Source organism: Dipteris shenzhenensis, chromosome 33, assembly GCF_047967505.1.
Source record: "Dipteris shenzhenensis isolate YYH24624 ecotype China chromosome 33, Dip_SZ_1.0, whole genome shotgun sequence".
NCBI classification, from domain to species: domain Eukaryota; kingdom Viridiplantae; phylum Streptophyta; class Polypodiopsida; order Gleicheniales; family Dipteridaceae; genus Dipteris; species Dipteris shenzhenensis.
This window is the reverse complement of record NC_141628.1, coordinates 5,640,219-5,742,015: the sequence shown is the minus strand read 5'-3', so window position 1 is coordinate 5,742,015 and position 101,797 is coordinate 5,640,219. Positions and strand designations below refer to the sequence as shown.

The following is a 101,797-nucleotide window of genomic DNA, read 5'->3' as shown; positions in this document are numbered from 1 at the left end:
CCACCTCTTTGGATTGATTTTCTTACTAGACTTCGTAGGATTAGTTCTCTGCAGGTCACAAGAAAGTAAGTAATTGCCCATTGTGGACACCTATTGTTGTGATTTAGTTCTAATACTTAAGTATTATGAAAATATATTCTTTAAGTTCTAGTATTTTACCCATAATGAATTGTTTCAAGGTTGATTACTTTGAAAATGGGTAAGGTTTTGAAAATACTTTAGTTGAATAAGATATTTTGCATGTTAATTATTACCCCGCACTTACAAATGATATACTCATTGAAGATTAATATTTTATGCAAAGCCTGGAGGTCATTATTGTTGTTCGTCTTGTAGCACACTTAGCAGATATCACAATGGGGTAGCGGGTAGCAAGTGCATGGAGTATTTAATATTTTGAATTTTTAAGAGTATGTAGATTTGAAGGATGATTGGTAGATTGCTATTTATAATATGTGATCATAGTAAATAAAGCCATTTTTTAGTGCACCATGAGAGTTAGACACTGTCATTGACATATAATGCGAAGGGTTGTATGTAATAATGTCATGACCACATAAGCATTCAACCACATCCCCCCTCAATGGATCAAATCATTGGATCCCTTAGGGAGGATGAAACTGTGCCACTATGGTCACCTCGCCAATTGTGTGGAAAGTAATACTAGAATTTCATGGTGGCTAGTCACTTGAACCATCTCGAGAAGGAGATGATATCAAACCAATTGAGTTAGAGCTTCATATTCTCTAGCTGATATAACTAGCTATATATTAGTCTTCATTGTGTCGTCTCCCTTTTGTGGAAACCATTCAGTTGCCATCCACACATGGCGAGCCTATAGGTTATCCCTTTCACTATTCTCATACTTCACCAATGTTAACTTTATGTCACATCTTGGTTGACCTTCTCTTACTCATAGAGCATTATTGTATCCAGTCCTTCATGGATCTTGAGAGTAATGATGCTTTCTCACTAGATCAATGATAAACATGATCTTATGCCTTTTTACAAAGATCTATATGAGTATAGAAGCCGAGAGATTCATTTGACTATACAAAGAGATAGAGCTTCTTTTAACATCGAATACCTTGATCTCACAACTTTAATCACTTGTCGATTCATGACTGACAACCATTGTTGGTTTTCATCAGTTGGAGTGTATCATTATTATTTTTACATTAGAAACTATACTAGCATTTACATTGTTACACCCTCAATGAAGGAGAGGGCTTTTTGGGCCTACTAAGGATCTATTGGAAAGTGGGCAACTTTTTGGCTATTCTTGGCGAATGCCCTCTTTTCCTTTGCTTTTGGTCAATCTCACCCACTCAAAATAGTGTTTATTGAATAATGATATGTTACATGTCTATAATTCTTAAGCATTCAAGTAGTAGCTCAACTACTGTTACTCTCACTTAAAAGCACGACGATGGTGTGTTGCCACCTTGTGATATTGGCCACCTTAGTCTTACTGTTGTAAGTACTTTAATGATACTCCAACAATTCATATTTTACAACCATTATTACTTTGTTGCCATTCGATGCTTATCAATGTGTCTTCTACATTATAAATAATGCTAATGTCCACAATGTTGCATACTCAATGAAAAGATGGGTTTTCATTTGAACACAGGCCATTATGTATAATCTCACACATTATGGCTCTTATGATGCTCTAACAATTCATGGCTTGTAACTCTTAGCTATACATCCTCATGGGTGATTAAGGTTAGAGAGGGATGCTCTTCATGCAGTGTCATTGGTCTTGGTTAGTCCATGTGAGTTTGTGCATGGAGGGGTACGCGGACTTCTTTGCATGAGTTTGGCTACGTAATAGGAGGTCATGGTGTTTTCATCTTCATTCCTGCTATCTCTAGAAGGCGGTTTTGAGAGTTGACTCTCGTGACCTCAAGGAGGCGTGACCCTTGGTTTCTCTATAGAGTTAAGAGCTAGATAGCTTGTTAGAGGTCACCACTATGTGAGGCAGCAAAATCTTTGGCTGTATTGGTAGTCAAAACTGCCCCTATAGCAGATTGATTAGTGTGTGAGTTGTATGTGTGTGTTGTGCCTTTGTGGCTTACTTAGATATGTTGTAATGAGCAACAAGCCCCATAGGGATGAGCTCAGAGTTTGATAGTAATTTGAAGCGTTCTCTATGAGAGTTATTGAGTCATTTGATATCACGACTATTCTCTAGTTCATAAATAAGCAATTTCAGTTCGCAGTGAAATTGTCTAATTCAAATTCATCGCATGCATCAAATTGTTTGAGGCAATAAGTCATCAATGGTATCAAAGCTAGGTTCATCAACACCTAGCCTTCGTGATAATTTTTTGTTGTGCTGCATGCATGTCTCCGACTTCTGCACACCTCTAGTTGGGCATCAAAATCATGAAGAGACATAGGAGCAAATGTAGTGATAGAAGAAATTCCAAGAAGGATAAGCAGTCCTAATCACCTTCAATGGCAATAATTTTGCATCTTGGTAGTTGGCCACTGGAGTGTTAGTTATGCATACAGGATTATGGAGCATAGTCTCGGATGCAGAGAAGAAGTCGAAAGAAAGATCTCATGATGCAAATAAAATATCGGTTTGGGAGCAAAAGGACGAGAAGTCGCTAGGCTATTTAGGTAGAGCTCTAGGGCGAGATTATTTTCATCACCTGGATATCAAAGCGACTGCCACAACAAAGAATTGGCAGACATTGGAGACACGGACAGAGTTCAGTGAATGATCCAGAACAACATATAAGGGATGCCAAGAGAAATTTCTTAGCTCATTGTACATTTGAGGCAATAGATGGTCAGCACTATGCCTATGCTTGTAACGAGCGCTCTAGAGATGCATACAAGAAAGGAGAAATTACTTATCAAACCTTCGCGAGTGTGCCTCAATTTCACTACTATTCTGCATGCATTTGTATCTTCAAGAACGAGAAAAAATATTTGATTGAGTCGGAAAGACTTAATCATGACATTTATGCACTATGAAAAATCACCTCCACTTCAGAGATGTTGATCAAAGCTAGGACCATATCGAAAACTTTTCATTCTCCTTTGACCACTCTCAAAAGAACTGCAACTAAAGTGGAAGCAGATAATCTTGTTGACTTCTACACATGCTTGAGTGCCATTATACCAAGGGGAAAGCAGGAAAGAGCAGAGGTGATGACAAGCTTTAAGACAGTAAGGGATAGGTATCAAGACTACACAAGCATACTTTTCTGTAGTGATGAAGTTTTTCATCAAATCAAAGACATGTGTCTTGCATGTGAGAAAGGAGATGTCACATATGAGGCTCCATTATTGATTAAAGAGAAGGCAAAGAAGATTGAGAAAAAAGAGATGACAGCTCGGATGTGGAGGCCTTTAAGAAACTTACCAGACAAATACGCAAGTCTTGCTGCAGAGAAATTAATGTCCAAAGAATGTTTTTTTGGCAAAAAGGATAAAGATCATTACATGGAAGATTGCATCATCCAACAGGTCAAGCGTGATGCAGTAAAGAGTGCAATTGAATATTTATTGGCAGAAAAAAATATTCCAATTAGCCAATGTAAAATTGATCATAGCATTGTGAGGCAGATGCCATCAGCTTTACCGTCAGCTAAACAGAAGGCTTGGGCGCATAAATGGGTGAAGGTAGAAGATGATGGATCTGAAATGACTCCTAGTATGACAAGTGACATTCTAAAAAATGTGTATGCATATGCACAAAAAGTCATCTATAAGCACACTCTCAAAAAAGAAAAAACTTTGAACAAGGGGTTTTTTTTCATACATGAAATCATTTCAGAGTCTGGAAAGAGTGTTGAGTGCAAGGGAGTTTCATTGAATGATTTTTTGTCCGACGACACTGCTTGGGAGAGACCTCAGCTTTTCTTTGTCTATGAAATATCACCGGATGACATTCGTCAACCCCTTGACAGAATATTACATACCACCATTGGTAGAGTGGGACAATGTAACATAGTCATATTTGCTAATAAAGATGACAAGGAACAAATGTCTGCTACCCTAGAAAAACAATATGGCAATGAGCTTAAGATTTACAATGGTATATACTCAAGAAAAAGGGACAAGAGATAATGCGGTCTCAAGATACAGAGTCTTGAAACATTTTTCTTGTGCATGAAGAGCCCTTACAATGATGACTCCTTACAAAACAATATAAGAGGGAATGCAAAGAGATTGCAACTACTGCTAGAAGAGCATGAAGCTCCAAGTCCCCTCCATCGCAATGCAAATCACTATGAAAGGCCAGCAAAAAGTGCTGATCTTTTAATTAGTATGATGGAATTTTTGCTACCGTTCGGATGGGAAGTCACATTGTGTCGAATGGGACATTTGTTTAAAGCTCTTATCAGAAAAGGACACTCTGTAAATATTATTGAGAGCCCTGCTTTCTTAGAATACCTTGATATTGTGGCTTCTCTCACAATAAAGTATGATAAGAAAGGTCCGATCTCACATGAAGAGGATGCTGACATAGAGATGGTCATGTATGATGAGAGCAAGAAAGATTATGAAAATGATGAAAATGATGAAAGCTCTGGATATGATAGTGAGGACACCAGCGATAGTAAGGAAGCAGAAGAATATGGATATGACACTGACCTTGCCTCTGAAGGTTACATAAAAAGACCACGAAGATATGTAGAGGTATGAAAACTTATGTTTAATTCTTTATTTATTTAAAGGTCTTTTTAAATTTATAATTAATTTAAAATTTTGAATCTCATAATTATTTTATCCTTTTATAGAAGAAGGGAAAGGAGAAAGATGAGGAGGACATAGCTAGAGTAGAGAATATAGAAAGCTCATCTCAAGAAAGCAAAGCTGCTTTGGCTATCCATCGGATGACTCTAGAAAATAATCATACCTTGCAGCAAATGGAGAAGTCATTTCAAGTTAGGTTTCAAGTTCGAGAACAACCTCTTACTTTTCTATTCGATGAAGAGGACATTTCAATCCTTATAAACTTCAAGAAAGAGGTTAATGACAAGGTCATAATAGCCATCCTCAGGTTTGACACAAACTTTTTATTGACTTTATGCTTTTGTATTTCCATTGGATCAAATGAACTAATATTCTTTTCTTTTTATTGCAGTATGGTTTTAGAACAGCTTCCCCTATATATACAGAGATGTGCATATATGGTCGATCCTCTTGTTTCTAGTGTACTTAGCAATAAGCAGAAGACCATAGATGATGTTTTTAAGTGGTTGCAACCTATTGATTTGACTGCGGCGCGAGTTATCTTTACTGCATATCATGAGGAGTGAGTATCAATCCCTACCTAGCTTATCTCTTACATTGTGGAGGATTATATCAAATAATAATTATTCTTAATTGATAATGCAGCTTGCATTGGAGCTTGGTAATTGTGGAAATCTTAGCCAAGCAATGTTTCTTTGTCAATTCAATAGCATCTATCCATGGCAGTGTTTGAGATACATTTACTAATAAAATTTATTTTGTGTATGTGTGTGTGTGTGGCCCATCCCCAACCCAGAGGGTAAGACCAGCACATGGTGGGGAGTAATCCCACCATGTGGAACTTACTTCCCGCCTACATACAATAAGTGAATAAAAGTGGATCTGTATGATAAGTGTCAAAATGAAAAAATAATGCCAATAGTAAATGCGTAAACCACTTTTGCAAAATAGATATAAAAGCTAGTAAAAAATAAAGTGGATCACAACATGACTAGTGATTATCCATGCTAAAGAATTATCCAATGGATGTGAATTAATTGTATGGCACTAGCCGGACCAAAGGCTAGTTGGGAAATCAAAGTGTGTGTTTAGATTCAAAAGTCCCATCAATAATTAAGCCATACAATTGATTCCATCAATTGGATAAAAAGTTTAAAAAGAGAAACATATAAGGAAAAAATGTTTGAGACATCTAAGTTGAAAAATGCAACTAGAGTTTGTAAAAATTTCGATCAAAATTAAGAATTTTTAATAACATTGAGTTTGGCAAACATAATATTGAAAAAAGATGTCGAACCCACAGGCAGTCTAGGTTCCGAGGTCAAGGTCCACTTACTTGCCACCATCTAAATAAACTAGGTGTTATAACATCATAGTTACGTTTGGGTAGATAGGTAATGCCTATTTTCCCCAGCTTGTTATCGCTTTACTTAGGAATATGGACAACCATATGGATTCATAGATAATTAAAAAAACAATTTAGCCACAAGTGAAGTTTAAGTCACAAGTGGAGTAAGGAGCGAATGAGTGCATGGGTTAAGAAGGGATTAGAGGAGGTATGGGACAATTAGTGGGCTTTGTATGTGGGGTGGTTAAAAAGAAAATGTAAAGGAAAGATTTCGCGAAGGTAGTATTATGGATAAATTTGTCTAAGGGAAAAAGGCATAAATAAGCATTTGTCAATGGTATGACACTGAAATACAATGGAAGAATTTATGCCCCAAAGGACTTCACAAACTGGACCATTGTTGACACAACAAAGAAAGCATGGTTCTTGGTCTTAAGTAAAGGAAATCTCATTCTAGTGATGACAAAGAGAGAGTTGGAGAAAGATGAGTGGGCATCAAATGTATCTTTCTCAAAGAGCAATTTGATTCAAGGGGGCACCTTACTAGGAATAAAAATTGAAAAAGATAGCAGTACAATGATGATTTACACAAAGTCAAGAATGAGCAACAGATCGTTTCTTCTTTCTAAGAAAGATGCAATGCACTTTGTGATGCTGCCGCCAAAAGCACCTAGATTTCCTGAATTGGTTCCTGCATTGGAGATCCTCCAACATGTGTGGGAGGAATTTCCCATTGAGGAAGCAAGAAAAATGTAGTCAAAGATTATCCTTGAATACTTTCACGGTGTCATTGAACAAGGTTCAACTTCATTGGAGGGACCTAAAGTGCAAGAATCCACACATGAGAAAGGAAGTGATGAGACACGCCATGTAGACCTACTTCAAGGTAATACAAATGAGATAGGAGCTAGAGTTAATGAGACAGAACACATTGTAGCAATGGATGAGGGTCTTGTACACGTGGATGCTTACAAGGGATCTACATCTGAGACAGGAATTGAATTGGTGGAGACAGGACATGCACATGCATCTCAGACAGAAATTGAATTGAGTGAGACACGACATGCATCAGATAAGACAGGACATGCACACACATCTCTTGTTCATGGTATTACTCACTTAGATGGTGTAACTCATGAAGTTGATGGAATAACAGAATAAGTGAAGCCCTTAAGTATACCTGAAGTTGAGGCAATAGAAGAAGAAGTAGGGCGATCTAAAGCGGTTCACATAGAGCCCCTAAAAAATAAACCTCGACGTCAAATGCAAAAGGCAAGTACTTCATGAGCTATGTAGTTCCAAGTCCTATAACTCGAAAAAGAGGTCATTCATATACAAAGAAAGGGCAAAGAAGAGAAGAGGAAGAACACGAAGAGGATGCAGAAGGTCTTGAAATGGAGTCAGATCTAGAAGCAAAAATGTTATCAATGAAGAACCTAAATCTTTGCTTGAATGAGGCTGTGATAGATGAGGATCCAAGATATATATGGGGCCATAAGACTCAAGTTATACATGCTTCAACGGTAGTCAAAGCAAGTGTCTTCACCAATAGCAGGACCTTAGATACAATCTATGCTGAAAAGATTTTTCAGGCTGCTTTGATTGATGGAAAAAAACCAATTGTTTCTAATTTGGTACTCTGTCCAAGAACATTTTGGCCAGTCATGGGAGATTATAGTCAATCCATCAATTTCTCTCAGCCTATAGATTTTGAGATGCAATTCACTAAGTTCCTCAGAAAACAAATTTGAAGAAAGATCTCTTTGACCTATAGATGAATAAATCAGAGACTTTGGGCATCTTGCTCAATCGCATGTAGGCACTTCTCAGACAATTGAATGATCTAGGTGCACGGGTAGAAGATGAGGACAACAAAGTGACCTTGCTCAAGAGTTTACCAGCAGAACAGCATGGAGAGACTGTGGGAATCCTCAAGCTTGATGATGATATGGATTTTTTGGATTGTGTAGGTATGCTTCTAAGTGAAGAAAAGCGTAGCAACTTCACGTGGCTCGATAGCAAGGCATATGCTATTAGTGACCAGAAGAAGAAACCAGGTCGGGATACGTGTAAATGAAATTACTATGGTAAAGGACACATTGAGAGGTATTTCTAAACTAAGCAACTCAACGAGATCCTAAAACAAGATAAAGGCAAGCAGAAAGCACTTGTAGCAGATAACAAAGAGGAGACAACTATGATGGTTGAGGTTGATCACCTCAGTGATCAAGACTGGATGTTCTAGTATTTTTTTGTGATCATGGGAGGGCAGTACTGATTGCTGAAATTTGACCTCTTTGTGAGCAAGTGTTGATGAGTCCTTTGTGGACGTAGATAGTTGTGTGCTCTTTGTGAGTATAGCTTTACTGTTCTTTGTGAGCTTGAAGTGTTCATCTGATCTCCCATTTCAGCTGAGGGAGGGTTTGTTAGCTATTCATCCTCATGGGTGATTAAGGTTAGAGGGATGCTCTTAGTGCAGTGTGATTGGTCTATTGGTTATTCCATGCAAGTTTGTGCATGGAGGGCTACGTGGACTTCTTTGCATGAGTTTGATTACGTAAGAGGAGTCGTGGTGTTTTCATCTTCATTCCCGCTATCTCCAAAAGATGCTTCTGAGAGTCGACTCCCGTGTACTCAGGGAGGAGGCACGACCCTTGGTTTCTATGCAGAGTCAAGAGCTAGATAGCTTGCTGGAGGTCACGACTACATGAGGCGGCAAAATCTATGGCGGTGTTAATAATCAAAACTACCTATAGCAAGTTGATTGGTGTGTGAGTTGTATGTGCGTGTTGTGCCTTTGTGGCTTACTTAGATACGTTGTAATGAGCAACAAGCCTTGTAGGGATGAGCTTGGAGTTTGACATTAATTTGAAACGTTCTCTATGAGAGTTATTTAGTCATTTGATATCACGACTATTCTCTAGTTCATAACCAAGTAATTTCAGTTTGGAGTTAAAATGTCTAATTCAAATTCATTGCATGCATCAAATTGGTTGAGGCAATCGGCAATCAATAACCATTGTTAGATTTTTGTCATTTGATGCCTATCCCTGCGTTTTCTACCTTCAAAACTATACTAATGTCTATAATGTTGCATTCTTAATGAAAGGATAGGGCTTTTCATTGGGCCTAAGCATATATGTTATTTCTTTAATCCCCTAGAAAAAAGAACTTCTATTAATGCTTGAAAAAATCAACCATACAACTCAACAATTTGAAAGGCATTGATCCTTGGGAAAAACAAAAACAATTGGTTGTTTAAAAAAATAGCCTCTTTTTAGAGAACCCAGCTCATTGCTTGGGGGATGTTGGGAATAGAGGCTAACAATAAGGGTGGAGGCTAACAACAAGGGTGGAGATCTATTCCAAACATTCCCAGCTCACTGCCTAGGGAATTTTTGGAATAGAGGCTAACAACAAGGATGGAGATCGATACATCCAGTGAATACCTCATGAAATAATGACATAAAAGAAACCTATAGGCCAAGCCTTGAAAAAATGCTAATGCCTTTTTTCGATCACTGAAGGACCTAAAGTCCAGTGTTCCCAAATGGCATGCAAGCTATAAACAATATCTTGTGAGATGGCAACAAGGATGGTTGCTAGAAGAATTTAATGGTATCCCATCATTAAAATATAGCGGGCAGCCTAGATGTTCAAGGCCATGATGCCAGACCCCCCAACCTCCCAAACACTATCATCTGGCAAAGGCAAAGATTGCAGATGGGCAGGAGGTATCGCATCTTATGCCTCTATACTAGCCTTAGATCCTATAAGCTGGTGGACATGCTGGATCAATGGAGAAGGCATGACCTCCCTCCATCTGTCACACAGCCATCCCTAAAGTGAAGTCTCATTACCTCCTCTGCGTGTTGGCCATAATCCAAAGGACACCCCTCTTAAGTGTTGGATAGCTACATAGACAATTTGAAACCTTGTCTATGCAATAGTGGGAACTATAATCTTTCCACATCTGCTCGAACCAGGGGTTGATGGGGATAAACCTCCATGTGCTACCATCCAAAAGAAAGAGCATATCTTATGTGGCTTGTGGTAGCTCGTCCAAATATGTGAACAAAAGCGAGTGATAACCTATAGGGGCTTGTTGCTCCACTTAATGATCCTCTCTCTGAGGGGGTCTAGGATGTTGTCTCTGTCTAAAGATGTCAACCTATGCAAGGCATGTACAAGGAAAAGGGCACCACCTTTGCCTTGTCTAAGTGTCCTACTCGTATCGTATGTGCCAAAAAAACTTACCCGGATCCCATCTTCCAAAAAGGCTAGCCCTTCCATAACTAAAGGTTCTATTGTGCCCCTCTTATCCTATCGAGATTGCGATTGGTCAATGGTCTTGCCCAAGCGGGCCACTACATCAACCTTTTGCCACTCAAATAAGTCCAAAACAACATCATCCTCAAGGTATCCCATTATCTTAGGCACAACAGGCCTCTAGATATTACTCTATAAAGTTGGCATAGGCAAAGTCCAAGGGACTGACACCGAAAATGGAACTTTGAGAGACACCCCAATCCTAAAAACTTCTATGTACCATTGATGGGGGGCCAAGGCACATCATGCCTCAGGGATTTCCAAATTGATCTCCGCCATCTGAGTGCCTGCCCTCCTTAGAGGAGAATAAATGTCTACCCTCATACTCTGCCTCCATGAGAAGGTGTTTCTGTTGCCCAAATAAGAGTCCTCCTAGTACCGAATTTTTGCATGCCATATGAGTGGGTTGCCTCTCACACTCCTCTAGGCACATGGAGCTAGCCCCAATGAATCCTCCAAAAAATCATGGCCAAATCTTGCGGAGGATCCTCATTAGGGGGAAGCCCCTCCCATAAGGGGAGCCTATGGAACTTGTCAGGCTATTGCCATTGACATCTTATATAAGGGTTGAGAAGCCCTCATTAAAGCAAGAGCTTCTAGGTTTTGGATCCTGGGGTGAGATCACGTACCACCAGCTTTCCCAGGTGGGCTCTACTCTATATCTTAGGATCAATAATGCCAAGTCTTGCTTATGCCTAGAGTAGGATAACGGTCTGCCAAGCGACCTTGGCTCTAGTGTTTCTTGTACCATAGAGACCTGGCCATAAGAAATTGCACACAAATCACTTGAGTTGACCTATGCCACCTCTATGGAAACACTAGCAAGAGGCAAGATACCAAGTCCTAGCTAAGAGGACTTGATTGGACATTGGATACCTTCCTACTAGAGAGATTTTGGTTGAGCTCTAGTGCCAAAGCTTGTGTCTCACACTCTCCATCACCTGGGCAATCTAATGCTCTATTGAAATATTAATGCCCACATGATAGCCTAAGTATCTTGTTGTGTGCCCTTGTGGAATCCATCAAAAACCATGTACAACCCCCCAATCTTGGATCTCTTGAACCTTCTCAATCATTGTTTGGAAGCCAATTGATTTGGTTAGGTTGATCTTGGCCCCCGAGGTCAAACAATAAGTCTCTAGGGCTTCTTGGACCCCCTTTAGGCTCTCTGTTGTGACCTCCATAAAGAGTGTCATGTCATCTACAAAATTTGACTCCTCATGGATCAGAAGCTACATCCTAGTGAGGCCTACTACATGAGAGTGTAGAAAGTAACCTGGAGTCTTTGCCATAAATAAGAAGAGGAAGGAAGTGAGGGGTAAGGATTGCTGAACAAAGTAAGAAAGACCAAAGGCCTCACTGTGAGGCCATCAATGAGCATTTGATTGGCACTCCCTACATACATAGTCAAAACCCCTTTAATCCAATTGTCTAAAAAGTGTAACCTTTGCATGATGCCCTTCAAAAAAGAACACTACACATTGTCATATGCCTTCTTAAAATCCAAAAAAAGGATCGTGATAGGTTGAGACTCATCTCAGGCCTAATCGACTGCCTCCTAAAAGGTGACAATAAACAAAACCTGTTAGAGTGTCATGGACGATACTCATGAGGTGAGGTCGCAACCATATAAACTCAAGACCTTGGCTAAGATCTTGTAATTGGTGTCCAATACAGTAATTGGTATCCACTAGAAAATGTATGAACTATCCCCTCTCTTTGGTATTGAATAGATCCAACCACAACTCAAAGATTAGTGGAGAGAACCCAAGTAAAAAATCTATTGGAAAGCCAATCAAAAGGGGGCATGAATGTGCTCCTAGTAGCATGTAAGAAAGGATGGTGTCAAACCATCCTTTCCAAGCTTTTTTTAAGGAGACAGGGCCTTGAGAGAGCTAAAATCTTCTCATTTGTGAATGGTGCCTCCACTTGCCTAGTCATACTTGGAGAGACCACTGTCAGAAATCAGCCCAGATTGCCTCTCGGGCTACAAGGACCTCTGGGGACTCCTCATTGGACTATAATAACTAGAGATAGAAGTATATGGTCACCTCTAAGATCTCTTGTGGGTCTAAATGCATCTGTCTACCCTCATCATATAGTAATCAAAGTTGTGTCCCTACTAAATGAGGGCAAGTGGTTTGTTGCTTGTTATACACACCGTGCCTAGGAAGAGTGATAAGAGAACTTAGCTCAAAGGATCTCTAATGCTCGGAGGTCAAGCCACATGCTCTAGTATTAGTTTATGAGCCACTCTAAGATTTGATCTTGCTCTTTGAGTCACTCTATGGAGGCCAAATCACGTCTCAGTGATCTCACTCGCTCCTGAAGAAAGTGCTATTCTAAAGAGCTAAGAGTTGGAGCTCCTTACTGCTCCTCTAAATCACGTCTACCACCACCCATGTAGCCCAATCGCCCCTAAGAGGGCTCTCTGACTCTGCTAGACCTGTATCATGGCGGCGGCTGCACCTCCTAGAGTAAAGCATTGGTGATGTGAACCCCCTTCAATAGTCCACAACACGGCCACTCTAGGTGAAGCACACTCGAGAGTGATTTGACATCATCATACCTACCAAAATACCCATGGCTCCCCCCTCTATACATCACCCAACCCTCTACCTACCATTGATCACAAAGATGAGCTACTCCCACATGCTCCTCTTAACCACAACCATCCTTGAAAAGGAGGATCTGCTTATCCGCCTCAAACTCTAGGTTGTCAAAGTCACCTCCAATAGCCAAGATTCAACATATGGGAAGTCTCAATAAGCCACCTCCCAAAAGTAGGGTGCAACTATTTGCAAGCTAAGGCATACATGTTCAGTATCTCAACCCTAGAGCACCCATCTGTAAACCCATCCACACCACTCACCCTATGATATTGCTCACCCTAATCGAACACATCTAGAACCAATGCCTGGGAAAAGGAAATGCAAACCCTTCTAATCCTACCTACTACTATTGTTTTAGGGGACTAAACCTTGGTCTCCTCCTCATTGGAGAAGGTAGCATCGACATTTGATATTTGCTACTGAGAACAAGTGTTCTTAAAGCAAGGAAAAATTAGTTGTTTATCCTACCATGAGCCTTTGCAACCCTTGACAAAGTATCATCACTGCCACTCATGATTGAGAAGCTTATGCACATTCCACCTCGCAATGGTTCAACTCATGGGGAAGAGGGGGGGTGCAGGATAATGACCACCTATGAATGGGAGTTTGAATAACAACCACGGATTTCTCCGGCTTTGACAAGGGTTTGGAAGGGAAATAGTATGTGGCTGCATGACATTCTGATAGGCTCAATACCTACCTTCAAGGCCCATGCATCATGAAGGAGACCTCTACACCAAGTCAAATAGCACACTGCTATAACTTCTAGTGTGAAACTTGCTTGAGCTAAACCTTTGACCCCGAATGGAGCACAACTACCATGAGGCCCGGCCCTTGTCTCCCTTAAACCCAATGAAAGATAGCCATGTCACCATGGAAAATCCACAACTCACTCCCCTCGAGTCCCATGCACCTTCTCCAACATGTGAAACATCTAATCTCATGGATGCAAAGTTGAAATCCCAAAAATAACAAGAGGGGGAACCAACCGCTCCAATGGAACGCCCTTTTGGTGCTGTAGGATGAAAACTGTCACCTCCAAGGTGGGGATAATCATATGGTATGTCAAGGTAGGTTCATAATCCAAGACTAGAACTCACATGATAGGGGCTATCTTGCACAAGGCCTCAAGCTTAAAAGCCAAGAGAAAAGGCCATTTGCATCAAGCTCCATTGTAGGAGTTGCATTTTATGTTGAGAGAGGGTTGAGGTGGAAGTAAGAGGAAGAAGCTCAAGACCAAGAGAAAGAAGTTGTAGCCTTTCACTTGTCCCAAGGCCTAAGACCAAGAGGCTAGGACTCTGTGGGGGGAGAGGAGTGAGGGGGGGGAATCACTACACTATAGTGGTAGGGACAAGTGGAGGCAAGAATTCAACAGAAGGGAGAGGGGGAGGGAGGGTGGAGGGAGATCTAGGAGGAGCAAGGGGGGAGGTGGTGGAACAAAACGGGTGGGAAGGGTAGAAATGATGGTCTCTTTTGGTGCCTATCATTGTGCAAAAGCTTGTGAACTTTGAGACAATAGCTCCAATGGCTCTCTACTAGGGGATACAACAAGATATTTTCCTCAAATGTTTGAGGCCATCCTAAGGGAAATCCATATGTCTAATCCCCTTGAGGCAAGGGAGCTGCTACCTCATCTTCCATTGACCACTATCTTAGGTTGGCTTACTCCTATGGTTCTTTGCAGCCCTTTTACACGATTCTTTCTCTCCACTCTAGTCCAAGCCCCCTCCAAAGGCTCCATCTACGGGGTTTGGGAATCATGTCATTACTTGGATGGATACTATGCTATGTCTACATGAATCTCCCTTTGCTGCCCTTATCAAGCTTGGGAAGGAGAGGATGCAAACCAACCCCCTGAGATAGAGGCTCATGCCAAATGGCACATCTTCTTCAAACAAAGACACTGACTTGGTAGCCTAGAAATCTCAACCCTCGATTAGATCTCAACTCTCTATTGGATCTCTCCTCCATCAAAAGTCTCAAGTTATCTCCTTTTAAAGAGTCTCAAGGTCGTCCACAATCACCCAGAGATGAGGGACCCCATCATCTTCCATAGCTAAGGCTGTTAAAGTCGGTAGAGACTAACAATGTGCCAAAACAATCCCCCGTGGAGGGAAGGATAAGCCGGTAGAACTTCAGAAGCCTCAGTCTATAAAGCATCATTGATAAATGTGGCACATTATGCATTGAGTCCATGTTGCCAACTTTGAACCCTTGGTATGAGGGGATGAAGGAAACCAGGAGTGGGCCAAGGAAAATGGGGCTTTGCTCCACCAATGCTATGGTGATGTGACATGAAGTTGGAGGTAATGAAACTTTATGCATTTGTTAGCTTTTTGGTTCCTCAATGATATAGGTCCATATCATTCGGAACGAGAGATAAAATATATGCTTTATGCAAAGGAAACAATTGCATATCTTCTCTCCTTGCTTCTCTTAAATAAGGATGAAGATGCTAACATTCCAAGATGCATTATAGTCCAGCATAGGGAGAATAAAGGGATGAAGGGAGGCCATGACCTCACCAAGTCGATCTGCACCAAAGACAAGAGTGATGCCAAATAGACAGTCACACATAGAGATTCATATCTTTTTTCTTTGAACGTTTGATTAGAACAATTAATACATAGAAATATGCTCTTAAAGAGAGCTTCATGTTGATATAACTTTCATTAAAATCGAACAATTGAGCACAAAGTTATGAGCATTTTACCACCATGGGGTCAAGCCATCATATAACTTCCCTCAACATGCTAATTTTTCCTGAGCAGAATGCACCCTCAAGGCTCCACCTTCATCAACGATCCAAGGTCCATGGATTTTTTTAGAAGTAAAGGATACATACATCTCTAGAAAAGATTGACCCATGTGGTTGCATTGAGTGCCCAGGAAAAGATGGCTTTTAGTTAAGAAATCAAGCATGGAGAGAAGGGAGGAAGACTCAAGAGAGATGTCATGGATTGATCTCAAATGTCATGGGAAAATGAAAATATAATTCATGGAGTGCATATCATGAGAAAAGTAGAGGTTTCATAAAGAACAAGTAAAGAGAAAGAAAAAGCTTTGCGACTACTCATGGAACAAAGTTTAATTGGAGAGGAAATTAGACTCCAAGCTCTATACAAGGGAACATATGCATAAGAGAGAAGACTCATGGAAGAGGCTTGAGGAGATAAGAGCTAGAGTAGCATGTGGCCTAATGGTAGAAGAGTTGTTGAACAAGGGAGAGGAGGGCTCCTTTTATAGATACTTTGTCACACTTTTTCACCCAGTTACAATTGCTGCCTGTAGGTTCCTTTCTGCATCAATTACATAAGCTCATATGTCACCATCCATATTCTTCTTGGCAACTCTTAACATGTATCCCATCACAAGATTCTCATGACTCTTTTTCAATAAGAAAAGTCAAGGGTCTTCTCACATGGAGCCCATATGGATCCTCCCTTTTCTATATCTCCAGATCCTCCATATCCTGTATAGAGATTCTAGAAGGGTTCCTCTTGATTCCACATGCTTCCACACTCCTCCACATGCCTTCTAGATGCTTGGCATGTGATACATTATTACAATGATACATTCCACTCATCCTCTCAATCCTTTACAATATCTTCAAAAATGAAAATAAATTGATAGCCACTAAGCTATCGTTTGATCCTCGCACTCTTATCACATACATAAAAGCAATACTAGTACCAAATAAAATATATCAAAATTTTGTGTCACAGTGGTCTTGGCGTAGCTCAAATAAAGAAAAAAAACGTGTCTCCTTTAGATGGTAACATTATGAATGTGGCATCATCTAGTTCCAAACTCACTTGGATCTAATCCTGCACCTACCTCCTTATGGAATTGAGTCTAACAATCTTGCCCACCAAAGCTCTATCCTAAATGACTATATTGCATCCTTCACTTTTTGCTTCTCCTCTAGAGAAAGTAGAATCTTAATGGCTAGGGGAGTCAAGGGAGTTGCTAAGTGAGCCCTCTTGCTAGATCAAGGGTCACCACCAATATTATTTTTTCAAAGATTACAAACTTAATGCCTTGCATTGCCAAAAAGGAAGGGGGGGTGCAAAAAGGAGAAATGTATAAGGAGGACCAAGAACCTCACAAAGGGCTCTCTAAAGGACTTGGGTAGAAGAGAATTGCTCAAGGCTCCAACAAAGGCTGACTAGCTCATCGAAAAAGGGGCCAATAGAGCCAAAAAGAGTTGCATCAATCAATTGAAGGTGTGGGCCTTCAACCACTTGTAGCAAAGTATTGAAGCCATAGGTGTTCAATGTCTTACCAAAACAAGCCTAGAAAAGCCTCACCAATAAGGCTCAGTGAAGTTATAAATAGCTAGGCCTGCTCACAAACCAAAAGAGTAGCACAAAGCCACACCTAAAACACCCAAATTTAAGCTTGGACTAGTAGAGAGTCCATAGAACCAAACACAAAGGTGTAGGGAACAAGGAGGGGAGCAAGGATAAGGTAGGGAGAGGGAGAAATAAGAGGCAAGGGGAGTGGGGTTGGAAATGGGGGGTCAGAAGTGGTTATGCTACAGAGAGGAGCAGTGCTGCACACGTAGGCAAGAAGAGCAATTTGTTGTACCCTTGGCTATGCATGAGTTGCACATGCTCCTTTGTACCTATTGTGACTTTGTTAAAGGTTTGCTTTAGTTACCTTTGCATTTGTTCAATTTGAGTTTTGAGCACTACCTTGAGCCTTGCACATGGATAGTAGCTATAGATATGAAAACACTATCAGTAGTAGTTCAAGCACAAGAGGGAATCCTTGTTTGTATGCTTATTTCCAAAGCTACCTTTATTATGGACTAGCTATATGTAGCAATAATGTGCTAAACTAGATACTACTACTGCACATGGGAGTTGAATATGTATTTTGCACTATTTCTGAGTCCAAACTAAGAGTGTATTATTACACTATACTTGATGGAAGTATGACAGTTGATGTAACCATGACATTGAATCCATTTGCCTTTAGGATTTACTTTCGGTTGCTTTTTCTCTATGAAAGTATCTACTTACCCCATGGGTAATTGCTCTTTCTTATTGGAAGAGTTTTTTGAAATTTGTAAACTGGATTCCTCGAGGCATTTATGCAAGTGATGCAACAAGGTTCCTCTTACTCTTAAAGTATTGAGGGAGGACAAGCCATGCAAATAAGGCATGGTCTTCATGCATTATATATATTTATGTTTTATTACTCGGTACAAAATGGAGGTGGGGACATTTTGAACTATCAGTGTTTGGATCTCTAATTCTACTTCTCCTAGTTTTCATCAAAACTTGTGCCTTTGAATCCTTTGGATACATACTTTTTTGGATGATGTTAGTGACCGTAAACTAAAGGCATATCCACAAGGCTCTTTTGCTCCCCTCTTTGGTGTCATCTCTATTTAACTACTTTGGAATTTAAATTCATCAAGAATCTTGTGCGACTTGGCATAATCTATCTTCTTCCACTGTTCCTCCATACCATTTGCTATGGATGACATCCTTTTCATAATTAGTCTCTCATTAGTGAAAGTTTTGACCCCTCGTGATCCCTCAAAGATAATGATCCCTTAATAATCTATCCACTACAGATCATTCCTCTCAAATGTAGTCTCACCTCTTCTTTTATCGATTCTAAGAAAAACCTCATAGGTCTTTCCACCACCATCTTCCGCAATCCTAAATTTTCTCTTTCTCCTCCTTAGTATGGTCAAGCAAGAATAGGACATGGTATCATCTAAGAAGCATGATATAGTTACCTCATATATTGCTTTATGCAATTGTACTTGTGATGCAATATGGCTACAAAGACTTTTATGTATATAGTTTGCCTACAAATGTCCATAAAATGAAATTTCAGAGAGGTACATATACAACCATGCATCCATATTCAAAAAAAATCTATAAAACATGCACCAAACATTACTGGCATACATCAAGATTTCTAATTCATGAGCATGGGAGGTGTGCATAAAGATGTCCAAAGAAAACTACTTCCCAAAAAAACTAAAGAGGTAAGCAATAACCATACCTTGCTTATCTTATTCTCCTTGGTCCTATCTTCCATTTTTTAGTTGAAAAGCTAATGGGTGTTGTGGAGGAGGTATGGTAAAGTTTAAGGGTCCTAAAGGAGGATTTAGAATGTTTAGAGAAGAGGAAGTGTTACAAATGGGTGGTGAGGATGGGCCCTTTAGTTTTGCAGTGCTGATATAGATGCTATTATAAAGGGACAAGCCATAGAAGGGGCTCGATTCAACCATGTGGCACCAAGCCTAGTGGAACTCTAGGACATGATATAATATCCCATCAAGTTTGGTTTTATTTATAACTATACACAATGAATTTTTTATTAATGTCAACATTTCTTCATCTTAATCCCGCTTAGGCACCATATATAAGTATTTCATCAGCATATTGCAATAGACTAATTTAGGGAGAACCACTCATTTTTTCATCAATGTTGTAGTTTTTAAATCATAACCCCACCTAAGAGCTAAACACAAGCATTTCATTGGCATGTTGGCTAGCGTGACCCCACCTTGATGGGACTCTTGGAATGGCATCCTACCAATTTGTTCAAATTTGAAGCCTATGGATTACTATCCCAATCTATTTAATAACATAATTGTAGTTGATAGGTAACATCTAGAGGGGGTATTCATCTACATGTTTGGCCTATGTATATATATGGTGAATCAATTGACAAAAAAGTTGGGAAGGCTCTTGTACACAAAGGGAAACTAGCACCTAGCAAAGTGTGGACCCATTTCTAACTCCATTAGACCTCATCCTAGGTCCACCCTATCCCATGCTTTAGTCCTATAATGGATTTGGTAGAATGAGGGGTGATAGTGCTCCAAATTGGATTAAAAATAGATAGACTCTACAACAAAGTGTAATCTATCCTCTACAGATTTTAGGCATCAATACACACAAAGAATGTTCATCTACGTGCACCTTTTAAAGACTTCTTTTCCAAAATGGATTATTAGTGCCAATATCTTCATTCTATAATGCTTGTATTGAAATTTATGTCAGTATGTATTTCATGCTAGAGAAACTCCCAAAGAGTTATTTGGTGCTTTTCTCAATGTCAAGCTTCATTTTGGCCCTTTATTAACGCTTAGGGTGTTTTTTAACTTGCATAATTAAGACTTTTTGGTTGCATAACAATATATGGAGCTGATAGCTAGAGTGAGTAGGTAGTGTTGAGATTCATTTTTTGTAGATGTCTTTAAGTTTGTCAAACTTCAAAAGGCAACAACCAATAGGAGTCAAGTATCTTCATGAATGTTTAACGTCTCGCTGTGCATAATAAAAACATGTGACAAATAGAACAACACACTAAACAATGTCACATAATGAAGATGGTCATTTTAAAACTTGCCCTCGTCTTGCTTTAGATGAAGTATCAAGGAATTCTTGTATTCTTTGTTAGCACTGCCCCTGAAACGGGTAGGCTATAGCATCGATTTGGATGAGCCTTCAAATTCGGCAGGCCAAGTGGCAGCCATGGCATTGGTTGCAACTACAGTCATCTAAAAGCTGCATGGCAACCATGCATTTTTTGTGTATTATTCTTTTCATTGCTCTGTTTCTATTCTTGCTCTTGCCAATCGATCTGCCCAAGCTTTCGGCCCCTTGTTTTTCTCCCTCCATGCCTCACCACCCTCCTCCCTCTCTTGCTCCCCTTGTAGTTGCATGACACGGCTTATCATTTGGTGTCGCTTTTAACTCAAACTCTACTAGCAGCCCAAACTCCGCATCCTATCCGACCCTCCTCCCCCTCCATCTCTTTCCAAATGGTCTCTCTGTAAAAATTCACCAACTCTAAGATTTGCCTTTTGCTATCCTAGTTGGTCAGTCTCGCACCCACAAAAATGTATGTCACTGATTAAAGCTAGGAAGTGTCCTTCGGGCTAACGGTTGGATACAAAGTCAGACCCCAGGGGAACCATCGTGGTGCCAACGGGTCTAATTACATGATACACACCCAACAGGACACCGTCATTTGAGCCTTATCTACTCTTTCTCTATACATGTAGTCGCAAATAAACTGTTGAGAAAGAGTAGACACAAGACAACTCTGTTTCAAGGGGAGGCTGCTTGAGATGCACATAGGCAACAAGAATTTTGAAGTTACCAGATTGAACTCTGCGCCAACAATATAAGTGAGATCAACAAGGCAATTGGTATCACCCCGCTGAGTGGAGGATATACCAATGTCTATTTTGAAGAGGATAGAAAGAACGCTTTGCAAGCTATTGAAAATTTCTTTGCTTTTGCATTGTAGAAACGAAGAGTTATCAAATTTTAAGAACGACGCCTATGACGGAATGTTGGGTTTGGAGGGACAATAGACCCAAGGTTCTAAGGTCAACATCTTAATGAATGTCGCTAATGTGAGAAAGAGCAAAAGGTTTTACACGTGCTATCAGAAGAAGCCAGCAATGAATCGTAGCTAATGCCAAATGCATGATCGATGGAGAAGCCATGGTGAGCCATGCCACACTTTTGTTCTTTTCACATGATAGTAAAGCTTGTTGCCAGCAAAATCTGAATGAATGGTTTTCGAAAGCATAGTTTAGATAGCATCAACACTTGGGTTTCGTTTTCGTTTGCCTTGGCATTTTTAGGTTCCATAGGTCAAGGAGTCTTTAGAATCAAAATCGGTTAAGAGCCCTTCCGTTTGATACAAAATGGCAGATCTGGCAAATAATTCAAATTGATAATGGTGCAGTGTTTTCAAGCACAATAACTGTGCCCTCTTGTTATAAGTACTTTTTTCATCACAAACAAATATCTACTTATTCACTCATGAGGAAATGGTTTTGAAAAGTATTCACGATAAATGATTTTCCTTGTGAATCCTAAATGATAATAAATCATTAGCACTTGCATACTAAGGGAGGAATGTGCTGTGAGAAGGCATGTGCATGTAAGTAAGAAATAGGAGGATGCAATGAACGAAGGACCATCAATGATGTACTCATGTAGGACTTGATACATGCCTGCTTTGATGCTCCTTCTCCTAACCCACCCGAGGATGAGCTACATGAGGTCGATCTATAGAGAATTAGACTCATCATGCCATGATCTTGATGAGGATAGATAACAATGTAAGGCAAACACCATGCCATACAATAGGACAATCATATCTCATCTTGCGAGACTATTCATAATATTCTAAATTTGAAAAATAATGGTTAGTTGGACACAAGTGTAACTACCCTCCTTTGACAAGAATTTGAACTAAAATTACAACTTGCATATTGCATGTGTGTGTTTGTGTCTTTGAACTTACATTCTTGCATTAATAAATTTATTTCATTGCCTACATGTAGTTGCTTTAGACATTTTTCCCAAAAGGCAATACAATCCCATGACCAAAAAGGAGGTGGAAAAAATTTTGAGCTCATTGGCAATGGAGTAGAACTCTATTCTTTCATGTCCTAATGATTCCATCCTGTATAAGGGTGTGTATGAGCATGCTCTACTTTGTCCAAAGTGTGCTCATTCATGATATATGCAAAATACACGAAGTACAACTCTATTCATTCATGTCCTAATGATTCCATATTCTATTAGGGTATGTACAAGCACGCTACAATTCATCCAAAGTGTGGTACTTCATGATATAGGTAACATACGCAAGGCAAGGAGCTATCAAAGAGGTATCGCAACATATGTCCCTCCTTGCATGCATAAAACATATGTTTTGATATGCATCATTGGCTCAACTTATGGTTTGGCATGTTCACAACCATAAACTCATGTTTTGATATGCATCATTGGCTCCACTTATTGATTTGCATGCTCATAGCCATTTTGTGGATGAACATTATAGACACCCACAGACAAAAAGGACATGGATGTGGAGGATAAATGGTCAATTTAAGGCTGCCATCTATGGCTTGGATAGGCAATGGAACATGTGAATGATGTTGATCCACATCATGGTCTACTTGGATAAGGGTAGTGGTGAACTATAATATACCTTTATGGCTCGTTATAAAGGAGGGACATTGATGCTAGTATACATCATACCACGCAAGAGTAAGGTGGAGAACATGGATGTGTATCTTGCCGCCTTGGTGGTGGAATTGTAGGTTTTGTAGAGTAGCTTTTAGATCAATGACATGTGTTAAGCAACATTTGGGAGAATGGAATCTTATACCCACCCACCCTAGCTTGAATCATTGTTTTTTCCTACAATAGGATAGAATTATCAAACATAAGTAATGTGTGTAGCTACACAAACTTATGATTGATCGTGCAAAATAGTCTACAAAAACAACACCTACATCATACAACCTAGCACAAATGAAGAGGGCATAATTAAAATTTTTAAACATGTTATATACTTCATACTTGCACTTGATAGACATTTAAATGAAAATGATATCATGGAATAATAAATGACGTTCAATCTAATCTTCCGATTGTTCCAATGGATGATGTGAAGAGGTTCAAGCCCCTTATATATCACCTTGAAGTGATGACGTTTCCTTCTTAAGAAAGGGAGGGTGGAAAAGTAGAGGGACATTGATTGGCACATGACAATAGGCCATACAACAAGAAGGTAGACCTATAATGAAAACATTATATATGTGTGGTTCAAAGTTGAGTTCCTTAGAACATAGCTATTTTGTTACTAGGCTACCAGAGACTATATTAAAAAAGATATGTCTTGTGAACCTCCCATGGCTCAGTGCCGTCGTTTAGTTGAACAACACACATGAAATGGGCATAAAAGTTAGAAATCCAAGTTATGTTCATGAATTAGAGACCAAAGTGCATTAATGCCTCGCGTATGAAGGAAACCCCATGGATCTGCCATTGTTGCGTCAGAGCCATCCATGCACTATTTTTGAACTTGGCCTCTCGGGTTGGATCCTACTCACCATCACCAAACCATAAAGGAGGCGCAGCTTGGAATGTGACACCTTCACATAACTTCATGTGTCTTCATCGTGTCCATTGTCTCAACTCACTAGTCGCATTGGCTGCCATTTGGTCCATGTTTGGAACCTGATTGCTAGGGTCACTATTTCACCTTGGCACCTTGGGAACCTATTCATCTGAGGACATCTAGCCTCATGGCTCCATGTCTTCCCTCGGAACAAAACTTTTTGTTGTTATTCTCCCATTGGGTGCTCACACTAGAACCATTTTCCAAGCTAAACATTGGATCATGCAAGCTAGTGTGTTCATTAGAGCAACCTATCTACCAGTTTCCTTAAAGCCCTTTCAGATGGAAATCAAAATGCATAGACTAAAGTTAACCTATGTGCAACCCATTGCACAAGGTTACATTGTCAATCAGGGTCCTTAGGTGTTGACTTTTTTGAAAAGGAAAGGACATCGCCGGTTCGAGTATCAAACTCTTTCAAAGAAAAACGTGCTATGTGAATGCATCACACATCGCACCATCCACTTGAGTGCATCACATGTTGTCCCTACCTTAGACCCATGGCTTGGAGTCCTAGCTTCATGCGCCCTTGAATGGGTGCATGCTTTGGGATGAAAACTTGCTGGGTTGAGCCTTGGCCTTGCACTTATGACCCTACCTCAAACTTTGACTCATGTGAATCTAAGGTTGCACAATGGCTCCTAGATGAGTTCGTCAAGTCCAAAAATCCAACTGTTCCATGTCCCATCCATGCACCATGCATAGTGCAAATAGCCCTAACTCAATCCCTCATTTGGGAGTGTGTAAAATGGCCCCTCTATGTGAAGTGCCTTTGCAAAGGAGCTTCAACTTACCCCAGCCTTAGCCAACAAGACACATCACTTTGTGGTTTATGAAGCCCTACTTGTGACACTAAATGTCACATGGCCAATGAAGTAGAATTCCATTGGGGTTTTCCATGAGCTAAGGGTAGTTGTTGGCCATTGTGCCTCACTTTGGTCACTTGAAATTTTGAAGTTGGAGTTGAGTTGAAAAATTACATTTTTTATTTTAAATAAGAGCGTGCTTGCTAGACAACCCCCTTTCTAATTCCTAGCTACTCGCATCACTTATAGGTCTATTCATGCATCCTGCACATTCTTTCACCAACTTGCAAATTTCTTCGCAAGTCCAACACATCACTAGCAAAATCCTCATCAGTTAGCTTGTTGTGCTAATGAGGTTCATGGTCCATAATCATTGCTAGACCATGTGGCCCACCCCGCCATGTCCATCGAGGATGCAAGTCATTCCCATTTGTTGTGGATATCCGCTGCTTAATGTCAAGCATGAGTGCTTAAGGGGCCTTGATGTACTCACAAATAGTGCTCATGTGCCTCAAACTATCCAACTTCTGATGGGCCTTCCATGCAATGTTCAAAGAAAAGAACTATCGCTGCTGCAATGCTATCCGCAAATCATACCAAGAAGCCATCATGTAGGTGTTGTTGTGGTTTGCAATGTCCTTTAAATAGTTCATCTGCAAAGCTTTGCATCTTTGATGAGGAACGTTGATGTGTTGTGGAAAATCTTCTCAATCTATGGTAAGCTTAGCAAAAACAAAAAAAATGCTCCATGTCATAAAGGAAATTTTCAAGTATCTTTGACTCTCGAGTGCCATCATAAGGGTCTTGTTCCCTTGGTCTTAGTTGAGGCTTGGCTGAAGTCTTTGAGACATCTATCAATGCTTTCACTTTAGCTTCAAACACATAGCTAAATGTTGCTTTGATCAAGCTTGGCATCCATGAGTTGTCGCTCTAGGTGTGTGATTCTCCAAACATTGGGCTTGGTGCATTGAATGAAGCTATTCATAGTCCATGTCTGTTGTAGTCCGATATTGTAGTCCGATACTGTGTCCCCATGAGCTCAAGGGCATCCACCCACACCACCAAGTCTATCAATAGTTCCTTATGCATTGTTGCATACATCTAGCCATTTTGGAATGGCAATACCCGACTTGTCAATTGTCACGTAGTCTACTTGATAGAAGTCATTCTCATAACATTTTCAGGACACGATGAAGGATCCTTTACACATGTGCACTAGAATCCTAGCTCTCATACCTCTATCACAGGGTGTCTCAAAACAGCTCACACCGCCACGAACGTCCAAGTCTCCCATTCCATGATCGTGCCATGAGCCCAATGCATCTTGTAAACCCCTCATTCCTTTTTGCTCAATCATGCCCATATTATGCCATTTATCAGTACCATCATGTGCAATGCATAGTTTGATGCATGTTATGTGCTTAATATGTACAAAAGAGAGGTAAATAATTATGCCAAAAAGTTCATAAGATTTTAAATATAGGGGTATTTTAGATATGTGCTTGTTCACACGTGGCCTATGGTTTTTTCCCATAATGTGACTACTCCAGGTGGATGCGGAAGACATAAATCAAAGTTCCACCCACATGAATCAGAGACTACAAATGTATTATGCCTCGTGAGTGGAGGCGCCATGGATGTGTCACCAACCCATCATCTTGCAAAGCTGTCCCATGTTTTGTTTTTAAAATTGGTCTCTTGGGTGTGGAGTCTAGCTCACCATCGCTAGACCATGTAGATGTGTGCCATGGGCTCCTTAGAACATGGCACCTTCACATAAACTTCATGGGCTTCCTTGCATGTCCAATGTGCCAAGGGGCTCATCCTGTTCATGTCCCATCCATGCATTATGCACCATCCTTAATGCAAAAGGTGTTTGTCTTGAATCCATCTAGCCTCATAGCTCCATGTCTTCACTTGGAACGAAATGAGTCTATCGATCTTGTCCCACTAGTTCTCCAGGCTGAATGCTTGCACCTAGGATGACGATCTCCCTAAAGCCCAACTTGAGCGTGTTCAAGATGGAAAGCAAATGCACAGACCTGTATGCAACCCCTTGTATATGGTCGCATCGCCAGTCCGATTCTCTAAGTGTCAACTTTTTGAAAAGAAAGGTTGTCGCCACTCTGAGTCTTAAATTTTCCCAAAAGGAAAGTATCGTGATTGTCTTGCACAGCCCTCCTGAGTTCTTCACGCATCTCCCATCAATAGCTACGGTCGGCAAAGGATAGATCCTCACTGTCAGATTCGCAAGCCTTCATCATGGGAATTTGTGGTTCCAAAAGTAATCGGTTAAACTCCAAGTAACTGGTCAAAACTAATCGACAAAAAATAGACAATTTATTGCTCAATTGCCATCATAACACTTAGTCGTCGCATGATTTAACTTTGAAACCGCAGCCATCAAATCTACATATGATCTAATAGACCAAAAATTACACTCATACAACACTGTTAGATTGAAATCTCGATCCTACGGCCAAAGAACGGTGCTATTCGCATACTGCTCAATTGAAATTTCAATCGTGTGGCTCCCTTTCCATTTACTTCATGCACTGTCCGATTTTTCCCACATGTTCAACTCGCCTCCCCCAATTGTCGAGATAGTCGAGAATGCGGCTCCAATCGTCGATTTTGGTTGGAAAAGCGAGTGACCAGCTTTCAACCATAGTGGCACCCACCTTTTCTCCTGGGAATTGACAACCGGAGGCAATTCCCTACACCTTCCTTTACCTAGTCTTCCTCAACACATAACCACACCCTCATCACTGGCCCAACTTTGTGCACGAGGATGAAAGCCTCTTGGTTCCCCCTTCTCCCCCCTCTTCAGAATGCAACCCTATCTTAGAGTTTGAATCCTGTGAATCCAAGATTGCATAATGCCTCTTGGACGATGAGTCCAAGATGCCAAAGGGTTCCAATGTTCTGTGTCCAATCCATGCACCCCACAGTGCGAACAATCCCAACTGGGGTAACTAGGGTCCCCCATTTGGCACTATGTAAAGTGCCCCTCCGGATCCTTGTGAGAAGTGCCTTTTTAAATGACCTCCAACATTGCCCCAGCCTTAGCCATCAACACACATTGCCATTTGGATCATAAATCCTTGTTTCTAATGCCAAACGTCACATGGTCAATGAAGCAAAAGTCCATTGGGTTTTCCATGAGCTAGGGGAGTTGCTAGCCATTGTGCCTCACTTTGGGCACTTGAAAGTTGAGCGAAAAAACATGTTTTCCTTATAAACAAGAGTGTCCTTGTTACAAAACCCAACCCCCCCCCCCTTCCCCCTTCTCCCCCCTATTCGCTCTCTCTCATAGAGACAACCCTTTTGGGCAATTCTAATACAAATACACACACAACCTTTTTGGGCAATACTTTTCTAATCTACCTACACACACAATCCCTTTTGTGGAAGAATCATGTAACACTGGCTAACCCATAACCCTTTTGAGATCTTCTTTTTGAGTACTAGCCACCTCACATGCACATGTGTACATGCGCGTGTGCCACACACACAGAGAAAAGCATCCTTGGCCATGCCTAATCAGTGTTTACAAAAGTTGCCCAAGACCAATAATACAATATAAGTGTTGTTAACTATTGTAAATAAGAATCCAAATAAACACATAGTTTATGCATGAAAAATAGAAATATCGACTCTAATTTTGATGCTTATCCTATGAATTTATGTCCACACTTTTAAATATGATTATTTTGATGCTTTCAAATTTTACCAAAATCATTTCTAGGTCATTTCTCCTCAAAAAAACCATTGAAAATGGTATGAATTATTGTACCGTAGTAAGTAGAAATCATGACTTAAGATGCAATGTGAGCATTTAACCTTAAAGCTTAGTTAATGCCTCCACTCTAAGCAAGCATGATTAAGATGTAATCAAAATAGACAACATGGACTTCACCATGGCTTGATTAAAAAAGCTAGGAAAAGGTAAAAAATGAAAGCAAAAAAACATCCTTAAAAATCATGAGGCCTATATAGTTGGATCCTCATTAGGACTAGAGAGCTCAAAAAAGGAAAAAAAACGTTGTTGCCTATGGTAATCACATGGGGAGGTCGCTCTTAAACATATAACATAGCACGTTAGTGCATGGAGGGGTATATTTTTAATTTGGGGACTTACTGATCGGATTTATAAAATAGCAGCTTAGTGTACTTTATATGTATAGATTTATGGAAAGATTGAAAAATGGATACATACAAGAGGGGGCTAATCAATTACTTAAGAAAATGTTAAAAAATGCAATAATAATAATATTTTTAATAGATGCCCACTTGCACTTGGTATATGGGATTTATGAAAGTGAACCCCCATGGTGGGTAATCATAAGGTATATTTGCTTAGGGCCTTATGACCTACCAATTTAAAACATGGAAAACACATATTTTTGATATGCGAGGCCTTCTAAGATATGCAAGCAATATATTTGATAGCCCCTTCATGTGGTCTCTGCCTTGGCTTTCCCTCTTTTTGCTCCATTTAGTATTTGTTTTCCTCTCTTATTACCATTTTTGTACAAATCTTCCCATAAAACAAAAATTGCATGAGAAAAGCTTATGAAATGCAGCTACAACTTCTTTTGTTAGAGCCTATTCACATGGAGGACCTAGTTTGAAACCTAGTTTCAAATTACATTTGCTAGCCAAAATGCAATTGCAGTTCTTTTTGGTTCACGTGCCAGCTAATCTTTTGAGACTAGAGGCAGGTGTGTGCACTAAATTGATGATGTGTCAGCCCCACAAGTGCTTGCCAATAGTCTAGATGATTGTTGTTGGTTTTTTCATGAGTGCCTACTTCGAAGGAGGGCTCCATTGGGCAATGGAACTTTTTATGGCTTGCAACGAAGGTCACAAAATCTGCTTCACATGAATCCTTCGATTACAAACTGTAGGTTTGATTTCCAAATGAGGCCATTCATGTGAACATCTTTTAGGGTGTTTACACACTAAGCGTCAAAGCATGGGCAATAGGGGCGTGCCTTAATGTGATCGCCACATATCTTAATTTATTGTGCACAAAATGGGGAATGCCCATGAGCTTGGGCAACCTCAACCCCCACCCATCCCCCACCCTTGCGTAAATGAATCCTACACCCACCAATAAGAAGTGTAACCAAGCAAGCCATCACACTTGCTTGCAATTATCACGTCCTTTTTTTCAATAACATGCTGTCCACTTCCACATAGTGCCTGCCCCTTCTCTCGCATGGGTAGGCACGAGGCTATGTATAGTGCGCACCCCTAGGCTAGGTTCGCACCACCAATAGTCATCCTCTAAAAAATTGAGTGGAGGGTTGCTATCCTAATTGGCCCCATAAGAGGGATGTGGGCTTGGATGTCGACACAAAAAAATTGTGTCCAGTAGATGAAGGTTGCCACTACCTGGTCAATCCACCACGAAGTCTGTTGAGTGGGTATTGAACCCATGCTGACTGACCTAAATGAGCTCCTTTCGCCATTGGCCTAATCATCCCTTTGTGACATTAAATGGCAATCCACTGCATAAGAGGTGGTGTGAACCACCCCACTCGGCACCCATGCGGCTCCTTTTTTAGGGTGGGTTTAGACCACCTGCCTGCCCGTGGAGAATTGGAGGATGGCCGCTGGGTGCGGTGGTTCGCAGTGCGCACCAACCAACGGTTATTATGCTACAAATTTATGTCACCAATGTGTGATTGGTGAAGCAATTGAAAGAGATGGAATGGGCCAATCATGTAGCAGTTGGAGGAGTTGGCCATGGAGTGGGTGGCTTTTATGGGTCGGACACAAATCTTTTGTGTTGGTGTCCAGGTCCTTCCCTCCTATTGGGCCAACTAGGATGGTAGCCCTTCACACCACCTTTTGGAGGATGCCTGTCAAGAAGCTATTTCCACGAGCGACAGATGCGGTGGCCATTTGATCATCGGTGGTTGGAAGGTTTCTTGAGGACTATCGAGTCATTTGGTTTCCATGGGAGAGCAAGTGCGATCAGTTAATCAGTACGGAACACTGTGGACACAATCTAGGCCACGATTAACATAAGGCTTGAGGCTGTGGATGAAAACTCGATGTTGGAGGACCGCGGTGGCCACAAGGATGCACCCGATTTTCGTCGGGCTTCTCCTGTGGAAAGGGCCGCACCAAATGCCATGGTTGGTTGTGCACCAGAATGGGGGTTGTGTGTGAACCCGGTAGGCTTGCGTGGCAGAAAGGGTTGACCGAAGATCCGTCTAAGTTGTGTGCAGTTATATATAAATTGGCATCGCCACCCCATCAACCTGTTTGGACATTTCGCAATGAACTCCACCATGGATTCTCCTTCCTTTGCACCTCCGAGTTTCCCTGATCCCTCCTACTTGCCTGATTTTGCCGACGACGAAGTTAGACACCTCAATGACCTCGTCTTGCACACACTCAAGGCCCTGCGCGATGTCGATGTACTCTTTTCTTCTCCCTCGTACTTTTTGCTTCTATTCCTCGGTCGACGTTCTGTTGCTAAAGCTACGTGATGGCCTTTCTTTGGTTTCCAGGACGCTGTGGAAGAACAGGAGGAAAGAGCCGCTATGATGGAGGAACACATGCAGCGATTAGAGCAGGAAATATTGCGTACGCAATGTAGGTCTGATGCTAAGCGAAGGGAAATTGCAACAGAGGAGCATCTTAAAAAGCTTGCCGAAATGGAAGTGGCCAGGGTGCAGGTAATGCGATCTCCATGTGTCCGCACAGCAATAGCTAGGCCGTTCGTTAATATCAGTTCTACAATTTCCATAACACAACGTGTGCTATGGCAGCGTGATCTAGTAAGGATACAAAGAGAAACGGAAGATACGACAAGCTCTGTGCGCTCCATTAATGCTGCCATGTTAAAGGCCAAAGAGAAGATGGACCAGTTTCGGCTCCTTATGCATTGGAACAAGGTTAATTTTTGAGACTTTACCGATTCAGGGTTCTCTTAGAGTATGTCAACTGCCTGAGCATGTGCTGGTACAACCGTTAACGTTTTCACATTGAGACAGCAAAGGTCTCCCATTCAAAGAAGAATTTCATTCTCCTTGTTAGGTCGACTCTCGCAGATATCGTACATTTCCCAATAGAAGAATATTTCATTCTCCTTGTTAGGTCGACGCTACGCCCACGTTCTCACTACCGTGATCAGTGACAGGACAGGAAGAGCTAGAACAATGGGCAAAAGCTGCTGAACACAAGGATGAAGATAATTTTGCTCTTCAGATGTACACGAAAACAGACAGTGCCAAACTCAAAGAGTTATATTTAGAAGCAGAAAAGGTCTCTTCTCAGTTGTGTGCTGTAGAGCAAGTGCTGGAGGCCGAGGTCACTGCTACTCAAAGTACTCAAATTGAGCTTGACAAAACAGCCGAAGTATTCAGGTCGGTTGAAGTCTTGCCGATCCTTTACTTTTTGGTCAAAGGTCTATTTGAATGACGAACAAAGAATGCCATAACAGTCACGTATATCGTATTGTGGCACCTTATCTGGACACCCCGCCCACACTTATTGAGGATTTGAAACGTCTATTTTAAAATTTTAACAGGAAGAGGGGCATACAACCTTTCGTCAACCATATCAAAGTTTTGTTTATTAACAAATTAACACAACGACATCATCTCTGTTGCTGTCCTTCTCTTCTTCGCCCAGATTTCTTATCTCTTTGCTACTTATCATGGCTACTCCATCTATATGGAAAGAGTGAGGCATCATTTGTCAAAGAGCAGGTGAGCTGAGGTGTCAGCTGAGGAGTAGTTCCTGCAGCACATGGCCTTGATTGGATGGGGTCTAAGATTTTCACCCCTGCCACGGTCAGATTAGGGACTGGGCTTCAGTCCAGCCTTGCCCCTGGGAGTGAAGCTCATGGGCACGACTCTACCACAACTTTGATCCCCACCATGTGTTGAACACTGTTGATGCCGCATGTTTGGGATTCCAGCCTGGCCCCATCAATTTCTAGAAGAATGGCTACATTGTGGTTGGGCGTTCTTGTTACATTATGCTTGCGAGGACTCCCCAATTACTAGCTGACAATTTGTGCTAGGTCTATGTGGCACTGTTCTCGACCCTTCTCAGTTGACAAGGATAGTGATGTATCTTGGATCATAGTAGTGTTTTAGAGGCCCTATGATCTTCCTCTAAAGCTGTTCCTTGATAGGCTGGATCTCACCTTGTTCTCATAGAGCACAGGGATCTTTGATTGCAAGGCCATGTTTGCTGACAGTTTTCTCGTCATGCTCGAGCTTGCGCCTAGGTGGTCAATAGTAGTGGAGGCTGTGCTTACACTATCACCTAAGGTGGTCAATTGTAGTAGAGGCTCGTGCCAGAGTCTCAAGGGTCCAACCCAAGAGAAATTATTCCAAGGAGCTCATCTCAGCCATCCCATAATTGTCACCTCCCCACCTGTGAGCCCCCAGTTTGCCTGCTTTAGCAGGTCCTACACACAGAAGGTTATGACCATCACCTTTGCTCAAGCAGGTGCCACACTTTACGCTGTCAAAGGCATTAGCTTGGCATGCTTGTATCAGCGAGAAGAATCAAGATGAAGTTGTGGCACATACCTTGGCAGGGGATGCGATCAAAAGCCTGCAGCAGGAACTTCAGCAGTTGCACTCAAATTTGGAAACATCAAAGCAGGCTGAAGTACAGGCAGCCCTATCTATCGATGTATTGGTCTTCGAAGCAACCTGTTTAGGTTTCGTTTCTGTCTTCTCGTGTCTGTTGTGCCTACTCTTGACTGTGTATTTCATTAAGGTGGTCCTTGAACTTGTGTGCGCATTTACATTGACGCATGACATTAGTTGCTCACTGTGAACCTCCTAGCACAAGCTGCCATAGGCTGGCAGTACTAGTTCTGCAAGTACTCAATCCACCCTCAAACAGTACAAACTCTTATTTCTCTTCACAAATCTTCACTTAGCTACAGCCAATAGTTTCTTTGACTAAGCTCTGCACTATGGACTATGTGCATTGCCTTTTGTGGTCTTCACCTTCTGTTAGATTTGTCAACTTCCTCATGCCTACGATCTATGGTAACACAATGCAGAATCCACACCTCTTTTTATCTATCAGAATCCCCTACACCTTGAAACACAACACTTTCAACTTCAGGAGAGATTTCTTCTTTGTAGACTTCTGATCTCCCATTTAAAGGTTATTACTCTTAAATACAGGACCTTGCATCATGAAAGGAAAAACGTGGTACAGCTATGGGAGGATTCTATCGATACAATACATAAAAGAGATGAGTCTATTCACAAAACTGCAGAAGAGTTTGCAAAGAACAAGTCTCAGCTTCGAGAATATAAGCACCAGCTAGATGATTTGGCAGAAAAACTTGCGAAGGAGATTCACATGAATGTTAGTATATGCTTTTTTATTGATAGCAGATAACTTCAATTCTCTGCTATCTGTAGAGACAGTTCAGTCCTGCCTTTTCATTTGAAAAGTGTCACTCATGAATTTACAAACCCTGACAATTTTGCGTTCAGCCTAATTTTCCAACGAGTTTCAAAACCTTGCTTTTCCTAATTTGCGTTTCTTTGGAGCACTATGGGGGCCATGCTTAGGGAAAATCATATCAGAAAGTAGGACTCACATTACTTTGTATGTATCTGTCAGAAAGTAGGACTCACATTGCTTTGTATGTTCTCTATTTCTACAGAGAGAACTACAAAAGCAGGTCATGAGCAAAGAGGAAGAAGCTGCCAAAGCCCATGAATATTTCCAAAAAGAGTCAGCAAGGTAAATTGGTTCGATGAAGTTTCCACAAAGTGTGGGTAGAGGACCAACAGACATTAATATATACTAGGAATCAGCTTTCAATGAAAGATTTCCATGAACTTTTTTATTTGACTTTTCTAGAAAATTTGGTGTATGTCATGCTTGCTCTATTTACCTGAACTTTCGAACCAAATGTTACAAAAATAAAAGATTCTGTGATATTTACATTTTGATTGTACAACTTTCATATGGATCTACCTTAGAGTTAAAGGATTGATAAAGATTTACTTTTTGACATGCAAAAGACATTGAGAATACATTAAGAAAACATAAATGTTAAAACAGAGCATCAGTTAGAATGCACACACACTTTTCTTTTGGGGGGGTGAAATTCATTTGTCATTATATGACAAAAAACAGTCCCAAAGAAAGGGACGAATAACTACAAACATCAGAAGACATCATTTTATGACAAGAAAGCAAGATATTATATGTCCCACACAAGCCAATCATAAGACAATTGTCGTAAAGATGCATTAGGGTTGATGTGGCTGCCACATCGGCAGCACATAGGCTGCCATATGGGCAGCATACAAGCTCACTACAGCATGGACATGTGGCTGCCACATGGGCAGCACAAAGGCTGCTCTGGTGATTCCCGGAAGCTATGTTGGCAAAGAAAGGTTTTAGTGGTGGAGGGTCCGGGGTAAAGAATCCCGGTGGAGGCAATGGGAGTGGTGGAGGTGCTCCAGCACCTACGATCACTGTTAATACAACAACCACACCCTCTTCGACATTTCCAAATTTCGGAGAGATCGGGAAGCTGGACGGGACAAATTATCCTATTTAGAAGGTAAAGATCCAGAGCCATCTAGTGGCCAGGAAGCTAACAACCACTGACCACTTAAAACACCACCGACCTCTCAAAATACATTTTGATGGATTGTACTTCTCCATTCCTTCCCTCAGCCACCTCTCTCTCTCTCTCTCTTTTCCTATCGTATCCAGTTTCATAGACTTTTTGGTCTCCTAAGACTATAAGAGTCTCTCTCTCTCTCTCTCTACATATATATATATATATATATACACATATATATGTATATGTATATATATGTATATGTGTATATATATATATATATATATATATATATATATATGTATATGTATATGTATATGTATGTATATGTATATGTATGTATATGTATATGTATATATATGTATATATATATATATATATATATATATATGTATATGTATATATATGTAGATGTATATATATACATATACATATACATACATATACATATACATATATATATATATATATGTATTTGTATATATATATATATATGTATATGTATATATATATATATATATGTATATATATGTATGTATATATATATATTGCTTGTGAATGTCAAGGATGCATTGGGTAATGTTATCTATGCTGTAGATCCAGAAGACCTTGAAGCGTGGGAGGACAAAGATGCCCAAGCCCTTGCATTGATCATAGGGACAACGGCGGGTGCAGTGATTCCTCATATCCAGCTGGCAGATACATCGATTGGGCGTGGGCTACTTTGAAGGACTTATACGAGACTAACAACACGTCCTGGACCTAAGCTCTGAATCATCGTTGTTTAGTATGAGCATGGATGAAGGAGATACATATTCCATGACCATCTCACTAAGGTGAAGGTGGTGAGAGATCAACTGGCCTCAGTTGGTTAGAGTGTTGACGCAAGCCAATTGGCCTTGTTGGTACTTGGGATGCTACCACGGAGTTTCAAGGGCTTCATTATGACTATGACAGCAGGCGAGAGGAACAGGTCCCTGACTTTTGAGAAATTGGGTTCCTTATTGCTACAGGAGGAGGCTCGTTAGAAGCTCTGTAACAAAAATGATGACATTGTGTTGTTGGCAAATGACAAAGTTGGCAAGGGGAAGGGTGAGCCTAGCAGTGGTAAGCCCAAGAAGGACAACTCTGTAACAAAAATGATGACATTGTGTTGTTGGCAAATGACAAAGTTGGCAAGGGGAAGGGCGAGCCTAGCAGTGGTAAGCCCAAGAAGGACAACTCTGAGGATGAAGAGGACACTTTCAAAAAACAAGGAAAAGAGGAAGCATAAAAAGAAGTGTTTCTATTGTGATACGGCAGGTCATTCTGCGAAGGATTGTAGAAAGAAAAGGCGGATTAGAAGAACCACAAGGGGTCCAGCTTAGATTCAAGGGAGTTAGACATAGCCAATGTGGTGGTTACTGGAGAACTATTCTTGGTGACATCTCCATGTGTTATTGAGATCAGGTATGCAGACCCAAATGTCAAGTGAGGATGTCTGATATTGAGATGCGGGCAGACAAGGAGTCAGAAACCTTTGTGAAGGTGAAGGGAAGCATTGAGTGCTTGGACTCTTTGACTCTTCCAAGTGCTTGGCTGATAGTATATAAGGGAGGACCCCATGGAGTGGCCTAGGGTTTCAGGGTGAGATGGATGTTGTGATTCAGAACGGGGCATTATAGGGGCTGTTGTATGTGCCTTCATGAGGTGCATAGTTTGCTTTTAGAGGAAGCACACTGGCGGGACACCATTTTGGTATGTACTTTATGTAATTGATTTGAGCCTTTATAGCATGCTGTGGGAAGAATCTGCTCCTCACCTGTCTCAAGAAATGCGAGATTGGAAGGTGTGTGCCTTCTTGGAAGGCAAAAGGGGAAGTGTGGGTGCTTCTTCAAATCTTGGAAGCAGATTACTGAAAGGTGATCATGGACAAGGTGTATTGAAGCACGAAGAGTACCTGCTTAAGAGCTTAGTGGGAGCTTATGGTCCAGCTTATCTGCAGATATTCTCGGGGTCTCATTTCTCAAAATGATTGTTTCATTGCTGACCTTATTAGAGGGAGGACGGGTTAAACAGGCCTGGAGAGCATGGTGCTTGGAAGATTCCAGTCAGTTCACTCATTATGAGGGGGACAACTGGCGATGTTGGGATTTGGGTTGCTCAAGTTCGATGGCAGGAACATAACTGAAGGAGGTGGTGCCATTTGGTGCTACCAAGGATGGAGCGTGTGTACTAGGATGGTTTGCTTATGTGGGACTGGACTTGAGAGGAGCAGGAGCCACTGGTTGAAAGACAAGGAATCGACATCAACACCGGATTGTTTTAGAGGGCTTTGACATGGGAGCTGATGGAGCATCTTTATTGACGAATTGGGATCGGGCCAAGACGTGTTGGTGAGAGGGGGTGTTGTGAGGAGACCATGGGGGAGGTGGACCTAGGGTGATGTGGCTGCCACATGGGCAGCACATAGGTTGCCAAGTGGGCACCATACAAGCTCAATACAGCATGGACTTGTGGCTGCCATGTGGGCAGCACACAAGTGAAGGACATGGCAGTGTTAAGGCTGTCAAGGAGGCCAAGGACTGTACGGAAGGGCCACGCGGCAGCCCAGGAGCCTGCAGCACTAAGTACGGAGCCACGGGCAGGTGTCAAAAGGCAGAAGTAGGTCCAGGATGACCCGGGACAGGTGTGACATGTTTGAAGCAGGATAGGATCCTGCACAGATAGACTAGACCTCCATTGTGTGTGCTTTGGTCAGCCTCTGTGTGGTCTCTGTGTCTATGGCTCCACAGCTCCATGATATCTCTTCTTGCTGATCCACTTTGCCCTCATATCTTTCTCCTCCATCACACTATGTCATGGGGCTGACTCGGGAGAGTAGAAATCTGTGATGTATCGTTATGTCCCGTCTATTTGTCTCTTCTGTCATCGTCATTCTTGCTGTGTGATGCATCTCAATAGGGTCTGTCTATGTCATCGCATCTCATACAGAACAATGCATGAAAGAGGATCAGCCGAGAGAGTGGCCCAAAACTATGCCTCTTCTCAAAAGGCAATGGTATTGTCCACGAATCTCATAATAGAGTGGGCATCCTTCTTTGTCTCCACCTCCTTTAGCATGCATGTTTGTAGATCCGTTGCTCTTTAGGTGTGCTGACGGCTCTCTGTGCCTCAATCCCCAACTGATGGGATGAGACCCTCATTTGTCCAATGACAATTCTCTATACGTGTGAGACTAGTTTGTCCTCTAGGTATTGGGGTTTGATAATCACTCCATCCTGTGATACTCTCGAAAAATGGTCACGATAGAACCGGATCTTGGTGGGAGTCTATGACATATAGAGATGGAATAGATGCAACCACATGATACGGTTGATCTCACGTCATGGTATCAGGGGGGATGGGGCATTCAAACTATATTGAAATGGGTGAAAGTCGTTCCATCTAAACACCTTGATTGGCAACTTTTTTGGATATACGTGCGTACCAGGCCGTGCTACCCCTCTCTTTGGCTAGTTGTCTAGACGAATCTGGTGTCAAGCTCGGTAGTCTCCAGCTTGGGAAAGACTGAACCTTGTGAAAGTATGTCACCGTTTGAAAGATGGTATCAATCTGGAGTGGTCTTATGGCGAGCTCCGCCTATACTATCTGAGAGGGCTCACTCATAATCATTAGGATCCCATAATCACCTGTAGCCTCTCAAGTTTCCTCCAATCAGTTGCTAAGAGATCACCCCCTAGAAGGGTGCCACATACATGGTTGTCGGTCTCACTAGTGTATCAAACAACCATCCCTTTGTGGGGGGGGGGGTTCTGGAAGGGTGCCCGGGAGCATTGTCGTTCTAGCCAGGTCAGAGCTCCTTGACTTCGTGTTAGACGTGCCCTAGCTGGATGAATAATCATGAAATTTAGTCTCGTGAAGAGTGCCCTTAGATAGTGTAGGGCTGCACGATCCTCATCGGCTCCCCTCGGTAAGTGAAATTGTGTTGATGAAATACTACTTGTGAGGTGTTGAAAAATAATAACCTTGGTCTTGCTCTCCCTGCAGAACACCTCTAAGGCCTCTAGGTCTATTAGAGAGAGAGAGAGAGAGAGAGAGAGAGAGAGAGAGAGAGAGATGTATTAACGTCCGCAGGAGGCCTCGCGGGCCTATGGGACAAAAGTGCAGAAACAAAGTAAACTCATACAAGCCACAGTGGGCTGGAGCGAAGGGCTTGCTAAGGCCCTCGCTGAGTACTAGAAAACACATAAACTGAAATACATCATATCAAGTCAGGCTAGAAGAGCCAAATAGTGTGTAACATGTGTGAGGCATGTCAGGCACTCAGGGCTAATGCTCCAAGAACATGATCTGGCTCCATTTATCGAGGCTCCGTGATAGCTCTTTGGTGTGACACAAAGAGCTCACGTATTTGCATCTGTCGAGCTGTCTGGCGTTGTGGTGGGGGGCGTGGTCTCCTTAATCTCTGGATCCAATGGGCTATGTCAAGTGTAATGCCACGTCTCTGTCGGTTGCCTCTGAGAAGAGCTGAGATAGGTCGAACCTCAATCGTGTGTGCTTTGGTCTCCTGTGGCATGTGAGATCCTCGTGTCCCTCGTCTAGTAGTGGTGTCGTGTCACCCCCTCTACTGACCCATCTATCTCTCATGTCAGCTAGCTCCTCCTCCTCTACTCCCGAGTGCCCTGGAGCTGACTCAAATGCATAGAAGTCGGTGACCTGCCTCTGCGCTCGGTCCACCTTAGTGTCTTGTGACATGGTGGTCTCATCCTGCTGCTCTCTGATCCGTCGCAGTAGTGTCTCTCCGTGTCTCCGCATCTCCATCAGGTAGAGCCCAATACAAACCTGATCCTGGAAGTGGATCAGTCGTGAGAGTGGGCCAAACCCGTGTCCCTCCTAAAAAAGGCAATGGTAGCGCCCTCGGATCTCGTAGTAGGCGGGACACATACAAAGAAAGTGCTCCTCGGTCTCGACCTCACCCATAGTGCATAGCATACAAGTCCGTTGCTCTCTGGGTATGCCTGCAGTTCTCCTTGCCTCAATCCTCGTCTGACGGGAGGAGACTCACATCTGTCCAATGGCAATCCTCAGTGCATGTGAGACTCCTTTGTCCTCAAGATATTGGGGCCTGATGATGAGGCCATCCTTCGATACTGTCAAGAAATGGTCATAGTAGAGCTGGGTCTTGGTGGGGAACTCCTGGTCCCCCCCCCAAGTCCGAAGTGCCCCCCAAGTCCGAAGTGTGTGAAGCCGGAGGAGTGTTGGGTTTTTATCTTCATACTTGTACCTTCTATGGAAGTGCTGGTGGTTGGTAGGTGGGCCGGGGCACTTTTTACTTCCCTTATGGAAGGTTTTTTTCCCCCAGGCTAATAATAGCCCATGTGACCTCATTCTGAGGCTAGGGGCACTCTGTTTTTAGCCTAGTTAGCACTTTGTGCTTAGAGGTGTGCTTAGTAGGCACAAACCTATCCTTTGGGTTGTGTGCATATCTTTCCTTTGTACTTGCACATCTTTCAATTCTATTGCAACACACTCCAGCAGTGAGAGCTTCACTCCCACTTGTGTACTCATTCCCTTGCTTTCTTGCTCCCGTATTTCTTACATTTGGTATCAGAGCTTCAGGTTTCACTCTCCCGTGAGCCTCCAGTCACTTCCTTGATCACGTGGGCACCCGGAAGACATCTCGAAAGTCTGAAATCAGTCAGCAGCTGCAGGAATTTCAAATCATCGCCATTTTTCTTGCATCAGGAAGCTTTTGCACTCAGTTTCGTCGCCGGAAACTTGACCCAGGAGCTTCCCAGAGTTGCTGCGCAGCCATTCCAGCCTGCTGTTGACGTTTTCCAGCCCTGCTCAGGGTCAAAACTGCTGAAAACAGCTGCGCAATACTTTCCTGCAGCACGTGGGTAAGAAAAAACTTATTTTTCAGCACTATCCTCTCTTCCCGAAGCTTGTGGGTACCTGCAGGTGTCCATTCCAGGCTTGGAAATTGGGGATTTCTCCTTCTGTGAACTGCTGTAGCAGAAATTGGTGTGTGGGCAGCAAGAATCCACTCTATTGGTTGAAAAATTGCCCTCCAATCAAGGGGCTTTCTGCGTTTTCTTGGTTGTATGCCTTGTTTATGCTTGGTACACCAAGGAAAGTGTTTTTTTTTCACTCAAGCATTGAGTGTATAAATTGGGGATTTTATGCCTAATACAGTTCAGCAGTAAGAAGGTGCATTGGGAACTATACATTGGATGCTTTGCACTCAGTTTGAACACCGAGAAGGGATTTACAGATTTGGGACAGCAAGTTAATGCAGTGACATTGCTCTTGTGCAGTGGAAGGGTGAAGTACTGAGGTTGTGCCCATCTCGGAAGAGATTTTTATTTGAAGTCTCTATTTTATTTCCTTGCAGGTGATCTTTGCAGTGACACATATTGCCATGGGGAAAGATGGTGTGCTTGATTTACTTTCAGCCGAGAACAAACTTGATGGCAGTAACAACTACCCTTTGTGGTCATACATGATGAAGCACATACTTGTAGCCAATGGGCTGAGCAAGATTGTCGAAGGTACTGAGGTTAGACCTGGTACACGTACTACATCACAGGATGATGACTCTGCCACTACTTCTACTATCACATCTGGTAGAAGGATACCTCCTTCACCACCGGTACCATCCACTGAGGCTCAACAAAAGTGGGATGAGAAAGATGCAAAAGCACATGCGATGATTGCATTGTCTGTGAAGACTGGTATTATTCCACATATACGGTCTTGCCAGACGGCAAAGGATGTATGGGATTGTTTGGCTAATTTGTACCAGGTACGAAATGAGGCCAAAGTTGCCTATCTCAAAAGGCAACTAGAGCATCTTGTTATGCATGAGGGAGATGCTATGGATGATTTTCTCACCAAGTTCAAGGACTTGCGTGAACAGTTGATCTCTCTTGGGGAGGAGATGTCAGATGGCTCCTTAATCACCATTATCCTTAATGGTATTCCTGATTCTTATCAGTCTCTTGCGTCCACGCTGCGTCTTATCATGAAAGGGAATCCAGACTCTTTCAAGCTTGATGACTTGGTGCAGGTGTTGTTGCAAGAAGAGCATCAAGGGAGAACAGGAGTATCTTGAAGGAAGGGGATCAAGCCTTTTATGCAGGGCAAAAGGGGAAGGAAAAGGCTGCAAATAAATGGGCTGGAAAGGGCAAAACAGCACATAATCAGCCCTCTCCCAGTGTGGAGAAAGAGGATGCAAAGGGTAAGAAAAAGGGCAAGTGTCACTATTGCAGGAAGCCAGGGCATCACATCAGTGAATGTCGCAAGAGGCTTGCAAAGGAGAAGGAAAAGGGCACTAAATCTGAAGCTAATGTTGCAGTCATGGATACACATGCAGGTGAGAAGCAAGAAGTTGCAAATTATACTCACATTACTCATGATGACTATGATGAGGAGTGGGCATTCATGGTAATTTGCAGCTATGATCCTTCCATGCATGATGATGTTTGTCTCTCTGTGGCTAGTACTCAGGAGTGGTACTTTGATAGTGGTGCTAGTAAGCACATTACAGCGCAGAGAGAGTTATTTTCAGATCTTGTGACTACCTCACAGGGAGGTATGGTCACATGTGCCAATAACTCCAGCTATCCGGTGCAGGGAGTTGGCAAGGTTGTATTGCATTCAGCCCACGGTGGCTCCTTCACATTGAGTCACGTGTTGTATGTGCCAGGTATCAGGAAGAATCTAATATCCGTCCCTGCAGTTGCCTTGGGAGGATTAGATGTGAGATTCTCAGGACCCAAATGCACAGTGCATGATCTTGAGGATGCAGGTACCATAGTGGCATCAGGGACACTCCGTAGAGGGTTGTACAGGCTGGATCATTATGCAGCAGGTTCTCATGATGCTATGGCAGTGGTAAGCACGGAAGAAAGGGCCAATGCTGAATTGTGGCATGCACGGTTTGGTCACTTGAACTTCAAGAGCTTGCAGAGACTCCATACATATGACATGGTGGTAGACATGCCACATATACATGCCCCTGGTAGACATGTTTGTGAGGGGTGTATATTGGGAAAGATGCATCGGGCTCCATTCCCGAAAGATGCCACTGTAAGGGCTGTCCGGAAATTACAGCTTATACACAGTGATGTGTGTGGTCCCATGAGGACACGCAGTCTTGGTGGTTACTCATATTTTATCACCTTCATTGATGATTTCACATGCTTTACGTGGGTGTATCCTTTGAGGCATAAGTCAGAGGTGTGTGCCAGGTTTAAGGATTTCATTGTCATGCAGGAAAATCAAACCTCAGAGAGGGTGGGTACTTTGCGTACCGATAGAGGTGGAGAATATATGTCAGATGCCTTTCATGGTTTTTTGGTAGAAAAGGGGATTATTCATCAATGTACAGTGCCATACACCCCCCAGCAGAATGGGAAGGCGGAACGCAAGAACCGTACTAAGATGGAAATGGCACGGAGTATGATCAAGGCTAAGGGCCTGCCCCCAAGTTTTTGGTTGGAAGCAATCATTTGCAGCAATTATGTGTTGAACAGGTGTCCAACCAAAGCTCTTCAGAACATCACACCTTATGAGGCATGGACAGGCAGGAAACCTTCAGTTCAGCATTTGAGGGTGTTTGGATGCATGGCATATACACTTATCCCTGAGCACAAGCGGGGGAAGCTTGATGACAAGGCTGTAAAATGCATTTTTGTTGGCTATAGCTCTGAGAGCAAAGGCTACCGGCTGTACCACCCAGGTACACGGAAGATTATTGTGAGCAGAGATGTAGTATTTGCGGAGGATTCAATCCTGCCAATGCAGTCCATTAGGCAGCAGCCTGCAGTTTATTCACGTGACATCTTTGAGTTTTTATTGCCTTAGAGGGAGGAAAACACAGCCCCACATTTGGTGCCTGTGGAGGAGCCTGTGACAACAACAACGCAGCCCACTAATGTGCAGGAAATCAATGAACAGGAAATTACAGTTGGTTTGCAGCCAACTAATCTTGATGTGCCTGAATCTTCCAGAAGGGTACCTAGGTGGCTCACAGAGACACTAAAGGACAGCCCTCTTGATATGCCTTTGTCAAGCAGGACAAGATTGGGTGCACGCAGAGCTCAGGGTCTTTGTACTGAGTATGCTTTGGAGAGCACAAGTCATGAGGAAGAGCCTGTCTCTTTTGAAGAGGCAGAAGAAGATCCGCATTGGATGGCAGCCATGAAATCAGAATTTGATGCAATCATGAAGAATGATACATGGTTTCTGACAGACTTGCCAGTGGGCAAGAAAGCAATTGGTGTGAAGTGGGTTTATAAGATGAAGAGACATGCAGATGGCTCAGTGGAGAGATACAAGGCTCGTCTTGTAGCCAAAGGGTATGCACAGCAGAAGGGCATTGATTATGATGAAACCTTTGCCCCCACTTCCAGGATGACTACTGTCAGGAGTTTGATAGCATTGGCTGGCCATCATGCATGGGTTATACACCAGCTGGACATAAAGACTGCATTTCTCAATGGAGATATTACAGAGGAGGTCTATGTACTTCAGCCCCCAGGTTTTAAAGTGAAGGGACAGGAAGCTAAGGTGTGCAGGTTGCAGAAGGCCCTGTATTGTCATAAGCAATCACCTAGAGCTTGGTATGCCAAGATTGATTCCCATTTGCTTTCACAGGGCTTTGTATGCAGTTCAGCAGAGAGTACTCTATACATTAAGAGTACTACTGAGGTGTTTCTCGTCATCGTACTTTATGTCGATGACATGCTGCTTACAGGACCTCGAGAGGATCATATTGCAGCCTTTAAGGCTGAATTACAGCAAACATTTGAGATGTCAGACCTTGGTCCTTTGCACTACTATCTTGGGATACAGTTTATGCAGACAGAGAGGGGCATATTTTTGCAGCAAAGTATGTATATTCAGAATTTGCTGCAGCAGTTTTCCCTTCAGGACAGCAAGCCCGTGGCTACTCCTGTGGAGCCAGGTGCAAGGTTGAGTCTCAAAGATAGTGGAAAGCCGTTTGATGGCACTCTTTACATGCAGGCTGTGGGATCATTACTTTATGTGTGCAACACTAGGCCTGACATACAATATGGGGTCTCTTTATTAAGCAGATATATGCACTGCCCAGGAACAAAGCATTGGCAAGCAGTGAAACGGGTGTTTAGGTACTTGAAAGGTACTATGCATCTTGGATTGTTCTATCCCAGGGGGGGAATATCACGCTTGCATGGTTTTAGTGATTCAGACTGGGCAGGTGATTATGACACCAGGGTGTCCACGACAGGTTATTGCTTCTACATTGGGGATGCATGTGTTTCATGGCTTAGCAAGAAGCAACCAACAGTGGCCACCTCTAGTTGTGAAGCAGAGTACAAGGCTGCTTTCACAGCTACTCTTGAGTGTGTCTGGCTCAGGAGATTATTTGCAGATCTGGGTATGGCGCAGCATGCTCCCACATCCCTCTACACTGACAGTATGAGTGCCTTGGCTGTTGCCAAGAATCCCGTCTTTCATGCTCGCACGAAGCATATAGAGGTGCATTATCATTATGTCAGAGAGAGACTCTTAGCAGGGGAGATCAGCATGTCTCATGTGTCGACACACGACAATGTAGCAGACATCTTCACCAAGGCATTACCTCGTGATAAGTTTGAGAGCTTTCGACAGCTTCTGAACTTACTTCCTTTCGGTGATTGAGGCTACATCCCTGTATATGTACATACACCACACATCACTCCAGGGGGGTTTGTTGGGTTTTTATCTTCATACTTGTATCTTCTATGGAAGTGCTGGTGGTTGGTAGGTGGGCCGGGGCACTTTTTACTTCCCTTATGGAAGGTTTTTTTCCCCCAGGCTAATAATAGCCCATGTGACCTCATTCTGAGGCTAGGGGCACTCTGTTTTTAGCCTAGTTAGCACTTTGTGCTTAGAGGTGTGCTTAGTAGGCACAAACCTATCCTTTGGGTTGTGTGCATATCTTTCCTTTGTACTTGCACATCTTTCAATTCTATTGCAACACACTCCAGCAGTGAGAGCTTCACTCCCACTTGTGTACTCATTCCCTTGCTTTCTTGCTCCCGTATTTCTTACAAGGAGGTCTAACCGTATGATGCAGTCAATCTCATCTCGCGGAATCAGCTCGGGGGGTGCATCCATGCGGTACTGAAAAGGAGGGAGCCTGTCCATCTGAATGCCATGACTGGCGAACCAAGCAGAGACACGTGCATACCATGCTGTATTAAACCCACTCTCTGCCAGTCGGATAGAGGATTCCAATGCCAGTCTCGGTAGCCTCTCACGAGGTAGGTCCCAAACTCTATGGAGGAAGGTCACTGTCTGAAAGGTAGCATCGATTTGAAGAGGGGTCATAGCAAACTCTGCCTGTACTATCTGATGGGGGACTGAGGGCTTACTACGAATCATCCTGGATCCCATGATTATGTGTAGCCGCTCAAATCTCTTCCACTTTGCTGCCGAAATATCACACCCCTAGAACGGTGCTGCATACATGGCAGTTGGTCTCACTAGGGTGTCGAAAAGCCAGCACTTCGTCGGTGGGTCCTGGAAGTGCGCCTGGAAACACTTTGGGCTAGAGCACCATATCCTTGTGTGAGGCGTGCTCGAGCTGCATGGATCATTGTGAAAACTGGCCTAGTGAAAACTGCGAGGTGTGCTCGAGCTGCATGGATCATTGTGAAAACTGGCCCAGTGAAAACTGCACCCAAGTATGTGTAGGACTGCAAAATCTCTACTGGCTGACCTCGGTAAGTGATGAGGATGGAGCACTGGGTATGAGGTGTTGAAGATCATAACCTTGGTCTTCTTAAGGTTAACTGTCAGATCTCTCTCTGTACAGAACTCCTCGAGGGCCTTCAGATGTCTCTGTAATCCCTCTACTGAGGACGACAAGAGGACTATGTCATCCGCATATAGTAGTATCAGTACCAACAAATCAGCCAGCGGTGACCCCTCGAGGGCCTCCTAGGTGGTCTATGAAGGATGTGATCTCATCAATGTAGAGGCCGAAGAGAGTCGGTGAGAGGGGGCATCCCTGTTTCACCCCAATCGTGCTCTCCACCTAGCCTAATAGGCCTCCTGGGGCATGAACTTGTCCCATGACAGACTCATATAGGCTCATCACCCCCCAAATCAGAACCTCTGGGATATGCATCTCCTTGAGTCTCTTGATCATGCGGGATCGTAGGACAGTATCGAAAGCCTTCCGAAAGTCTACAACGCAGGCATAGACTTTCTGACGCCTCGACCTCGCCTCCTCGATGATAGCTTTCAATGTGAAGATGTGGTCTAGGGTGGAATGCTGTTTCTTCAAAAAGTTCTTTTAAATCTCGATATTTTAGAGTGATTAACTTGTGTTCTAGAAGTGAGAGTACTTGAATGCTCTGACATTTCTAATAATGTACAATGGGTGACCAAACACATTGTCTTGACTCCAATTGCACCAAAGTTCTATGTGGATAATCTGCAATGCTGGGGTTAGTACTAGGTTTGAAAATCTGAGCCTTATCACCTATATTGGGCTAATTTTGCCACAATTCAACATGTTGGTTGAAATGGAATACAGTTCAAGGATTACGAAAGCTCGTCATAGTCATACTTCCACAAAAATGGCACTCATGCTTTACAAAATAGTTTTCCCTACAACCTTTGATGGTCTCTTTCTGGCCCATCGTGAACTTAAATTGATCTGAATTATACAGTGAATGTGCTCAATTAATGACCATTGCTTTCTGCTATACCTGCAGTACGAAGGAAGCAGAGGAGGAATTGGGTTTGCTCAAAAGAAATCTAGAGCATGCAACTGCACAGCTAGCTACACTGGTCTCCAAAAAATGCCAAGTTGAAGAGGTCAAAGAAGATCACTTTGAAATTGAATGACAATGCATTTGATGATAAAGACCGCTCTCCTTTTTCGCACATAAACACTGTTATTTCTTTAGCACATAAAGGAAATGTGTGCTTGAAGCCTTACTAGTATATCCTTGCACTGCCTATTGTCCATAATTGTATCTATCTCAATTCTTGGCTGAAAACAATAAGCGCTACATTTGAGCTCAACAGTATCAAGATCAAGAAATGCTGGTGTTTTTTAAACAATTTGTGCAATCAATGGATGTTATATCCTGCTTGTTACTGTTGTTCGTTATATCTCTTGTTTTCCACCTAATTTTTTTCACATCTTGCATACAGGAACTAATAGCGAAGAAAAAAAAACTTAAAGATGTCTCTAAAAAGATGCAAGAAACAAAGCAGAAGATTGAAGATGAATTTAATCTTCTGGATACATTAGATAAAAAACGACAAGAGCTCGAGAAGATCCTGTCAAACGAAGAAGCTAATCTGAATGCATCTAAGAAGGAGTTGGTTGTAGTGAAAGAAAAACACTATGAAGCCTCAGAAAAGTTGAACACCTATTGTGACAAAGGTTTGCTCAATTTATAATAGAATTATGATGCAGACATCCATACCTCTTAATCGTCTATGAAGTTGATCATATCGCATCCGTAAATTTCTGCTTAAATGTTAGTGGAGTGTTTTGACCATGTGCTTTGTTCTTGCATTCTATCTCATGACTATGAGATGATTCAAAAAAGGCATGAAATATTTTCTTCTAGGCAGGTTTGGTCATGTTGTCTATCATAATGCTAGTCTTACATCCAGTGGCTGATGGTGCCAGTTTTGTTTGGAACATTAACAAATCTTTGTAATAGAATCCTGATGATATGAGTATTTAACTCTAGTGTGGGCACTCTTCTCGCAGAAAAGAATACTGTCTACGAGATTAAAGGAGCCAATTCTCAGTCAACAGCTTTGACAAATCAAATACATCAAATGGAAGCAAATGTGCTTAAACTTGATGAAGTCCTGTACTCAGCAGAGTTCCAGATCCAATGCCTTGAGAGAAAAGTTTCCAGAGCCAGTGGTGATAGGAGTGATTTTGAGACCAAGGAGCTAAGAGAAAAGTTAAAAGAACTTGAAAAGGAGCTAGAGGAAAAGACATCTGAAGAGACTCTAGTGATTGTGCAGGTCAAAATTCTCTCTCTCTCTCTCTCTCTCTCTCTCTCTCTCTCTCTCTCAAATATGAATGATGCTAGATAAAATGGCTTATTGCATTTTGTTAGAAGATCATGAGTTAATTGATATGTCTACTGTTTTCACTGAAGGCGAAGGCACGGGTTTCAGCTTGTAGAAATGTTCGATGTTGTAGTCAATTAAACTATAGTTCTGTCTTTATGGTATACATGCATCTTGGGTGAAGAGGATGCAAAGTGTTTCTTGATTAGCCTTCTTAAGTGTGAGCCTTCAATATGAAAAAAGTTGCCCGTGGTTTACAGGTACCTTGAAGCAATTTAGCACAAAATCTGTTTAAAACTGCATCTCTTGTGTCTATGTCATTAAGAAACGTGTGTAAGTTTGAAGGCCTACACCAACCATATCTTGAATAAGTTGGTGTCAAAGAGGAGTGTCACTCTGGTGGGCCTTTGGATGTTGTTTGAGGAACCAAGTCCACGTGGTTGCTGAGAATGGATAAGAGGGTCTTAGCAGAGAGGCTCCCATTAGGTGCAGGGCTGCGGCAGCACAAAGCCATAGAGAGAGAGAGAGAGAGAGAGAGAGAGAGAGAGTTTATTAAAGTCTTCGGAAGACCGATGGGTCTATGAGACTGATAGAAAGCTAATACAATAAGTAGAAAGGGTGGAGCTACGAAACGAGCATCATCACCCATGCTGAATGCTGAGTGCTAAGTAGTACGTAGTCATATCCGTAGTAATGGCATCATCGTCATCATCAACATCATCCTCCTCATCCTTGAGTCAATCACTATCAAGGCTGGCTGGCTCTGGTCCATGCAATGCGACCCCCCAAGGGTATATGTGTGTCAGGGTGGTGCTGATGTGTAGCCAGTGATGAAGCGTTGGTGACTATCTGTGGGTGCCACTCGCCTCGGTCTCCTAGCAATGACTTTGCTCCTAACCAGGGCTATCGTAACCCTTGTGGTCACGCGTGCCCCACGCTTGAACAAGGATGGGAGGTCGCTCAATGTAATCTGAATGCCTGTGCGCTGTTGAGTGCGGCGTGCCTCAGGCTTTGGGTCTCTACTACACCTGCTATCAGTGGTTGCGAGGCTCATGTGATTTGACAGGAAGAACTCTGTGATCCTGCCTTGAGAAGGGTCGGCCCCTACTACTGGCCACTTCAGAAGTGTGCGGAGTTGTTCGGGGTAGAAGTCTCCTTCATGATGAAGTGGGCATGGAAGATTGGCATTGAGCCGGTGTCCACTCTCGTACGCCGACGTACAGACACAGACTACTCGCTCTCCAAACCCCTGGAAAAATCACATAAGGCAGTCTTTCTGGAACAGGCACCCACCCACATGAGAGCCTTCTCTGCATTCCTGTCCTCATGAGCTGGACCTTAGTGAGTTGGAACGTGCACGGGCTCCATGACCGTGCTCGTAGTCAACTGCAGCACCTGATCCTTCAACACGAACTGCAGAGGGCAGTGGTAGGGCGGGCAGTGGACATTCTTTTGGTTCAGGAGCATATGTTCTCAATATTAGACATTAGGCGGTGACACCACCTCCTCCCAGGGAGATGCCCGGAGGTGTGGTCCCCTGCACTAGGACAGAGCGGAGGGGTCTGCATATCGGTCTCACAGACAGTGGCTCCAAAGGTTTATGATCAGGGTGGGAGTTAGGATGGCAGAGTCCAGGATTGGGATCCTGAATGTGTATGCCCTAGTGTGCAGACAGCGCCGTCCGGCCTTTTGGAGGAGGCTGACAGAGTGTCTTCCAGATGTAGATTCCTGGATTGTTGGAGGGGACTTCAACAACTTGGAGTTTGGGGAGGACAAGCAGGGCGGTGCCTCCTCCTCTGAGATGCCAGCAGCAGAGTGGAGCACCTGGGAGCAGTTCATTTTCATGATCAGTGGCAGAGACCCGTGGCGAGAGCCAGAGTTCAACAGGATACTTGGCAGCCTTCTCTTCTCTTTTGGACAGAGGAGACATGATGGATTGCTTGAGAGGCTAGACCGCTTCTACGTTGGGGACTGAGCAGTGCATAGAGGCGGCTCTACCGGGATTTTGGCAGGCACAACGATTTAAGTACTTCACTTAGAGCAGCCCGCTGAGGTCTTCCCCAAAAGGGGGTCAACATCCTAGAGGACCTTCTGCAGAACGAGGAGATTTCACAAGTCATGGCAGAGATTTGGCAGCAGTCAGAGACGGCACCTTGCGAGGGCTGGGCTTCGTGGGGTGGCCGATACGATCCAGAGAAGCAGTGAGGAGTTGCACGCTCATGCCCTTAGGCGGAGGAGGGCTCTTCAGGAGTGTGAGCGGGCACTGCGGAGAGACCTCGCCTCCATAGAGCGACTTAGGGAGCAGGACCCAGGATCTCAATGGCTTAGTGGCAGGCTTGAGAGCGCATGCTTGAGCTCTAGGACACGGAAAGTCGGCGGGCTGAGTTCTCCTATCACTCCTCTCGAGACCGGTGGGTACAATAGGGGGACAGGATGACTAAGTAGTTCTTTCAGACCACTAGGCCTTGATCAGCAGGCACACAGTTACAACGTCTTCGTGATCCATAGGGCATCTTGCACACTGATCCGCATGAGATTTTAGACCTGACCACAGGCTTTTACAGCCGGCTCTTCTAGACACAGAGGATGACTCAAGCTTGTCTTGTGGCCCGTGAGGTAGTTTGGGATCACGTTCTGACAATAGTCTCGCAGGATTTGAGCAACAGTTTGGAGGAGCCCTTCACAGATGAGGAGCTTTGGGAAGCCCTCAAGGCTCTCCCGACCTAGAAGTGTCTTGGCGAGGATGGCTTGACTCCGGCCTTCTTCCGGAACTTCTGGGAGATCATCTCCACCCCTTTCCGCCTAGCTTGCGAGGAGATCTTCGACACGGGCTCCCTTCCCCAATCCCTGAGGAGGGAGTGGATCTGTTTGATCTCGAAAGGGGGAGATAGGTCAAACATTCGGCAGTGGAGACCAATCACTTTGCTCGATACTGCATACAAGATCCTCACACAATGTGCATATGCGAGGCCCTCCCTGGGTAGTCGCTCTGCTCTGCCGCTCTCGATACGAAGTCTGTGTGAAGAGACCCGGAACTGCCCAAGAGAGATCCTCAGTGAGTGGGGTAGGTAGATTTGCGTGTATCCTGGTGGGTCAATGAAACCTTTGCTGTGATATGTAAGAAGTGATCTCTGTAGAAGCTAAGCTTCATTGGGAGTTCACTCGGTCCCAACCAGGTCCAAAATATGTGTAGCTGTAATAGATCCTCACGGATAACCTGGTTGACCTCGTGTGATAGAAGGGGAGAAAACGGAGCATCTATGCTGTGCTGAAAGGGAGGTAGTCTATCCATGTGGAGCCCCCATCTCTCTGTGGATGCATACCAACACCTCTGGTCCCCACCTACTGCAAATGCCATAGAAGAGGACAGAGCTAGCCATGGTAGCTTGCTACGCCCAGAGGTGTAATTCCCATACTCCCTGACTCGGTACAGATACGTGATGACCTGAAATGCAGCATCTAGCTGTAAAGGGGATGACCCAAACTCAGCCTGAATGATTTGGTGAGGGATGGCTTACCACGGATCATCCATGATAACATGAGAACCTGTAGCCCGCTCCACACGGGCCCACTCTGTATTCGATAAGTATGGCCCCTAACATGGGCTGCCCTACATCCCTGCTGGGTGGACCAATGAGTCAAAAACCAACCCCTTGGTCCGTGGATCCTGAAAGTGCGAGTGGAAGCATTGCCTCTCTAGTCTGGCCAATGAAGCATATCCTCTGCTGAAGTGTGCCTACATCGCGGGTCTCATAGTGAAGATGGGTCTGGAAAAGACAACCCCAAGCTAGGTTTATGATGAAACTATCTCCACATCCCTTCTGGGTGGACCAAGGAGTCAAAAAGCAACCCCTTGGTCCGTGGATCCCGAAAGTGCAAGTGGAAGCATTGCCTCTCTAGTCTGGCCAATGAAGCATATCCTCTGCCGAAGCGTGCCTGCATCATGGGTCTCATAGTGAAGATGGGTCTGGAAAAGACAACCCCAAGATAGGTTTATGATGAAACTATCTCAACAGGTGACCCATCAAATGTGAACTGCTCTTGGCGCATTGTAGTGCGTCAAGGTGTCTCTGGAGCCCTTCTGTTGAGGAAGACAAGAGAGCCACGTCATCTGCGTAAAGCAATATCTGGATAAGCGTGCCCGCAAGAGAGCAACCTACCCGATGAGTCTAGTAAGGCACCCCGTCCCTCTTTGTGATATGATGAGATGCTCTCTATATCGAACCGCTTCATGAATGAAAGCGGTGAGGCACCTCTGGTCTGGCTATGAGAGAAGTCCTGAAGCCGTCTCTGAAGAGGCAGTGGTATCGTCCATGGATCTCGTAGTAGACTGGGCAATGGAAGGCGAAATGCTCTTCTGACTCGATCTCATGTCAGTCACACAGTGTGCAGATATGAATCTCTCTAGGTATCCCCTCCGCTCGTCCACTATTGATATGGAGTCGGTGTGATGAAATACGGAACTCCCCAATGGCAATCCTAAATAAGTGTGGTAGGTGGATCTAAGTGTACCCTGGCGGGTTAATCAAACCCTCCTCAAAGATCTGCAAGCATTGCTCCCTATAAAAGTTGAGCTTCACAAGGAGCTCTCTCGGTGCCAACCAAGTCCAGAGAGAGAGAGAGAGAGAGAGAGAGAGAGATTCATTAGTTTCTTCTTCCGGAGGCCTTGTGATCTCATGTCAGTCACACAGTGTGCAGATATGACTCTCTCTAGGTATCCCCTCCGCTCGTCCACTCTTGATACAGAGTCGGTGTGATGAAACTCCCCAATGGCAATCCTAAATAAGTGTGGTAGGTGGATCTGAGTGTACCCTGGCGGGTTAATCAAACCCTCCCCAAAGATCTGCAAGCATTGCTCCCTATAAAAGTTGAGCTTCACAAGGAGCTCTCTCGGTGCCAACCAGGTCCACAGAGAGAGAGAGAGAGAGAGAGAGAGAGAGAGAGAGAGAGAGAGAGAGAGAGAGAGAGAGAGATTCATTAGTTTCTTCTTCTGGAGGCCTTGTGGTCCTATGAGAGAAGGTATAATCAGAAAAGTAAACCCATGAAAGCTGCTATGGCTGAGACAAAGGGCAACTCAAAATACAAAAGGATGCAAAACTCAGAAATCTTGAGATGCTAGGCATGTGTCATTTATGATCTTGGTGCTATGATAGCTCTTGGTAGAATTCAAAGATATCGCATCTCTTCCTCTATCTGGTCGTCTCATGTTGCGGTGGGGGGCGTGGTCTCTATGATCTCTTTATCTAGTGAGTTGTGTCAAGAGTCATACCTTGACTCTGGTGGCCCCCTCTTGAGTAACGCTTAGATAAGTTGGACCTCCATCGTGCGTGCTGTGGCCATCCTCTGCATCATGAGTGGTCTCTGTGTCTCTGGGTCTGTAGCTCTATGTCACCTCTTCCCACTTATCCACTCTGAGGTAACCAAGGACAAATGGGCCTCTGCCCTTTATTCTTATTTCCCCCAGTCGTACAAGTTTGAGATGCTGGCATAGAAAAACTGCGTATCATTTGGGTGGCTAAGGGCACCTCTCTAGGGTACCTCAGCCAGCCATCTGGGCCAGCTACCTCCTTTTTTTCCACTCCATTGTGTGTGGGACTGACTCAAATGCTTAGAAATCTATGACATGTTATCGTGCTCGATCTATCTTCATCTCTTGTGGCACTGACACCCCTTGTTGTCAGATCTATCTTGGTAGAGTCTCTCTGTGTCTCCGCATCTCCTCTATCTCCACCTCCTTCAATGTGCATAGTTTGCTAATCCGCTGCTCTCTAGGTGTGGTTGTAGCTCTCCTGCCTCGATCCTTAGCTCATGTGATGAGACCCGGATCTGTCCCGTGGCAATCCGCAGTGCATGTGAGACTCGTCTATCCTCTAGGTACCAAGGTCTGATAATCATTCCATCCCCTGAAACTCTTAGAAAGTGATCGCGATAATTCATAAAACTGGATCTTGGTGGGAAACTCTTGGTCTCCACCGAAAGTCCGTGACGTCTAGAGCTCAAGTATATCCAACCATATGATACAGTTGTTGATCTCATCTCGCGGGATTAGAGGGGATGGGGCATCCAAGCTGTACGAGAATTGGGAGAGTCGATCCATTTGGATACTTGGCTAGCAAACTATCTGGATATATGTGCATACCAGGCTGTGCTGACCCCTCTCTCAGCTAGTCGTCTAGATGACTATAGTGTCAGCCTCGGGAATCTCTAGCTGGGCAAAGCCCAAACACTATGAAAGTATGTCACCATTTGGAAAACGGTATCAATCTGGAGTGGTGTCATGGTGAACTCTGTTTGTACAATTTGATGGGGGTCCGAGGGTTTACTGCAAATCATCCTAGACCCCCATAATCACCTCTAGCCCGTCAAAGCTCATCAAACCATCTCTCTGTGCGTGCATACCAGCATCTCTAGTCACCTCTTGCTGAAAGAGCCATAGAGCAAGACGATGCTAGCCATGGTAGCCTGTTGTGCCCAGAAGTGTAATCCCGATACTCCCTGACTCGGTACAGATATGTGATGACCTGAAATGCAGCATCTAGCTGTAATGGGGATGACCCAAACTCAGCCTGAACGATTTGGTGAGAAACGGATGGCTTACCGCGAATCATCCGTGATAGCATGAGAACCCGTAGCGGCTCCACACGAGCCTACTCTATATTTGACAAGTCTGGCCCCTAGCAAGGGCTGCCATACATCCCCGCTGGGCGGACCAAGGAGTCAAAAAGCAGCCCCTTGGTCCGTGGATCCTAGTGCGAGCGGAAGCACTGCCTCTCTAGTTTGGCCAATGAAGTGTATCCTCTGTCCAAGCGGGCCTGCATCCCGGGTCTCATAGTGGAGATGGGTCCGGAGAAGACAACCCCAAGATACGTGTATGATGAAACTATCTCAAAAGGTGACCCATCAAACGTGAACTGCTCCTGGTGCATGACGGTTCGAGAGGTATTGAAGATCATAACCTTGGTTTTACCTAGGTTGACCTTCAAATCATGAGACTCACAAAAAGACTGTAGTGCGTCACTCGGTTGAGGTCTCTCCCCACCCACTGTGCAATCTCGATCCTGTGCTCAGCTACACCCAGAGTAGTGGCCACGAAGGCTGTCGCATCTATCATCAGTGTGGCCTCAGTGCGCGGGATCCCACAGACTTTGATGTTGAGAGCCTTACTGGCTCTCTATTGCTGCTCCATGAGGGTAGCCAAAACGGCTGCTCTTGCAAGTTCCTGTTTCACCACGTTGACCCATCTGGAAGTCTCCTCAATTGCAAGATTGCATGCTTGCAATCTGTGCCTCAACAACTGGAGTGCTCCCTGGGACTGTGCGTATGGCGGTGACCTCTTGTCGGAGCTGCGAGATATCCTGTTTGAGTCCTTGAATGAGATCAGCCTGGTCTCGAAGAGCATGAGCCTGCTCCTGTATGACGCGCCCTTGCTCCTGGGTGAAGCGGACATGCTCCTGTGCGAGTTTGTTAGCTCCATCTCGCGCTCACGGATACTGTGTATCTCCATCAACAAGTTCTCCCAAGCCTCTGATGGGTCAGCTCGTCCGTGTCCTAGCTGAAACTGGAAGGGCTGTGCCATAAAAGTGTGAGGATGAGGTTGGAGGTTGGGTGGTGACTGGGTGAGGTGGGTACGATATGGAGATGACAGTGGCATGGATGAGGTGATCCCAATGGGGTGTGGGAGCATAGGCTGACTGAGAGGGAGAGGGGAGAGAAAGGTCGAGGCGTAATGTGGAGCAGTGTATGACACCTCCGAAGTAGGTCTCATAAGTGGTGAGAGACCTGTAATGGGAGAGGAAGGGAGGGATGAAATCTGTGACAACCCCCCTATCCCAGGGGAGAGGGAAGCAGACGATGTCACGGGTATGGGTATGTCGTTGGCAATAACTGTAGCTGGGGATGTAGAGGTTGCAGCTGAAACTGAGGCTGAAGCTAAAGCTGAAGGTTGAGGATGTAGCGGGGGCTGAAAGTGAAAGTGAAACTGAAGTGAGGGCTGAAGTAGAAGTAGAAGCGGAGACTGAGGTGGACCCCGCCTTAGCTTTGCTACCAACCCCAAGTCCGCTTCGATTGTAGCGTGTGTTCACATCCTCCAGTTTCAGTTGTATTTGCTGTTTTTTTTTGTCGTCTTTCTTGACTTCGTCCGTCTCTTTTTCACCTTTTCCCATCTCTTTGGACTGACTTCTGTATCCTTGGTGCAGGTCCTAGTGCAGGAGCAGGAGCACGAGCCCCCCCCACGGCAGAGGCACATCCAGGGTTGGGTCTGGAGGTCAATGAAAAGGCGGCGGGGGTTTGGGGGGGGAGTGGGTTAGTAGCGTGGGTGGGGGCGGGTAGGCTAGAGGCTAGAGGCTAGAGGCTAAGGCACGGGGGGTGGCCAGCCGGCGGAGAGGAGGTTGCAAGATAGGAGCGGGGCAAGCAGCCGGGGGCGCGAAGGCGGAGCAAGAGGGGATGCAGTCGGAGGGAGCTGGCTGCAGGCGAGGGCGCAGGCAAGGCAGAGCAGGAGGAGTTGCAGGCGGAGGGAGCGGGCTGCAAGCAGGCGGGGCAGTGGGGTAGGGCGGTGGCGCAGCAGCGGGTAGGGACGGAGGAGCAAGAGTGCAGGTGGAGCAGAGCTGGAGGGGAGGGGGGAGCGGAGGTGGGCTGAGCTGGAGCGGGGGGCAGGACTGTGGCAGAGGGGTAGGGTGGAGTTGGAGCGGAAGGGCAAGGTGGAGAGAGAGCAGCGAGTGGGCGAGCTAAAGTAGAGCAGGGAGGGAGAGCAGCGAGCTAGAGCAGAGCAGGGGAGGCGGGAGTAGGGCGGAGAGGAAGGAAAACCTTGCAGATCTTAGAAATATTGAAAGGAAACCTTGCGGATCTTGGAAGAGAGAGGATGTGTTTGAGAGAGAAAACAATGACTATTTAGGCTAAATGCATGATCAGAGAGTGTTTCTTAACTTATTGTCTCAAACGGAGTTTTGCAATCACATCCAGAGGCCGTCATGGGCATAGCTACATATTTTTATGCCTCCCTTCTCTCAGCGAATCCTAGTAGCGAGGCCACAGATGATGCTTGACAGGTCATATGATAGTGTATTCCTATGTTGGTGAAACCAGATATGAAAGTATCTCTTGATGCACCTTTCAGCAACATAAAGTTCAAGTCTACGTTTCTTATCCTTGATAAGGGAAAGTGCCTAGGTTCAAACGGACTTACACCCTCTATTTTCTTGACCTTTTGGAATATGATTGGGGATCACATCACCTCAGCCTTGCAGGGTGTTTGGGACTCCGGTGAGATGCTTGACTCACTTACAAAGGGTCTCATACATCTAATCCCAAAAGGGGGATGTAGAAATTTAGTGTCACACTGGAGACCTATCACTTTATTGGGCACTTGCTATAAAATCTTGGCGAAAGCAATCAGCTTGTGTTTGCATCCCATATTTTCAGATTTTATTCATGACATGCAGACGGGATTTGTTCATGGCAGCAGCATTTTCAATAATATATTCTCTTTTTGGGAAGCTTCTGAGGGGCCATGCAGAGAGGACAAAAAGCTAGCCATTCTACTCTTGGACTTTGAAAAAGCCTATGACAGGGTAGATTGGGATTTCTTGGAGGGCACCCTTTATCATTTTGGATTTTTAGATGCATGGATCAGAGGGGTTTCAGCCTGATATAGATCAGCCCACAGCCAAGTGCTTATTGGAGGAGTTAGGGGAGAGAGATTTCAGATTTCCAGATAGTCCGTCAAAGATGCCCTCTTGCCTCTTTTCTTTTTCTATTTGTGGTTGAGGCTATGAGCATTTTTTAAAGATCTCGAGCTGACATTCTTGGGCTCAGACTAGTGCTCAGACAGGAGGAGGACCTCGTTGATTTTGAGCTAGCAGATGACTTTGCTATTTTCTTGGAGGCCTCCTCTTAGACTCTCACTTCTTTTAGGAGAGCCTTGGATTTGTTTTGTATTGCAGTAGGTGCTCACATTAATTGGAACAAGTCCAATGGCTTTTGGATCAGTGACAATGGCACTCTGGACTGCCGGGATGATTTGTGCTTCACTTGTACTCAGAGGGGTGTGTCAGTTAGATACATAGGGTGCCAGGTCGGTATGGGTATCTCCTCTTCACAGCACTTTGCTCCGGTGTTAGAGAGCATTAGAAGGAAACTCCTTTTTTGGAGTTCAGCCAGGTTGGACCATGGTGGTTGTTAACCAGGTTTTGTTGGCCATGGCTTGGTATGTTTGCTCTTGTTAGTGTAGCTCGAGGGATTGCATCACTCAGCTCATAAGCACTATAAGGAATTTTTTATGGAGTGGGCTAGATGGCACAATAGACACTATTGCAAGGGTGGCGTGGGAGACCTTGATCCTTCCCACGCAGAAGGGGGGTCTCAACATCATAGACCCAGATTTGCAATGGAAGGCCTTGCTTTGCAAGTTTGTGGTTAGAGCTTTTATGCTTGGGGATGAGCCATGGATTTTTTTTAAAATTCATTGCATTCACACCTGCAGCCCCTCCTCATGTGGAGACTAGATGGACATCACCAGATGGATTTTCACTTCAGCTCGTCTTAGATCTCCTTCCTACCCACTTACGGTCGCTATTCTCAAAGCTTGGGCCAGCTTTCAGACATACCCTTTAGAGAGTTTCTCTCTCCTCTCTCGAAAGCCTGTCATGTGGAATGACAATATACTTGATGAGCATGGTAGGCAGCTTGGTTTGTCTCATTATATGCAGTGGTCCAGGTGGGAGAGGGGCCCCGCCGCCTCGATAGGTTCTTAGAAAGCCTTTAAGAGGCTTCCAGAAGATTGTCAACAACATTCTTTAGTCGAGGAAGTGCAGGGAGGATACTTTAGATAGATGCAACCTTACCCCATGATTGGGTGGATATAGATGACAGGCCTATAGTTTGTTCACAGTGGATGTGGGCTTTTTCGACGACAAGTATTCCTCTTCAGGTCATTGTTTTTTTTGGGAGCACAGGATAATGCCTTGGTCTTTGATGTACAGTCAAGTGGCAGGCTGTCTATTTCTTCAGATGATATTCTTTTGGGCATGCCTTTCCAGCCTGTCAGGATCATAGGCTATGTGAAACAGGGCAAGGACTCTACTTGGCATATAGATCTGAGCCCTTGTCTTTCTATCTCGGGTTCATGGGGGTTGGAGGAGTCCCCATAAAGTATCTTCAGTGGGACCCCAGAGAGTGGGAATGGATTGTTGCACGGAACCAAGAGAAGAGTATTCCTTTCTTTGGTTACATGGTTAGTAATGCTAGGAGGCTCGGGATTAGTTGTAGAGGTTGGAGACCTTCCAAAGTCCATCATTGGGAGATTTATTAGGTTTCTGCAGATTTGCAGAGAGTCTTTTGGAGGAGGCTCTGGAAATCCTGAAGAAATAGAAATATCTTTATTTTTTTGGCTTTCTATTCATGGAGGGATTCTAATGAACAGGTGGAGGTCCAGCTTTGGGGCAGACTCCACTTGCCCTAGGTGCTCGTCTGTGGAGGAGTTGGTTTATCATTGCTTATGGGACTGTAGGCATGCGGGAGTCATATGGATAGGGACTGCCATGATCCTCAGTACTCTTGTTCCTTCTCGTTTCTTCATGACTTGGGGATCAGTGGCTTGGTTCTCTTTGTCAGGACCTCAGATTTTCTATGAGTGAAGTAAGAGCAGGAGCATGGCAGTCTTGAGCTGCCCCAGGGCTGCAGGTGTGAGGTACTCTGATGGCTACCTTTGTTCTTGATATTGTTCATGTTTCTGGAGCATTATACATGCGTCCGTTTGCTGCCTACATGTGCGACTATTCTCTCAGACTGTGCTTCTTCCTTTCATAGACTTGTATGCACACGTCACTACATGAGATTGAGCGATGGTGATCTCTAGCAACATTTTCACTGCAGAGGCTATCTAGAATCAGCTCAAAAGTAAATTAGTTTTATTGTATAATGTTTTACAGCTAAGATAATCAAACCTTGCAGCCTTTCTGTGCCCTAAAAGTTTATTGTTTCTTTGTCTCCAGATTAAGAAGGCAGAAGAAGATGGAAGGGCAGCGAAAAGGAAAAAAGAAGATTTTGAACAAAAGCTATCTTTTTTGGAGGAGAAAAATTCTGAGCTGATGCTTGCTTCAGAGACGGGCCTACATGCTGTGAAGGTCAGTGAAAAAATCTCAGTGTACATCTTCTCAACATTGGCTCAAATGTCATGCCATCCAAAGAAAATGAAAACAAACTCACAAAACTTGAGAAAGAAATTTGTCTTGTAAATGTACTTCTCCCTTCAGTAGGTGTATAGATGTAGGCAGGGATAACTACTATTTTTAAAAATGTGCCTTTTCTTTCTTTAGGTTTGTAGGCAGGGATATGCTTACCAGTAAATTGATAAGAGACTTTTTCTTTGTTTTTTCAATAGTCCTTGAATCACCTATGTTAACCCCCCTGCCCCTACTCCTCTCTTACTTTGTAATATACAAAAATCTGTGAGAGGCCAACACAGTGATTGGGATATAGTCTTGTATCGGTCATTGTATCTTGTTGTAAAGGCGTAAATCCACTAGACAAAGATATCGCTTTTTTTTGTGTGCTTGTACATATAATCTTCTCTTCATCTAGAGACGGAAATGAAAGAGATGTGGCTAATTGTCATTCTCACTAATAATGAGATGAGGTGAGTTCTAAAATTAAGAAATTCTGTAAAGTGAGTTGATTTTGTTAGAACATGTGACAAGTCTTGATGATTCATTGCATGACCTTAAAAATCCATTTTCCAAATCATATCTCGTCTATATGTTTTTGGATGGATTACAAGTCTATGAATTACAGTAAATAGAGCTATTAATTTGCATACAATACAGAACTGTATCAATAAGCCATGAAATTTCTCAAGTGGCCACGAATGCATTGGTGCCACATAGATGCAGTCACATGCATGGGGTATCCCAACTCATCCCAACCCACACGCCGCCTAGGCACTCTAGAAGGGCTACCCCAAAAGGGTACTTGGGTGAGAGATTATGACTAGACAACCAGTTATTGGTTGAAAAGACAACGGCAGCTGTGCAAGATTCCAAGTGCATACAATGAGGAACAATTGTTTTGGAGCTCTGCTGCTCTTGCTTAAGTTGCCAAATCTCTCAAACCAGCAATCTCTCCCAAATACAAGCATGCAATTGCCTGTCACAGGATGGTCCCTTCTCTTAACGTTTTCTCTTATAGCTGAGCATTTGGGACAAGGCAGTTGGACTCCCCATCCAATGAGAGTGGGGAAGAAATCTCCCAGGTGTCATGCTGGCAGTGGAGTAGCTCTAAAAGTGGACTCCCCATCCAATGAGAGTGATGCTAATATTTTTTGTCTTAAGTGCTGGCAGTGGAGTAGTTCTAAAAGTCATCGTGAGATATGGCTGCCGTTCAAACTTCATGAATGCATCGTTGTGCTCAAGATTGTTGGTCTAGGACAGATCGGAGAATGTTTTGGCAGAACACTAAATGATATGGCATTGCACCATGCCACTACTGCCTTAGTTAGCAATGGAGACACAGTAGGCTCAGTAGTTCTTTAACCTTTAATAAACCAATCCCCAATTTCTCATGAGCTGGAAGTAGTCTCTTTTGAAACCGTTAGTCAAAGCTCTTATTAGCCACATCCAAGCCACACTCAATTGACATCCAATCTGCTGTTGTTAGCCACAGCCACATCCTTGGTTATTGCTGGCCATGCCACTGCGTCCTCTTCCTTTGTTGCATGCTTAGCCACAGCAGCATCTGCCACTTGCAGTCATGTTTTTACCTATGCCACCCCTTAGCCATAGCCATAGGCGTGGCTAGGCGGTTGATTTGCCCTGCTAAGTTTGTTTTCTTTCTTTTTCTTTTCAAAAAAGCATAGAGAGCTTAAAATGATTAATCTTTACAATGAAGGGATTGAAGATAATTAACATATGAAGGTCCGAAAGCCCAATCCTCTATTATTTTAGCTAGCATTAGGCAATAATGAAGCAATCATTGTTGCAAGTCATGGGTGTGCCAAATTGATGTACATTTCTTTATTTCTCCCAAAAAATATGACTTGCTACATGTTTTTATAGTAAATAATCTCTAAGATCTCGTGGATAAAATCTGTAAATTAGAAGCCTTTCTTTGATCTTGTAAGTGACAAAAAGTAAAAGTTGTTTGGTCTCTAGACTATTTGTTATCAAGCAAATTCATGAGTCCAGCTTCCTTTTTTCATAGTCTAAAGTGAAGGAAAAAGAGGAGAAGATGCTGGCACGTGATCTGCTACAGATGGAAATTAACAGATTACAAGCCATCTTACACCTTAAAACAGGTATTCGCCTTGCTTGATTTTTTTTTTTTTGGAAGAGTCATTTGATAATTATTGTGATCACTCTTATGTATAAAGCAATTTCAATGCAGTTCATTCTACAATTGCTTTTTCAAATGTAAAATTCCTCTTAAGAGTTGACTTTTTCAACAAGGGAAAATAAAACTTGTGAAGTTAATGTATTTAAGTTATCGATTGTAAACTATTGTATGTAAATACTCCATACATCACAATGGGAAAAATGCATGTGAGAAAAAAAGAGAGTTCATAAGTGGTTAGACTAGTGGTTTTAGAAGACAATGTGTGGAGTTAAGCAGTAGAGGTCTCGATGATTTTTGAACACAAGGAGAAATCATTTTCTAAGTGACTTACCCTCTCCTTCAGGCTTTTCTCTCTAATTCAGTTCATGACCGTAGTGGCAACAGAGGTCTCTTATGATATCCTAACCTACCAAGGTGTGGTCGCTTCTTTTCAAAGTAACCCAGTGGCTGAGAATGGATCCATCAAGAATGCGGATGCCATTGCTTGTTGAATGTCCCTGCCCCCCTTCTCCTACCCCCACCATAAAAAAGAACCTTTCCATATTATGCTGTGAAAATTATATAAGATCTTTCTGAGGGCACTGATGAGAAGAGAGATCAACTGCTTTGCAGCCTGCTTCCTAGGGCCCCATCTCACTAACCTAGGAGTTAGTGGCAACAACCAGTATGATGGACTATACAACCAATGTCGATCCATGACAAAGTTAAAAAAACGTACCGGCAATGTTAGAAAAGTGATGATGAACTATGAATTCAGTTAATTAATTCTCCCCTGAGGTAGTTGATAGTTAGGAATCAGGATGATTAAAACCACATTGGGCAATCGTCTAAGTCAAATGTCACACTTTTTTTTTTGGGTGAAAATTTTGTTGCTTTATATTACAGAATCACTATCCCAGAATGGGATGTGGAAAAATACTCAAATGTCACACACACCTGAGCATGGCTCCTCAAAGCATTCTCGGTAAGGCTATGAAGGAATATGCACGAGTAATTTGTGCAAAAAAAGCCTGCATCTAGGCAGCTAAAGGCGTAGCAAAGAAGACTCTGCAAGCAGAGAAGACTTGCAGCCTCAACAAAATTTGGATTTGCATATAGATCTAGAGAAAACCTAAACAAGGAGCTCAATTGTTGGCATCCTTTTGCACTTGCTTGTGGGCAATTAGCTTGAGCTTCTCGACAGTAGAAGAGGATCAGATTGGTGGAAACATAAAGCGCCGGTGGTCTACTTCATCAAAAGCAGGCTGACTTGCAGCTGGAAAAAGGACAAAGTGTTCTAGACGAGGGACTGTCCCGAGTATTGGTAAAAATTCCGAGCATAGATCATCGAAATCAGGGAAGATCATTTCATTTAAAGATTTGACAAGTAGATTGAAGTGCACCGAGTTTAGTACCCACAAGCAATGAAGTCAAGTGAGAAGAAAACAAAGACCTAAAAGAAAGGCACCTCCAATGGATGTATACAACAAGCAGCATTTGGCTGTAGTAGAGGTCTTGATGATGTGTCATCACAACTTTGCAATCCTATGTTAAATGAGCGGCATGTAATCATAGTTGTCTAGAAAGTAACAACGTCATTAACGATTGAAGTGATGATGGCAAAGTGGTGCAAGCAACATCACGATTTGCAAAGATAAACTGTGAAGCACATTGAGCTGAAATGTCAAACTGGCACCTGAATAACAATATAAAAGGTGAAATTCAGCAAATCAGATGAGTATCGATGTCAGATGAAATCACCAAATCAGATGACACTAAAGCGCCCATTTGGGTAGAGTTTCAGACCTTCCCCTGTCGCTCTTTCCTCAGTTGGATGCGCTTTGTCTCCCTCTTGGCGAGTTTCTAGGATTAGAAACGGAGAGATTCATAAGTCCTAGAGGAAACCCGCTAGCCTATGTTCTTATGGACTTGTCTATAGATCCTCCCAATGCCATTCGGCTGCTGGATGACGACGGGTTGGAACTAATACAAAAAGTTTTCTATAAGAATATCTTGAATTCACGTTTTCTCTGTGGTTTGGGTGGACATTTTATAAAAGACTGCCCTGCCCGCAATAGTCGTGGTAAAGAGAAGCAAGCTGAGAAGGGTAAGGACCCGGAGGCATTGGAAAAGACAAGGGTAGAGGAACCAACTCCTTTGCCACAAGAAGAGAAACAGAATCAGGTTAAAGAGAGTGGGGTAGAGATAGAAAAGAAAGATAAACAGATAGAGGAAGAAAGGACCAGTGGAGAGAACATGGAGGACAGCTCAGGAGAAGAGGATTTTGTCCCCAACACTTAGGATTTCGAAGCTCAATTAGAGCAAGCCGAACTCGAAATCATCTCTCAAGATGAACAGCGTTTCACCATTGTGAAGGGGAAAAGAGCCATCCAACTTGAAAAAAAAATGAATAGCTCTCACCTAGATAACCCTACCAAGAAGAGTTTAGCAGAAAGAGAAAAGAGGAGGTTGTCGAGAGGTTTTGTGTTATCCCCTCAAATGAGCATGATCGATTTCAAAAAGTTGAGGAACAAAAGCTCCACCCAATGATGAGTCTATCGATGATTGATTCATCAGAAGCAACATTTTCAAGTATACAAATGGAACACATATAAAATGGTTGAATCGACACAAACATAAACATTGCCAAAGGAAGCAAATTGTCAAGCAAAGCAATTTGAGGAGCAGATGTCCCTCCATTATAGACGACAATATGAAGACTCAGAGCCAAATTCGACATGTAGAAAGGTGACGAAGTCTGCAACCCACAACATCTGAAGCAATAACTTGTAGAGAGAGGGTAATGGAACTTCTACTTAAAAATAGCTTGAAAGACCAAAAAATAAGCTTTGATGGAGATGTGCACCATACCAATGAGCAAAAGTTTTCCATAGGACTACGATCGCTAGGGCCCAAGATGAGTCATGGCTCTCAAAAAAGACCCGAGGCCCTAAAAGAGAAAGCCAAGAAACTGAGCCGTGAGTCATGAAGAAGGGGCATAGAGCAAAAGAGCTGAAAATCCTAGCAATCGCCTTCCAAATAATCCTTGCCTATCTGCAATCCCATAAGCAGTGCTGATTTGTCTCCACAATAGAAAGACAACGAGGACAGGTAGGGTGGGCCCCCGAACCTGGCCTTTGTCATTATGCATCGTATAAAAATTCTATTTCATTAATCCTTTGTATTGGAAATGTTCATCAATCTTTCAAGCTAGCACGAGGTTGCTTGCTTTGGTCCATACAAAGATTTCTTCAGTTTCTAGACCTCCTCCTTTGTCTTTCACCTCAAATCCTCATGGCTGGTCCTTATACTCTTTCGGATCACCGTTTAGAAATGCGATTTTAACATTCATCTAATAGAGAGGCCAGTCATAATGAGTACCAAGAGTTACAATCAATCAAATTATATTATGTTTTAATAGTGCAAAGGTCTCGTCATAATCTATGCCTTCCTTTTGGGCATAAGTCTTTGCTACCAATTTGGCTTCGTACTTCCATCACTCTTTACTTGAATATCCATTCATTACCAATGGAAGTTTTTCTTTTTGGTAACTCTATTGGTTTTGAAGTCTTATTTTATATGATGCTATAATACTCCTCTTTTATGCCTTGTGGGATTATTTTTAGCTTTATAGTATTTTTCAGACTTGAGATATATCTTTTATGGTCGTCATTAAAGTGTGAGCACATTCAATCTAATCAGGTGCCCTTCATAACCTAATAGATCTCCTAAGTTTATTCTCGCCAGTGGAGAGTTCATCTATAATTTACCCTAGAAACTATTTAAGTAAATTATCAAGCTTAGGTTCTTTTTCACTAGCTTCAAATGAAGGTTCTTCAACAACAATGGCTTCATCTCTTCTCTCTTTCTTCCACTATCTGAGTCATAGTCAGTACCTCCTCCATCAAACCTCACATTCCTACTTTTGATCAATTTTCTTGCATTAGGTTTCCAAATACTGTAAGCTTTATGATCATCACTAGCCAACAAGTATTCCTTTGATCTATTTGTCATTTAATTTCTCTCTGCAAGCATCTGGAATGTAGACATAAGGCATGCGACTAAATTTCCTTAAGTTGTCTATTTGAGGTTCTTTACGATTAACAGCCTTTTGAAGACTTTATTCAGGAGATTTTTTGTCATTTATCAGTTGTGTTTATTGGTTTACCTTAAAGATAGTTAGGCATATTTTAGGTTTTGGTTTTCCTATGTAAAGTTGCTCAATACTATCGTTTTGCTATGGAGGATGGAGTAGTTTGCTGTCTACTAATTCTCTTTTCATTGCAAACTTCAATGAATTGAGTTGGTTTATAGACTTTCGAACATTTTTAATAAGCTTTCTTTCTGGCTATAACTTTGAATCCATTAGTCTTGCCTTGAATGAGACATTCATCTTCATCAAGTTCAATCTTTTCGTCTGTTTAGTTATTGAACTATCAACGAAAAGAGTTTTTAAAGTCTCCTCAAGTGCCACAGTGGCCATGAGAGAAGCTTTCATGAAGAAGTGGGACTACAACTTATTTTTCGCATATACTGCCATATGACCTGCATGGCATATACCACCTCTTGGATTGGCTACAATAGCCTCATTTCTTTTATGCATGAGTTTATATGAGGTTTTCACTGAAGTTGAGCATGTATTTCTGTATTACATTCATCCTTAATAGAATTTCACTTTTTTAACAAACCCCTTCCAAAAATCCTTAATTTTTATATTAAAGGAATCACACTTGATTTGGTTGGCCCTCATTTTCTTTCGTATCAATCTAGATGCTGTTTATGGAATGGAGGATACGAGGAAAAGGCTAAATATGAGCATGGAGGAGAGAAAAGAAGAAATAGAAGCTCGGTTTGAAAAGCAACGCAAAGAACTGAAATCAATCCAACAAGATCTCCATTGCCTAACTGTGCGCAAAAAGAGACTCTATCTTCATTGTGAGAAGGTAAGTAAGTCACTTCTAGTGTCTTATTGCCTTTCATATTTATCATCATAATTTTAGTGTATATGTTTAAATGGATGGATAGATAGATTGTGGTTTGTGTGTATTTCAGTGTATCTCTCTCCCCCTCTTTTTCTCTCTCAATGTTGAATAGGAGTATGAACCACAACATCCCAAGTCTGATTTTTATGAATGGACTGCAACTCATCATGCATGGCATCCATCCAATGCACATTATCTTTTGCTTCTTCAAATGTCTCAGGCTCCTCATCAAGAAGAGTACCTGCATAAGCTGATTCAACTGAATGAGCTCCCTCCATGTGCCTTACTGCACTATGAGTTCTGCTAGGCAATGGATCTTCAAGCCTACTCTCCCTGAGAGTCTGAAGCAACCAATGCGGGACTGCTTTGGTTGTGTGTATCTCTTGAATTTCTTGCCTGACAACTTCATCCACACCCTGAGGTTGTACCAATTCAGCTGGGGGCTGAATCTGTACTTGTGGAGCTGGTGGAGGTTGCTGTAAATTCTGATTTTCAGCGGGGGAACCAAATGCTATAGGAAGCATCCCCTCAAACACATCATCTGAAGAGACCCATGAGGCCTTCCAGCCAAAACCTGTGAGGCAACTTCTTACTTATGAGCATGCATCTTTCACTTCCATGGCGGTGCGATTCTTCCGCTCAGCTTTGCCATTTTGTTGAGGTGTAAGCCTCATTGTAAGCTGATGCATAATGCCTTTTTCTTTCAGAAATGTCTCAAATTCATGAGACATATATTCCCCCCCTCGATCTGTGCAAAGTGTCTGCACCTTGAGTCCTGTCTCATTCTCAACCATAGCCACAAAGTGTTTGAAATGCATAAGCACTTATGATTTTGCCTTGAGACCATAGACCCAAGTGTAATTGGTAAAGTCATCTATGAATGTAACAAAATAGAGATAACCCCCAAAAGTAGGTGTCGTCATGGGACCGTAGACATCACTGTGAATAAGCTGCAATTTTCTTGTAGCTTTCATTGCACCATCCTTCTTGAAGGGAAGCCTATGCATTTTGCCAAGAATGCAACCTTCACATGCATGAGGAGGAGGCGACTCCAAAGGAGGTAATGCATCAACCATATCATGCCTCTGAAGTGTCATTACGCTGCCATAGCTCATGTGCCCATACCTGGCATGCCATAACTCCGCATTGTGCATCACACCAGTGGGAGTGCTAACTGATAATGCAAGATGGGATCTTTTTTCATATAAATCAAGCTGAAAAAGACCCCGATACAAAGTGCCAGACAACCTCAAAGCATATTCATTTTCTTTGTCTCTGACTGCACACTTGTCATCATAAAAAACAACCTGAAATCCTCCTCTATTGAGTGAGGACACTGAAAGCAAATTCTTCTTTATACCTGGCACATAGAGAACATCTGAAATTCTGAAATCTGTGCCATCAGTGGATGTGAGAATAATGTCTCCTACTCCACACAATGAATAAGAAGAATCATTTACACAAGTTACCCTCTTCTTGGTGGGTGAAGAATGCAAAGTTACAAACAGATTTTTCTTGGAAGTGATGTGCTTTGAAGCACCACTATCAAAATACCAAGTATGTAGTGTTTCATCAACACTGAAAGAGCATTCATCCTTTGAAGGATCGTAACTGCAAGTCAAAAAAGCATATGGGTCATCATGATTAGTGGCTGTAGTATGTGAACTACCCACTGAAAAATCTGAAGTGCAAGACAAAAAGGCATAGTGCTCTTCAACCAAGTTGGCTGCAACATCTCCTCCATCATGGCAATGTGGACCTGATGCATCTGATACAGCCATACCGGAATCCCTTTTCTTTTCTTTGGCTATGCGCTTCTTGCACTCTCCAATATAATGACATGGCTTCTTGCAATAATGACAGATGCCCTTCTTTTTCTACTTGTTTGTATCACCGTGTGCCTTATAAGAAGGCTGTCCAGAATCGGCTTTATGCTAATGTGTGGGCTGATTGGCATGTGGCTTATGCTGCCCTTTACCCTTGGGCTTGAACTTGGAGAGCATAGCATGCTCGCCAGCCCGGGTTGCCATATTTCTGCGTGTTTGTTCCTCCTACAACAAAAGTCCTACCAACTCGTGAAAGGAGAGAGGATTGCTTCCCCCCCTCAATGACAAATTCAGTGAGGTGTGGAAACCGAGATAGGACTCAGGAACAGAGTTTAGAGTGGTGGAGATCATCTCTGAATCCGGAATGACTTCATCAATGTTAAGCAATTGTTCCTTGAGGTCTTGAAGCTTTGTGAGGCGAGAGTTCATGGAATCTCCCTCCTCCATATTTGTATGGGAAAGTTCTCACTTCAGAAAGGAAACCCTGGCATTGTTCCTTGCTGCAAACATACTCTCAAGTATTACCCAAGCTGCCATAGATGTCTTGCGTGATCGAATATGAGGTATAATGAACCCAAATGCAATGTTTCCACAAATACAGAATGCCCCAAATTCTCTGCAAGATCTAAGCCAAACAATGGCTATCTGCAAACAATGTCTACCAGAAAACAACTGCTCTAGTACGTGAGCAGAAGTGCAGATGCCAACCAAAAGTACACGAGCTGCAAAATGTAAAATCCGTACTGTGTACGGATTTGAAGCAACAGTGCGGATGGTGTAGTCGACTGTACGGACGCCTGACGTAGCTTGTATGGACAAAATGGCAACCTGTACGGACGACTGAGGACTGCTACACAACTGTACGAACAACTGACAGTCCGTACGATTGTACAGTAGACACGTACGGCGCAGATACCTGTATGGGGCAGATACCTGTACAGACAACAGAAGCAGGTAGTACGGGTTGTTGCTGTTGTACGGAGGTACAGACGGGACAGGTACAGAATAGTACGGGAGGCTGTCAGGCACCTGTAGATTTGTACGGCGCTGAAGCTGATGCAGATTGTACGAAACGATGTAGCGGAAGGCTGTACGGTCCAGGAGCACAGGTTGTACAGCAGAGTGTACGACACCTAGAGGCTGGTGCGCAGGTTGAGTTACGTGAGCTTGGGAGCTGAAGTAGAAGATGTGGGAGCTAGTCCAGAAAGCAGGAGCGCAGGATCTAAGAGCACTCTCACACACGGACAATGACAGAAGTCCAGGGAGAGAAGCAGATGCTCTGATACCAAATGTTAGAGAAGAGAGTGTGAGAGCAAGAGAGCTGAATGTAGTGCTTGCAATAGAAGAAGTGAGTAATACAAGAAGTGGGATAGGTTTTGTCTAAGTGACAAAACCTTATCCTTCACTAACCGTAGTTAGTGAACTAACTGTGGTTAGGGGAAAAACCTCTAAATGAGGGAAAAGTGCCCCTAACCTACTTATTACATTACATTGGTCACTGCTAAATTATAATAATAATTCTAACAGGATATTCATGTGCATATTCTTGCCCACGGGGAAAATGTTGCTGCAATTTCTGCAAGGTGATCAGCCTTGGGCTCTTATGATTAGGACTCTGGTCACTCATATTAGTATTTTTGTGTTTGGTCATTGGTAAGTCGATCAATGGGATTTCTTTTTTGGCTGCACTGATGGCACTTTGCTTGGCTGCCCTTTTGTCTCCCGCTTACTTCTTGACTGGAAGCATGTTCTTTCTCATCTGGAATGGAATGGACGGGAATCTTTGCTTGGGAATTCTCTGAGAGCTGAAAGCATTCACTGGTCAAAAGTCTTTCAGCGTCCCTTGGCTTTACAGGAACCTCGACGTTCCTACTTTGTCTCGTTTAAAGGCATCACCTCGGTTGCTGATGTTATAGATGATGCTGGTACTATGCTCCCCTTTTCTCTAGCAGCCACTACATATGGATTGGGCTCTCATTATCGTCCTTTGTGGCGACAAATTACTTATATGCTTTCGTCTTTTGTTCCGATTCCTCCTTTGGAACTCTAGGACCGGCTGGAAGATTGGACTTTGACTTCTCTAGGGTCCTCTTCTCATCCTTTGAGGCTATCTCAGATTACTGTATCTGCATTGTATAAAATCCTTTTGCCTCAACCTTGGGTTTCAGAGAGAGGTGATTTTGTTTGGCAAATGCATCGCCCAACTAAGTGGTGGAGGAAAATATTACAACTTTGGGCCTATAAAGTACCGCTTCGGCAACAAGTTTTCTTTTGGCGAGTTCTTTTGGGAGTGTTTCCATCTGGACAGCTATTAGCTCATCGACACATTGCTCTTGTACTTTGCTACATATGTTCTGCTTCTTCGGAGACAGTGTCTCACTTGTTTTGGCATTGTCCGTGCTCTCATGAGTTTTTTTATCTGCTTCAACATCGACTACGAGCGAGATTCCCATTTGTTCCGTTTGGGAAGTTCTTCTAGCTATTTGGGTTTCATCCATCCAGACCGGAGTTTCATCTTTTCTTCGTTTGGGTTTGCTACTGGGCACTATGGACTTTATGGACATATAGGAATTGTAAAGTCTTTGGTGATCCTACTTTCTCTCTCTATTTGGCTTTTTTAGGTGTTCTTTGATTGCTTGTAGGCCCGTTGCATAGATCATGAGGTCTTTTTGGCATATACTGAAATTTTCAGTTGATGTAATTGTAGCACCTTATTTTGAGGTTGCTACTCATACAATATAATCAATCAAAGATTTCACCCCCCCAAAAAAAAAGTGTGTGTGTGTGTGTGCACGCGCGCGCAGATGTTTATGCATGCCGAGAGAGGAAGAGTAACACAGACTCATGGATGCACACCCAAGTATAAGCATGGAGGCACACACATGCACACATGTTAATATACATTTATGGGTGCATGTGTGTGGAAGGCATGCATGCATGCGTGAGATGGGTTTCATAGTTTTAAAGTTCACTTATCTAAGTTTTTCTTTTTACAATTTAGGGCATGCTTACCACCAATTTGTAAATGTGTTCTAATTTTTAGATAGAATTGTTTATGAAGTAAGTTCTTTTGCAGCTTCAAGCTAAATATGAATGTTTGCTAAAGAGAACAAGAGTAGAGGATGGCCATAACCGTTCACCGCAATATTTTATAGCCAAAGCTGCACAAGAAAGACAATTGATGCAGCAAGAGGGCTACAAACTTGAGCAGCAAGTTCAACAGGTATTATCTTGAACTTTCATAACCTTGCTGATATAATGTCCGTTTATGCAGGCCTCACTCAATAAGGATTTTTCATAAAATGAGGAGGTAGGTGTAGCAAGTTTGATTGGAGCAGGAGATTGAATAATTTTTTTTTACTGAAAGTATCATGGCAAACTGCAAATATGCACAAAACATTCACATAACAAAAGATTGCAAAAGGTCAAGAAACAAGTATTTGTTTTGTCACAACCTTTTTTAGAGTTGTGATATAGCGGAAGTGTATTTCCAATTATTTATTCAATTGACAGTTTGAATGTAAATAGCCATGAGCTAAAAAATAATATTGAACAAAAACTTCCATAAAATCATAGAGCTCATCACATGAAATAGAAAGTGGAACACAAAAACAATGACACCGCATGAGGTATGAATAAGGATCACCCCTTGCCAAAGCTAGGCCCTTGACATATTTTTGCATTCCAATACAATGCTTGGTTTTGATTACAATGTTAATTACAGAATTGTGAACAGAAGCACTAAACTCCAGGCGGATTTTACATAAATAAAACCAATTGCTTTATAAAATATCATTGGAGAAGCCAAGGATGAATAATATCCACAAATCATTCTGTTGTACATGCCAAAACTTTTTGTTTTTTCAAGAGAAAAGAACCTTCTATTAAAACTCGAGAATCAACCATACAAATCAGCAATCCACAAGGCTCGCTGATCATGGGGAAAAGAAAAAACACACCGACTGTTAGAAAAACCAGCTTGTTTAGTGCATGCCTTGGTGGACTCTTCTTGGGAGACATTAGCGAGCATTTCAGCATGGCATATTTGGAGAGCCAGGTGCATATAGGCTTTGGATGGATCCCAGGTTCACCCCTCTCACACTATGGCGAGTATATGGATAGACACTATACATACACTAATGGCCATTTGGACGAGCATGCAGGGATCCTCTCGGGCAGCTTCTCCTAGGAGGGCTGGTTTCCTTAAGGAATGGAGGGGCTCTCCCTTGTTTCAGTCTTCCACATGGTTGAGGTGGCATTTTCAGTCTCAACCTTGGTTAATTTGTACCTCTTTTTAAGGAGTCTTTTCATGCACAGCATGATGTATTACCTCCTTGAGCTTGCTCTTGTGGGCTTTATTCATACTTAGTGGAAGTCTATTTTTTGCCCCAAAAAAAAACCCAGCCTGTTTCTGGAGAACCCAGCTCATGGCCTAGGGGATCTCTAGATTAGGGATTGTCAAGTAAGGGAGAGGTGTATACAATTAGGGAATACCTTTCACAATGAAGATACTTGTAGGCCAAGCCTTGCAGAAACACTCCCGCCTTTCGGTAGTCCCTCTAGAACCTAGAGTCCCACGCCTCCATATGGCACGCAGGGTGTAAATGATATCCATCCAGATAGTGACAAGGGTGGTTGTTGGGGGAACCTGATGCCCTCCCATCACAAAACTGCTCTATGGGTAACCCAGATGTTCCAAGCAGTGATGCTGGACAGAGTCTCCCAAACATTTTCCTCTAGTTTAGGCAAAGGGCGTAGGTGAGCGGGAGGTGTTGCATTTGAATGCTTCTATCTTGAGATAGTAGATTCCTAAAGGCCAATGCCAATGGTTGATCCTAACTTTTTGAAATATGAAAAGCAATAATGAGGAGGGATCCAATTAATGGAAGAGCTTTCATTGAGGAGTTACATGGAATTTGTGACACACTATATGTTGGTGATAAAGGACTCAAGCAAAAGTATTGAAGATGGCTACCTACTCTACAAAGGTAGAGTATGTGTTCCGGATAATAATCACATAAGGTGCTAAATTCTATTTGAGTATCATGATAGCCTGAGTGCTAGGCACTCGGGAATTCAGAAGGCATATGCACTTCTGAAGAGACAATTCTTTTGGCCTAGAATACAGGAGGACATTGCAATGCCAAAAATGTGAGGTCAATAAAGCTGGACGTCTTAAGGTAGGTGGTCTCCTACATCCCTTAGAGATCTTGTTTGGCAAATGGAAAAGTATCTCCATGGATTTTATTGTTGAATTACCTCGGACATAGAGGGGGCACCTCTGTGTGTGGGTAATTGTGGATTGGTTGACCAAGATGGTATAGTTTATTCCAACCAAAGAAGAGGTTAAAAATCCTGAATTAGCAAAGCGGAGCATATCCACAGATTGTATGGGCTACCAGCCAGTATTGTTAGTGACCGGGATAGAAAATTTGATAGTCTTTTTTGGAGGCCTGTATTTATGAGGGTTGAAATTACTTTGAATATGAGCATTGTGGGATCATCTATAGAGTGATAGTCAAATTGAAAGAATCAATCAGGTCATTGAGGACATGCTTCGAGCATATTTAAGTAAAAGGAAAACTAATTGGGAATAATATTTACCCATATTAGAATTTGCATATAGTTATACTACATGTTTTAGTCCATTCATGATGATGTATGGATTTCAACCTAGATCCTCAATTACATTTGGACTTGAAAAAGAGAAAATTCAAGCAGTCAAAGGCTTTCTTGAAGATATGAATCAAATGCTTAAATTAGGTACAGACTACAGATAGCAATAGAAAGGCTTAGATAGAGCAAGAAGTAATGCAAATCCACATCGTAGAAAGTTGGAGTTTGAAGGAAATGAGAAAGTCTATCTTAGTGTGCCCGAATCTTCAGAAGTCTTAAAGACAGACAAATGTTTAAAGTTATCTCCTAGGTATTATGGACCATTCCTAATACTTACGAAAATGGGAGAACTTGCTTACAAATTAGCCTTACTAGAAGGATGTAGAGTACATCTAGTTTTTCATGTAAGTATGCTAAAAAGGAAGTTAGGAGATGATGACAATCTCATTGGAAATGAATTGCTAGTTGAACTCATTGAACCTTCTACTTCACCACAGAGAAAATTTTTTTAGACAGACAAGAAAAAAGAACAATGCTTACAGTATATCAATAATGTTTGGAAAAGTGGAAAGATAGATCTGAAGAGAGTTCACCATGGGAAAGGGTAAGCAATCTCTAGAGGAGGTTTTCCAATTTTATTTTCAAGGACGAAAACAATTCTTAAGGGGAAGGGAATGCTATGTTAGCCATAATTGTGGAAGCATGGCTTTACTATGTTGAGGTGGGAAACTAAGAGGGCTTGATGATTTTGCATATATGGGACATTAAGGGACATCGTTGGTTTATTTCTCGAGTGAGCAATAGTTCATAGGATAGAGTTAGTTCTAGGAGCTGCTCCTGTTTCCAAAGTACCTTACTGTTTATTTAAAACGGAAGAAGTAGAGCAACAGTTGTGAGAGTACCTTAGAAAAGGACATCAGCCTAGTAGTTCTCTAGGAGTTGCTCCAGTTATGTTTGTTCATTTGACCTTTCATCTTTCGTTCCTCAAGGCCTTGAGCTTCTCAAGATTTAGATGTCTAGCTTGTTGTATTGATCTTGCTGACCCCTCAAAAGGGATCTCACAGTTTTGTTGCAACAAGAAATTCCTCTGGAAGATGGGGATGGCAATTGCTGATGCATTGCGATTTTGTTATGTGAATCTTGTTTAGTTTTTGCTTACAATACTCTGCTACCTGACGGTGGACTACGGTTTCACACTTTTCTCTGACGTAATGCAAATGCTTCTTGTGAATCTTGCCTGCCACCCACGTGGAGTCAAGGTTTCTTGCTTCCACATGCTACAGGTCTGTTTCTTTTGATATTTCCAGCATTTGCTTGTTTTCAGAGATTTCAAAGTTTTGTCAGCTAACTTGCTCCAATGCAGTCTGGTATATTTGTGCTGGCTTCACTAACAGCCCTGTCTTGCGTTTCATTGGTTAGATCAAAGCCTTCTATTTATCTATCTTCAAATGATTTTGTTTGTGACGAATAATCAATGCTTGGCATCTGGTTTTGTTGTTCGCTACTTTTAAGAGAATCATTTTATGAGATTACAACATTTTGAGATTTCTATAGTGACTTATTTATCTATCTTCAAATGATTTTGTTTGTGATAAATAATCAATGCTTGGCATCTGGTTTTGTTGTTTGCTACTTTTAAGAGAATCATTTTATGAGATTACAACATTTTGAGATTTCTATGGTACTTACCTGCTCTTTCAGGTCCAACAAGACATCAAGACTTTGCAAGTAGCTATGGAAGACGTGAAAGAAGCAAATGAGCTTTTGCGTCATAGTCACAGGTCACCAAAAACTCAAGAATTAGCAAATGAGCAGCTTCAATTGAAGGCAGACCTTGATCAGGCCTTGGCAAATCTGCGTGAAAAACAAAAGATGGAGAAATCTTTGCTGGAGGTAATAATCAAATATCTCTCACTTCTTCTGGAAAACACTATATTTGAAACATATTTCTTCAACAAATACGGTGTTATTCTTGTGCGTGCTTAGCACTCACACTAACAAGTTTGCCTAACGACCTAACGCTGAAGGATGTTGCAAAGATGCAATCCCGCTTAGAGGACATGGAGAATGAGAGCATTGTTGTGTCAGATGCTCTGAAGAATCTGGAGGAACAGCTAGAGGCAGCTAATAAAGAAGTAGAGGACCAAAACCAAAAGTACAAACGAGCACAGGCTCAGCTTGGAAGGATTTCAAAAGAGCTCAAGAATACTTATGGGTATCTCATAACTGGTGTTAACAATTTTCTGTATCTTTTCAATGAAATCTGTAATTCATAATTGCTCCAGAGAACTATGGTTCAGTGTGTTTCAATATTCCAACAGGCAGAGACTTTACGATGGTCTCATAACTCCTATTTTCTTTCAGTGGGGTGCACGTTTTCATAATTAGCTCATTTTGTTTCAGGATTTTGTCTGCGTAGGAGATCTACAGGGGTGCATATTTTCATAATTACTATAGAGAACTACAGTTCATAGTGGTTCAAGATTTGTCTCTGTATTGTTTTATTTAGGAGATTATTTACACTTGCATGCACTTTTGACAAACAGAGATGAAGCAGATAAGGCTAGCAAGGAGATGCAACTTGTGGAGCTTAGAGAGACTGCAAAGGAAGCTTTGTATAAGCTTAAAAAGCTTGCAAGTGACTATCCTGATTATGCAAACATGATTGACGATAAAATTGCTGAGGCTGGATTTAAAATACCATCTTGTGCATCTAGTGTGAGATCCAGCAGGTCCAGTGTGTCAAGCATATCTAGCCGTGGTTCAAATGGAAGCCTTTTAAGGAGAGCAATATCAAGTGCAGGATCCACGAGAAGCTCTAGAAGTGGGAGTGTTCTAACCTTGGAGTTCACTCCCGGGGATTGATCAGGGACTAATCATGGTGTATACTTTTCAATTTTATTAAAATTTGAAGCTAACTGAAAAGAATGCAAGGGGAATGGTGGGATGCATGAGGATTGTAGCCTTTAAAAACAAAGAAATATATTTTCTCTAGACAAACTTGCTAATAAACTTCACATCTATTATCTGTTTTTATTTTTCATCCAAGATGAGACCACTATGATAGCTGTAAAATTTATAGGGATGAGTGGCCACCTTTAGGCTTGTAAACTTCGTGAATTTGTGTATCTATTGGAGCATTGTAATCATGTTTCTCTTGTATATTGTATCTGTGTGGTTGTCTCCTATACGTTGGGTGTTGGATGTCAATTGTAAGGGAAAGAACTATTGTGAGGAGAAGCTGGCTTCCAAGAGACTGACCGCCCCGGTGGACGATGTTCAAGGGAAAATAACCATGTGTATATTTAAGGTAAGGAGGGGGTAAAGGACTAAGGCAAGGAGAGGTAGAGAAACCCAGCTTCTTAGAAGGGATAAAAGAGAGACCATTGAGCAGAAACTCTCTCTCTCTCTCTCTCTCTCTCTCTCTCTCTCTCTCTCTCGGCCTTGCCCAACATTGAATGGATGCACGGTGATGAGGAGGATAATGAGATTCCAAGCAGCCTCTGTTGAACAATCTAAAAGTCATGCCATCCTTACGTTGAAGTCAAAACATATGCGGATCAAGCTCCTCCAACAATCTTACAAGCTGAAGGGTACCAAAATATGGATAGCTGAGGAACTTGCACAGGCTCAACTCAAGAATATGGCAACTGAATTAGCTAAAGTCAGGGCTGCGAGAAAGGATGGAAAATGGGCAAATTATTGTGAAGGCGTAGCATTAATCAAAGAGTTTAAATCCAAACCAAAAGACTCTCAGTCTTAACTGATGTATGGTTGATTACTCTTTCAGAGTATTATGTAGGTACTCCAAACAAATTGGGGTTGCTTTTGCACTCCCTGGGAGTTGCCATGTGCCCTCCCTAAAGTAGATGTACTAGATGGTTTCTTGCTGTCCCATAAACTTGTTGGTCTCCCGTGGACCTTAATAGACTTTCTTTGTTTCTTTGTTCTTTCTCTCTCTCTCCTACAACAAGAATACCATAGGAAGGGGATGGTAAAAGTGATGGTAGCAAGGTAGGCAGGAAAGATGGGAAGGTGATCATTCGGGAGTAAATCTAAAGGCTAGAAAGGGAGTAAAGGAAAGAAGGCGAAGTGGACATCACGTGACGGTGTCGGGCCCCAGAGATGAAAGCACAATACAAACTATGAAAGCACAATACAAACTACAAATGCCTATATGGAATTGTAATGGCACCCTCTAGTCTGACCCAGAGGGTTTCTCGACAAAGATGTGATTTTTTCCACGGAGGCCCATGAGGGACTGCTCACGGTGGTAGGATACACGTTGGAGTCATCCCATAGGAGGGACATGTGGAGAGACAATAGGCTCAGGAGGAATGACAGTCCTTTTTAGATAACAAGGTAGACTTTTCAAACCTATGATGCAAAAGGAGGAACACGCATGCTACATGTGGATGTGAGTTCAGCTACATGACGACACACTACCGATCTTCATTGTAGTTTGCTACTTTCCCATACCCACATAAGGTCGCTACAGAGGGACATAGCCCAAATGAGACGATATTTGCTGGTATCTCGGAGTTCTTCAGGCAGGGAGATATCCTCCTATGCGTGTGTAGGGAGTAGACAGGTGGGGCTACTTAACATCATCGGGGCTAACCCCCAAAGAGTACCAGAGATAGATCTACTAGAGCTTGGGATAGCAAGGATATCACCACAACACCTACTGAATATGGGAGTAGTGCATGATTTGATTATATACAATGGTCTTCTCAAATGGCTGTTATTGGAAGGGCTCACCTGCTTCCCACATGGAGGGGGGAGGAGTACAGTGGATTATCTTTTGGGATCCCAAGCCTTGCTAGGCACTGACCACTCCTATCTGACTTTCAACGTCTTGACCCCCATGCCAATCTATAGGGTGAGATCCACCAGCCCCCACCCGTGTCCAGATACACTTTGATCATGCCCTTCATATGGTGTATATGAGCCATCTATCACATGACCTGCTAACCTCCCCTTGAGATGATGTAGACCTCGCCCACACCTCAGACACTTTACGAGTGGTTGAGGATGTAGCTACTAGACCCTTTCCCACGATGTAACCTACAACACGCTCGCCAATCGGGAAATGCCATAGAACCCATGCTACAATGATGAGTGTTGAGAGATGAGATTCCACCTCATGCGTGAGCACGAGGTGGGGCAACTTATGAGGATTGAGGCACAATTGATCACATTGCCTGACACGTTAGATGAGACGAGCATTCCTTCCACATAGGATGGATAAGGTGATCAGATCTTTTCGAGGAGGTGATCCACTTTTGCACGGTGTCTTCTCTCTTAGGGTAATCCACCCATCCTCATCACTGATCCGGGCATTTGGCACACACACGTAACCTCGCTCTACGACATAATGAGATAGGCACCACCAAATATGTCTTCCCTACCCAGGCCCACCACATCCTTGTTCAATTCACAAAATGTGCATCTCCATAACTAGAAAGCCTAGGGCCATGAGAGACAGTAGATGGAGTCCTTTGCACATGAACAAGAGGTCTTGGCCCCGACCTTAGTGTAGATGTTTAAACATGCAGTGTCTCAGCTTTCGCCCTGTATGGAGTACACCACCATTGTGCTGATACACAAAGGAGGGGATCCCATCGACATGGGGAACTATAGCACACTCATGATAGGCCACACATTGGCCAAGATCTATGGGTCCGGTACTAGACAAAGATCTGCTCATACATAGAGGCACATGGGCAGCAAGCATTGTGGCAGGCTAGTTTTTAATGGCAGCATTCCACCCTTGATTGCATTTTCACCCTACGGGCCATCATGAGGCGGCGAATCGAGACCTCAGAAAGTCTACGCTTGCTTGTAGACTTTTGAAAGGCGTTTGCCACATTTCCACAAGTCCGCATGATTTGGAGACTCCAAGGGCTGCCTATACGAGGAGCCATAATCTAGGGGGTGATGATATATGAGTCAATCAGAGGAAGAGTATGCACCCATGGAAGTCTATTAGATTGGATTGAGCATGATTGAAGTGAAGCAAGGATGACACTTCTCACTGGCTCTCTTTGGGCTCTACCTTGATGAGATCACGACTTTCATTGATCGCCTAGGAGGGGGGGTTCCTTGCTTGCCGATCTAATGATACAGATATTGGTATATGCAAATGACAGTCTTCATATCCTCTTCAATAGCAGCAAAGAGGTGTTTTGCAGATATGGCAAGAACAAGGTTATGATCTTGAACACTTCACGTGCAATGCTACATCGACATTACTTCACCTACCAAGGGTAGTCAGTGGAGTTTGTACCATCATACACATCTTGGGGTAGGGCCAATTTTCATGATGGCTCACGTGGCTAGGGCATGACTTAACGAGGGCAGGGAGCTCTAGCTTGGCTGGAGAGACAGTGCTTCTAGGCATACTTCCAAGAACCCCCAACGAAGTGATACACTAGTGAGGCCGATAGTCATGTATGTAGCACTCTTTTGGAGGAATGACGTATTGGCAAAACCAAGTGGCAAAGATTCGAGAGGCTATTAATGACTATTGGATCCATGATGGTTTGAAATTAGGCCCTCAATCCCCCATTAGATAATGCAAACAGACTTCGTTGACACCATTTCAGATTGATGCCATCTTCTAGACAGTGACATGACTCCATAGGGTATGGGCCTTGCCTAGATGGAAGCTATTGAGGTTGGCATTAGAGTCATCCAGACAACTAGTTGAGAGTAAGGTTAAGTATAGCTTGGTACACATGCATATCCAAATGGTTTGACTCATAGGGTATTCAAAGGATCACCTCCCCTCGTTTAGTACAGCTTGGATGCCCGTCCCTCTGGATCCCAACCACATCATATAGTTGGATCTACTCCAACTGTATATATCATGGACTTGGGATGGGAATGAAGACTTCCCCACCAAGATCCAGTTCTATCATGATCGCTTCCTGAGAGTATTTGAGGATGGAGTGATTACTAGGCCCCAGTATCTTCCCACAAGCATTGAGGATTGCCATTGAACATTAGTCTCATCCCACTAGCTGATGATCGAGGTAGGGAGAGCTGTAAGCACACCTAGAGAGCAATGGATCTGAAGATTGTGCACATTGGCAGAGCCTACTATGAGATCTGAGGATGGTACCACTATTTCTTTTAGGAGGGTACACGAGTTCGGGCCACCAAGTCTATGTTGGGCTCTTTTTGATGGAGATGTGGCGACATAGATAGACTCTATTGCAGCAGATACACAGCAAGAGATGGCAATACTACATGAGACTGATCGAGCATAGTGACATATCATCAACCTCTATGCCTTTGAGTCAACTGCAAGAGACATAGGGGTAGACCAGGAGGAGATAGTTGACATGAGGGCAGCATGGATCAGGGATCCACAAGTGTTGCCCACACTCATACTATACTTGTTGCAAGTTGAGGGACAGAATAGCCAACAGATGGCCAAAAAATTGATCTCAAAAGAGATGATTCCAAGGTTGAAAAAACTTGATCAACCCTCCAAGTTGACTTAATAAAAAGGAACTTTTGAAGAGAGGGTTAAAAATCCAAAGGATTGAAATGACCGGGTAACGTTGGAGAAGAGGCTTGAAGAAAAAGTCGGCCACGTGTTGAGAACTCTTAACTTCACGTAAAGGTCCCCGGTCGGCTAAGATCAAATCTCAACTGTCCGATTTGTGTACTTGCAGAGACAAAATCAGCCTCGCCAGCCATCTTGGTGAAAGCATGGGGTTTACCGTCGTAAATCTCATGATTTGGGATGCGCTGCAACTTTTTTACGTGCCTCCAAGGGCCCTCCACGTGGGAGAATGAGCACTGGTCCGATTGTCCGGAATGCCTTCCCTCGGCCCATTCCCCTCGTAAGCAGTTCCAGCTCTCCTTTATGCACGAAGCCACTGCCTAAGCACTCATGACTTCTTTTCAAGCTTTACTCTTCTCCTCAACTTCTTCATATTTTTGCTTCAGTTGGGTCGCAACATCTGGCTGTCGTTGTGGCTGTTCATTGTCAATCTGCAAACTTTTTGCCAAGGTTTGGTTCGTGCAACTTCTTGTACCACCTGGGTGTTTGTAGCTCCACTTGTTTAGTTCGGGAGCTGTTTGCTCTTTTGGGGCTGCTTCTTCGGAGCTTCTTCTCTTTCTTCACGTGGTTGGCCACGTTGCTCACAATCCCGTGTAGATTCGTAGCGACGTCGCTTTGCTTTTCTTCTTCGACTCGACTTGTTTGTACTTGTCCTCTTCTCCAGAGCTGCTGTTTGCACGCTTGACTGTGTGAGGGTTTCTACACTCTGCTCTTACAGCTCACCTACTAAATTGCTGCTACTATGTCTCAGCACTGAGATGATTGCTGTTGTTGAGTCGATGCCTTGCTGCTTGCAACAACTCTGTCTTGATGCTATTGCGCTTGAAATGCCAGGCTTATGCTGCAAGACTTGCTATTGCTTCCTTAACTAAGCTTTTGCAGCTAAGCTTGCTGCCTTCATTCCCAGTCCTCTAGTCCTTTCTTTCAGAGCAATTTTCACAACAAGATCACACAAAGAAAGGCCGTATTGCCACTAGGTTTCACATGCCAACAATACATATTGAAGCATCTCTCTCACAAGCCACTAAGATATGTCTCTCTCTCAAGCTCTCCCTAAATGCCAAGATGATCTGATAGTGATAGCAGGTTAACAAAATGGGTACCCCTAGATTGAATTTGGGGGCAATTAATTAATTAGTTTGTGGTGTTTTTGGTGGTACTACAATGGTTAGCAAAAAATAGATTAGAGCAATTACCAAAATCGAGAACTGCATCAAGTCAACTTGAAGGAAGGTAGCCTAAGTCAACACAAAGGGGAGATACATTGGAAAGTCATTTTTAAGATTTTGATGATGAAAGTATGGAAAAAACATTGAGGCTCCAAGAAATAAACTCAATTTTAAGAATAGATAAGGAGATCCTTGAAATCCATAACTACAAACTTTATGCCATAAAGTGGTGGGCTAAACAAGGAAATATCTCGATAGAAGCTTAATTTACAGCTATTATAAAGAAAATGCAAAAAAGAAAGATCACTTTTCTAGCTACACATAGTAGGATCACTTCTTCTAGCAAAGAAACTCTTCAATTGGTCCAGACACATTTGCGAGTACTTAAATTGATGCCAACTACTTGACTTTAATAAAATAAGAGCTAGGAGATGTTGTCAACAAGGGGATAGTAGACAATCTCTTTTTTGGATTGGGAAAAGGAAAAATTATTGCTCTAGATACACATAGTAGGATCACTTCTCCTAGTAAAGAAACACTACAATTGATCCATACTCATCTATAAGTACATTATTTGATAACAAATACTTACCTTTCATAAAATGAGAACTAGGAGATGCTATGGACAAGTGAGAGTGAAACAATCTCTTCTTTTGATTGAAAAACTGAGGAAGTGTAGCCCTAAAGACCCCCTAAAGGTAGCTAAAGGAAAGATAGTAGCTTGCATAGCGAGTTTTTCACCTTTTTTCAATTGTAATAGGAGATGGTTTGATGCTAAATTTGGGGAATACCTTAGGTATAAGCCGATCATTAATACTGAAATAACTAAAGCTCTAATGGCATGGTGGGAAAAACTAACCGAAAATGTGGATTTTATGTCATTTTTAGCATTTTATGTCATTTTTAGCCCTCAAATACTTCACAAATTCTTTTCCCTACAAAACCATTAACTTCTAGAACTCAGTCATTTTGTGGGGAAACAATAGGTAAAACAGTGGGGGACCACATTCCACCTTAGCATTAAATTTCCATTTCCCAAAAAACTACCACAATGTCACAAGGCCTTACGCTTAGCCCTAAGGGAGAACCAAAAGAAGAACTCAAGAACGAGATGCCACTCATAATGCTCAACATATGCTTTAAGATCTTTCCAAAACATTGATACTAAGGCTCAGGGACAAAAGAGATTTGTTCATTTTTTCGGAGAAGGGTTTCATTAAGGGAGATAAATGTTTAGGGTTGTTTTTAATAAATTTTAGAGTACGATGGAAGGGGGATTCATTTGGCAAACAATGGGGGACATGCAATTAGGAAGTTATGGAAGGTGGTACATGGACAATAGGTTAATCTCTACACCTAGATTGAAAAGATTCACTAGCAAAAGTGCTTCTTATCCACCCTACTCGTTGATGTAGCCATAGACTCTTTGTGACGGCTAATGAGAAAGTGAACAAGCAAAAATTATAAGTATTTAACTAGAAGATGGGAGGCAATTTGTAACTCAAATAATTATTGATGACACAATCTAAAGTCTAGCTAATGATTAGAAATTAAGGAAACATTGGCATTCTTGGACATCTTTTGCAAGACCCCTAGTTGGAGGATAATGATAGGGTCCATGGCATGAGATCTAAGCCTTTTGACTTTATTATATAGCAAGGAGCTTGGTAATTCCTACAAGAATCATAGATGGGAACGGACATACCAAATAAGAAGTATGTGATTGTTGCCAATAGGAAAAAGTGGAGCTCATTTTGGGGCCTTTTAGGTTAGAGAGAGGCCGACGTTAAGTTGGAAATGCTTTTCTTTTTTCAAAAAATAGACTTTATCTCTCTAGAGATGCTCGATACATTGACATTTTGAAGTTCCCAGTCTTGTTTTCTAGTGTGTCATAAATGATATACCAAATCCCGAGATAGATAAACTGACATTTTGAAGTTTCCACTCGAGCATTTTTTAGTGTCATAAATGTCTTCTCAGAGAGGTCAAAACGACCAAAATAGGTGCCTGACAGAAATGTGCTTATGAAAGCGATTTGGGCACTTGGCCTCAGGCCAAATACCCAAATCGCTTTCTTAAGCACCTTCCTGTCAGGCGCCAATTCTGGTCATTCTGACCGACCCCTCTGGGAGGCCATATTTAGTGATTCAAAAGTCGTTTCACAAGTTTTTGCCGGTTACGGACACAATGGTGATGCCAAAACCACAAAATTCCACATCAAAAGCCATTTGGGTCCTTGGACATAGCATTTATGACACACTAAAAAACGCTCGAGTGGGAATTTTAAAAAGTCAGTTTATCTCCTTCGCGATTTATATCTCCAATTAAATGCTCGACCGTATAAATTCGTTGATTTTAAGCCAAGAAAATTAGAAAATCACGAATTTCTTACAAGGCCCCAAAATGAGCTCCACTTTTTCTTAATGAATGTCCTCTTGCCAAGAGGAAGTTTGTACTCAATTGCTTCCTCTATCCTTTGGTTGTATATTTTCTCTAAACTACTTGTGTTCAATTGCTTCCTAATGTATATTTTATCTCATGTTGGAATCCTTCCAAAACAAAATTGAAGCAGCTAATTCCTTCCTAATGGGGGGTATTGAAAACCTCAAAAAAATTTCATATGTGAAATGGAATTGTGCAATAAAGACAAAGAAGAGGTGTTTGGGTTTTGGTTGAAGTTGTCAATGCATCACATTGAATAATAGAAAAGTGGATAGATTAAGCAAGGTGGGAGAGAATCACTTTGGCCTCCCTTCTTACTAAAAATCTCAAACTAGTCACACCAACTAGATGCAATATTATGCTTGGAATTCTTCGTGGAATCTCGTGAGCTAATTATTCTCATTAAAAAGATATAACATGATCTTAAACTAGCATGCTTTTACAAATTAAGATTATAAAGATGAAGAATATAGACTTTCCAAGTTAGTAGGTGGCCAAGATTGATGATGCTCTTCTAGACAACCATGTGGCCCTTTGAATGGTTTTAGAGAGATCCATGAACATCATGACTACTAAGCTTATATTGTGTCCCATATCTCAAACCATGTCCAAAATTTTCTTTCAAGTTTATTATGTAAACTCTCTCTAAATCACCATGTGGTTGTTTAGAAGGGAGAAATAATGCACAAGGATATATCACGCTCATGGACCTCTCTAACCCTCTCTAAACAACCATGTGGTTATTTGGAATAACCTAATCACATTAGAAAAGACTACAAAGTTAAGCTTTTTCAACATAATAAGAATCTCTTACAAGGATTTGATATTTACGGGGGAAATTATTTATTCAATAGGTGTGCATAGGTCCGAACCCTAATTTGAACCTTGATCTAGGTTATCATGAGTGGTATACTATAACCGTGAACATAACACTATTTTTAGGGCCTTTGTATGAATTGGATTCTCATTGGTACATGGCACTATTCATACCTTGTACCAACTATAATTCTTCAAGCACGAGATCCATTCCATGTATAAGGAGGTTATGAAATCTCCGAGTGATGAGTATGTGACCTAATATGTTGTTTCTTTTTTTGTTGTACTTACTTTTGTGGAAACCAAGGTGTTAATTTTTGGTTTGTTCTTTTGTGGATGGATTTTGCAGTTCAAAGATGAACTCTATGTGTAATGTCAATTAATGCAAAATAAATTTGTTCTTGAATTTTAGATTTAGAAGACTTTTCATTAAAGCATTGTGTATTGCACCAACAATCATTTTTTAAAGGTGTTCTTAATCACTGAAGCTCAAGAGATACCTTAGACTTTTCAAACCAATGTAAAGTGTTATGTAATATTTGTAGTTTCAAGGATTGTGATTTCACCTAGAAGAAAAGAAGATCCTCATGGAAATATTAGGGGGAAGATACATTGAATAGATGCAAGGCTTGAAATTTATTTCTACAAAATTAGATAGGGGAAGAAGTGCATTTATTCTAGCGCCCTCCTCTTCACGACCCCCTATGTAGGTGGCTCTTCTACCTATGTATGTGGTTCTTCTACCTAGGAGCTTTACAATATGATGTTAAGCCTTTTGTCGAGTTGCCAATGATAACAAGTATCTTCACCTCCAGGCTTTGCTTGCCGTAAGAATTCTACCACCTCGCGCATGGAAGGCCTCCGCTGAGGTAACACACTTGTGCAACGTAGAGCTATCTTCAACACCATCAACATGCTCTCCTTATCGCTCTCCTCTCCAAGCCTACTATCGAATATCCTCCATATGCTCTCCTTTGAATGCACCTGCCGCTCCGCCCACCGCACCACATCCACCCCTTCAAACTCTTTCTCATTTGTTGGGTTCTTGCCTGTTACAAGCTCTAGTAGCACTACCCCATAGCTGTATACATCGCTCTTCTCATCCACTTTCAAGGTGTAAGCGTATTCTGCAATTACACAAAACAAAAAGACCTCTCTTTGTTAGCCATTTTCCATCCTTTAAAAAAAAATTAACATTACACCACCTACACTCGGGAAGTTTAAAGAATGTAAAAATTCCTAGACTATTATTCATTAAATTTGGATGAAGAGATGTATATTTGGTAGATGAATGACATGAAAGCAACAACTTTTGAATCTCAAATGCTTGTGGCAAGCATTCTGTTGTCAAACATTATGCTAGCAAAACTTATAGATAGACAATATGATTAAATGGGGGTGGAAGAAATAGAAATTCACCTATAGCTGAAGCGCCAATGTGGCCAAAACAGTACAAGAAGCAAGAGGAATGCAACGAATGAAGGGGAAGGGAAGAAAACAAAAGGAGGGAGCTTGACTTGCTACGAAATACACAAAAGGCATTGCTTGAAGCTTCATACAAAAAACAAGCTAGTTCTTTACCTCGAAAAGAAAGTAGAAGCTAACACAGGCACATCATAAAGCAAGCGATTGGACATCTCTGCTACGCTACAGCAAGCATTGGACATGTGCCACACAAGCCAAGACCCATTAGATGAACTCTAGACATCAAAGTTCTGTAGGCAAAAAGAAGAAGAAGAAGAAGAACTCATCCACAAGCTCGTCTTGCTCACTGCCCCTATCTTATCGCAGAGGAAACCTGAGTGAATCTGACAGGCAAAGGCTAAAGCTATAAACGACTTGCACCTTGAAATCATCGGCATTAAGAATCAAGTCAATCATGCACCAGGATTGAGCCAAGCCTTAACAGCCTAACGAAGTAAACCCGTTGGATTCATAGGCATTGAAATGAAAGTGTTGAAGTTTGACAGCAACCAAAATTTGTATTGAAAAGAAAAAAGAGAACACGCAATCAGATGCAGATCCCCTACCTGGAGCGATGTAACCCACTGATCCAACAACTCCGGTCATGCTGCCTCCCTTTGCTTCGAATGTCTTGGCTGCACCGAAATCTGCAAGCTTCGCTTCATACTCCGAGTCTACCAGAATGTTATTCGCCTTGACATCCCGGTGCACAATCAACGGCACACAGTCGTGGTGTAGATACTCCAATCCCTCCGCTGCCCCTAATGCAATCTGGAAGCGAGTCGCCCAGTTTAGCTGTGCCCCGCTTGACCTGTGCAGCAGATCACCCAAACTCCCGTTTGGCATGTACTCGTACACCAGCAGCTTCGCATCCTCGCTTACGCACGAGCACATCAATTTCACAATGTGTCGGTGCTTGATTTTGCCTAGAATCTCGATCTCGGCCTTCCACGCCAGATCCTTGACTTGACGCAAACCGCCCTTACCGTCACGCGGATCACACAGCATCTTTTTGACGGCTAGCGTCTGCTCTGTGGACATTTCTACCTTGTAAACTTTGCCACTGCCGCCGCAACCAATCAAGTTTTTCTCGTCCAAACTGGCGAGCAGCTCTTCTTCATTGAATTTAATCCTTTGGAATGAGATAACCTTCCAATCAGCAGCTCCATCCATTGAGTGTTTTCTCTTCGCCAGAAATATCAAGCTTACAAGGGAAACTGAAGCTAGAGCAAAAGCCCCAAGTACTAAAAGCAGCACCAGTTTCACGTCCTTTCTCCCGGTGTGGGCAGGAACATTGTCCATAGCGCAGGATTGAGGGAGGCAGAGTTCTGGGTTTCCTTCAAAGCTTGTAGAAGGGAAATTTACAGCAAGAGACTCGGGGATCGGCCCTGAGAGATCGTTGTAGGACACTTCGAAAACAACGAAATGAATCCTACCCAGGGACGAGGGAATGGACCCAGTTAGACGGTTCCGTGAGACATCCAAGTACGTAAGAACGGGCACCTGGCTTAGCTGCGAGGGAATTTGACCTGTGAGATCATTCCAGGATAAGTACAAAGACGTGAGCTTGCTGCAATTACCGATCGTATCGGGGATCTGATCAGAAAGAGAATTATGGGAGAGGTCCAGGGAGTTCAGCCCAGAGAGCTCGCCAATTTGAGACGGTAGGGGTCCCGAGAACTTGTTCTGAGCCGCGGAGAACTTGGACAAATTATAATAGCGCCCGATTTCGCTGGGGAGAGGGCCATCGAACTGGTTGCTGTCGATTTGGAGGTCTTGCAAGGGGAGTGAGCCGCCGGATGCAGGGAGCACTATGTTCCCTGAGAGACTGTTATTCTGGAGCATGAGGACAGTCATGCTGGGGAGACTCCAAATGTTAGCGGGCACAGGTCCCGTGAGCTGGTTGGAGTGCAGTTCGAAGCGTATGACACTGTCGCAGGAACCGTACCTTGCCGGAATGTCTCCCGAGAACTGGTTGCTTTGTAAAGCGAGATAGAGCAGAGAACCAGTATCACAAAGGTGCGGAGGTAGGGAACCGTTGAGGAAATTATAGGAGAGATCGAACTGGAGAAGCCTAGAAACCATCCCCCACTGAGAAGGAACGTTCCCGGTGAACCTATTGTTGTAGAGGACCACATTAACGAGATTCGGGAGGTTGGCCAGTCCGTGCGGCAGGACTCCACTTAGATCGTTGTAGAAGAGGTGCAACGACGTCAATTGCTGGAGCTGAGCGAGCCCATCTGGCAAGCTATCGTTGAGGGCGTTATTACTGAAGTCGAGGTCGAGGAGGTTGGAGAGGTTGGAGATGGAGGGAGGGATGGGACCAGAAAGCTGGTTGTAGTAGAGGTGGAAGTAGGAGAGATTGGAGAGGCGAGTAAGTTCGGGGGGGATGGAGCCGGAGAGGTTATTATGGGCGAGGTCAAGGAAAGAGAGGTGCTGAAGGTGTTGGAGGGAGGGAGGGATAGGACCTTCAAGGAAGCAACCTTCGAGGACGAGCTGTTGGAGGGAGGAGAGGTTACCGAGCTGGGGGGGGATAGGGGAGGGGGAGAAGGTAGAGTAAGCGAGGTCAAGGGTGAGCAAGCTGGAGAGGTTACCGAGCTGAGGGGGGATAGGGCCTGAGAGGGAATTAGCACGGAGGCGGAGGAGGGTAAGCAATGGGAGGTTGCCAAAGGAAGGAGGGACAGGGCCAGTGAAGTAGTTAGCTTCGAGGCTGAGGAAGGTGAGGGAGGAGAGGTTGGAGATGGAGGAGGGGAGGGGACCGAAGAAGTAATTCTCGCTAAGGTCAAGGAAGGAGAGGCGAGGTAAAGGGCAGGAGGAGGTGTCGAGGAGCCATGAAGGGAAGGATTGATTGAAGTTATTGTAGCGAAAGGCGAGGGTGGAGAGGTGAGGAAGGGAGCAAAGGGAGGAGGTGAGGGAACCGTTAAGGTTGAAGTTGGTGAAGTTGAGGGTGGTGACGGAGGAGGAGGAGGAGGAGCAGGCGACGCCTTCCCAGTTAGTGCAAAGCGAGGCAGAGTTTTGTTTGTTCCAGTGGCGGAGCAGGCCAGTTTGGTCTATCAAGCTCGACTTAAACTCCAATAGAGCCGCCGCCTCCTTCTCTACTGAGGTGGTGGTGGTGGTGGTTGCTCCCCTGCTGCTGCACACCCCCAACAACATCACCACCACCACCACCACCTCCTGCTTTACCATTTTCGCCTCACGACGCACAGAATTCGCTCTCTTGCTCCTCACCATTGTCGCCTCACCACTCTGCCTAACACCTCTCTTGGTTCTCCACAATGGCTGTCTTTCCCATTTTCGTCCCAAAGGAAAAGCTCTCTTGCTCCTCCACAACTCCTCTTCGCCAACCTCCTCCTTTATTATATCTAAATCCTACACTCTCCTCTTTATTCCTCGCACGTTCTCTTTGACTTCGTCCCGCCCCCCCCCCCCTTCAGTCCTCAGTCAAACTTTTCGAAGTTCTCAATCCGTTTGCCTTCATCTCTCTTTGCACTCCTTCTCGAAGTTCTCCATCACTGATCAGTTTGCCTTTATCTCTTGTAAGTCGTGACCCCTTACCCGTCACCCTCCTTCCCCCCACCCAACATTTCCGTCCACCAATCATTCCACCCTCTACCGCCTCTTTGTCAAATAAAAATTGTTTGCACAGCCGTGTACAATTGGCTCGAATCACCATGCGCATTATCATACCCCTCGTTTGTTTTTGACACGCCTCGGCATTTCCTTCCCTTTGACTTCCTTTGACCAATTTTTTTTCAAAATAATTTTCTACCATAGTGTAGTGTATGTAAATGAAATGGCTCTATATATATTTTTAATTCTTATATGAGTCTAATGCACGCGATCATGCAAATCTAAGGAGTTGCTTACTGTTTACAAGGATTTTGCAGGTGTCTCTCATTCAAAAATCATTGCTTCGGAATAATTCAATATAATATCCATCTCCACCTATTTTATATTACTTCTCCCATGGTCCTTGGGCCATGTCTCACTAAATGCAGGCATGGGACTGCCTAGGTGGAGGGGTGGCACATGGAGGAACCATGCCACCTTAACATTTTATAATATTACTACCATGGATTATGTACAACACACCTTATGGGTCCTCTTACCTGGTGTTTTTCTCTATTTTGTAGTTATTTATCTTTTAATATAAATTCTTTTCCTTTGTCACAAAAAAAAACTTAGTCCAAAGATTAAAAAAAATTGGGCCCTCATGGAGCCCACAAACACTAGTATTCCCCAGAAATGCTAGTATTCCAAGTATAACACTCATATTATCATACAAGAGGAGCTTCCAGAGTCTCTCTAAATTTGATTATGACTGTAGCACTAAACTAGGTTTTGAGGTTCACTTGCTTAATAAATGCACTCCCAAGGAGAAATTGGTATGAAAGGATCTCTAACCCTTCACACCCAATTGGAAAAACTTGCACAAATTAGTTAGAGTACACTCTCAAAACCAACCATCAATCTTAGCGCCTATAGACAAGGATGGCTCATTGTCGTGCCAATATATACCAATGATCAGCAATGGACTACTAGCACAACAATACTAGCACAACATCAATAGCATGAGCATAGGACATCATCTTAGGTCAACAATATAAAGCTTCTTTTTAGTGATGTGTTTCTTATGCTACCTACAAGCAAGATGATCATCATACAAAGAATATATTGCTTTGAATTCAACTTCTAGAAGCACTTTAACTTTTGGTTTTTGTTTCTTTTGTGAAGATGGTTACTTTTCAAACTAATAAATTCTAAAGACTAAGGCTATTGGAAATACATGGGACACGATGGTTCCTTTTGTTGACCATAAGACAAAAGCATACTTGTGAAGGATCCGTCCACATTTTTTTTTTTGAAAACAACATTTATGATGGATTCACATGTTCTTAGCTAGCCAACTTGGTGATGTACAACTTTATGTGACACAATTTGATAGAGTTACACTCATCAAGAATAAGCTGAGCAGGTCTATCATGCATGGATATAAAAAGGAGTTATGTTTGCCATATGAATTTCTTCCTCACACAATAAATTTGCATAATTTTAGTTAGACAGTGGGGCCCTTCAAGCTTTTGCTCCATGCTAGTAGCAAGAAGATGTGTATGCAAGGGCATAAAATGCAAGTAATAATCAATGTTATAGGATAGCCTAATTTTTGCACACTCGTCCATCTCCAAGCATTGAATATTCCCCAAACTATAGTCCAAAACACTTGCTTTGTAGTCACCTTGCTTCTAGATTCACAAGCTTCTACTACCAAAACGTTGAAGATGTTTCCAAGAGGAGTTAAGACTACTTAAATCATACCAATAGTGTGCACTTGACTCTAGTGTTGGAATGTTCTAGCTTCTTCATAAAATGGACAGTTTGATATTAAAGAAGCTTTCATGTCTAGAAGTTCAACTTATGAGTGTATTCATAGCTCTGGATAGGTAGCTAGTACCTGATAATAAAGCAAAAAACTATGTCAATAAAACCACGATGTCATTGTAAACTAGAAGATTTCAATGTTTGATATTTGAGCAAACCAATTAGCGTGAAGACTTAGAGCTAGGCCACACCTGATCATCACTATGTAAGTTGGATGCATTGCCTTGAATCCCTATGGCTTAGTAAACAATAGAGAAAATTATGTTCCTCGCCACCCATCACTCACTGTTGGAAGCTATGATCTTTAATTTCATTAGAGGATGCAAAAACTTGTTATTGAGGCTACCTCTAATAAAAAATTACCTACAGTCATTTGGGTGTTTTGCCCCTTTGCCTTTGACTTTACATCAAGGGTTAATAAGATGCAAAAACTTGTTGTAGCTCCTAAAAAAGTATTAAATACAATCATTTGAGTATGTTGCCTCTTAATTTTTGACTTTGCATTTGGACCATTTTTTGAGGCAATGTCCCAAAGCCACTTCCATATGTCTTTCATTCTAAGCCATAAAATTATATTGGTGGCTTGGCTCTCAATTGCCAGATATGTGTCCTTTTTATGTGTGGCTTGGCTCTCAATTGCAAAATATGTCTCCTTGACATATTGGCAACCCTCCTCTTTACTAGTCCTACTAAATTATGTCAAATCATTCCATGATTGGAAAAAGGATCCTTATCATATGTTAATGCAATTGCATTGAAATCACCTAAAGTTCATAAAAGTTGGTTGAACATGAGTATTTTGAGCATAATCATTGCTAAATCCTTCCTTTTATGAGGCATATAAAAAGAATAAAAAGAAACTTCTACCAAAAAGTGGTAAAAAAGGGGCAAAACTAGTAAGGATGTTGCACCTCACCATGTAACTAGCCCTACCTGGTTTGTTTTACCCTGGGTCACTATGCCCCATATGCCAATGTAGAATTATGTATCCCAAAGTGTTCTACATCACCACCAAGTTTGGTTCAACTTGGTTCACTCTAGTTGAATATGCGAATGATGCATCCTAAATCAACACCTAATGGGAGCTAGGATCTTAAAAACAATGAAATCCATAAAAAAGAGAGTGCACGCAAGTCTAAATGAGGCAAAAAGTGGTAGGTGATGCATACTACCATAATTTAGAGCTCCATAAAGTTTTTGGTTCCTAGGCCTATTTAGCCCAACATGCCAACGATATACCATCATTTAGCACATAGGTGGGTTTTATAATTAAGAAAATTACATTATCCATTTAAAAACACGTGTCAATAAGTTCAAATGGGATAAAAAGTTGTTAAAAACCTCGATCCACTATGTAATAGAGCCCCACCAAGTTTGGTCCCAATTGGGTGACTTAAGCTCAACATGCCAATGATGCAATCTACTTCACCCCCCTTTTTTCAAACCTTTTCCCCATTATTTCCCTATTTTTACAAAATAAATTTTCTAAATTTTCCTAATATTTCCTCCTACTACCCCCCCCCCCCCCTTTTCCCCTAAATTTTGTGTATTTCTTCTTACAACCCCCCCCCCTTCCACCTATTTTTCCGCTACCTTTTCCTTATTTTCCTATTTATCTTCTCCGTAGTTATCCTCCTTTATTCCTATTTTTTTTCTCCCCCCTTTCTCTCTCTCCCTTTCCTTTTTTTCTAATTCTTTACGCTTTTTTCTCACAAACAATCCCTAATTTTTTCCTAAATTCCCCTAGTTTTTCTCTATTGTTAATGCTTTTCTCTCACTAGCAATCCCTAAAATTTCCTATTTTCTCCTAAATTTTCTCCTTATTTTCTCATAAAGCTTTACTTTCCCCTATTTTTAAAAATTTCCCTCTCCCACCCCCACCCTCAATCCCCTTCCCTCCCCCTCCCCCTCCCCCCCGCTCCCTCTCCTCTCTCTCTCTCCCTAGTCTCTCCATTTTCCCGATTACCTTTCTTCCCTGACTCCTCACAACCCCGACTCCCTCTCTTCCCCCAACTATCCTACTTAAAGCCTCACCCCCAAACTTTCCTTCCAAACTTTCGATTCCATCTTTGCATCCCGTTGCCCATTCACTTCACTCGCATTTGGTTCGCTGCCTACCTGGTTAGCTGCACATTTAGTCTCGCCACCCGCCCAGTTCGCTACTCCTACCTTACTCTCATTACTCTTTGTGCAGCCTCCACCTCAATTTCCCTATCCCTTCTCTGCCTCACACTCAAACGACCCCTCTCTGCCTTGATTCCCTGATCTTCGGTCAACCCTTTTCTTCTGTAACGCCTTCGTTGAGTTTTGTCAGGCGCCCGCAGCCTCGCACTTAATCTGCTACCCATGCAACCTTGGTTTGCACCTTGGAGTCAGAGGTGATGGGCCACCCTTCTCAAGCTCTTATTCTTGTCTTTTTATTACACTCCTCGACCCTCCCCCCACCCCGCCCCCTTTCTCCCCAATTTTTCTCCTCGCTAATCAAACTTTCCTTTTTTTTTAAATTTCTCCCCTCTCTTAACCTATGGCTTCCTTTACTGCTTATTTTATTTCCTGCCTATTACTTTATATACCTTATATATATGACCCCATGCCTATTACTTTATATATCTGATGTGGTATGAACCTCCCTTCTAGCCCCCATTACAATTTTTTTCTACCCCCCTTCTATCCCTCCTTATATTGTTTTAGCTTGTTATAATTAATTGCTCACATAGTTTTCCTTATGACTTTCCTCTTTACTCTTCTAACTTCATTTGACATTTTACTTTTGGCTTACTTTTTTAATTACTCTTTCGGCCTCTCAACAAAAACTCCCATTATAGATTATTTTAGACTTCTTCACACATGCTTTCTTTAGTAATTCAAACACCCTCCCCACCTTCCTTTTTCTAATCACTTGTGTCTTCTTCAAGAATCCGACATGACTTGTTTTTGAAATATCTTCTATTAACAATTGATACTTTAAGAGGCTCAGCTAATATCATTACTATTAAAAGGTTCTTTCCGACACATTTATTTCATTAGTTTCCCAATCCCTCCTTTTACACCCTATACACATACTCATATTAAATCACCCTGCAACATCCCATATTCCCTTTTCAGACACTCCACCTTGGACACTTGTATACTCTAATATGTATTACACTTTATAAGTTTAAATAAGTAATCATATTTATTGTGACCTTGATAACAAGGGAGGGGTGTTTATGACACGTGTCTTCCCAACTAAGGTTTAACTTGGTTCTTACCATGTTTTCTTGTTGGATGGTGGCAAGTATGCAGACTCTCCTCTTCAATAAAAGTGATGCTTGCTACGACTTATCAAAGCAAAACTTGTTTGTATAGTCATGCCTGCAAACATTTTTCAATTTGGTGCACCTTTGGTGTTGGTTTGTAATGCTTCACATCAGTTTTCTCTTCGTGTCCATTTTCAAAATTGTTTTCAGTTCACTATGAGATGGGGTTTTGTCGAGTCTTCACACACACAGTCATGTTTCCCCTGCAACTCTGGACGGTTGCACATAGTACATTTAAGTCATTATGGCTCTTTTGCCTCTTGACTCACTTCATTGCTCGCTTAAGCAATACTGTCTCTCTCACTAAACATTCAAGTTTCACATCTTCAATAAAACTCTTCTATGCCAAACAATTATCAAAATAGCCCACTTCCCCCTTTCCTTTCCCTCCCCTCGCATTATTATCGTTAATCTTTTACTTTCAATCCTTTGCTCTTTCTCTTGAACCATTAATTAAATTCCTCCTTCACTTCCCTCTCTCGCAACCCTTATTTTGGACTTACAAATATTTCTATCCCTTTTGGGTAGACACTAGGTCATCACAATAGGATGACCTACTATCTCACCTAGTGTCGTGTATCCTATTGTGGCAAAGGTGGGCACACACACACACACACACACACACACACACACACACACAATCCTCTCTTATGTTTTACATCCACTTTTCTCCAATTTTCCTCCCTTCCCCCCCCCTCCCCCCCAAATTTCCTTACCCTTTCACCCCCCTAAATCTCCCTATCTTTCCCTTGTTACACTTAGTTTCCTTATTACTCCGTAATTTTCCTTATTCTTCCCCAGTTCCATCCCCCCTTTTTTCAAACCTTTTTCCCATTATTTTCCTATTTTTCCAAAATAAATTTTCTAAAATTTCATAATATTTTTCCTAAACCCCCCCGCCCACCCTCTTTCCAACTATTTTTCGTCTACCTTTCCCTTTTTTCCCTATTCATCTTCTCCCTAATTATCCCCTTTTCTTCCTATTTTCCTCCCTCACCCCCCCCCCCCCTGTCACGAGGGCAAAGTTTCCCTTTAAACTTTTTCACTTTTTTCTCTTTTCCTTTGCTCCCCGGTTTGGTCCCCTACCGGGATCCCCAAAGTATTTGCTTGAACTCTCGGAGCTGCCACTGACTTGCTGGCTGGAACCTCTGCTGGACTGAATGTCCTTCACCTTCACAAACCTGCTTGACTCCTCCGGATGCTCAAAAGAAGAGCATAGATCTCTTTCCAGAGGCTACAGTCTTGAAATCCTCTCTTTCCCCAAACCACTTGCTGAATCTCCGTGAAGTGCCACGAGTGCCCCAGACTTGCTCCAGAAACTCAATACAAGAGAGGGAACGCGCCTGTGAAATCAGTTCTCCAAAACTCCTTTACTGGCTAGTTATGACTAGCTAAACTTAGCTGGAGCTAAGTTAGCCAAAACCGCTAAAAGGGATTTATCCCTGCCGCCAAAGTTGGCCGAACTGCCAAAAGGAGGGGCGCCAACCGGCGGGATTCGAACGCAGGACCTGGAGGTAAGTATACGCAGAGCTTTATGTTGGGCTAACCAAGGGGGCAAGTCGTCGGTATTGCTTATACTAGTCTCCCACTTAGTTATATCTTGTCCCCGCTTCTCCACGCGCCCAAAAGCTTTTCCCACTCCAGGGTCGACCTACGGATTTGAACCCGCAACCATCTGCCAGAGGAAACGCCACGCTAACCACGGGGCCTAACACTCGGTTGGTGTAACTAGTGGCACCACCTTTCTTATGTTCTGTACTCTCGTGCGTAGGCACGCCCAAAAGGGACCGCGCACCCACTGGCGCCAAGAGTCGAACTCAGGGCCTCAGGGATAACGGACGAAGAGTCTATCGCCGAGCTAACCACGGGGGCATGGTAACTATTGATGTAACCATATAGGCCCCGTGATATATAATTTGTACCCGGTCGAATAGCAAAAAGGGGGTCGGCCCCCTCGTCGGCTCGCGATCTGTCTCCCTTCGCCGATGATCGAGCTCGGAACCTGCTGGCTAGTGCACGGAATACCTCATGGCCCGGGTGGCTCGGCCTGGCTAGCCACCGTGGCCGTGGCCTTGCTTGACTTATATGGAGCACCGTATCATTATATAGAAGCTTTTGGCTTCTAAGATATGGCGGGATTGTCGACTCCATGCACACGTCGATCAGGTGAACGAGCACGCCGCCCTTCTTCTCCTAGCTCTGAAGCTTCTCTAGACGTGGGGTGGCTGGCAACGAGGCTTGCAGTCGAGCATAGGATCTCTTCTCGTTGTTTCCGTCGAGTTCCGTCGACCGACTTTCATTAAGGCGTCAAATGTTCGTCGAGCCGGCGCACGCAATCGGTGGCCTTGCCAATATCATCACTTCGTCTCTATGATCCTGTCGAGGGAACGCTTGCTTGAGTCAAAGGGCCCCGGGGATGGATCCGTGGCGAGGCTGTGCGAGGTATTTGGCACTTCGATGTGACGGAATTGCAGTTCCGTCACCTTACGTCGAGTGACGGTGAGATCTCAGTCGACCACTGCGCCCGGGTCCGAGCTCTGCTGACCCTACGTCTCTTCCCCGGCCGTCCACCTTATTGTCAAGCCAACGACACAAACCTTGTCTGAGTTATATTTCCATATCATGTTAAACTTATTTTCAAGTTAGGGAACGAATGCCACGTGGCCCAAAAGAAGATCCTCCGCATATTTGCATCCATGGTATCTATGATGGGGTAGAGTAGGAATTTTTAGAGAGCACCATGTGTAGGATGGGTTTACGGACCTGTGGATTCGAGAAGTCTTTGTCTTATATACAAGGAGTTCCAATCGAATGCTAGCTGGAGGTCATATAGGGGAGGCCCCTTATCTTCGTCGCTCAGTGCTCTAGGGCTACCCTTTAGCTCCATCTACAGTGCCATCCTTGCATGCAGGACGTGCTGATAAAAAGAAAACTGATTTTCCAAAATCAGAAAAGAAAGAATATAGAAGGAGCCCACGAAAGGGCAGCCCGAACAGAGGTCGATGGAGGACACGGGGAGCGTCGCCATGTTCGCTCAGAAGAAGGTTTCGCCGATGCAGAGAGCAGAGGGGAGACTACGCTGCACCATTCGACTTGAGGACTGGTGAGGGTCGAGAGACCTCACCAAATGTCTCCTACCCAATATGGTGCTCCATATAAGTCAAGCAAGGCCACGGCCCCGGTGGCTAGCCGGGCTGTGAGGTATTCCGTGCACTAGCCAGCAGGTTCCGAGCTCGATCATCGGCGAAGGGAGACAGGTCGCGAGCCGACGAGGGGGCCGACCCCCTTTTTGCTATTCGATCGGGTACAAATTATATATCACGGGGCCTATATGGTTACATCAATAGTTACCATGCCCCCGTGGTTAGCTCGGCGATAGACTCCTCGTCCGTTATCCCTGAGGCCCTGAGTTCGACTCTTGGTGCCAGTGGGTGCGCGGTCCCTTTTGGGCGTGCCTACGCGCGGGAGTACAGAACATAAGAAAGGTGGTGCCACTAGT

At 42.9% G+C, this 101,797-nt stretch overlaps 2 protein-coding genes across 2 annotated transcripts; one reads left to right on the top strand and one right to left on the bottom strand.

The window, feature by feature from the left end:
- Positions 1-31,075: 31,075 nt before the first annotated feature.
- Positions 31,076-79,032, top strand: LOC147879582 (coiled-coil domain-containing protein 39-like). The gene is made up of 16 exons (XM_087371405.1): positions 31,076-31,216; positions 31,310-31,477; positions 31,571-31,696; positions 31,947-32,167; positions 33,959-34,145; positions 34,450-34,529; positions 48,099-48,201; positions 48,544-48,778; positions 49,115-49,380; positions 61,416-61,547; positions 63,619-63,712; positions 68,500-68,672; positions 73,614-73,760; positions 77,855-78,046; positions 78,181-78,368; positions 78,700-79,032. The coding sequence occupies exons 1-16, from the start codon at positions 31,076-31,078 to the stop codon at positions 79,016-79,018; spliced, it is 2,772 nt and encodes a 923-aa protein (XP_087227531.1). The 3' UTR covers positions 79,019-79,032.
- A 9,657-nt stretch (positions 79,033-88,689) lies between these two features.
- Positions 88,690-92,890, bottom strand: LOC147879581 (uncharacterized). The gene is made up of 2 exons (XM_087371750.1): positions 90,187-92,890; positions 88,690-89,283 (listed from the first exon to the last, which is right to left on the bottom strand). Exons 1-2 carry the CDS (start codon positions 92,849-92,851, stop codon positions 88,910-88,912), a joined length of 3,039 nt encoding a protein of 1,012 aa, XP_087227876.1. The 5' UTR covers positions 92,852-92,890; the 3' UTR covers positions 88,690-88,909.
- Positions 92,891-101,797: the final 8,907 nt, after the last annotated feature.

Bases quoted from the DNA above. Each gene is read 5' to 3' on its own strand.
- LOC147879582 (XM_087371405.1), top strand. From the start codon at position 31,076: ATGAACTCCACCATGGATTCTCCTTCCTTTGCACCTCCGAGTTTCCCT. The intron at 34,530-48,098 runs GTAAATTGGTTC...CTATACCTGCAG, and splicing joins TTCCAAAAAGAGTCAGCAAG to TACGAAGGAAGCAGAGGAGG. The intron at 78,369-78,699 runs GTATCTCATAAC...TTTGACAAACAG, and splicing joins GAGCTCAAGAATACTTATGG to AGATGAAGCAGATAAGGCTA.
- LOC147879581 (XM_087371750.1), bottom strand. From the start codon at position 92,851: ATGGTGAGGAGCAAGAGAGCGAATTCTGTGCGTCGTGAGGCGAAAATG. The intron at 89,284-90,186 runs GTAGGGGATCTG...GTGTAATTGCAG, and splicing joins AGTGGGTTACATCGCTCCAG to AATACGCTTACACCTTGAAA.